The sequence below is a fragment of the Tympanuchus pallidicinctus genome, unplaced genomic scaffold (genome assembly GCF_026119805.1).
Source record: "Tympanuchus pallidicinctus isolate F22 unplaced genomic scaffold, pur_lepc_1.0 scaffold15, whole genome shotgun sequence".
NCBI classification, from domain to species: domain Eukaryota; kingdom Metazoa; phylum Chordata; class Aves; order Galliformes; family Phasianidae; genus Tympanuchus; species Tympanuchus pallidicinctus.
Window position 1 is genome coordinate 14,742,259 of NW_026294669.1, and position 136,848 is coordinate 14,879,106.

The 136,848-nt window shown below is 53.4% G+C and overlaps 8 protein-coding genes and 1 long non-coding RNA gene across 16 annotated transcripts; 1 reads left to right on the plus strand and 8 right to left on the minus strand.

Moving 5' to 3' along the window:
• Positions 1 to 916: 916 nt before the first annotated feature.
• On the minus strand, positions 917 to 4,489 carry FEV (FEV transcription factor, ETS family member). The gene is made up of 3 exons (XM_052676009.1): positions 4,273 to 4,489; positions 3,183 to 3,257; positions 917 to 1,458 (listed from the first exon to the last, which is right to left on the minus strand). The coding sequence occupies exons 1-3, from the start codon at positions 4,322 to 4,324 to the stop codon at positions 947 to 949; spliced, it is 639 nt and encodes a 212-aa protein (XP_052531969.1). The 5' UTR covers positions 4,325 to 4,489; the 3' UTR covers positions 917 to 946.
• Positions 4,490 to 7,518: 3,029 nt separating this feature from the next.
• On the minus strand, positions 7,519 to 9,402 carry CRYBA2 (crystallin beta A2). Its single transcript, XM_052675580.1, has 4 exons — positions 9,237 to 9,402; positions 8,884 to 9,025; positions 7,915 to 8,057; positions 7,519 to 7,713 (listed from the first exon to the last, which is right to left on the minus strand). The coding sequence occupies exons 1-4, from the start codon at positions 9,392 to 9,394 to the stop codon at positions 7,566 to 7,568; spliced, it is 591 nt and encodes a 196-aa protein (XP_052531540.1). The 5' UTR covers positions 9,395 to 9,402; the 3' UTR covers positions 7,519 to 7,565.
• Positions 9,403 to 19,006: 9,604 nt separating this feature from the next.
• CFAP65 (cilia and flagella associated protein 65) lies at positions 19,007 to 35,646 on the minus strand. 2 transcript variants are annotated; one of them, XM_052675851.1, is made up of 32 exons: positions 35,336 to 35,646; positions 34,914 to 35,065; positions 34,160 to 34,262; positions 33,645 to 33,811; positions 33,206 to 33,405; positions 32,936 to 33,081; positions 32,560 to 32,782; positions 32,029 to 32,294; positions 31,651 to 31,851; positions 31,215 to 31,577; positions 30,995 to 31,132; positions 30,285 to 30,530; positions 29,759 to 29,983; positions 29,515 to 29,667; positions 29,171 to 29,336; positions 28,853 to 28,981; positions 28,454 to 28,679; positions 28,073 to 28,201; positions 27,665 to 27,841; positions 27,089 to 27,155; positions 24,327 to 24,437; positions 23,452 to 23,643; positions 22,796 to 22,954; positions 22,509 to 22,652; positions 22,221 to 22,337; positions 21,967 to 22,104; positions 21,548 to 21,613; positions 20,854 to 21,068; positions 20,534 to 20,674; positions 20,107 to 20,403; positions 19,828 to 19,961; positions 19,007 to 19,317 (listed from the first exon to the last, which is right to left on the minus strand). In XM_052675851.1, the coding sequence occupies exons 1-31, from the start codon at positions 35,408 to 35,410 to the stop codon at positions 19,874 to 19,876; spliced, it is 5,220 nt and encodes a 1,739-aa protein (XP_052531811.1). In that variant the 5' UTR covers positions 35,411 to 35,646; the 3' UTR covers positions 19,007 to 19,317; positions 19,828 to 19,873. The 2 variants fall into 2 exon arrangements, with proteins under 2 accessions (XP_052531811.1, XP_052531810.1); XM_052675850.1 differs by having other exon boundaries at positions 19,828 to 19,965.
• Positions 35,647 to 37,828: 2,182 nt separating this feature from the next.
• Positions 37,829 to 43,678, minus strand: LOC128077094 (motor neuron and pancreas homeobox protein 1-like). The gene is made up of 3 exons (XM_052675771.1): positions 43,208 to 43,678; positions 38,840 to 39,000; positions 37,829 to 38,329 (listed from the first exon to the last, which is right to left on the minus strand). The coding sequence occupies exons 1-3, from the start codon at positions 43,632 to 43,634 to the stop codon at positions 38,015 to 38,017; spliced, it is 903 nt and encodes a 300-aa protein (XP_052531731.1). The 5' UTR covers positions 43,635 to 43,678; the 3' UTR covers positions 37,829 to 38,014.
• Positions 43,679 to 50,281: 6,603 nt separating this feature from the next.
• IHH (Indian hedgehog signaling molecule) lies at positions 50,282 to 57,892 on the minus strand. The gene is made up of 3 exons (XM_052675770.1): positions 57,590 to 57,892; positions 53,672 to 53,933; positions 50,282 to 51,318 (listed from the first exon to the last, which is right to left on the minus strand). The coding sequence occupies exons 1-3, from the start codon at positions 57,890 to 57,892 to the stop codon at positions 50,657 to 50,659; spliced, it is 1,227 nt and encodes a 408-aa protein (XP_052531730.1). The 3' UTR covers positions 50,282 to 50,656.
• A 4,230-nt stretch (positions 57,893 to 62,122) lies between these two features.
• On the minus strand, positions 62,123 to 93,360 carry NHEJ1 (non-homologous end joining factor 1). 6 transcript variants are annotated; one of them, XM_052675608.1, is made up of 8 exons: positions 93,260 to 93,360; positions 92,797 to 92,982; positions 92,185 to 92,394; positions 91,498 to 91,636; positions 90,303 to 90,361; positions 63,197 to 63,314; positions 62,888 to 62,991; positions 62,123 to 62,559 (listed from the first exon to the last, which is right to left on the minus strand). In XM_052675608.1, exons 2-8 carry the CDS (start codon positions 92,980 to 92,982, stop codon positions 62,479 to 62,481), a joined length of 897 nt encoding a protein of 298 aa, XP_052531568.1. In that variant the 5' UTR covers positions 93,260 to 93,360; the 3' UTR covers positions 62,123 to 62,478. The 6 variants fall into 6 exon arrangements, 4 of the variants coding, with proteins under 4 accessions (XP_052531568.1, XP_052531569.1, XP_052531570.1 ...); XM_052675609.1 differs by lacking the exon at positions 93,260 to 93,360 and having other exon boundaries at positions 62,123 to 62,538; positions 92,797 to 93,239; XM_052675610.1 differs by lacking the exon at positions 93,260 to 93,360 and having other exon boundaries at positions 92,185 to 92,349; positions 92,797 to 93,235.
• LOC128076992 (uncharacterized) lies at positions 65,792 to 83,954 on the minus strand. Its single transcript, XM_052675605.1, has 2 exons — positions 68,619 to 83,954; positions 65,792 to 68,579 (listed from the first exon to the last, which is right to left on the minus strand). The coding sequence occupies exon 1, from the start codon at positions 76,316 to 76,318 to the stop codon at positions 75,113 to 75,115; it is 1,206 nt and encodes a 401-aa protein (XP_052531565.1). The 5' UTR covers positions 76,319 to 83,954; the 3' UTR covers positions 65,792 to 68,579; positions 68,619 to 75,112.
• A 1,138-nt stretch (positions 93,361 to 94,498) lies between the features above and the next one.
• SLC23A3 (solute carrier family 23 member 3) lies at positions 94,499 to 99,000 on the minus strand. Its single transcript, XM_052675576.1, has 12 exons — positions 98,803 to 99,000; positions 98,412 to 98,572; positions 97,869 to 97,963; positions 97,430 to 97,503; positions 97,008 to 97,189; positions 96,736 to 96,859; positions 96,267 to 96,414; positions 95,949 to 96,196; positions 95,686 to 95,791; positions 95,441 to 95,608; positions 95,192 to 95,287; positions 94,499 to 95,087 (listed from the first exon to the last, which is right to left on the minus strand). The coding sequence occupies exons 1-12, from the start codon at positions 98,908 to 98,910 to the stop codon at positions 94,741 to 94,743; spliced, it is 1,857 nt and encodes a 618-aa protein (XP_052531536.1). The 5' UTR covers positions 98,911 to 99,000; the 3' UTR covers positions 94,499 to 94,740.
• Positions 99,001 to 119,054: 20,054 nt separating this feature from the next.
• Positions 119,055 to 122,093, plus strand: LOC128076658 (uncharacterized). Of its 2 annotated transcripts, XR_008204572.1 has the most exons (5): positions 119,055 to 119,843; positions 119,943 to 120,247; positions 120,327 to 120,404; positions 120,598 to 121,675; positions 121,838 to 122,093. It is a non-coding gene; the product is annotated as an uncharacterized LOC128076658 (long non-coding RNA). The 2 variants fall into 2 exon arrangements; XR_008204571.1 differs by having other exon boundaries at positions 119,690 to 120,247.
• Positions 122,094 to 136,848: the final 14,755 nt, after the last annotated feature.

Consider the following 136,848-nt stretch of genomic DNA (forward strand, 5'->3'; position numbering starts at 1 on the left):
GCTGTGACCTGGGAGGAACAGGGAGAAGGGCTGGCCACTCCCCCATGTGCTTGCATGGCATCAATCTGGCCTCAGCCCTGGCTCCATGAACACTGCAACCTGCCCAGAGACCCCTTATGGCACTGAAGACCCCCAGGTTTGGCTCCCCTCACCTGCAGCTGCCCCAGAGGGATGTCCCAAGAAACCAGTCATTCCCTCTATCTCTTGGAGGTAAGAGCCAGAGGTGGTGATTGAAGAAAGGAAGGAATGCAGGATAAGGCAGGATGGCTGCATTTCAGCCCCACAGTGCTCTGGTTTCAGATGTGTGTGGGGGGTTCTGCTGGCTAGTGCCCCCTGTTGCAGCCCCCTGCACACAGAAGCAGACACAGCTCACAGCACCTCTCCATTTTATTGAAGACAAATCCCTCCCCAGCTGGCAGAGCCCAGCACTTTTCCATCCACTAGGCCAAAGTCCTGCTCTGGAGGGTGGGGATACTTCCTTGGACACCAGGCCTGCCCCTTGGTGCCCTGGGCTCCCAGCATTGCTGTCACTCCTACTTTACCTAGCCTTGTTCCCTGGAGGTAAGGATGAAGGCAGGGAGCAAGGAGCTGCAAGGAGGATCCCTCACCCTTGGGCAAGGCTTTCTGGGGTCTCCAGCTCCTGACCCTTCTGTTTTGGGAGATAGGTGGGCTAGAGGCTGAGCTGAGCACGAGGGGAGTTTGTGGGGTGGGGAATGATTTCTCCTCCCATTTATCTCCGCTTTAAGCATCCCTGTGCATTCCCTCATGGAGGATCCCTCCTCAATCTAAATGTAGGTAGACACCTTCTGCCCTCCAACCACCCATGCCAGGGAATCACTGACCTCCAAACCTCACCAGGGGCAGCTGGAGCAGGGCAGCATCCCACCCCCCACCCTTTCCCACCAAACTCCCCAGCCCCACACCAATGGGATGGATCTGCCAAGCCTTAATGGTAGTGGTTGTTCATGTTGTTGAGGTGGGAGGCTGCCATGGCGCTGAACGGGGCCGAGGGCTGGAGGCTGTGCCCGGGATAGAGAGATGGGCTGGAGCCAGGCCAGTAGGAGAAACCAGCCGGCGTCACCCCGGAGGTCATGAGGTTGAGTTTGGAGATGCCTGAGAAGGGCAGCGGGGCCAGATTGCCCTGGAATTTGTAGAGGGTGTGATCAGGAGCAGTCGGTTGACAGACCTGCGCCAGCCCATGGAAGTCGAACTTGTAGGCGTAGCGCTTGCCGTGCACCTTGGTCATGATGTTCTTGTCGTAGTAGTAGCGCAGCGCCCGGCTCAGCTTGTCATAATTCATGTTGGGCTTGCTCTTCCGCTCGCCCCAGCGCCGCGCCACCTCATCAGGGTCGATCAGCTTGAACTCTCCGTTGGTGCCCTCCCAGGCAATGCAGTTGAGGTTGGCCCGGTCCGAGAGCAGCTCCAGCAGGAATTGCCACAGCTGGATCTGCCCACTGCCTGCCCCAGAGAGGTCAGAGCTCCCAGTCAGAGAAGGGGGAGCAGGAAATGTCCCACCCACCTTCACCTCTGCCTTGCTTTCCCTTCCCATTTCCCAGTGGGTACCTGCTTGCTTGGATACTCAGCTCCAGTGTTTTTGTGTAGTACCTAGACCCATCCCATATTTCTCACTTGTACTCTGCCCCAAAATGAGACTGGTGCTGTAGCTCAGCCCTGCCCATCTCCAGGGACAGAGATCCCTGCAGGGCGAGTGATGTCATGGTGCAACAGCACTCTGAGCTGAACCCTGGCAGATGAAAAGAGACCAGAGCGCCCAGCACAGGGTAGGACATACTGTGAGTTTGTCAGGTACAAACATTCCTTGTTTCCGGGTGAAAACTCTCCTCTCTGAGAACATTGCACCTCCAGGCTGCACTGATGATGCCCAACATGCCCCTGTGCCAGGCTGGATGCTGTTGCCCAAAAGAGCCAGGCACACCTGGGTGTGCCCAGTGAGGCACACAGGCAGCTGCACTGAGGGAGGACAGAAAGGGTCCCAGAGCCCTAGGGTGATGAGAAGGAACAGCCACCTTGCAGATCCACACCCCATTTCCGCCACACTCACACCCATGCAGTTCCCCCTGCACATTCCTGCTCCCATCCTCAGATCCAGGGAGCAGCTGTACCTCTTCTACCCTCGTCTGTCAGACCCCACTCAGACATCCTGACCCAAGCAAGCAAGCCCAGGTTTTTCCAAGGCTGTGTTTCTGGCACAAGATATCCCACACCTGTGCTCTCTGCACTCCTTTGTGCTCCTTCTTCCCCTGCAGCCTGGCACTCACACCTCACACAGTGCACACATTGGCTCAGTTCTGCAGACAGCCAGAGCCCAGTGCAGGGGCTGATGTTCCAGACACCTCTGCCATCATCAGCAGAAGAAAATGGGGGATTTCTCATCTCTGTGCCACATTCACATTTCTCACCCCATCCCCACAACCCTCCCTGCACACTTCTGAGCAAGGCTGATATGTGAACCTCATGCTGTACCCCACCCCACACAAGCAGCCAGGTAGGGTGGCAAGGCTTCATCCTCTGTGCCTCCCCAAGGAAACTTCTAGTGACCCCAAAAGGTCCCTTCTCACGCAGTGCGGTGTGCAGAGCACGGCTGCGCAGAGTCCACAATGCAGAGGCAAAGGGACACCCTCAGCCCCAGCTTTACTGATCTCCCACCCTTCCAAACCATGATATCCATCTCCTTGCCAGGCAGGTGAAACATGTCACAAACACTTGGTGCCCACTCCACATCGGCCCTATGTCCAGTGACTCTAGGGCTGCTCCCCTATATCCCTGGATGGCTTTTCCCAAAGGATGGGTGGACCCCATGAGATCCATCCTCTCCTGGTCACCCCATGCCCTAGCCCCAGCAGCTCCCTCCCTGGTGGTTCCCCTATTTCTCCACTCCCAGAATGGGCTCCACACACCTATCGGGTGTCCCCAGAGCGCTGTGTGGACCCGAGCTGGGATTCCATGCCTGTGCATTGGGATGGCCATTGGGAGCTCAGCTCCCAGTGAAGTAGCCCCAGCCTGAGGCAGCAAGCACCAGGGCATCTTGTACCATATGGGAAACCCCAGTGGATAGGACTAGCAGAGGGGAAAGTGCCCCAGGGGTCCCTGTTGCAAGAGGATGGCAGGGAGAGAGGCAGGTTTCTGGGACAAGGAGTGGGGAAAGGGTTGGGTTTTCTTACCTTTCTGCACGCCCGGGTTGAGGGATCCCCATGCCTGGCTCTTGCCGTCTTTGAATAAAGTTTCCCCCACTGGATCTGTGGGAAAAAAAAGGGGTGCGAGTGTGGGGAGGGCTGGGGCCAGGCGGGACTGTGACCCCACGGCCGCTCCCCCTCGCCCACCTCACCGCTGTGGTGAAGCCAGGAAACGCGTCCAGGAAAAAGGAAATCCGATTTCTGACAGAGCTGAGGAAGCTTTTATATAGGAATAGAAAATCCCGCAGGCTGAGGTAGGGGAACGGGAAGGAGAGAGGGGAGAGTGAAAGGGATGGGATGGAAGGATGGGTGGATGGATGGAGTAGCGGAGGGTTGGGTGGATGGAAGTGAAGGAAGGGTGTTGGGGAGTGGGGAAAGGGAAAGAAAGAGAGGTGGATGGAAAGAAGTGGTGGGTGGGTGAATGAATGGATGAGTGGTTGGATGGAGGGGTGGGTGGTTGGATGAATGGGTGAGTGGATGGATGGTTCGGTGTATGGAGGGAGGGAGAGAGGGAAGGGAAGATGAGAGTCAGATGGAGGGACAGCTAATAGGTAAGAGTGGGAAAATGGGCTGATGGAAGGGATGGTGGATAGACAGAGGCAACAGAAAGAGGGACGGGTGGGTGGGGTGGGTGGGTGGATGGAAGGATGGGTTGGAAGGATGAGCTGGAAGGACAGAAGGGTGGCTGGATGGATGGAAGGGCAGCAGGATGGCAGGTGGGTGATGAAGGATGGAAGAAAGGAAGGAAGGAAGAAAGGAAGGAAGGATGGATGGAAGGAAGGAAGAAAGGAAGGAAGAAAGGAAGGAAGAAAGGAAGGAAGAAAGGAAGGAAGAAAGGAAGGAAGAAAGGAAGGATGGATGGAAGGAAGGAAGGAAGGAAAGAAGGAAGGAAGGAAAGAAGGAAGAAAGCAAGGAAGGAAGGAAGAAAGCAAGGAAGGAAGGAAGATGAAGGGTGTGCAGATGTGAAAAGCTGCAAGAGCAGAAGGGACGGTATGTGAGGAAGGCAGGGTTGGTGCCGCAGGGGCCGGGGCAGGGCGGGGGCCGGGGTGCGCTGTGTTGCGGGGGGGTCCGCCCGTACCTGGCAGGTACATGTTGAGCAGCAGTGGCACCGCTCCGGCGCCGTGTCTCATGGCAGCTGTGGGGGCGGCCCGCGGGCTGCATGTTTTAATATTCCTGCCCCTATTATTATTATTATTATTCCACTTTATCAGGGAGCAGCTGATGGCGAATAAATGGCAGCGGGACGGGCAGGGGACGGGCAGGGGCCGAGGGAGGCGGGGAGGAGGGGGAGTTTCCAGGCAACTCGCAGGGGCTCGGGGCCCCGGCTCCAGCAATTTCCTCCACTGTAATTAAAGCGGGCGCTGTCGTCGTGTCCCCCCCACCCCCCTCCCAACCCAGCCCGCTATCGGGCCCGCATCAGACTTTAATCACGGCCGCGGGTTTCTATGGAGAGAGGCTCGGGCCGCTTCCTGCCTCTTCCGCCTCCTTAACTCTTCGCAAACACGGCGCTGCCATCCCGGCTGCGAGTGGGGCTCGGACACTGCCTGGAGACCGCCGGGCCACGGCCCTCCCCGGGCTCCCCTTGCTGCACAGTACCGTGCCCCCGCATCACCCCGCTCGGCATTACCCTCTGCCCCGTGCCCCTGCTCTGCCCTCCCAGCACCCCGTGCCCCTGCGGTGTGGATAAGTGGGGTCCCACCGTGTCCCCCTCCCCCCCATTGGGATCCTTGCGCAGCTGGGTGGGTCCCAGAGCCCTGGGGAGGATGAGCTCAGTGCCAGACACTCATGGCACCGGGATGTGGCTCGGCTCTGGCACCCTGCTGGTGCCCTGTTATGCAGTCCGTGCTGCATGGATCTGTTCCCATCTTCTTTAGGTTCTGTGCAGTTGAGGGGCTCTGTGCACCCACCCAACCTGCATGGCCATGTCTCCATTAGCCTGTGGGAGGCTCTGCTGGCTGCTGAATCCCAGAGCTGGTGCTGCCCAATTTGGCACTGGGAGACAGGTGTTCCAGGTGCCTTCGATCTCTGCAAGCACTGTGAAGACTGGAGGGAGATTAAGGGCAAGGAAGGAAAGGGCTGAAAGAGGGGAAGGAGCTGGGGCAACTTCAATCCCAAAGGAGTCCTCTGGGCAGATCAGCCCCACCACCCACAGCCACAGGTGCTGTGTCCAAGTGCCATCTCTGTCCCCTCAGCCAAGAATGGACCTTCCTTCCCAACAGACCCAGAGGTGCTGCTGTCCATCTTGCCCCAGCATTGCACAGCCACCTAGCGAGCTGCTCATCTGCCACAACCTCTCCTCTGCTGTTGCATTGATGTCTATTAAAGCTCTCACTCTGGACCCAGTGGCATTTCTTCATCACAACGTGTAAATGGAAACCAGGATGTGTTGGTGCCAGACTTGTGCTTCTTATTCACTCTGCAGTCCAAATGTGCCATTTAGGAAGAGACACCACAGTCCAGCTATGCAGCCCATGGGGAGGGTGGGATTAGGCTGGGACATCCTACAGCTGGTGGCCAATAACTCCTCCTGGCTGAGGGTGCCCAAAGCACAGGCTGAAATGGGGATTGTGTATTCTCAGCCATCTCTCCACCCTCACTGCCCACCTCCATAAGTGACAAGAGCATAGCCCACCATACAACCCATCAAATTCCTCCAGTCCCAGGGCCCACTGGGATGCAACCGCCCTTAAAAAGTGCCTCCATCTCCAAACACCTTTGGTTGTTCCCCCAGCCCACCACAGCCCCTCTGCCTGCCCTGCAGCCTCTCCACAGCCTCCCAGACTTGCTTTCGCTGCCTGAGTCACTGCAAAACACCTCAGGCAACAGAAAACAAGCCCGGGACACAGCAGGGTGGGGGGAAGAGCCATGAGCCTCTCTCTCCTGGCAACCTCCCTGGTGGTGAAGATCCTGCAGCCATGAACCTGCATCACAAAGGGCATGTGGCAGGCAGAGTTAGGGTTGTGTGAGCTGGAGGTGTGGGGGGAGGTAGATAGGATGGGGGAAGACAGTGAGCATGGGGCTGAAGGTGTGATGGAACTGGAGAGACTTGAGGTGTGCAGAGGGGGAGGGGTGTTGGGGTGCCAGGGTTTGGGGAGCTCTGTGCCCTTGGGGAAGCCAAGGGGTGGCAGGCTTTGGGGACCCAAGAGGCATTGTCCTGAGTTTATGGTGGAGCAGGGACAAATGTGAGCTGGGACAGATCCACAGGATGAGGAGAAATAAAGGGGATGGGGCCAAAGTTCATGGGACAATCAGGGGACGGGGGATGTCTAGAGGAGATAAGGGCTCAGGTCCATAGGGTTCCTGGTGAGGGGTCTGGGATCCCTGGAGCACCCCACTGGCAACAGCAGATGGCTCACCCCCCACCCCCAATCCAGCAATCTCACCCCTTCAGGTTAGGGCAGAGCAGTCCCCATGTCTTCCGTGGCAGTTCCCCCCATCACTGCCCTGTGAGTCGGTGCCCAGGAGGTCTTTACCTGCAGGCGGGCGGCGTGGAACGCAGTGGCAAGCTGACGTGGCCTTGGGTTCCCTGCAGCCCGGCTGCTGTGCAGGAATGTGTTTGTGCAGGGGGAGAGGCCGAGCAGCCGTGGGGCCGTGGTGGGGTGGGGACAAAAGAGGGCTGGGAGAGGCTCAGTGGGGACGCCCTGCAGCATGGCACTGGGAGACTGCATGGGTGCAGGGGGCATTTACGTGGATCATACTGCTGTGGAATGAGAGGAGTATGGAATTGTAAGGTTTGAATGTGTACACTGAGTGCAAGCTCCTGTTCAGTGCACATGCGCACACACATGGACCCCAGAGCTAGGGTTTTTGGGTGCAGGGTTTGCACACAGACAGGTGTGGCCCCATTCTAGACTCCCCACCAGCCTCCCAGCCCCAAGGCCAGCTGCACTGGAACCCAGCACCCAGTGCCCCACCATTCTGAGGCTTTGCAGTGGACATTCTGAGGCTTTGCAGTGGACAGGCAGGGAGCACCTCGGCATGCTCCCCAGGCAGGGAGCATCTTGGCGTGTCCCCCCAGGAGAGCTGGGGTGCTGGAGCAGGATGCAGGAGGATGAGGAGGCTTGGAAAGGGTGCAGGAGGAGGAGGCAGGGTGGGGCTCATGGTGTGCCCAGGCGGAGCCGGAGCCGGATGCTGGCACGGATGTGCTGGCGTGGCCACACTTGGGGAGGGAGAGGAATGGGAAACCCCACCCAGGACTTAGGGCTGTGTGATGCTGGGGGATCAGTGGGGCTGAGGCAAGTGTCTTGCCCTGTGGCAGAGTGGAGCGGAGAGGGGAGCACTCATTTTTTGACAAATGCCTTTATTTGCTACCAGGTACAGGTCTATGGCACAGCAGCCCGCAGGCTGCGAGGGCACGCACTTTGCCCCCGCTCAGTGCTGGATGCGGCGGATGGATTGGATCTGGTTGGTGTGGGCCTGGCTGCTGTATTCGCTGTACTTCTTGAACTCGCCGTTCTGTCTGTCCCGCTCCAGCACGTACTGGTAACCCCGGTATCCTGGGTACTGGTATGCCACCCACCTGCAGGGACACCTCTGGCTCAGAGCCCAAATCCCTGCTTCCCATCCTCTCCTCTTGTTGGCCCCATGGTAAGAATGGCACAGATTTCCAAGGGAAGGAGTCCCCTATATTTTGGGGTCTCCTATCCAGCCCCTATCTGGGCTGGAAGTGTCCCACAACACCCATTTTGTGCCTCTGCCACCCCCAGGCAGTGGGACTCACGCTCCAGCGTTCACTTTGATGGATGCCACCTCCTTGTTGCCCCAGCCCATGGCCTGCAGTGAGGGGTAGTCGTCGCTCAGCTCAAACTTGTGCCCCTGGAAGTTCTCCGCTTCATATAGGATGACCTTGCTGTCATTGTGGTTCTGCGGGATGAGTGAGCTATGTTCAGCAGCTAGCATGGGAAGGGGATGTGGCATGGGGGGTGCCATGCCCAACTTTGGTGCAGGGATGTGAGCCATGAAGTATCCTTCAGCCTCACTGGGGCTGACCAGAAGATGCTGCTTTCATGTCCCTGTGGTTCCCACACAGCACCCTTACCCTGAGGCTGCAGGGCAAGGTGAGCTGCTGGAAGTGCCTCTCCATCTCTGTGGGGCTCAGTTGGATGCTGGGCACTGAGGGGTTAATATCTGGGATACAGAGATGCGGCACTGTCCCCCCCTCCATGCCCAGCCCCCATGCACATCCATCTGCACCGTGGAGCGGTCCTGCCAGCGAGGAGTGATCTTATCGCGTCCTCTTTATTAAAGCCCGAGCATATCTGCCTGGTGATTATTAAAAGTTGGGGGGGGGGGGGGGGGCACATGGAGGCACAGACGTGCCGGCACTGCGAGCACCCGCAGCCCCACGATGGAGTGATAGTGGCTGCGGCTGTGCTGAGGCTGGGTACTGGCAGGGAGGGGATGAACCTCACTCCTGAGCATCTCCCTGAGTCTGCTCCCCTACCCCAGGCTAATGGGATAAGTCCTGGGGTACTCAGTCTGGGGGTGGCTCTGCAATGCACAGAGCAGGAGTAGGGGTAGAGTTTGGGGCTAAACGTGAGCCCAAATGCACACCTCAGGATGTCTGCAAGGAGGTGAGAGCCACCTCTCCATCCAACATCCCCATGTAACCCATCCACCCATGCATCCCACGTCCACACTCCATCCCTGCTGTCCTTTGCTGGCCCAAACATCTGTCCCCATAACTCACCGCGCACTTGACAGGTCGGAAGGAGAGGAGGTGCTCGGTGCGGTATCCACTGTTCCCACTCCAGGCCTCCCACCGTGGATAGTCACCCTTCTCCAGGATGAACTGCTGCCCCTGGTATTCGGGGTACTCAAAACCCACCCAGCTGTGGGAGAGGAAGGGGTACTCAGGGTGAAGGTCCTTGCCAGCATCAAACATCTCTTCTGCAGGCAAAGCCTCTCCCCACCAACACCTCGGCTTTGCAGATGGGGAAAATGAGGCACAACGCAACGGATGCAGAGGAAGGACCTGGGTGTCACATCTCTCAGGCAGCCCCTTAAAAAGGGATGGTGAGGAAGGCTCTGGGGGGCACTTACGGGCCAGACTCCACCTTGATGGAGCGGATCTTGCGGAAGCCGCGCTCCATGATGCTGGGGCACTCCATGAGGAACTCGCAGCGCTTGCCCTGGAAGCTCTCCTCCTCCCACACCGTGATCTTGTATTGCCCCAGAGTGTCCATGGCTTCGCTGGTCATGCGGGGAGCTCAGCTGTGGGCAGAGCCCCGGTGTCACCTGGGTGTCATCCTCTGTCACCAGCCCTTTCCAAGCTGGTCAGGGGACACCTCCCATCCCATTCCCTTACAGCTGAGGGGTCTCTGGGGACCTCAAGACCCCTCCAGCTGCAATGCCCTCTCTCTCCATGTAATATGCCCATTGTGTGGGGCTGCTCCCAAGCCCCTTGCCCTGCATGCTGAGGGGTCTGGGTACCTGTTGGACCCGTGTGAGATGGCACATCTCTTGCAAGGATGAACCCAACACCCTTCTGCTGTCTATGGGGGGATTCACGCGAGGGGCGAAGGCAGCAGCGGTGCAGTGGGGTTCGGAGGCTCACAGCCTGGTACTTACTTGGTCGCAGGGCACAGAGGCGAAGGTGGTGGTGACGGTTCTGGCTTTCCCCAGCCCTATATAGCGGGCGGTGAAGCAGGGCTGTGAGGGGGGCTATGCGCTGTGTCAGCGGGGGGGCTGGGGCACCCAGCGGGTAGGCTGCTGCTGTCCATTCCACTCAGGCAGTGTGGCGAGAGCGGCCCCCCCGCGCCACCCTCCGCTGACAATGAAAACGCTGGGCTGTGTTTGCACAGGGGCTCAGGGCACAATGGGCAAAGGGCCTGACGCGTCGCTTTGCTTTCTGCCCCTGGACAATGTCCCCGCTTGGCCTGGGGATTAGGGGCACTGCCTTTCCCAGGGCACCCGCAGCCTGTGCCAGGGATGGTGGCGGCAGGCAGAAGCAGCGTTGGCATGGCTGTGGCTCAGCCATCTGGGGAGATGGGCAGCACCCCCAGCTGATGTCCCCACAGTGCTCCATGCTCTTTGCTCGCGATGGCCCCAGCCTGGCATAAGGCCTTCCGTGCTGGGAGAGACTGGATGAGGCCAACATGGGGCCTCCCATGTTCTTGCAGCATCCATCCCTCTTGGCAAGAGTCTGGGGTCTGGGGGGTGACAGCACGCAGCATGCCTTTCTTGTTCCCCTCCGTGCATTGGCTGGCTGCTCTGTTCCGCAGTGCGGAGCTCCCGTGGAGCCCCGTTGTCCCCTGCGGCCGCCTCGTGGAGTGTGAACAGCGTTGTCCCAATCGTGCCGTGCCGATGCCTTCAGGTCCCAGCAGAGGGTGCAGCCTGGCAGCGCTTGGAGCCGGCTCCTGCCCAGCGACAGCGCTATACAGCAGCTCTTTTGGGCGTATAAAGCACTGCCGACTCTGTGCGGGGCACAGTGCGGTGACACCTCCCACTTGCTCAGGATGGCCTGGGGACATTCCTCGAAGTGTCTGAGCATGGGTATGGGCAGCCCCATCACCGTGTGTCAGGATACAGAATGGAGCACTGATTGTTTGGGATGGGGTGGGATGAGATGGGATTGTAGACAGCCTGGGGCTACGGAATGCTATGGAATATATGATGGAGTTCCTGCCCCTGCACTGGAGCGTATGGAATGTAGGCTGAACATCCCATATGGGATGAGGTTTGGGGGATGTAATGGATGTTGTGCTATAGGATCTGTTGAGCACTAATGCGATCTTATGGGCATGTAGCCCTAACAGGAAGCCTGGTGCAACCTTTCGGACAAAAGCACCCAGGAAGAGGAGAAGGGAGAAGTGGGGAGAAAAACTGACCCCTAGGTAGGGGCTGTGCCACATCCCTGCTTCTCTGACCCCTCCGTCATCCCTGCACACTGGTACAGCCATATGTGAGCCCCCAATGGGAACAGCAGATTGAGGGGATCCCCATGGTCAGAGCCCTTCCCCTTTGCACCCCAGAGTTCTGATACTGCCTGTCATCTTCCCCCCTTCCCCCCCCCCAAGCATCTCCTGTGGCCCTAGGCGGTCCCTGCCACTAGCATCCTCACGTGTCATTTGGTCACCTGCGATGTCTATTGGGATGGTGACACGGGCAGGGGGAGGCAGGCGGGGGCAGACAGTGAGCCTGCTCAAAGGCAGCTGCTAATACTGGTTCTGCGAGCTGATGAACACTCGTCCAGGGCCTGCTGCATAGGCTAATTTAATAAGGGCCCCGTGTCCCTCCCGGCTCATCCTGTTCCCTGCAGGAGCAAAACAGATCGGGTTTCTCCGGACCAGCCCCAGCATGGGGTCGCTCCCCCGCTGTGCTCCCCATCCGCGTGGGCACAGCCTGTGCCCTGTATCAGCTGTCTGCCGAGGGAGGGGACATGGCTCTGCCTGGGTATCTGCCACATCTGGCACACATCTGAGGCTCACGGCAGCACACTGCCTTTCCCACCGTTATTTTAAGAACCCAGGCTGGTGGACCAGGACAGTTCCCCTAGGCTCCCCTTGCCCCATCATTGCTGGGGGCTGCACTGTCGCACCTGGGGTTGGAGGTCCAGGACTGGAACTGGGAGGGAGCAGATGGAGCTGGTGCCAGCCCCTGTTTGCCTTTCCTTCAGTTGCCTGGTGCTCTGTTTGTTCTGGAGATGGCTTCCTGCTGCCAGGGCTGAAACAGGTGGCTTTTATTTGCAGGGGCTGGCTGATGAGATCGGGGGCAACACATCGTCTGCCCACCCAGCCTCCCTGCTCCCTTTTCCTCACTTTTCCCCACAGACTCATTTCTCTGGGAAGGATGCATATAACATCCTGCTGTCCTCAAGCATCTTCCTGAACAAGAAGGATGGGTAAACTCCAACCAAGATCCAAAGGCACCCGGACCCCATAGCTGAGGCTCATTATGCCCCAGTGCCATTTGTTGCCTCTCTGCTCCTTGCTGGCTGCGGATGGCACCTGCACCATCACACGCTTGGCTGGCCAATAGGTGCTGCAGGCTCCCCTGCCAGCAGGAGCCATCACACACACGTGTTCCCTGCACAGCCATCCTGCTCCCTGCCCACAGCCGGAAACATGGCAAGCAGTCTGGCAGATGTTGCTGGGATTAGCTCCCACACACAGCTCACACACACACTACCCTGAGGCATTGGGGTCCCTGGAGTGCTGCCAGGTTGTGCTGGTCCCTGTGTGTCCCCCAGATACTCTGCAGTGCTCTGAGTGTGAAATGGGTCTTGGGGTGCGCACACAATGGAGATGGACCCCAATAGTAAGGGTGCACCTGGAGCTGGTAATAGACCCCAATAGCGGGGGTGGACCCAGTTGTGCCCATTGTGGGGGGTGTCCAGTCACTCTACAGCCTTGCTGGGTCCCCACGCTGCTGCAGGAGCAGTGGCCTCACCTGCCTGCTCCCTGCTGTTCCCATGGGGACTAATCCCACCTGAAGGTCAGAGAGGCTCCGCCAGCTGCTCGCCTCCTGCCTGTGGATTACAGCCTGGGTGTGAGCAGGTGGCAAGTGCTGCATCTCCACACCACCTCTGCCCTATAGGAGCATGACAACGACCAGGTGAACTCCAAAAGGGTGACAGGTTCCTCCCAGCCACAGGGGTACCCCAGACCTATCCCACCCTGCCTGCATAGGGATGCCAGGCAGTGGGGCAGGAGAACTGGTGGTCCTCGGGTCCAGAGCCTGACCTGAAGCAGAGCCCACTGGTATCAGCCTCCTGCCCACTGCCCTGTATGTCCTCAGCCTGGAACCCTCAGGGCTCCCCATAGCTACACGTCCTGGAGGAAGGTACTTAGTGCCCACCTCCTACATTAATCCAATATCAGGGACACAACAGCTTCAGCCTCCTTAGCCCAACCCTCGTGCCAGCTGGTTGGGTACCCGCAGCAGTTCAGGGGCATGGTGACCTTCATGGATCAGGGAGCCCCTGCTCAGCCCCAGTGTCTCCTCCAGGCATGGCAGAACCACACAGCCCCAATGGCTTTGTACAAAGCAGCAGGTCCTTGGGCTTGTCCCCCTTTGTCACACTGGCATACAGAGGGCAGCAGCCAGCTGCCACATCCTGCAGCAAAGTGGTGCCTGTCCTGGGATGGTACAAAGTATCTGGGCTGGGCAGGACACTTAGTGAGCTGGCAGAACCCCATGGGGAGACAGCAGCAGTACACACCCACACCTGCATACTGGGCACTTGAAGCAGTGAGCGTGACAGGGGAGTCACCAGGTCCACTGCTTTAGGTCAGCAAGAATGCATACACACACACTGAGCTGTGCATATGCTCATACATATACAAATGAACATGAATGAATATATGCACATACACCTGAATGCAAACACACCTGTATGCAAATGCACACTGGGGTACACATTGCTCCCCAGCACTCCCCCTGCACCCTTCCCTCCCCATGCAAATTGGCCCTGTGCAGAGTTGCACCAAGCAAATCCCCAGCACAGAGCCTCAGGAGCCCAACGTGATGCAAATGGTGCTGTGGGACAGTGGTGGTGACACTGGACTTTTATGCTTTGTCCCCAGCCAGCATGATTCACCACTGCTGGCTTGGACATGGAGCTGGGCACAGAGTACAAGCAGCTTGAGCTGTTTTATTCACCCAAAACCAAGGTGACAGCACAGAGGCCAGATCCCTGCTCTGTGAGGCTCAGGGAGCAGTTCACCCCAGGGCTCATCTGGTTGTTGCTCCTGCTGATTCTGCAGGTGTCCCCTTTTCCCAGTGGGACGTGTGCAGAAGGTCTGCCTCCAGCTCTTGCTGGGACAGAACCAAAGGCTTTTTGTAGCACCTGAGCCACATACAGAGTGCAAGGAGGGTCTCATAGGCTCAAATAGCCCCAGACTGTGCTATGGGAGCACGTGTCCTTATGGTACATGGAGACACCAGGGTGAGTATCTCCAGTGCATGCAGTGCTCCACTGTGCCAGATAGCATCTGCACCAGAGGACATGTGCGGCGGCTGGAGCATGCAGGCAGCAGGGTCTGGCTTTGCTCAGCACCATTAATCATACCCTGTTTGATCCCAGGTTGGGTGGCTGCAAGGGGCTGTGCACATCGGGTTGTGTGTAATGCTTTCTTGGCTTTTGCACTTGGCTACATTTGGGAGCAGCAGACAGAGCACAGGGCTGCAGGCTGTGCTGGCCAGGCTCTGTGCAGTGTCACACATTGTGTGCAGCTGTCCTCAGGCCAGGGTTGGCACTTGGCTCCAGGGGGGTCAGGAGCAGCGTAGGGGACTTGGCTCCAGGGGGACTTTTTGCTCTGTGCTTTTGGTTCTTCCCCACACCACATGCTGGAAACTTTCAAACTCACTCAAGAAGCCCAGTATGTGCCTTTGCTCCATCCAGTGCAGGGATGTAGGTGACTTGTACTGGAGCAGAGGGTGCTGAGCCAATATGCAGAGGGATGGGGGAAGCAGCAGGAATCATGGCATCTCAATTGCTCCCGTTCCCTCCGGAGTTGCACAGGTTAAACTCTGAGGTCTGGTTTTGCCCCTTTTCCTGGGCTCCCACACTGTCTCATCTCCCATCTCTCCAGGACTCCATATTGTCTGAATGAGGCAAGGAGCAGCCCTGGGCTCTGCGCTGGCCTGGAAGAGAAATCCCAGTTCCCCCCCCAAGAACCTTCCACAAAACATGGCCAGAAGGACTGCAGTAGCAGCAGCATGTGCAGATGCACAGGCAGAGAAAAGATGCAATCCCCCAGTCCTCTGCCCTGCTCCTGTTGTCTTTCCCCATTTCCAGCAGCAGCTTTGCTCGGTGCCAGCAGACTGCTGAGACCTACCTGCAGCTGCACCCGATTACTGCAGGGCAGTCAGCCCTGTGCCTGTGTGCCACAGTGCTACAGACACACATACTGTGTCTCCTGCATGTCACTGCCTGCAATGCTGAGTGCCATCAGTGCATGTGTCCTGCACACGTGCATGGGCTCATGTACGCATGCAACTTGCACCTTCTGTGCACTGATGGCTTTGTGCAAGCTCCATTCATGACTTGAACACTGTGCATGTGACTGTGTGTCATATGCACATCGTCCCATGTGCGTTCATCACGCTACGCATGCTGCAAACCAGCCCATTTATCCTGCACGGATATTGCCTGCCAGGAGTGCACTTTTGATGGGCTGCAGTTGCCCTTGTTGCAGACAGGCTGGACCTGCCTAACGCGAGCCGAACGAACAAAACGTTCAGGTCAGGTCTTGCACGTGGGGCTCGACGCCAGGCAAGTGCAGAGTCGCTCTGGGCTGGGAGGTTCTGTGCTGCAGGCGGCAGAGTGCCCCTTCCCCATCCTTTCTTCCCGGCCAAGTCCCTCTAGGCTGGGAGCTGGTGTCCTCATTGCAGCCACTGCTCGAGGGTAAAGTCCAAGAGGTGGATGGATGCTTGACACCTGCTGCCTGGGAAAGCCAAACAGAGTGGGGCAGGTTAAGCTGGCACAGTAGGGTGGGGAGAGACGGTGGAAAAACAGAAAGAAAGAAAAAAAGGAAGGAAGAAAGTAAAGGGAAGAGGAAAGGGGATCAGAAAGGAATAGAAAATACAGGTGGGAGAGAAGAGATGAGTTAAGGGACAGCCAGGAAAGTGCCTCTAAGCCCATCTCCTCCCCTTGGGGGGGTTCCTCTGGGCTTGTCCCCTGCTGTCTCCAACAGGACCCCATGCCCAGCACCTTCTCCCACCAGACAGGCAGCACCCGGCCCAGTGCTGGGCTGCAGCTCCTCACCTGGCTCCGGTGACACGCTGGCAGCTCGCAGGTGAGTGGCTTCTCCTTCTCCTGCTGGCTCACAAGCAGAAAATGAGGGTGACGCCGGCAGGATGGGGCTTTTATAGCCCTGATAAAAATAGCGCTGCTGGCTGTCGGTCGGGGGGCCGGAGAGATGGGGTTGAGCAGAGACAGGCGAGAGGGCTGGGCTGGCCGTGGCGAGCCTTCTCCCAGCACACCTGTCACAGCTCTGTGTTTGCTCAGAGCAAATATTGACCCAGGGAAGGCAGGCTGGGCAAGGGAGGCGATTAGCCCACCTCGATTAGAGGCAGAGCAGGTCTCTATGCAAACTCTCCAGGGCTGCCTTTGTTAATGGGAGCCTGATGGGCTGATAGGAGCCAGGAGCCTGGGTGCTGGGGCGGGCGGTGGGGAGGAGGAGGTGTAGGGGGGGAGAGGAGGAGACATTCATTAACCTGCACTGGAACAACACCAGCTGTCACTTTTCCACCCACCTGCCCTGCTCACTTTGCAGCCAGGGGTGAGAGGAGTGCAGGCTGGCAAAGCAAGAGAGGCAGGAGAAGGTGTGGGGGTACCCTGCCCTGGGATGGGGCGATATACAATGCGTGTACAGGAGGCAGAGCTCAGCAGCAACACCTCTCTCGCTCTGGCAGCCAGCCCTCAAGGTGCAGCGCTGGAAACAGGATGTGTTTCATTCCCTCCCTGCACACATGCCTTACGCTGGGGTCACTCCATTCCAGAGCTGCACTAGCTTCCTGTATCCATCCAGCCTGCAAAGCATCCCCAGTGGGGAACCCGCACAGATATCCCCATACAGAGCCCACAGGAGCAGAGTAGGTGTGCTCTCTGGCCTCAGCAGCCTCTGTTGATCTCACCCTGAGCCAGCAGGAGCCAGGATAGCTCTGCGTTTCTCTGGCACTCACAGCTCCCTGGATAACAGAGCATGAAGTGCAGCTGCGATGAAAGAAGTTCCATTGTGTGGGTGCACTGGGCTGTTTGTGCAGATGGGGGCATTTGTGGGTACTGCTTTCACCCCCACAACAGACACCCACAGATATCCTATCTCCTGGCAGTGTGTTAGAAACTATCATTGTCGCCCTTTCCGTAGCAAGAGTTTACTTGCAGGTTGCAGTAAATAGATTCTCGCATGTAAGTGGATAGCAGCAGATCCCTATCAGCCGCTGCCATCCAGGTCTTCATCTTTGGCCCTGGCAGCCAGATTTGAAAGGAGGGCTCCATCCATCCCTCCTGCCTGGGGCTCTGATCCCACAGGCTGCCAGACCAGCCCTCTGCCCTGCCCAGCCTGGCATAGCCAGGAGCTGGAGAAATTCCAGAGCACTGGCATTGGTGGCCCTCACCCCTTTCCCAGTAGTTTTGCCAGAAAAGGAAATGCAGAACCATCACTGCCCTGGGTATGATGCTAAGAGGCGAGGCAATGCTCCCTCTCCTCCCAACACCGTATGGAGCTTGCTTGCTTCTCCTGTCTTGGTGTGGGAAAGGCAGTGAGCAGGGCTCCCACCAGAGTCAGAGTGACTGGCTTTTACATGGCAGCTTCTCTCTTGTCCCAAAGGAGCCACCTTCGGTGTCCTGACCTGACCCCACCATGGACCAAAAAGTCCCCAGTGACTGAGGGGATAGAGCTGAGCCAACAAAACCTGGTATCTCAAATATGTGAAAGCAGAGGTGGAGGGTCCCTACCCTGCTTTGCCAAAGGAACCATAGGATCGTTAGAGTTGGAAAAGACCTGTATGACTCTTAAGCCCAGCTGTCAACCTGTCACCACCGTGCCCACTTTTCTCTCTGGCTGTGCAGGCTGCTCATGGCAGGACCTACCCAGGTTCCCAATACTCAATGTTAGGGGCAGGGGATACAGGGGACTGCTCTCCAGCACTGTTCCTGTCTGGATGTGGGGTCACACGAGGTGGGATTCAGGCAAATGGGATAACTGTGCCTTACAGGCACCATAGCAGAGAAGACCAAGAGCAGCTTTGTTCCCCTCCCTTTATCTCCCAGACAAAGACATGATTCAGCAGGTGTTAAATGTTTTAATGGGATTCAGGATGGCTTCTGTCGCCCACTTGCCCCAAGGCCATTCCACCCTTCCCAGGATGAGCAGCCAAGAAGAAAAGGACTGTTGTGTGCTGCACAAACTGCCTACCCATGGAGCACTCCTGATAACCCGGGAGCCCATGGTTTGCCAAACTTTCCCTCTGACCACATCCTTACAGTCAGCTTGGCACTCAACCCCACACAACCATCTCACACCCACTGCAAAGGGACGAGACATTTCTCTCGCAGATGTGTAGACAGCTCCCAGACCTCATCATGATGCAGCAGGCCCAGGGACTTACACAGTCACCTACCCCATCCCCACTGCTATGGGCAGCACCGAGGCTCTGCAGGCAGCTGGATCCCATCTGCTTTAAGAGGATGGTGAGACTGCTACTCACGCCACCCATTTGGGAAGCCAGCGTGGGACATGTATTAAGAAGGTCCTAGTGAGGCGCCTGTATCTGGCAGATTCACCACAAGTGGACCGAACAGCTGCTGCTGCCTTGTTGGGGTGCAAGGACGTGGCACCCAGCCCCTGCTCGTCACGGGCCCGGAAAACAGAGAAGCTGCCGTGGAAGATCTGGCACCCAGCGTGCTAGGAAGAGAGGAGGAGGTATGCTCTCTGAGCTGGCAGCGCAGTATCTCCGACAGCAGGAACAGCTTGGCCCTGGGGCTCAGTAACGCGTTACGCACGCAGGGCTCCTGCAGCGAGCAGAGCTCTGAGAGAGCTGCAGCACCCCCGGGCACAGCCGGCACCTGCCTTCTGCCAAGCAGGGCTGAAGCACCCCGCAGTGCGTGGCTTTCCTGGGGGCTGCGAGGGGAGAAGGAGCGGCTCCAATTCTGCGCCGGCAACGGAGCTTTCTGAAAACAAACAGTGCCACCTCCCGGCTGTGACAACGCGATATGTGGAAGAGACAGTCACAGCCGTACGGGAAGCCAAAGCTGAGCGGCACCCAGCTCCCCCAGTGAGAACCTCGTAGATTTATAAGGAGAGAGCTCGTCCAGGGCACTACTAAACACGGATGCGCTGATGACATCCTATTGCACACCAATGTCTGTGCCTGCAGAGGCTAGGCTCCTTTTATTGGGCTGCTGGAACGCTGCAGCCCTTCACTGTCTGCAGGAGCTGCAGTGCAGCCATCAGAGTTGCTGGAAGATTCAAAGCAGAGATGGGGACATGTTCAGGATGTACAGCCTTGGAGGCAGGCAGCGTGCTGGCATCAAGTCTTGGGGTGGGAGGGTTGGAGCAGCTCTGGACATCATGGGGATGGGATGAAGAGTAGAGATGCGATGTGCCTGCAGAGTTCAAGCAGCATGCTGTGCCACAGCTATGCTCTTGAAGGTTAGAGTGCTGGACTGGCGATTCTGAAAGAGAAGAGATTGCCTTTGGGCTAAGTAGAGTGCAGTCTGCTGCCACCTCCCCGCAGGCAACCATCCATCCCTGGGAGATCATGGGAAATATCCCACCTCCATCTGCACAAGAATTTTGCAGCTTTAGAGATGACATCTCCGTTCAGTAACTTTCCCTTGGTCCCAAATCCCTGGGACCTGGTTTGCCCAGGACTGGACAAATCCTCATTCTTTGCCCTCAGCCCCACATCTGCCTATTCAACTGTGGCCATTCCTTCCACCTAACTGGATCCCACACCATCTCAGACCAGGAGAGCCTGGCCTGCTTTCTGCTCCTTGAGCTGTTTGAGCATGCTGCCAAGGAAGATCTGGGCTCACAGAAGGCTTGGGATAGAACAATAGGCAGAGGCTTTGGGGCTGGATTCTGCCTTCTGCACAGGCAGCCTTGGCACTGAAATTTCAACCTGGCTAATCTAGAACATGGGTTGTTGCCTCAGTTTGATGCATTAAGGACAGGTCCTTTACCTTTGGAAGGGGCTGGGGGGCAGAGCAATGACCCTGGGCCGGGCTGTCAGCACCACCTCCCCACAGCTGGCTTCCACCAGGATGTTCTGCAGTGTGTTTTCCAGTACCATCTCCACCAGACTCCTGAAGGCTGGCTGCCTGGGGATTATCAGACAGTCAACAAGGAAGGATGCTTGTTGCAGCTCCTCCCAGCACACAACAGGCACATCACCAGAGCACACTGTTTTCTACATGCTGAGGCCAATGAACAGCTGCTCTGTGTGTGCAGCTCTTCCTCACCCCTTCATCATCGCCTTCTGCTCCCTCAGCCTCTCATGATGAAAAACTTCACTCAGCCCCTCCCAGGAGCCCAGAAAATCATTGCTAGGAGAGGATTCTTGGCTCATTTCTTTTCTCTCTCCATTCTCCTCGGTGAAAAGATCTGGGGAAGCAGAGAGCCCAGAGGGGATGGTGGAGCACTGTCCTCTGTGTTGGATCTTTGCTGTTTCTTCGTGCTGAAACTGGGAGAAATATGGGATGGGCTCCTGCAGGCTTTTCCTCACCACATCGTGGAACTGGGTGTTCTCCAAAAGGCCCCTGGGGGAGGAAAAGAATGAGTCCCAGAAAATCTGAGCGACCCCAGAGGATCATTGTAAGCCAGAGCAAGCCAGAGGGAGAACCTGGAATATCGGGGCTGCAAAGTGGGTGAGGATGAAGGGGCACACACCTGATGACACCTATCAGCATGTCCGCCACTATCTGCAGCTCCTCTTTGGAAGCAGTAGCCAGGGACAACCATTTGTGGTCTGTCTCTATCCTATCTCTGTCCACACTCCTATCCACAAACGGCAGCTGGTGGATGCTGGGGCTGAGAACCAGGGAGAGATGTTCCATCAGTGAGCTCCTGCAGACCTGCAGCCTCCTGGCTGAACAGCAGCACCGCAGGAAGCAGGGAGCTGCAGAGGTGCCTGGCGAGGCACTCTCCCAGAGGAGCACTATGCTTTGACAGTATCTCCCAATGGGCCACTTCTCACCCAAGTTCCTTACCAGGGCAAGAAGTATTTCGGGAACTCCGAGGCAAAGTTGCTGAAGAAGTCCTCAATAGAGTGGGATCTTGCTGTCACATCAAGGTGTAAAAGGATGGGCCTGGGAGGCTTTGGCTTGACCCACACATGGCTGGCTTCTTTGTCTGACATCAGCCTTCTCTGCAAGTGCCCCGCAGGCAGGTTGGCCACACGGTGGTTACTAATGGGGGGCAGTGTCTGTTGGGGAGCAAGAAATGCAGATCCTTACTGCTCCTCCAGCCATGGGACTGGGTTAAGTGGAATGGCTTTCATATCTCCCCAGCCATCCTTATGCTTGTTCCAGAGGATGCTCTGACCTTATGGCCTTGCTGCCCTGATGTGACAGCAGTTCAGGTGCTGCCTGCCCTGCCCACATGCAGTTTTTCTGCTTATTCAAAACCTTCCAAATCTATTCAGAAAGGGTTGCTGCAGTCGTGGGTGCATACAGGGCTCCAAGTTCACTTCCCATTCCCCTCAGCTGGAAAGTTACAACCCACGGGGCACAGCCAGACAGTCTGATTCTCCTGGCTCTTCCAAACAGTCTGTGTCCCAAAGCCTTGAAGCTACAAATCCCGGTGTGCTCTCTGCCCGGACTCCCGCACTATGAGATCCAGCATCTGCCTCTGCTCTAACACAGTCAGTTTGATTCTGCAGCTGCTGAGGCGGGCCTGACTTACCTTGAATTTCCTGACCACTGCTAAGGGCTCACGGAGATTTTCTATCTCAGCAGATTCTGATGATTTCTAAAAAGAAAAAAGAAGAAAAAAGGAAAGAGAGAGAGAGAAAGAGAAATCAGTGTGTGGAAAGATAAGGAGCTGAACAAGACTTCAGGATTCTCTTTTGCATTGCCCACCTGAAAGTCAATGACCAGTCCTCCCATTCTGCACTGGCCACATTCTTCATGATAGTTATGTGCTTTATGCTCCTGTTTACCCATGTTTACAAATTCAACTACCAACTTCCAGAGCTGCAGGTTTTGTTTTTTTTTCCTAAAGCTGCTCATACACCTCCAAATTTCAGATGATTGTTAGCAAATGCAGAGTTTGCAGCATGTTTAGAGAAACAATTTTCAAGCTCCTCCCTTTGCAACACTTACCCCAACAGGTGGCCTGGGCTGCTTCTCAGCCCTGAGGTCCTGCTCTGTGATGGTGAACTCCACTGCCTGCCGTTCTTTTTCCCTTTCCCAGTCTTGCAGGTCCTTTTCGTACTGAACCAGGGACTCCTGGATGTACACCTACAGAGCACACCATGATTGAGGAGCAGGGAAAGGAGCTGCAAATGACAGAGCCTGAAGGTGGGGACTGTTGGGCTAGCTCAGGTGTCAGGAGCACACGGGCTCCTGGTTCTCACCTCACACACCAGGTCCATGCTGTAGAAGGACACTCTCCCTGAAGGCTGCAGAGTGATGAAACAGGGGGTGCTCCCTCCGGGCTGCACAATTCCCTGCTCTGGGGCAACCTGCAATACCTGTGGGGAAAAATAAAAAAGCCACAGAGGATTTGTTTCTTTGTCCTGTGCCATTGCTATGTGCCCTCTCACTGCAGGAAATTCAGATCTGTGGGGTTCCTCATGCTATTCTAGGTAGGGTAGAGTAGAGAAGGGTAAAGAAGGGTAGAGGAAAAAGAAGAAAGGACTCACCTCACTGTCTTTCACACTGCCTGTCCTCCAGGTGAACACAACTGCCTTGTTCTCTGAGATATTATTGAGAAAGACCAGTTGGCTGGCTCTGGTGCAATTTGGGATATTCCCAATGCAAATCCTGTGGTGTGATAAGGAGGCAGCCTGCAGGAAGCAGGGTGAAACAGCCCTATTGCAGTGGGATTGAGGAAGCAAGGAGCAGGACATTCTGCTGGTGTTGGGGAAGAAGGGGATCTTTCACACATTTTTGGTCTGACCATATTGCTCATGTCAGCACCTGGACTTACCTGCCCAGTCACGGTTAGTTTGGTGGAACCCAGAATGACTGAAGGGGACAAAACTTCTCTGAAAGTGGCACTCTCTTCTGTGGCTTTTGGATCGTAGCCTTCTCCCTGGAAGGTGATCAGAGCTGAATCACCCCCCAGGATGTGGATGGGAACGTCAACCTGCCTTGGACAAAATAAGAGCATGAAGTCCATAGCTGTGATTGGGAGAGACATGCAAAAAGGTAGTGCTCTGGCTAACAGACTACAATTGATTTATGTAAATCACACTCATATGTGAAGAGAAATCCAGGTTCTTTTGCTTTCTTTTCAGTAGCACACACTGCAGGGATGAAATATTTCAGCTTCAGTCTCTTTTGTGGGAGTTATTGGAAGCCAGCAGTGAACCACAAATCTGACCAGATATTGTTTATACCCCTTGGGTACTGTTAGATCCTTGAGAAAATATGTATTGTGATGCCTCTGGCTGTGGAAGAAATGTGCTCTTTGGGATGTAGAGGCTTATGAGACTATCTATCTGCTCTCAGATTCTGCTTCTTGGAGGGATGGAACTCAATTCAGCTGTAGCATTGCACGGACCAAAAATCAATACAAAATCTAAAGAATGTGAGGCATAGGACAGCAGAAAGGGTACTTAGCAGTTATGAGAAAGGCCTTACCAAGTATGTTCTGGCTTCCAGTGGTGAGAAGATCCACTCAATATGACCTGTAGTGCCAGGGGCGATTTCTCCTCTAGGAGTCAAGCAGATAAATACAGGATGCTGATAATTGTCCTTCTGCACCCTCATGATGCTGTCCAGCTGAACCTCGAACATCACTGTTGTGGAGCTCCCGTTGTAAAGTTCATAAATCTAATGTGAATCACAGAGTGGAATGCTCATTAAGACCCTGCACAAGTTAAACCAGTTAACACTTCCCCAGAGGACTCTGATAAGAATTAGTAATTAATTAGTCAACCCGTTTCCTAAGTATGAGGGACTTCGTAACACCAGGAGTTATCACAGAGACACTAATAGGCTCTGTGCTGAAGATTTATCACTGTACATGTATGCTGATGACTACAATGCCTCTCCAAGTGGTGCCCTCTGAATTTAGTCTAGGAAGAAATTAATGCAAGTTAGCTAAAGGAATCGCTGCAAAGCGGATTACTTGAAATGCAAGAACACTCTTGCTAAAGTGATTTTAATTCAATTCAGTCTTCCTCATTTCCCAAACAAATTAGGCAGAACAGAATCAAAGCTCCCAATTTTTTTTATTTATTTTTTTTTTTTTTCTGAATAAGTATTTAAGGAAGTTTAATTAATTTACTAAGAAACTAATTAGGATTTATTTCCAGAGTGCCTGGAGCAGCTAGACAAGTCATCACTCGGATCCAACATAAAAGAACAGGGAAAGAGTCCAACTCTATAAGCATTCTGGTTGGAGCCAATGCCAAATCTTGTAGAACCGGAGGTAAGGAGAGATGCCTTCCCTACGACCATCTCAGCACGCAGTTCCAGGCAACTGCTGCTGGGTTTGGCCCTAGAATGCTCACCTGTATGGGGGGGTGGGATGTCCCAATGGCAATGGGCATGAAGAGATGCTTGGAGGAAGCAAAATGAACATATCGCTGCTCTCTCTCCACCGTCACACCTCTGAAGTTCAGCTATGGCAGAAAGAAATGCATTCACTGTCTCACAAAGCTTTGGCCCCATCAGCAATGATGACACAAATACTTTGCAAGCTGAAGGCAATCCATTCACAGCCTGACATTGGTAACACCAGGACAGTGAGCAAAGGCAAGGAACTGAAGAGATTGCTCAACTGATGGTTTTTCTCTGAAAGGCTTGCAGGTTGTATCACATATGGTGCATTTCTTTTTCTTATGTCAGGCACCGAGCCCAAAGGTTGCCGAAGTTCCCAGCTGAATTTCAGGTGATTGAGTAATGACTAACAGTATCCTGTTAGTAAAGTAGCCACCACATCGTGCAAAGCAGACGGAGTTACAGTTGGTTCATGGAAAGGAAGAGACATGGGGTTCTGCATATTGAGAAAGCTGTGGCTAGGCTCACATGAGTCATGGTGCAAAGTTCCCAGCAGGACCACCTCGAAGCACCCTCAAGCTGTCTGCTGCCTGGAGAGGGGCTGAGATGGAATCACAGAGCTCATAAAGTCTCTGCATGGACAAAGGGAGCTAAGTCACTGCAATTTGCTGTTAGCCTAACGGTTACTTTCCAAGTGCATGCACAGAAGATAAGGAAGACATTAGAGATGATAGGTAAAAGCCTTGGATGGAAATCTAAGGGAGATGCTGTGTGTATCAGCAGCTTAAACAAGAGCAGAGAATGCTGATTCTTCTGGAAAAGCCCCTGCCAGTTCAGTTCTGTAAACAAAGTAAGTAAGGAGAGAGGACTAGAAATACAAAGCTAACAAAAGCCTGCATGGGATTTCATTATTTCATCTTTTCAAAGCACTACATGAGCATTCATCCTCCCTGGGCCCTTAACAAGCCAGATACCATGCAAGTAAAGGGAGAACATGAGCTGATGTTTCCAAACTGGAAAGGGGAAATGGATCAGAAACCCTCCTGTGCTTTGGGAGCGAAGCATCCATTTATATTACTGGAAGGCTGGATAACATCACTACTCTGAGGCCAAGCAGTCTGAAATTTGACAAAGGACCAAGCAATATGTTAGCCTGAAGGTCTCCACCTCTGCGTCGCTGCTATACCAGATTTCCAAAACCTAACTTCTGGGGTGATATGACAGCATTTGCTTCCCTCAAGGTTAGCATATATTCTGCAAGATTCTCTTGAGTTCCAGGTGAGAATCAGCACAGCAATGGCAAGGGTGATTTCAGAGGGTGTATGGGAACTGTTGATCACAGCCTGAACCTCTGATTGACCACCTGAGGCAAGCAATGAGTCAGCCGTGGGAGCACAGGTGAAGGCAATTCAGCCTTGCTACCAGAAGAGGTGGAGTCTGGCTAGGCTCTCCTAGATACCATTTAAGTGCAGACTGCCACTAAAGAAGGACCTCTTTCTGGAGGCTGCTCCTTATGGAGTTTATTGTGAGCCTACAACATTGGTGAGCATTTTCCATTTATTATCTTTCCACTGCAATAATCCTACTTAAACTAACCTCTGTACACTTATTGATTGTACACCTCTGTATACTCATTGATTGTACAAGTGGGTTATGGTGATTTCAGCCCTGGGGGTGGTGGCTCTACACTCTTTATCCATGGAAGGAAGGAGAGCACTCTGTGTTCGGCCCCTCAGCTGCCCTCTCTGCAGAAGGAAGAGCCTCTCCCACTCCCGTGTTCTGCTGTTGGCTCTTTGGTACTGACACTGTGCATCTTTTCATTTATTACAGTCACCTGCACTGTTCCAGGTCTGTCCTGCTGTCACAGAATTAGAGAATCACTTGAGGGAATCTCAAAGGCCATTTAGTCCACCACCCTGCAATGAACAGGGACACCCCCCAGCTCCATCAGGGGCTCAGAGCTCCTCCAGCCCAACGTTGAGTGTCTCCAGGGACTGGGCTCCCCCCCAGGGCAGCCTGTGCCAGTGCCTCACCACCCTGACTGTAAACAACTTCCTTCTATCCAACCTAAAGGCACCTGGTCCCCCCTAAAGCCTAATGGCTCAGTGGCCAGCTGGTGAAATGCTCATAGCCACTCTCTGTGCCAGGCAGGCAGAGCACAGGGAGCCTGTCCAAGGGCTTTGAGGGAAGGCACAGTTAAGCCACTGTTTGAACAGCTTGGTCAAAGGGTTGGATTTTCAGCTGACAATAGTCCTGAGAGAAAAGAAAAATAAAAGAGATGTGTGAACACAATGGTCTCACAGGAAACTTCAGAGGCAGACAGGAAGGCTCAGATGGGCATGAGCTGTGCCTGGCAGAGCACAAGGTGACTCTGACTCTAACTGACAGTCTGAGATGGGGGAGAGAGGAAAAAACTCATTCCAAGCCTGAGGAAATGCCATGGGATAACACAAAGCAGATCAGCTCTGGGGTACTTTAGCAAGTGGCAAAGCAGGAGGAATGAGTAGGAGGCTCCTCAGCTGTTGGCAAGGAGGAAGAAGTGGGTGGACTAAGGCTGAGACTGCAGCAGGAACAGCCAACCAGGAGTGCAGGGAATGCCTGCTGGGCTGGGGTTTGTCACAATGCTGGCTTTATGTCTCTGCTTTGGCTGGTGCAGACTGCATGAGAAGGCCCCAGGCTCTTGGCCTGCGTAGCTCCTGGAGGAATGCCCTATAATCCAGCTCCTACCTGATGCTGTTCTGCAAACACACACAACAGACACCTGCTGCCTTACCAGAATCTCATGGCCATAGGAAGCCTTCAGCAACACAGGCAGGTGATCGGTGCCAATGAAATCGTGTCTAGCAGTGCAAGAGGAGGAGGAAAAAAAAAAAAAAGTTAGAAACCAACCTTGATCCCAGGGTGGTAGAATCAGGGTCACACGGTACATTAGAGACAATTCATTTCCCTGCTAAAGAGTCACTGTTGCGTAAGGGCTTCTCAGAGAGAGAGGGGGACAGCTGTGCTCGGGTGGGAACAAGCGGTGTAGTGTTGGTTTTAATCATACACCAGTGCAGGGACCTGAGATTCTAGGCCATATGAAGCACCAGCCCTTCTCAGATCAGGGCTGTTATAGAAAGAGAGCTGGCCAACTGCCTGCACACCTCCTACAGGCAAAGAAGGCTCTAGCTGTTGGCGAAGACAGGAATATCACTGTGTAGTCATCGCTGCAGAAAGTACGGGCTCAGGGACTTTGCACCTGCCCAATGTCTGCTGGGCAAGAGGTGTGTGAAGGGAAAGGATCTGGCATGAAAGAAGGAGGGCATTCTGCCAGCAGGTGCTGTCCTGGCATGCAAGATGATGCCATCACCTGTGTGAGAGCTGGACAGCTTCCTCTTGTCCTGGAAGAAGCTTCCCTGACTTAGGGGAAATGCTGAAGAGCTGATTATCCTGAATTCTCATCTGATGCAGCTCCTGCGAGCTGAGATCTGCATCCTCTGCCCAGTGTTCCATGTCCATCTTCTGATCAGAAGGAAAGAGGAAGGCCCTAGGGACCCAGTGAGCTAGTCAGTGGCAGGGATGGACAGCTTGCCCAGGTCGATGTGTTCAGTCCAGCTAGGCTTCCCCACCCAGACCCACTAACAGGCCTCATTCACAGCCTCGTAACACAAACCACACCACTCCATTCATTCTCTAATACCTCATGGCCCCTGTGAGCATTCCCATCTCCCCCTGCGGACCCCCAAGGGAAGGATGAGCTCCATCCAGCACTGCTTACCACTCCACAGGCACCACACCATTGTTTACCAGCAGGAGCATCACAAGGGCAGGCTCTGAGCCTATGGGGGCAGCTCCAAAGTTGAAATCCAGCAGGAGAGGTGTGTATATTGGGGGGATCAAGTACGTGCTGATCAGCGGGGAGAAAGAAAAGGTTAAATTGAGACAGAGGGTTTGGAACTAGATGGTTAGAGGTTCCTTCCAACACAAACAACTCTATGATTCTACGCTGTCTATCTTCCTTATAATTCTTTTTGATCCTTTTGCTCTTTTTGGAGAAAGAATACTGGGCGTAAGGAATGCCTTTGGATTTGCTCTGATTTTTTACGTATGGGATACATGGAGGATCGGTGACTACTGCTTGGCTTACCCCTCACCTCACCTGTGCCTTGTGGGAACACTGCAGGTGAGCTCACTGGGAGCCGGGTCTCGCTGCAGGTATTCATTCAGTGTGTCCAGGGAAAGCAGCCTCCAGAGGAGCAGCCTGCTGATGCCGCTGGCACTCCCTGCTGAGCAGGCGTCAGCGATGTGGAACGTTGGGTGGACGCCTGTTGCTTCTATGCAGCAGAGGAGTCGCTGCTCTGCTTTTGTACTTGCAAGATCTGGAACTTGGGAGACAAAAGTAAAGGGAAAAAGTATGCTGGAGAGGATGAACTGCTCAGCAGAGTGATTTCTGCTGTCAGGATGGTTACAGTCCTGCACAGTTTGGTCTATTCTGGCACAGACTGCTTGGCTGGGAGGGAATACCTTCTTCCTCTTCCCACAAACACGCATTTCTCACCTGCAGGGGAGCAGATTGCATAGCTGATGGACCAGGTGTAGTGCAGCTGCCGGGCTGGCCTGACTGTTACTCGCACAAAAGCTTTTGACCTTGCAGGGATTGTCCCTCTGGAGTGTTCCAGTTCCAAAGCTGTAGGAGAAAGGAGGTGGCATGAGCTCCGGGCATCTATCCTAAAACACGCAAGTATCTTGTACATAGTTTATGAGAATGGTGGCAAGTTAGCCAGCAAGCAGCTCAACCTCTGAGCATGTGCTAGCACCATTTTGCAGAAAAATGGGGAAGGACAAGGCCCCATGCCAGGCTAATTTCCCCCAGTACCCATCTGATCACTGCAGACTTCCTCGGGGTCACAAAGCCCAGTGATCAGCTGTTCCACGCTGAGGATGTACTGCAGAGAACAGATCCCATCGTTCAGAAGTACCATGCTGCAGTCTTTCAGATTGCCAACCAGAACATTTCCAAGGTCCAGGTGTTCCTTTTGTGCCTGAAATGCAAATCCGTCATGCAAAGCTCACCATTACATGTAGAGCATAGCAGTGAATGTAGCCACCATGTTGGACCATATGCAGAACAAATAGAGGAGAGCAGGCAGTGGGAGGAGAGAGATGAGAGTGTCAGAGGAGCCAAAGACCCACATCTCACTATAGGCCCCATTTCCTTACCCTGATGGTGCCTAGTGCCCCCTCTCCAACAATCCTTAAATTATAATGGATGCTTTGGGGTGACACAGGTGCTGGGCTTTCCCAACCCACAAACACTGCAGCTCGCAGGAGATACTTGGTCACGTTGTCAGGGGTAAAAGTCCATACTTGAGCCTGAAACCACAAAGGGAAGGATAACACTGATGGGAGCTCCAGAACTGTATTGTAGAGATTACAATGCTATTTTGATAGAACCTGAGCTTACCATGGCTTCGTAGGGCTGGAGGAGCCCTGCTGCTGGTCTGACAGACAGGAGCTTGCTGTCAGAGTGGTGGATCTTCCATGTGAAGGCCATGGGTAGCCTTGTGCAGTTCTTTATGGTATACCTTTGTGTTGAGGAGGTCCCTATGCAAACAGGCTTGAAGTATAGATTACCATCACCTTCTAAGAGCAAGAGAAGGGACTCTGCACAACTCCGGAGCATGATCTCCTGTGGTGTTCAAAGAAAAACAATAGATGTTGTCCAGAAGTCTCAGCCTACCTTTGGATGGAACTTGAAAAGGGTTGCTTCTTCCAGGATGGAATCCAGAACAAATGGGCTGAAGGAGGATGGGAAGGACCCTGGACTGAGCTCTGAGCATCATATAATACTTTCCAAGAGACAGAGATACAAGGAAACGAGATATAGAGTATCTGGTATCATGAGAATCTTCCATTAGCAGTGTGGATGGAGAACTGATGTGTACAATGGAAGAAATCATTCTCAGAAGCTTATCCTTCCCTCTGCTTACCTTGGTGTACCCTGGATAGGAGTTCAGCTGCAAGGACAGGGTGTGTTGCTGTGATACAGTGTTAACTGGGCGAGTGGAGAGAAAGAAAATCTGGTGGTCTCCTGGCATGATGTGTCCTGAGTGGGGCTTGACCAAAACAGAGGGACCAGCAGCTTGGTTCATGCTGAAGGTTATCATTGAGGTGCCTGTGTTTGAGAGCAGAGCACTGCAGTAGGTGTCCGTGTCAGAAGCCACAGGAGGAAAAGTCTGGAGGAAACAAATAAGAAGCATAGTTTGACCTTATGGGATCAGTGCTTTATTGTGATAGAAATGCAGCAGGGAGAAGCAGGAAAACTTGCACTCCACCTTGCAAGCCTCTTACAAAAGTGTGGATTCTGTGCTCTGCTCTCCATTTGTCTAAGAGTGTGTGGAGTGCCTAAGGCACCTGAGAGCGGACTAAGCACCCTTGTCAGTGCCTACACCCACTTAAACAAGGCCAGAAGGAGATTCCAAGAGCTTTCCATTCCGAGCTGACGAGATGCTGCATGCAACCTGTCACATCGAAGTAACACAGGACAAAAGGTTTCCAATTTTTTCCCAAACCAAGAGTCTCCCCATCATCGTAAATCACCTAAGACATGCCTCAGGATGTTGAAATGGGGGCAAAGCAAAAGTTCACAAGTAAACACTGAGCATCTCTGCAAAATTCCAATTTCTTAAAGTTCACACACCTTGGGGACATCTAAGAGGTACTGTGGGATGAAGTGCTCCCGTTTTGCTTCATACGTGTGTGCCCTCAGCCTGATGGTCAGGCACCAGGGTGGGCAGGTGGTGGCATCCTCCTCAATGTTGCTGTATTGTCTCAGAACCTACAGGCATGGAGGAGACAGAGCTGAGACAGAGCATGAGGGAGGGAGCATAGCAAGGTGCCTCCTGACCATTCCTACTAACCTTGTAGAAGGCAAAACCTTCCAGCTCTGCGGCGTAAAGGCTGTTGAGCTGGGTGGGCTGGAAAAGGACACGGAAGGCTGAAGACTTCAAAGGTGGGATGTCACAGATTTCGGGGGTCACTTGGAAAGCACTGCCATGGGTTGGAGTCCAGGCAACAGTGATCTTTCCTTTGGTGTGGTTGGTGACACAGAGAGGAAGCGGTTCTGCCTTGTGGAGTGGCACACAGCACCCAAAATCATGCTCCCTGGGGCTGACGCTAACGTGAGGCGGAAACAAGGCCAGGTCGCTGCTCATGCCATCACAGAAATATTCACTCATGGAGCTGGCTTCAGTGTATTCCTTGGGGGGCTCGTCCAGAGGGATCTACAGGATGGGAGCATCTTGGTGTGTGCAGGGTAAATGTTGCACTTTGGACTTCAGGGAGAGCAGCTCATACCTGAGGAAGGAGCATGAGGGCCTTCTTCTCATCCATCTGCAACTTCCCATCCTTCAGCATCATGCTCAGGATATCAGGGGGATAGAAGGTCAGCCCCCTCACCGTGTTAGTTCGGTACCAGGAGAGGTGTCTCGCCTGCAGGATGGCTGGCTTAGTGGTGTCTGAATGACAGGTACCAAAGAAGTCCACATACAGGGGTCCCTGGGAAAACAACAGAAATTCTTGTACAAAATAAGCTGCCCTTCTATGATTTCCTTGATAGTTACCTCAGAGATTATAGAGACATACAGATTTGCTACTAGCTTTGAGAGGCCAGCCCTGGTGGGTTAAAAACCTTCTGAGCTCTCGCAGTGGTGATACCACCCGCTGCTCCCTTACCTGATGATGAACGAGGCACACCACTCTGCGGTGGTAGCTGATGGGGTGAGCAGGGCAAAAGATCACCTTCAGCACGAGGGTTGTTGTGCCCTCCAAGACCCCACAGGGGCGATCCAAAGAGAAGACGCTCCCTCTGCCATCGATATCAAACTGGTAGTACGCAGGGACATCTGAGACATTGCTGATTTTCAGCGTCTGCATTGAGCTTTCCCCAAGGTTGATCCAGTTGAAGTCTACAGAGGATTGGTGCAGAGATACACATGGGCCTAGAACAACAAGAAGACACAACCAATCATTCACAGCCAGCATGGCTTCACCAGCAAACCCACCAGTCCCAGCAAGCAGCTTCACATTCGCCTCCAACTGTCTCACATCTCAAGACAGTGTAAATTTAAATCAGTGCCCCAGGGACGGCATGGATGGCAATAGAAGGTACATCTTTGAGGGCTGGGACAGTCCCTAGTTCTTCCCCAAGCACTAGCGCTTCCCCTGCAGGGCTGAAAGGAAAGTGGAAACATGGGAATCTTTCACCTTTACATGAGCCAACCATCTTTAGAACAGTCTGCTGGAGGCACCCAGTGGGTGTGACAGTGAAGTAATCCGTGCTGTGCTCTCCTACTGCCTGTGGCTGAAACTGTATGCACAAGGCCAGCTTCCCTTTGGCAGGGACAACAGCATGGGACACGTTGCAGGAGAAGACGTGATCTAGGAGCAGAGGATCTTTTGCTCTTTCTATCGTACATGGTGCATCAACCTGGAAGCAGAGAAGAAACAGGCTCATCACATTTTATTCACACTCCCACCTGGGCTATTTTCACAGCATTACAGGAGATTCCTAAACCACATCTCTCAGGGACATGTGCCAACTTGTCACCCTCTTACAAAAGCACTCTCCCTCTTCACATACCACAGACATGTTGAGGATTTCTACAAACTTCTCCACTCTTGTGCCTACTGGCACCGACCCGAAGCACAGCACATCCTGTAACTTGCCAGGCTGTCCGCTTTTGTGCTGTTCCCCTGGCACATTCACTTGCAGATAGGGGTATTTGGCTGTGAAAGAAGATCATACACAGCATCGCCTCCTAGCACAGCACCTCCATGTATCCCTGTGGGATGCTGCCCTAAGGTTAGGGACAATACATGTTAATGAGCATTAAACACAAGAATGACTAACCCTGGGCTCTAAGCTGCATGGTTCTCTTTTGCTTTTCTTCAACACCAAACAAACACGTTGCTATTACGTTGCACACTGCAGCTGTCTTGGGTTGGAAGAGCACCTTAATGGTGCACTCAGCACCTGCGCTCAGCATGCCGTGTTCAGGAATCATGTAGAAGGGGCTGGGTGTCTCCCAGGCAAACACTGTGATGAGGTCACTAGGAAGCAAGGACGTTTGGAGAAGATGAATGGAGCCATTCTGCCTGTGCAATCGTGCATAGGATGGGTCTTTCCCAATGGGTTGCTCAGTTAGGATGTGAAACAAGCAATGGGAACATCAGAACATCTAATGCATCTGGCCAAACACTTTGGGGAGTTGTTAGAGAATGGGAAGCCCAAGAAGGTGGTCATATATCTGACCAAACCAAGAGGGGCAGCTCAGCCACATGGCACTCACCCCACATTGCGCACAGTGAATGTCGTCTCCGCGGTGCTGTGCACAGCACAGAGAGGCAACTGGACAACAGCTGGGAAGGACAGGCAGGGACGTGGAAGCACAGCACGCAGGGCGACAGAGAACTCACCCTCAGCCTTCTGAAAGCAGATGCTGTCTTCGTAGTCCCTCTGCATGGAGAAGTGGGGGGAGACAGCAGTCAGATGGGCTCCTTCTAGCTGAGTTCTGCACTGAATTCATCCCATTGATCTCTGGGATCGAGCCAGGGACAAGTAGTTCAAATGCCTTATTTTACTGACATTGGTGAGAGGCAGTATGGGCAAATTGGGAATACTTTATGCAAGGAGACCTCTCCCAACTGCCAGCCATAACCACAGGCAAATTGCTCCCCCAGCTGTTGGAGGCATGGAGATTGCAGGAGGGTTATGCTGTCCTACACTGGAATCTCCCAAAAGGACGGGTTCCCTCCCTGAAAGCCAAGCAGGGCACTGAGAGCAGATTAGATGCTGCCACTTTACCTTTTCAGTGGGCCGGAAAATGATGGGCAGGGTTAAGGACATGCCAGGGCTCAGGGCAATCGGCTGGGGAAAAACAGTGATGAAGAACCGCGTGGAAGGACATCTGGATAACGAGATTAAAACAGGACATTTTGTCTGATGCCATACAGCTTTTCTATTAGGTAGCAGAAAAGAGAATGAAGTATTAAAAGATTCCAAAGCCCCACAGTTAGAAGTGACTTAGGAACCTGACCCCAAAGCCACTCAGCAAATAGAGGCAGAACCCAGGTGTCCTGAAAATCCGTTCCCAGCTCTAAATACCTGCCCTTCCTTAAACTGTGCTTTACATTCCCAGGCCACACAGTGCGAGCCAAACTCTTACTAAGGGCAGAAACATTTGAATCTCAGAGCAGGCAGGGTCACAGGGAGTGCTGGCACCCAGCAGAACTCCCTGGAGCCATGGTTTCAGGACACACTAGCGGCTGGCTGGCATACATCCACGATTCAAATCTCACTAGACTGGAAATGCCTCACAGACAGAAGTATCAGCAAAACCGAATTTTAAAAAGGCATTTCATTTTAAATACTCCTGCTGGGAACAAGGGCTGTGCATCTGAATTAGTGGGTTTCTGCCCTGCTGCACCAGCGTGCACACAGCCTGCAGTGCATAGCCCAAGGGAAGAGAGGCAGGTGGATCAGAGAGTGGGATGGAGCAGAGGAATGAAGATGCAGTGAGAGGGTGAGGAGGAAAAGGAGAAAGAAACTTCCTACACACCTGTAGCTCAGCTTCTGGGTTTTCTCATGAACATTTTTCAGAACCAGATGTTTGATCACCTCTTTTCCAAGCTCCCAGCCACGCCATTGGAGTGTTTCTGCCACTTCAATGCCCCAGAATATGCCTTTCTTCTTTGCCTTTCTTGAGGATGGCTTAGGAATTTGCAACAGGAACATCAGCAGTTTGTGAAATTGGGAGAAGTCACCCCCACAGCTGTTGCCTTGCTCTAAAAGCTTGTGGCCTTGGCAAGGGATTTAGAGCCACCCCGTGCCAGGGTCCCAGGAGTCCCCAAAGCTCTGTGGGGTCCTCCTGGATGTCAGAAACTACAGAAGCAGGGGTTAAAGAGACGGTAGCTGTCTCCCTTCCCCTGCCCTTCCTGTAAATCCACCCATGGCAACAGCACCCTTGGTTTCAGCACTCACCTTTCTGACACAGCCACAGCACCGCCTCTGAAGAAGGTCCGGGTTGGGGGGTTCCCCCTGCACCTGAGCCAGCATCTGAGGAATGAGAGGAAAGCATCCTCGCACACACCACTCCTCTGCCAAGCTCCTTGCTCCAGCACCTGGGAGCCCCTAGGGCTCAATCACCCCTCCTCAGGGATTCCTGGCATCCCCATTTCCCAGCTGGGCCCATCTCAGCTTGGAGAGCAGGGTTTTATACTGCTCGTATAGCCCCGTCGAGGGCTCTGCAGCAGGGCCCCACTCCCTACAGCACGGGGGCACAGCTCTGCTCCCTCTGCCTGAGCCCACCTCGCTTCCCAGTTCCGGCTCAGCGCCACGTAGCATCACTCCCGTTGCCATGGCAACCGGACGCGGCGGCGTCGTTTCCCGTAGCGACGACGGCGGCCGCCCCGGATCAAATTGCGTGTGGCTGCGGCCGCCAGGGGGCAGCAGTGGGACAAGGAGAGGGTACGGAGTGCTGAGGGATCGGATGGGTGAGGGGGATCGAATGGGGAGGGGGTGCAGGGGATCCATATAGGGGGTCCGGGTAGGGGTGTATGGGGGCAGATATAGGGTTTCAGGGCGCAGACGGGATGCATGGGTGCAGGGGGCAGATAGGGGATGCAGTGGGGGAAGTAGGGGGTGCAGATAGGAGGACGCAGGGAGCATATCTGGGAGCCCGTGTGGCTTAGGGGGCATACATGGAAATGCAAAGTGTACAGGAACAGATAAGGAGGTGCAGATGTGGGGGTCAAAGTGGTGCAGAGGGGAGATGTAGACCAGGAGATAGGACAGGAAGATGGAGATGGATTGGGTCACAATGTATATGGTGGCAGACGGGGGTGCAGATGGTGCAGAATGCAGATGGGGAGAACAGGGAGCAGATGGGAGCACAGATAGATGAAGGGGTGCTGGGGTGATGGCAGGGTGGAGGGGGGTCAAAGAGAGCCTAAGGGGAAGAGAAGATCTGGGTAGGTGCTGGATAGGGGGCAGAGATGGAATGAAGCTGGAAGCAAAGGTGCAGTGAAGAAGTGTGGGTGCATAGGAGGAGTGGGGGAGAGGGCTGTGGGGCTCAGGAGTGGGAGTACTTCGTGTATGGGGGATGCAATAGGCTGGAGGGCACTGGCATGGGGATGGGATTGCACTTCAGTGGGGCAAGGCCAACCCTTGGAACATCAGTGGCCCAAGCAACAAGCTGTGACTGCTGCCAAAAGCAGTTCTGGAATTGGGTGAAAGCAGATGAAGGAATGAAGGGGACTTTCGTATCCCCATCAGGAACACCTGGACAACCCCTCATGGTGTAGCACGACACAGAGCAGGGCTGCTGGATCTAGGGCAGAGGCAGGGAGGAGATGCAGCTTTAATGGCATTTGTCAGTGTTTACACCGTGAGTCATCCGAATGAGCAGCTGTAAATCAGCACCCCAACCCCTCCTGCAGCTGCGACCCCTCCTGAGTTCCCCAGCACTGGATGAGTGCCTGGCTCCTGCAAAAACAATCTCATAAATAACAGCAGCAAAACAACCCCTCCTGCAGCCACCGAGCCCCTGTGTGTGGCAGGCGCGGGACAGACGCCTCCCATCCATCACTTTAATGGTTGTACTCTGGAAATTAAAGCTGTCACAGCCCATCAAGGTGAACGTTTTAAGCTTGTGACATCCCTCCAGCTCCCCTCCTCCTTCCTGGTGCTCCCTGTTCTCCTGTCTTTCCTTTCCCTCTCTACCCCACATCTCTGGACAGGGTGCCCAGGATGCCTGGCACCCAGGGAGAGCTGCTGAGCTGCCAGCAGCCACTGAGGGTCACTGTGCCCCCACACAGCACAGCTTTCCACTCCTGCACTCCTCTTACCCTTCCCTCTGTCCCCAGCCCCTGGTTCTCCACCTGTGTTGCTGTCACAGCATCTCCTAAGGAAGCACTGACAGGCATATAGGGGAAGAATTATATATATACATGTATCCACACACACTCCTATATAAAGGGTCTGCCAGAACCCTTTAGCATCCCAAGGAAAAGGGAAGCCCTTCTTGCTTATGTGTCATGGCTTAACCCATGGCTCCTAGGGAGGCAGTAGAGGGTGGCTGTTGTCATCCCATTACCATGAGCTGATCCAAGCCTAGACAGAACAAGCACAGTCCTCAGAGAATCATAGAATGGGGCTGAGAGTGGATCAGACATCACCATGGGACAAGTACGGTGCCACACAGGGAGGCTGGGTGTCCGGAGAGGTGCTGGTGCCACTGCTGCCCTGCCTACAGGCAGCCCAGCAGAGCACAGACCACAGTGGAGAAGCAACAGGCATGCATGCTGTACACCATCCTTCCCTACCACACAGGGGAGGGGAGGTCATGGCCCTGCCATCAGGAAGGGGCAGTTTGCAGCTAAAGAAGACCCTGGCACTGTTCCCAAGCAAGACACCGACAGGGCAGCACAGGGGCAGGAGAAGCAGTGCTCTACTGCCTAAGGAAAAACAGAGGCATCCGGATAACAGCTTTATAGGGGAGGGATGTGGGGAAACCCCCAGATACACACAGGAATAATTACACATTAAATAGACTCCAAACACACATAAGTTAAAGGGAGGGCAGTCTCCTCTCAGCCCCGTGCTGTACATGGGCACAGTCTGCCAGCCAAGAGGCCTCCAACTCCTCAGCCTGGACCCTCTTCACAACACAGAGCCCATCTTCCTCTCTGCAGTGCCCATCTCATCGTCCTCCTCTTCCTCATCCTCCTCTCCCCCTGAACAGGAAGAGTCGGGGCTGTAGCCCAGCTCAGCGCTGCGGCGCAGGAAGCCCGATCCGGGGCTGCACCCCACAAACTCGGGGCTGTCACCAGCCTGTCCCTGGGGCTGGCTGGGCAGCAGGCTCTCGTCAGCTTTGCCAAGCCCCCGTGGCTTCTCGGGCTCCACTGCCATCCCCTGCTCCTTGGCTTTGCGGCTCCGCTTCCACTTCATGCGGCGATTCTGGAACCAGATCTTCACCTGCTCAGGAGGGAGCAGCCATCACACCACAGCCATGGGTACCCATCAGCACTCCTCCCACCCCAACCCATCCCCACTCACCCCATGGCCTGCCCTGCATCGAAGCACCCCTGGACTGCCCTTGCTGTAGCATCCTGCAGTGCTTTTGCTCTGGAAGTTCCCAGGGGCTGTCCCTGTCCCACACTGGCACGGGGGGGAAGGAGACAGGGGGGACCAAGTCCTCAGAATGTCACCACACGTGCACAGGGACATTAAAAGAGGACTTTTAACCCCACGAGAAGCCCTCACCCACAGTGCAGGGAGAGATGAGGAGAGACTCTGCAATGCAATGGTGGGTGGAGCGAGGTTTCTGGGGTGGCCTTAGCAAGGGAAGGGCCTGGATCTCATCGGGCAGCTCTGCCCAGGAAAGGGGTGCCAGTGGGGCTGCTGGCAGCCAAGGGAGGGACATCAGCACTGCCCTGACTTCCCATCCCACATCCCCAGCAGTCCTCTGCCCCCATCCCGAGGTACCTGCGTCTCAGTGAGCATCAGCGACGTGGCCACCTCAAAGCGCTTGGGCCTGGACAGATACTTGTTGAGCTTGAACTGGTTCTCCAGCTCCAGCAGCTGCTGGCTGGTGAAGGCGGTGCGGGGCCGGCGGCACTTCCCCATCAAGGCAGACTGCGGGGTGGCTGCGGGGCACACGCACACACAGGGTCAGGAGACAGCAGGGAACAGCCCTCTGCCAGCCCTCCTCCATTGCCTCCCACCCAACTATGGCTTTATTGCCGCCAAGATATGTTATCAGCCCTTGGTGTGCAAGCAGGATCAGTCCCGTGGCTGAAATTAACGCTGCTTTTTATTGCAGGGACGCACAGGTGTCTGCCCAACCGCCGAGGGTTCCCTCACCGGGCTGCTATCATCACCGGCCCGGAGCAGGAGGAACAAAGAGGCCTTTGAGCAGCCCGCGTGGGGTGGCTCTGCGCCGTGTTTGATCCCTGCTTATCTCCTGTCTGCTCGCTTTGTTGTCCCCAGCACGTTCAGCTTTACTGCTTCTCCCAGCACCGCAGCAGCAACCAAACACACAGGTTTGCAGCTGGGAGTAAAGGGCTGGAGAGGCACAGAGAGACCCCCACCACATCCCACACTCCAGCTGCAGAGTCCCACTGCTCCCCAGCTCGTCTGAGCAGGGAATTGCTCCCCAGCCAGAACATATGGAAGACAGAGTGTGTGGTGTGAGATGGAGCCCCACAGTCATGCCTCACTTGGGGACAGCACAGGGCAGGGCTGTCGGAGGGGCTCGCCCTCATTGCAGGGCACAGTGCACCCACCAACGTTATCTCCCACAGATTCCAGCTTTGATCCAGACCTGCCCATCTCAGAGTGCCCCCCGAGCCCTGCACAAACACAGTGGTGACGCATAGCGCAGGAATTTATGAAGGGGCATTAACCGAGCGCCATCTGGGTTTGATCCTGGGTACCTGGGCACAGGGTGGGACGGGTCAAACAAGCAGAGCCGGGGCTCATAAACACCAGTGGAATGTAACCCAAATGACTGGCTGCTGGAATATGGTCCCTCTGTCTGTCACTCCACCTTAGCGTCTCCAGTCCATGCTCTGCACAGTGGTGACCATCACAGACTGTAACATCCCTAGAAGTCCATGCTGCCTCCTACCCCACCCGCTGCTGGCAAAACCAAACCCAACCCAACCCTAAAATCCCTCTGTTGTTGACATGCACTCCAAGCCACCAACCAGCCCACAGCTCAGCCCACTCTGGGATGTCCTCCACAGGGAATAGACAGCATCCTCCAGGTCTCTGCCAGCCGAGCTGTGAATATCTCCATCCCCACCACCATCCCATAGGAAAAGGAACACTTCAGGGAGGCTCTCCCCCAAAAAGACCAACAACTGCCTCAGCATCACACATTTGCTTGAAAAGGGATTCTCTCTGCCCAGACATCTCCCCGAGGATCAGAGATTGCCTCAATCCCCCTTCAGCTTGGCTGGATCAGAACCCACTGATGGGTGTCCAGCATCTGGCTGCAACATCAGTGAAGAAATTGATTGCCCTGGAGCAATGTCCCCAAGCCCAGTTCTGTGAGATAGCTACCTCCTGGCTAGTTAGATAAAGCTTATAAAGAATTATTGGTTTATTTGTTACAGTTCTATCTACCTGATAACAAAGCTAATCCAAGGTTGCTATTAACCCACTTCGTTTTAATTTGTTTTGTTTAGCTATACCTCACTTAGCTTTGTGGGCTGGCAGATAAAGGAGAGGAAATGAGCACCAGCCAGCATTGGAGGTGTTCCTCCAGATGTCAGGGCTGGGAGGACAGGTGGTCCCACCAGTATCACAGCCACTGCCAGCAGCTCTGCCTGCTTTCTGTGGGACAGCATAAGGGCACATCCCAAACCTGCTGCTCCCTGTTTCCCCGTTTCTGACACAAGAGCCTTGAGTGGAGCAGTCCCACAGCCCCATTATGCAGTCTGTCCCCAGGCACACACCCAAGCAGCAGTCCCAGCAGGCAGCCCTATGCTCTTCCTGCATCTCCCATCCTGTAGCTGTGCATCACTGCACTCTGCTCCTACAAATCTCTGCCAGAGCAGCTGTCTGCTCTCTGCTCCCACTACTCTGCAAGCCAGGGCAAATAACCCACATCTCCCACTGATGCATGCAGCACACCGGCACCTAACGCTCCCTCTGTGCAGTCTGGGGGGATGGACAGGAAGCCACAGGGGGTCTGAGCCCTGGGGACAGGGACCCAGGCTGGCAGCAGAGGATCCAAGACTTTCTTGCTCCTGCATGCAGAGCTTTCCATCAGCATCTCACTCCGCATTGCAGTAGCAGAGGCCCCTGCAGCAGCAGCTGGTAGGGAAGGCACCACAGATACAACGGCAGGAGTGCTTCTCTGAGTAGCCACATGCAGGGACCCACTGCCTCAAGCCACCTACCCAGTGCCTTGCACCCCAACCCCACAACACATGCAGATGAGAGCGGAGCAAGCACATGCAATGCATCCCACAGCTGCTCCAGCTTAGGGGCTGTCCTGCTCCTTCTCCAGGGACCAAACCACATCATGCATCATGCTTGCACAACACCTCCATGTGCAGACAAAGGAGGAAACCATTCATGGTTCAGGCCTGGAATCTCCTAAGAACACAGGACAAAGTGAGCTCCCTTGGAGTACCCCAAAACAAGCCCAAGGAGGCTTCCAGATGGGTCTCTCCCAGGTGTCTGCCCACTTCTACCCAGAGAGATACACATGGCCACAAGCAGCAGCATGGAAATCTGTGCTCAGCCTCTGGAAGCATCAGTCAGGCAGTACATCTGTCCATCCATGGGCTGAGTGCTTGGGCAGGACCCAGGAACAGGAGAAGACATGCTGGAAAGAGACCTTTTGAAACTTGCAGCAAGCCCTTAAGAGCTGGAGAAAACCTTGAGATCTTAAATGATTCCAATGGAATGGGACAAGGAGAAGATGAATGAGCTAGTAGAGAATGAGGGCCAGGCTCTGGCCACAGTGCCTATATGGCAGAAAGAACAGGACACAGGAACCAAGGGGGCAGGATGCCCAGAACCGCAGGATGAGCACAGGTCCCAAGTCAGGAGCAATGTCAATAAGGAGGCACAGGCATGTAGACAGGCTGCAGACTCAGTGCTTCATCCCTCTCCTACCGGGAGGCTTCAGCTCCTAATCTGCATCCTGCCTTGGTCTCCATCCTCTGACAGAGGGGCTGCTTGGAAGGAATTCAGAAGAAACCCTGAAAGCACTCAGGATGGAAACTGCCCACGTTATCCCAGGCAGAAGCTGAGCTCAGAGTGCAGGGACAGTGTGGGAACCTACTCTGGTGAAACACAGCCATACATGAAACTATGTGGATGCTGAGATGCACCGATTTGGACTCTGCAGAGGAGCAGGAAGGTGCAGGAAGGTGAAGGTGCTTCACCCAGCAATGACAGATTATTTTTCCTTCTGTCACTGACACTCCTAGGGGATGCAGCCTATAGAGCCAAAGGCACAGCTTTGCTCTCCTCAGTGTCACGACCACTTCAGAGTCTGCCCCATCCCACAGCATGGGGATGGGGCAGAACCTGGGACAGAACCTGGGACAGAACCTGGGGCAAGGGAGAACCACTACAGGAAGGGAACAGTCTTTTTCCCTTCAACCTAATGTAACTTGAGGAAGCAGCAAAGAATGGGTCGATTCATTATATTTCTCCACTTTTGTGCTATTATTCACCCAGCCAGCTTATTAATTAACAGACTTATCTGGCCATACTTTTTTTTTTTTCTTTTCTCATTCTTTTTTCCCTGTCTGTAAACGGCTCCCAGGTTTTTAAGAACCTGACAACCCCCCGGCCTTTCTGTTGGCAGCCCACTGCCAAGTGTCCCCTTGAGCCATCTGGGTGCCCGGGCCCCCACTCACCCAGCGCAGGGCAGCACCGGATGACCCCGCTGTGGTGCCAATGACAGAACCCCGCTCTGCCGAGGGACAGAGCACGCAGCGGCTTCCAGTGCTGCCCATGCCCGCTCCGGTCGCCTCCAGCCGCTCATCCCTCCCTACCACTACCGCGCCAGGAAGCGGGGCTTCGTTCCCAACCACTCCGGGTGGCATTTATTCGTTTCGAGGTGCAAGCTGGTCTCCCCGCTTTCGTCTTTTCGTTTCCATCTCGCAGCGGCGGAGCCCAACGAGCCAGCGGCTGTCGGACGGCGGCCCGGAAGCCCCCCTCCGAAGCTCCCCTAAGAACTGCCGCGCTCTGCGGGCATCGGGACTGGCATGGTCCCGGGGCTAGGACTGGTGCTCCCGATCCACGCCTGTGTGTCCCCGAGGAATCTCAGCCCCCGGCCCCGTCCCGCCAGACGGGAGGATCTCTCCCCACTCCCAGCTCACTCACCGTGGAAGTCGGAGAGCCTCGGCACCAGCATCCCGGCACGGATCCACTGCTCCAGCGGGAAGGAACCGGTCACTGCAGCCTTCAGGTGATCGGCGCCGGGCGGCGGCAGCTGTGGGAAGGCGGTGTAGGCGAAAGAGGGGGGTTGGCCCCCCAGGGCCGGCAGCGGGTACACGGCAGGCGGGTAGAGGGCCGGCAGGGTGCCCAGCCCGGGGCCGGGGAGGTGCAGCAAGCCGGGTTTGGGGACGAAGCCGGCCGGGCCGAGGGGGGCGGCAGCCTGGGGAGCTCGAGGTGACGGGGTGTCGGTGCGGCCGGCGGGGCCGGGGCTGCCTGCGGGGCTGAGCCCCGGAGGAGAGGCGCTCCGCGGCGGCTCCTCAGCCAGGAGCGCCTCGATGCGGAAGTTTTGGGACTTCTCCATGGATTTGTGCATGGCCCGGCCGGCCTCCCCCGGGGAAACACAGCGTGCCTCTTCCCGCCGCTCTGCTGCCAGGGCAGCGCCCGGCCGGGCAGCCCCGGACCACCCCGGTACAGGCGGGCATTCACTCGCGGGGTCCCGCCGCGCCGCGCTCCGCGGGGCTGCCCTCAGGGGCAGCCCTCCTCTCCGCTCCTCCTCCCGGGCACTCGCTTGCCCGCCGCCGACGGGGGGGTTTTAACCCCCCCCTCCACCTGCCCCAGCTCCCTATTGGCTCCCCGCCGGCCCCCCCCGTCGGCCCGGCCTCCCTCCCCCGGCTTCCGCAGCCCCTCGGCACACCCCGGGGCCCGATCCTGCTCTTCACACCTCGTGCCGTTCCACTTTACACCTCTTTGACACAAGGACATCAGCGGACCCGAGCTGGCTGCACACAGAGGCCACCGACCAGCATCATCTCTCTGCCCAAGAAGCCCATGGAGCAGGCGCCCATGGGCAGATTTTTATTTATTTGCCCAGTTTGGTCTTCTCCGGATGAAGGCACCAGAGACAAGTAGAGAAGAAAACCTTGGATGCTCTTGGTGAGCAGGAGCAGAGCTGGCCCAGACCCACTGGCTCTGGCCTTTGTGGAGAGGCAGAACATCTGTGAGCAGATCTGTGCCTGTCTATCCCTGGGTCCCACCCTTATACCTGGGTCCCACCCTTTGCATCAAACCCATACAGTAGGACAAGCTTGTGTCCAGCCAAGAGTCCATTGGAAGATAGAAGAGGCGGCTGCTATAGCCCAACTTAAATATTCTAACAGCTAAAGGGAGCTCCCATCTTTCCCCTTCATCTTGTTTCTTTCCCCTTCACCTTTTTTTCTGTTGAATCCCCTGAGAGTTTAGAGCAAGAGATGGGCCTGCACCCCTGCATCCTGTGTCCAAGGCTCCATAGAGCAGGAAGACAGGGGCACAAGGGACTTCCCCCACTCTCCTCTGATCAGCAGCCCCAAGGGTTTCTCTTCTTGAGCCCCTCCTGCCTGGAATGGAGCCCACTGAGCTCCCTGCACCTACACCACATAGGTCCAAAGGTCCTATGACGGATGGGACAACTTCCTCCTTCTGTTGCACAAGATCACTCCATACCCAAATCCCTATATGGGAACAGCTACACAACATCCATTCCCAGGAGGACACCCAGCACACGGGGAGGAGAGCAGAGCCAGGAGAGCCCAGCAGAAGGGGCGGGATGCAGGCAGTGATAGATGCTGGGGTGCTGATGAGTTCACAGTCTTTAGGGGCATTAATCAGATCAGAGCTGGATTAAGGTGTCCGAGCTCTGATTAGCTTCATTTCCCGCATCAGGAAGGAGGGAACTCGCTTCCCCATCCATCAGCTCCTCTGGTGACAGCTCACCTGGTTGCTAACTAGATCTGAGGATTGCAATAAGAGAACGAAAGCTGTGGCTTGGCCCTTTACCTCTGCCCCGTGCCCTCCCTATGCAGGAGGGTCTTCACACAGGAGCAGTGGCAGCCTGAGCACCAAGCTCAGGTCACAGACCCCAGGATCTCAGCCACAAACATCTTGACCTCACACTCTGTGTGTAGGGAGCTGCAGAGGAGCACTGCCAGAGGAAATGGCCCCAGTTCAGAAGATCATCTCCATGCAACTTCCTCCTGAGAGAGGTCAAGCAGCAAAACACAAACTAGAAGAGAAAACATCCATATGGACACCCAGCTCTGGTGCTCATGAGCATTAAAATCTGTAGGAACCCACAATGTTGCACAGAGCAGCTCACATCCAACCATCTATCAGCAGTGCTGTAGCTCTCAGAAGCAAGCCACGGGGGCCAGGGGAGCATCTAGGAGCGTAGTTCAGTTTTACAGCCCTGCCATTTCCTTGCCATCACCTTGGGCAGCAACGTAACACCCCTCTGCAAGATCAAAGCCAAGGGAGCTGAGGAAAATCCACAACCTGATAAAGAACTGCCAGTGAAGACCACACTCCCACTTTCCCAGGATCAAGTCTATCCCAGACACCAGGCACAGACAAGACTGTGTGTCAATTTGCACCTAACCTGCTGTTTTGGCTGGCCATACACCACCAAGCCCTGCTGGCGGAGTTGTGTGGTTGACTGGGTTGCCCTTGGTTTCATGGGAGCCCCAGCCATCCACTACTGCCCCTATCTCTGGGCTCTGGGAAGCTGCAGGAGGCCGATGGGGAATGTAAACAAACCGCCATCCCCGCAGTGATTTGTGACAAAATGAACAGACCAGAAGTCACCTGTGGGTGGCCTAGGCATGTTAACCAAGGGGATAATAGCTTTTAATCAATCCTGCAGCAGTGGGAGCCCTAGCATGGGCAGCTCAGGGTCCCCAGCAGCTTGGTAGCTGTCCCACAGGATTTGGCTTCTAGGAGGAAGGCTTTGTATCTAACAGCCTGGCATCATTCAGGAAGGTGGGAAGTATCTTGTCAGCTCCAGGATCCTTTGCTTTGATCCTGTGGGGCTGGAGATGCTCACTCAGAGGGAAGGGAACCAGGTCTGGGCTGAGGGTGCAGCACACTGTGACCCCCCAGCACAGCCTCATCTCCTCCCCTCTAATGGGCTTTCCATGGAGTCAGCTCCTAACCTGCTCCCAGGGTGACTGGATAAATCAGCTGCTCCTCCCAGGACCTTGGGCTCTAATTAATGTCAGCTCATTAACGAGATAACAGCCATTTATTACCTTGTCTCGCTGGCTGCTGATTAACCCTTCCCCAAAGCAGGGGGTGGCAATGGCACGGGGCAGGGACAGCAGGGACGGGTGATGTCTCTGCAATGACGCCCAGGGCACCTATTGAGGGGGCACAGGTGAAAGGACAGGCAAGGAGGACCTTTCTAGGTCTGCAGAAGTGGCTGAGTGAGGAATGGATGGGACAAAGTGGTGTGGCAGGGGGTCCACAGATTAAAGCTGCCAAGCACCTGGGTTGTCACCATCCCTGTGCCTCAGTGTCCCCAAGTGGCCTCAGAGAAGAGCACATCCAAGACCCAGCCCTCAGCCAAGCGGTCCCAAAGCCTGGCCTGGCAGAGCAGTGAGGGGGGGTATCTGCCCCAGGGAGCTGGGAGCCATCTCTGCCCTTGACCTGTGTCTGGGCAGGAGCAAGGGGCTGAGGCACAGCACCTCCTTGCAGCAGCGTGCTGCTGGGATAATGCTCCCTTACATCAATCATGCTGCTCGGTGGCTCCCTATTAGCGGGAACAGTGGCTGGTTAATCAGGCTGAGGGCTTCGGCTCGTTAAGCTGACACCTCCGTTGCGAGAGTGAGCCATGGGGGCACACAAGGTGCCACTTATTTATTTTCTTCTTTCCCAGGGAATATATTAAACAAATTAAATTCCTGGAGTGTTGGCTCAGCACAGATCGCTCTGCGCCTGTTCCCAGCGCCAGCCCCCATCGCTGCTGCGGAGCCCCCTCTGCAATAAGACACAGCCCCTCTGTTTCCACATTGCCCCCATTCTGTGCTGGGACCACTATGTGCACGGTCTCTGTGCCCAAACATCCCCTTCACCTTCTTCAGGATCAGTCACCTCCTCAAAATCCAATGCCCTGGAGGCTTCAGATGCCAATGCCTTTCTGCTGGCTGCATTTCAGCCCTGCTCCAGCTCTCTTTGGGATGATGAGCATGGATGGGGGGCTTGGACCAAGATCATCATTTGATTACTTACTGAGCATTTGCAGCTCTACCCTCTGCCACCACCTTTGCCTTCCCCGTCCTCCCTGCAAAACCTGTGGCAGCCCACTCCATCCCACTTCATCTCATCCCATCCCATTGCATCCAACCCATCGCATCCATCCCATCCTATTGCATCCCATCTCAATGCAACCCACCTCATCCCACTATCCCCATCCCACCCCATCCCACTCCACCATGCCCATCCCTTCACAGACTCTGATCCCTTCCCCTCAGGTGCAGTCTGTCAGCACCTCCTCAGCTCAGGAGCAGTCCCACCCTTTGCTGGCGAGGGGGAGGTGGGGTGGCTCCCTAGAGGTTAGCAAAGGATTAGAAATAATTTAATTTACCTCCCTGTTTGGGCACATTTGATGAGCTGAAAGGCCCCTTGTCAAGCAGCAAATCCATCTTCCTCCAGCTTTACATCAAATTTCATTCACTAATTAGAAACTCCTGCCCCAGAGTGTGCTGTCTCCGCCCTGGCCACCCCTTCTCCCCACCAGCACCATTATGAAAATAAATCGTTCCATTAGGTGCATTGTTGTGGTGGTGGGGCCCAGTTATTAGAGCGGGAGGGAGGGCATGGGTGATTTATTAAGGAGAGGGTCCTGATTAAAGCCTTCCTCATCCCGCATGCTCGCACAGTGTGTCCCGCTGTCCTGCGTACCCCACAGCCGTGGGGAAAAGGACAGAGTGGCACGAACAGTGCTGCAGAGATCAGGGTCCTGCCCCTGGAGCTGCAGTGCTCCAAAAAGTCATTAAGAGAAATTAAGCTAATGGAAGTGAGATTGGAGGCTGGAGCAGACTGGAGCTGCAGCATCCGGTGGTGCTGGGGGGGGTGATGAACCCCTTCTGGCCCTGAGATCCCCCTGCATGGGAACTCGGCCCCACTCTTGTCCCACAAGCAGAAGATGCTTGTGGGGTGCTCACTTCTTCCCTATGGCAATGGCTCCCGAACCCCACTGGGAGCCCAGTGCTGGGCTGGGATGGGAGCACGGCCGCAGCAGAAGGCTCTGGAGAGAGGGACAGACGGGAGGGCCGGGGAAGGGGCTGCCCCCCACTCTTGTTAACATCGCCTGGCCTTGTATCCTTTTCAAGGCTTTGAATAGGGGGTGGGACCTCTCCTCCCCTGATGTGGGGCCGGGAGGGAGTTAAGGTGCTCAGACAGTGCTGGATGGGTGTGGAACGACCGTGATGTCCCAGATGGCGACGTGTGGGGGGGTTCCCCCACCGCCACATGCTCTTCCTCTCTCCCCCGCCCACAATTCATATGGTAATGTGGACAAATTGATGGGGAGACAGCCATTGTGGTACCCTCCCCGACCCGGCCCTTCTGCCGGCCACCCACCGGCATCCCCATCCATCACCAAGCAGCGGCATGGGATGGAACAGGGCATCAGTGGGACCCCACCACCAGAACTGGCATCGTTTTGTCCTCACTGTCCTTGCCATGGGGCTATATGTGGCTATGGAGGAGCACATGGGGCTTCAGGAGGAGAAACAATCCAAAATCCTATTTCTGGATCCCCTCCCTTCCCCTTGCTGCCATGATCTGGGACCCTCCCCACACTTCCCTGCTCCCACCCTATGGGAGGTAGGACCTCCTTTGCCAGCCCCCTGTACTCACAGCATCCTCTAAAGGGGCAAAGACCATTTCCACCATGCCCACCGATACCCATCTGGTCTGGCAATGCCCACAGAACCACAGGGCACAACAGGCACAGGAGGAGTCAGGCTCAGCACTGGGCTGGTGCTGAGATGGGGAGGAAAGTACAGCCAGGGTGTCTCCTCTGCCCCACAGCTCCCACCTCAGGCTCCCGTCATGCAGCCCCTGATTGAAATCTCACTCCATAAAGCGCCTCTCCAAGGCCTGACCCCAGGGCCCTCTGGGGACCAATTTGTCCTTCCCTGTAATAAGAACCTAATTAAATTAGCCATGCTGCCTCATAGAGCCCTTAAATCAGACGTTGCCATTGGACTGCTGTACACCCACTGTGCTAAGGGGTCTCGGGAAAAACCCTGCTCCAACTCCACTATGGGATCGAGGCAGGGATATGCGGTGGATATGGGGCAGGGGTGCACAGACAGACAAATATGGGCAGGGCAGGAATGAGGAACTGCTGGGATGGTCCCCACAGTGAGCACGGGGCATGGGGTGGGATGGAGAGGGGATCCCAACAGCTTAGGTGTACCCTACATAGAGCATCTCTCTCCCAGAGCTGCCGGCCCAACTCAGCATGCTTTGCTCACCCTGGGGGCTGCAGGCTGACCACATTGCACCCATCATGGGGCTGGCTCCCCCCACACCACAGCTCGCAGTACCCGCCTGGAAGATGACAGATTTATTGGGCCATGTCCCCGACCAGGAAAGGTACATCCAGTGAAGAGACAAAAGTACACCTGCTGTCAGCTTGCTTCACCCTGGACAACAATCACAATCAAAACTGTGCTTTAAAATAATCTTTAAATAATTTCTGCTTTTCATTAAAAAAAAAAAAATAATCCCCCCTCCCTAATAAACCGGCTTGCCCAACCCTCCCGTTCCCCTCTTACCCTGCACGCGCCCATGGTGCCTCTCGGCTATGGTACATACAAAGAGCAGATAAATAAATAAAGAAAGATGTGTGACTGTGGCTGCGACTCTGATGGGACCCCCCAGGCCCCCAGAGCGGGCAAGCAGCAATGAGATACCCTGAGGGTGTGGGATGCTGGGGTGGGAGGGCAGCACCTGGGGGGTTTATAGCATTGGGTGCAAATGCAGGGATTTGGGGCTGAGCCTGGGGGAGGCGAGGAGGGCGATGCTTCCTCTGTGCTGCTCCTGCAGGGCTGCATCCCCGGGATGCAATCCCAGAGCAGCTCCCCCATGCTATTACACTGTCCCTGCAGTCAGGATGGCTGTGGTGCTGCCTTTGGGTCCTGTTTCCAAGCCTGCTGCCCTGGCAGCACCCATGCATCCACGCCATCCTTTCCATACAAGGCACTGGTTTGGGTGTGCCTCTCTTTTGGTCCCAGTACCCACATTCCCTTCCTTCCAGCTGCCACAATCCAGGGATGGGAATGGCATCACCGCACAAAGCACCCAGAGCTCCCTCCCCAAGCCTCCCCATAGAGCTGCAGCTACTGGGAGCCCTGGGTACAACCTCTGGTCCCCACTCCCCAGCCCTGCACACACACACGCACATCGCACGCACACACACAAATAGCAGCATGTGGATCCCACCAGCAAAGGGGCGAGGAGGGGGTGTGCAGGGCGAAGCCTCCACGGCTTGGGTGTGGATGCAGCCCCCCCAGCCCAATGTGGGCACAGCTGGGGGTGGGTCACCACACTGCCACCTCCTCCGCCGGCACACCCTCAGCTCTGGGCCTGGGGCACCCCCAGTGGGTGGAAGCTGTCGGGGGGCAGCAGCATCCTGCCCAGGCGGTAGAGCAGCCCCGAGTACCAGTGCACACCGTCACCCTGCACCCCCGGTCCCCCCAGCAGGCTGTGGTAGAGCCGCAGCGGCCAGAACGCCATCTGTGCCAACTGCTGCTCCCGCACCAGGGCAAAGCATGAGGCCACCACGTCGTCCACCACCAGCGTTCCGTGTTGCGTCAGCGGGGCATAAGCCCCCACATCTGTCCGGCCCCGCACCCCCACCACTTCGGCGGGCTGCAGCCCCCCTGAGCCCACCACCACCAGCACGAAGTGTCCGGGCTGCACATGGCTGGCGAAGGTGGGGCGGAATTGGGTGGCAGGTGTCGATGCATTGTCTGCCACGAAGAGCAGGTGGGTGGGTGTCAGGGCCAGGCGCCGGGGTGGCTGCCGCGTCTCGATGACGTGGAAGGTGGTGAGGGCACGTGGCTCCTTGTCCAGGAAGGCGACGAAGTTGCTGAAGGTGGGCCGACCTGCCCCATCCATCGCCAGCACCCGCTGGCCCGGCCGCAGTGCCCACAGCGGGGTCCGGGCACCGTTCTCCAGCGTCGCCAGCGCCCGCCCAGGGAAGCAGCCACCCGTCTTCGCGGCAGCCGAGTGCTCTGCACAGGGAGAGAGCAAAGGAGAGGGTTACCCGTCTTCAAGACCCCTATCATCACCCCACAATGCACGGAGGCCCCGTGCTTCCCGGCAAGTATAACGCTGCCCCGGCATTGCCGATGCGCACAGCTCCCTGCACACAGCGCCACCTCTGCCACCACGCTGCCAAGAGTACCGAGCTGTACCTGCCAGTGCTTGCGACCCACTGCAGTGCTGCTCTGCAAAGCAGGGCCCCCAAACCTGCTGGCACAGGGAGCACCCAGGGCAAAGGGCAGCCCCGGGGCAAAGGGCAGCGTGAACACACAAGGCAGCGGGGGAGGCACATAAAGCTGCAAGCCCTGCACTGTGTGCCCAGGGTGTGTGGGAACTGCTTTCCTGTCCCCTGCCTGCCTGGGTACCACTCAGGGATGCAGCGAGAAGCAGCGGTGGGGTGCAGCATCCAGCCCTACATATTGTCCCCATCCCACACTGCAGCCCCCTCCTCCTGCCTGCTGCTCACTCCACCCTCCCTGCACCCCCTCTCTGAGCTGCAGGGAGCTGTCACAGCTCACAGCCAGGACAAGCCACCAGGCTGTCAGACAGGGAACACTGTCCGACCCAGTTAGGGAATGCTGGCTTTCCAAGGTGTGGTGTTCAGCCCCCGTAGCAGCCCTCTTTCCCAGTCCTCTCATGTTCTATGTGATATCCTCCCACCGCTGGGGCACCTTGCCCAGGATCCAGCCCCAACCCACTCTGCTCCCAACCTAACCCAGCAGTCTTCCCCCAAGATCGCACAGCCCCCAGCCCCCAGCCCCATGAAGAGAGTCACCCATCTGTGGGACAGAATCCTTTTATTGCTCAGATGAGGTGCAGTGTCTGCTCTGCGCCTGTTCCCAGCAAGGGATAGGTCCCCAGTCCTGCACCCCACATCCCCAGGCAGGGGCAGGCAGGAGAAGAGGGCACCTGACAGGAGCAGAGGCACAGGCACCGGGCACGGAGGGGTGCACGGGTGCAGGGGGACCCAAAGGGACACAATACATACACCAGGCCACGTGGCCATCCGTACAAAAATAAAAGCCATTTACTATGAGGCAGCCCGGCTGCCCTCTGTACACAGCGCTGGGGGGTTGGGATCTGCACTGCACAGCCTCCGCCACACAGCCCCGGGGTTTCCTTGGCTTTAGGGATAAATACGGGGGATCCACATTCATGGGAGATTGCTGCTGTGAGCGATGAGGCTCCGACCTGCCCCCAAAAGCCCTCCAGGAGCTCGGGGCCCCACTCGCGGCATCTGTCTTCCATCAGTCCGGGGGCACTCAGAGCCTCGGTCCTTTTCTAGGGGCACAGCCCCACTCCTCAGGCCAGCCCCCACGCACCGGGGTCACGGTCCTCGCTCCAGAGCCCGGCCCCGCTCCTGTGGCCAGCCCCACGGGGCACCCCGGGATGGGGGAACCCCGGCGCTTCGCCCACGCTTCGTCCCTCTGCTGCGGGGCCGCGTCGCTCCCTCTCTGCGCCGCGGTCGCCCCACGTCCATCGCGGGCCGTCCTGGCATCGGGGATGGGATCAGCGCGGGGGGACCGGCTGCCGTCGGGGGGCGTCGGGCCGCTGGGCGCGGGCTAGGGCGGTAGGACAGGCACAGTGCGCTGGGAGCCCGGCTCCGCGGGTGTGCGCGGACGTGGGCGGACCCGGCGCTGCGGCTGTCCCCACGCACGCGCAAGCCCACGAGCGGTGCGGAGCTCTCCCGACGCGTCCCGGCAGCCCGCATGGGTGCCCCGCGCCGTGCGTGGGCCGCTGCTGCCCTCTGCCGCACGCAGCCAGCGCGGCCGGGAGGGGCCGGGGGTTGTGCGGGACCCCGGGCACGGCTCCTGTCCCCCCGGCGGCTCACCCCACACCGTCATAGCCTGCAGAATCGCTTTTCGCGGCACCGCCCGAGAAGCGAGCAACGCCAGCGAGCACAGCGCTCAGTCCTGTTCCCAGTGTCCCGCAGCCCTCAGCATCCCTCCACAGCAGGGGCCTGATTGCAGGACACCTTTCTGGAGCATCCTCGTCCCACAGTGGCCATGGGACAACCCGGGGTTGGCTGGGGGCTGCTGCGGAGAGCAGGGCTGGATGGGGACTGAGGGATTGCAAGGGTATGGGAGGCAGAAATGATGGGTACGTGGGGAGAAAAGGGTGTGTAGGGTGAGAAAAGGATGGAGAGAGTGGGCTCTGTCAGGGAATTTGCCCCATGGCACTGCTGAACGCAGAGCTGTGCCTCACACCCGGCCCCACTGCCTGGCACAGCAATCCCCTAGCAGCACCCCATCAGCCAGCCAGGCCCACAGCACGCTGCAGCATGGGGCCGTCCCCCAGCCCCGCTGTCTTCTCCATCCTTACCTGACTTGACGGAGCAGTGGATGTGCGCCTTGGACTCGTAGTAGACCCAGTCAAAGCCGGCCTCCACGGCCAGGCGGGCGAGCATGCCATACTTGTTGCGGTCCCTGTCTGATGTCGTGATGTCCACGGCTCGGCCCTCGTAGTGCAGCGACTCCTCTGAGTGGTGACCGTCCTCATCCCAGCCCTCTGTCACCCGCAGCTTCACCCCTGGCCACTGGTTCATAACAGAGATGGCCAGGGAGTTCAGGCGGTCCTTGCAGCGCTGCAGGGTGGGGGGCACAGTCAGTAAAGGGCTTTGGGGTGGGCTGTGCTTCCATCACTGCCCCAGGGGCACAGCGGCCTCACAACCTCACCCATCCCCTGCCCACATGGGGTGAGCCCATTTCCACATGTCCCTTACACAAGGGCTGAGGAACAACAACAGGTCCTCAAAGACCCACAGCTGGTGGCCATAGGGGCCAGGCAAGCAAGCTGTCTGGCTTTGTCCTGTTTTTTTTCTCACCCCAAAGCACCCCTCGGAGATGCAGCCCTGTCCACTTCCCCCAGCACAGCAGCTCCACTCGCAGCTGTGTCACGGTGGGGACCAAACCTGGTCCAGCTCTGCAGGTACAGCCTGCACTTTAGGTCCCTTCTCTGACTGTAAGAGGGATGGAGATCAGACGGAAAAGGTGCAGAGAATGTGATATGGATGGTACTGAGGTGCTTCTGGATAAAACAGGGTGGGTGGACTATGACTGCACAGTGGGGGCTATAGGAAAAAAAAAAAAAAAAGGACCAGATGTGGTCCCACACGAGGTAAGTCCTGGGAAGCATTAAATGACACAACAGGATAGCAGGCTACAAGCAGACTGTGGGGGATGCTTCATACAGTCACAGCCTGGTGCTGGATCTCCTGCTGCAAAATGTCACACTGGCAGCAATACACTCAGGTCATGAGAGCACCATGGAGAGTATGAAGCAAGGCCACAGACCTGCTGCTGGGTGCCAGGCGGCTCAGAAAGGCCCTCACACTGCAGGAGCTGTCCCAGTAGATTTGCCCTCTCCCTGTCCCCCATCACCTGTCCCTATCCTGGGGTGCTGCTCCAGGGGAACTCCACTTGCTCTTGGCACGGTGTGAGCCTCAGGGAGGGCAGTGCCCGGCAGGCCTTTGCTCCATATGGGGCAGGGGAGCGCCTCTACCCTCGTCTCGTGGCTCCCTGGGCGTGGGGAGATAAGGTAGGAAGGCGCTGGACAAACAGTGCCCAGGGGAGGGGAGGAGAAGGGAGGGGAGCGACTTTTGTCCTCAGCAAGCACCAGCGCGGTGCCACTCCGTGCAGACACGAGGACTCCAGGGACCCCAGTGAGAGGGTTCGGGGCCGTGCCCTGCCGAAGTGAGGAGCCCCTCTTGTCGTACTGCGTTGCTCCACGTGTCCCCTCACCCCCTGCTTTGGGACCCTCTTGTCCCCCTCCACCTTCCCAGTGCTCCCTACAGGAGACGCATGCACAGACCGAGACCCTCCAACTTCTGTCCCCCGCAGGGACGCCTGCCGCTATCCCAGGGACCAGCCACCTTGTCCCCAGCGGTGTCCCCGCAGCGCAGCACCAGGCTGGCGGCGTCCCCGAACCCCGAGCCGGGCGGCCCTGCCTGTGCCCTCGGTGGCCAGCAGGTGTCAGAGCGGGTAGGGAGTAGGAGGGGACCGGAGGGCCGCAGGTACCGGCGGCGAGGAGCGACGGGAGGTAACAAACAGGGAGAGAGAGGGAGAGCAGGTGGGATGTGCAAGGAGCGGGCAGGGACGGGCAAGACAAAAGAAGACCCTGGGAATGTCAGGCTGTGCTGAGCGGAGAGCTGCTCTCTGCCACCCGGCACTGGCTTCACTCCTTTCTCATGCCCAGACTGTGGGCAGGACAGCGTCCCGTAGCAGAAGTCAAACGTTTTGGGAAGGACTGGAGGAAGGACACAGCTCCGGGTCAGGGCAGAGCCATCGGAAAACCCGGGACACTGCTGTGCCTATCACCTCAGCACTGGGATGCAATGAGCCACAGCTGCCCCTGAGCACAGAGCACTGCGAGGAGAAGAACGGTCTCCCTACATCTGCCTCCAGGTGAGGTTTATCCCAGAGAAAGCCAAAAGTCCCACCGTAAGCTCCACATGAGCAATTCATCACCTCTGCAAAGATGGTCTCCAATCATGAGGGACTGCGAGGGGTGATGGGGAGAGATGTGGGGTGGGGACACTGGTGGGAGCAGGGGGCTGGGGACATTCCTGGGCCAGGCTGCGGGGAGAGGTGAGGCGAGCTCTGCCTCCAGCCTTATCTCAGCACCTCCGAGTGGGACCAGCAAGAGCAAACACACTGGAATTCTTGAGGAAGATGAAACGATAAAGTAAAGGCAGGCAGAGAGCAGCTCTACCCACCCCCCTAAGCAGGCAGCATCTTCCGGCTGCCTGGGACACCCAGACCCTTGGACTTGGGGAAAGAAAACAGGTTTGAAGTGAGTCAACAGCAGTAAAAGTCAGGGCACTGGGGGAAGGGATGAGGACTTGGGTCAATGGCTTTTCCCAGCCCATGGCAGGGCACGGTGCATGAGCTGTTATGTCTGGGAGCATCTCCCACAGCCAGGGGCACAGGATGAGCCCAGTTGGCCGTGGGATGGAAGTGAGCTACCAGAAGTCATGCCATCTCCTCAGCAATGGAGACAACCCTCAGGACACTGTGATACCTGCAGTACCCTTAGGTCGCAACGACTGGCAGAGCTCACTGCTTCCTCAGCATCCTTGGACACAAAGATGTTCTGCATCGGGTCTGCAGGCTCCAGGGATTAGCAACTTACAGGGGAGACTCAACCCTTCAGCTACATTCCCTGGTCTGAAAACATCCCTGTGCCATAGCCCATGCCCTTGAGGACCAGCCCTTGGGGCACACAGGGTAACAGAACTGTCAAGCCAGCAACCGTGCTATTCTCCTTGTCACCAGCACCTCGGGCAGAGTCCATGGCCAGAGCCCGGCTCAGCTGCTGCCACCGGGGCCATCCCGCTCACACGCCCATCCCCAGCCCTGGGGTGCAGCAGGCACCTGTCTGCTCCCCGCCTCCCCCAGCAGCTCGCTCGGGCTGTAACCCCGCACTGAGGCCGATGACCAGGTTTCTTATAGCAAGGCCGTGTGGCTCCTTATCTGCATTCCTGAAACCCTCAGGCATTCTCCTGGCAATATTAAAACACAGAGTAACCTTCGTCCAGCATCACCCCCTCCACCCGCTGCTGTCCTCTGTCCATCCCCCTCCTTCCCACTGGTTCAGAGCACTTTGAAGCTGAATGCAACAGCAGAACATTTGCAACAACAGGTTGTTCCCTTCTCCATACCCAGGAGGGGCAGCCCCATGCCAGGCACCCTTTACCGTCCTACTCTGAACACGAGGGAACCTCCTACTCTGAACACTGAGGTATAGCACGGGAGATAAGGACAGGGAGTGGGATAAACTTGTTGCTCTGCCCACTCGTCGCCAGCACGCTGGGCTCCATGAGCTTATGCTGTGACCCCCAGTACGCAGAGCAGAGGTGCACAAATAGGATAGGCACAGCGGAGCAGGGGACTGCCAGCCCAGGGGACAGTGGGACTCGGTTCGGGGGGATAGCAGTGCAGCACGCGAGCAGCTCGGGGGTACCAGGCACACCTTGCGGTGTATAGCAGCCGTGGGTGCTGCCACCTCGGGGTCCGGGGTGCTGCCGGCTCCGGCTCCGACGCGCCCAGCCCCACCGAAGGGGCAGAGCAGTGCGGCGAAGCAGGGAGATGGATGCCCGTGCGGCACCGGGATGCCCGGGGCAGGATGGGGCGGCCGCAGCGCCGGTCTCCGCCTCCCGCCCGAGCGAACGGGCCGTGCTGGCAGCCCGGTGCCCGCAGGTACCCGGCGCGGGGGGAGAAGCGGGCGGCGGCGGGGCCGTACCTGGGTCATGAGCCGGTCGGCGCCGGTGTTCTCCTCGTCCTTGAAGATGATGTCGGGGTTGTAGTTGGGCGTGAGCTCCTTGAAGCGCTCAGAGTTCCGCGCGATCTTGCCCTCGTAGCGCCCGCTGGCCCCCAGCGTCTTCTCGGGCACGTTGGGGCTGAACTGCTTGTAGGCGAGCGGGATGAGCTTGCGGGGCGGCCGGCGGCGGCTGCCCACCACCCTGCCCGGCCCGCAGCCGCGCACGGCCGGCGTCAGCAGCAGCGCGCACCCGCTCAGCAGCAGCAGCAGCCGCGCCGGCTTCATGGCGCGCCCGGCGGCCCCGGGGCGGCCCGAAGGGGGACCGGCGGCTCCGGGGGCCCCGCTACGCTCGGCCGCCGCTCCCGCCGCCCGCCCCGGGGCTCCCCATGCGGCGCGCAGGTGCCGCTGCGGGTGCGGGCGCGGCGGCTGCCCGGAGCGCTCCGGCTGCCCGGTGCGGCGGCCGCCCGCTGTCGTGCCGCTCTGAGCTGCCGTGCCCCGGCGGCGGCAATAAATAGCGAAGGGCCGTTTGTTTTGGCAGGAGAGCGGCCGCTTGCGGGGCGCGGGGCGCGGGGCTCGGCGCTGCCGGAGCCCCCCGCAGTTTGCGCCCAGGCGGTCAGCACTGCGGGGCCGGGGTCGGAGTCGGAGCCGGAGCCGGAGCCGCCGCTGCCTCCGCTCCCCGGGCAGGAGTGAGAGGGGAAATTGAAGAGATCCGGGACCGGGAACCGCCAGGACCGCACCCTGCCCGTGTCCCTGCCTCCCAGCGCCCTCCCTCCCTCGCCTCCTCCCCGCGGAACCTGCCCCGGGCCGCCCGCAGCCTCCTCCCACCGGCCGAGCCCCGCAGCCCACCCCGCCACCTGCCCCTCGGGGCCGCCCCCGCCGTCCGCCCGGCCCGACGCCCCTCGCCCCGGGACGCCCCCGGGCACGAGATGGCACCCCCGGGCTCCGGCCCCCGCCGCGCCGCTTGCTCGCCAGGGGCCCGGGCCTGCGGGCGGGGATCAAACAGAGCAGGGAGGCAGCTGGTTGAAATTTAACCACAATATTCTCGCTCCCCATTGTTTCCAGGGAGGCCCGATATTTCCACAACAGGATTATGGCATCTGATTAACTCGCTGAGACAACAATGAGGGGCTGGGATGGGCTTCCCCTTCTAGCTGCCAAAAGGGGAAAGTAAATACAACACCCTGATTTCAGGAGCGAGGGTTCGCGAGGCCCCCCTGGTTCTCCCCCAGCTGCATGCCGGGGAGGGGTCTGGCCACACTCTGCTTGCACCCCTGCAAGTTCCCTATGTCCTTCCCAGGTGAGGCAGTGCCTTGGGATGGCCCTATACACACCACCTTGGCAGGGATGGCCCCTCACATCCCTTGGGTGGGCACACTGGAGGGCCAGGCTGGAATAGCTGCAGGTCTGCGCTGGGTGATGGAGACAGAGCCATCCAGGCATTTGGATGCAGCCAGCAGCACCCGTGCATTTGGGATGCTGCTACCCAGCAGCTCCAGAGGACTGTTTCCTTTGCAGGATATACAGGCAGAGCAAAGTTGCCGAGAGGTGTCTGCATCAGGGTCAGAGCTTGCACAAAGCCCTGCCACAACCTGGGATGCGTGGTGTCCTGCTGCTCCCATATGTGATGGAGCAAGAAGCAATACCTACGGTCCCCAGCCCCAACACTTGCACATCTCGGTTGACTCTTCCAGAAGAGCATCCTACAAGAGTCAGCAGGAAGAGCAGAGAGCTGTCACAGCACCTCTCCTTGTGCCTTCCTCTGGGGCTGCAGGAAGGGCACAGCTCACTGTACATCGCAGGCACAGGAGGAGCAGAGCCTCAGTTAAGGTTGAAGGCTACTCTGCACTTCTGCTGGAGGGGCGATCCCACCTCCCTGCCTCTGTAATCCAAAGCCAGACTCAAACAGACTCTGCAGCATGCATATTACATGTGCCTGTCCCCTGTCCAGCTCCAGACTGGCAGCAGCCTGGTTCTGCCCTCACTGGAACAAAATCCGTATCCCCTGGAGACCCAGAGCTGCAAACAGGGAACTGACTTTGGTTGTGACTGTAGCACCAGTGGTCCCAGTACCCTGCGTCAGCTCTGGGCACGGAAAGAAGTGACAGGCTTCTGCCCCTGGATGCAGAGCCTGCTGTATGTCCATGCAGCAGTGATCTGTGGGGATGGCGCAACTCCTGCACGGGAAGTGGGACATGGGAGAGTTACCTGCTCATTAACACTGCCTGGATATGAAGAGCAGCCCACCAGGAAGCACCCCAGGAGTGGATGGGGACACTGCTGAGCTCTCCACAACCTCTTCCAGTGGGACTGACACAAACTGGGCTCAGCACTGACCACAGCATCCATATCCCAATGCCAACCTGTATACCTGCCAGCACATGGGGCAGGACCCCAGGTGTGGCTGGGCAGCCAGTGTAGGGGGCTGTCTGCCCAGGGACTGGTGGAAAAGGGCGTTTGCAGCTGCAGCACTGGGGCATGGAGAGGAATTACCTTCCAGCATCTCCTGCAGCCGCCAGCTACTCTTAGGCACTTTCAGGACCAACCCCACACAGTCCTCCTGGCTGTGTCCTCACCTCGCTCTAGTCCCCCTTTCCTCCACTCTCTGGCTTCACCCCTCAACCAATGGCACCGCAGCCTCCAGCCATCAGCATCCTGTGGATACCAAGCTGGTACCAGGCTGGCACTGGGCTGGCACCAGGCCCCGCAGGGCTGCCCGGAGCAGAGCACAGTGCAGAGCAAGCAGGCAGCGGAGCTGGGAGATGCAGTCTAGGTGGTGCTATTTCTCTATTTTTGCACTGGTTGGGTTTGGGATTTTCCTCTCCCTATTCGCCTCCTTGGTCGTCTTCTTCTCCTCTCTCTTTTTTTTTTTTTTTTTCTTTTCCTTTTCTAAAAATACTTGACAGCGATTGAAAGGTCCCTTTAATCGAGGCCACAGAGCCCTTATTAAGGGCACGGGTCGGGGTGCTGGGCCGTGCCCAGCATAACGGCTTCATTAAACCCTGCGAAAACTAATATTTATGGAATCAAATTTATGGAGGCCGAGGCCGAACTTGTGGCCTTTAATGTGTGTCGGAAGCTCAAATCCAGCCGGCTCCAGGGAGGAGGGGGTGGGGACAGGGAAGGAGACCCCAGCAGGCCAGGCTGGGACAATGCGAGGTGACACTTCCCGCAGCTGGCGTCAACCTGGGCCGGGAAGGCACCTTGTCCCCATTCTGGAGCCATGGGGCTGGGGGTATTGGCAGAGCTCTTTTTCCTACTGACAATTCTGATCTGCTTTCATCTCTGCTCCTGCAGCCCATCCTTCCCATGCCCTGGGACAGGATGTGTTTCAGCAGCAGGTCCTTGCCTGCAGCTCATGCCCTCCAAGCAGTGCTGACCCATGTTGGAGATGGGGCACAGCCCCAGCTCTTTCACCCAGGAGAAAGCAATGTGGTTGGGAAAGCCCAGAGAGCCCCAGTGCCCCCGTTGCCCTACAGCCCACAGGCGCCTGTTCCAAAGGTTCCTGGGTTGTACTCAGACAGGACAAGGCAGGACACAAGGGTATAGGCTTGTGTGGATCCCCACTCCATGGCTTCCCTTCCCATCACCCACTCTGCCCCGCATGCTGCTCCCTTGGAGAGGAAGTATAAAAACCTCTCGCCCTGGGACTGGCCGGCCATGGCCCTGCAAAGGCCCTTTCATTCCCCTTCTACAGACACAGGGGCTGCTCCGGATGTTTTTGTTTCCCCCTTGCTGCCCTTGAGAGAAAGCAGTGAGCCTGCGGCCAGCCCAGCCCAGGGGAGCCAGGGGCAGGCAGGGGCACGGGACCCTGCTGCTATTTTAGGAGCTGGACTGGGTATGGGAGTGGCTTCCCAGCTTCAAAGGGAAGCACGTGGAGGCAAGAGCTGGGAGAGGAGAGGAAGGGTTAATGCATATATGGAGGGATGAACGGATGGATGGACGGATGGATGGATGGACTGAAGGATAGAGGGAGGGAAGGAGGGAGGGAGGGATGATCGAGGGATGCAAGGAAAGATGAAGGAAAGAATGGATGGAAGGAGGAATGGATGATGAAGAGATGGAGGGAAGGATGGAAGGAAGGATGGAAGGAAGGAAGGAAGGAAGGAAGGAAGGAAGGAAGGAAGGAAGGAAGGAAGGAAGGAAGGAAGGAAGGAAGGAAGGAAGGAAGGAAGGAAGGAAGGAAGGAAGGAAGGAAGGAAGGAAGGAAGGAAGGAAGGAAGGAAGGAAGGAAGGAAGGAAGGAAGGAAGGAAGGAAGGAAGGAAGGAAGGAAGGAAGGAAGGAAGGAAGGAAGGAAGGAAGGAAGGAAGGAAGGAAGGAAGGAAGGAAGGAAGGAAGGAAGGAAGGAAGGAAGGAAGGAAGGAAGGAAGGAAGGAAGGAAGGAAGGATGGACGGTGTGTGAGGGGGTAGAAATTATACTTTGAATACAGAGAGAATCTATAATATGCTGCACCAGAGGTTGCACCCCTGTCTCAGCACCATGGGCTGAGGGGGGCAGAGCAGAGGAAGAAGGAACATCACCCAGATGCAGACCTTTATTGCAAAGGGCAGGACTTTGTCTTCCAGCCAAAGGAACACCTCACCAGAGCCCTGCAGTTTCTGTCTGGGCACCCACCTGGTAGCATCCCTCCCACTACCCCCAGGTCCAGCACGAGCTCCACATAGGCAGCCTGGGATCTGCATCTGGGCAGAAGCACAAAGAATTCCCTGAGATATTAACAGGTGGACAAAAAATTCCTTCTCCTCGGCAGTGGGGAATGACCCCAGAAGAATCCACAGGGAGATGCAGATGAGGCATAGGACATGTGGTGATCCACACAGCCTTTCTTAGGTGCTGTGGGACAGAGACCCTCAGGACAGCAGCAGCAACCTTTCAGCTGAAGAGCCCTTTTGCCTTCTTCGGCTTGGCCTTGGCCACAGGTAGTCGGGGCTTCTGCACTGGGGAGGAGGTCGGCTGTGAGCAAAGGGGAGGCAATGTCAGCCCCCTGGGGGGGTTGGTGCAGGATGGGTGCAAATGGGAGCAGTGACACCCCATGGGGAAGTGCAACAGTACGTGTGTGCAACAAGCCCATGTGTCTCCCAGTCAGTGTATACAGGGAGTGCGATGTGCTAGAAATCAACCCAAGCCCACCGGCCCACCTTGGTGGGGCACAGGGCTGGGCTGCACAAGGCTGGGCACTGAGGGCAGCAGAGCATGCAACAGCTGGCTTCAATCCCCTGCCAGTGCATGAAGCCCCATCCCTCTGCTGGCAAGAACAGGCTGTTCCCAGCATCGTGCTCACCGTGGCTTCCTTGCTCAAAGATGCTGTTTCGTCCACTGGCGACTGGGGCGCCGGGTCGGGGTGCCCTGAGGTTTCTGCAGCAGGCGCCAGGTCCTCAGTGTCCTCTGGTGCCGGAAGGGAGAGATGCAATTTGGGGTTGAGCTGAGGAAACACAGAGTATCACCCAAGCCCATGCTGGGAACAAAGGGAGCTCAGCTCAAAGTAAAGGGGAGTCGGTTGCATCCAGGACCTCATTCCCGTTCCCCTGGGAAGGGGGCTTGACCCAGGAGTATTCCACATTCCCCCACTTCCCAGCCAGGAGCTCCTCACCTGGGTGATGCCGTTTCCGAGCCAGCTTGGCCTCCTGCAGCGTCACTGCCATGTAGAGCTGCCGCAGAGCGGAGGTGAATGCGTGTCCATCTCCTGCACTGCAGATTTGGGGCAGGCTCTGTGGAGAGGCCAGACACAGTCACCCCACTGCCAGCATTAGGGTCTGGAACAACCCCGGGGGCAGCCAGCTCCTGCCAGACCACCCTGCCTTGTGCTGGACAGCAGGGAAGGGGCTGTGTGTGCCTACCTGCAGGACTCTGCGCTTCACCGTGGAGACCACAACATGGTTCTGCCCTGATGCTGCACGACCACTTGCAGGCATGCAGATGCTCCCTAGTTGTGCATGCACATGCTCACATGGGCACACACGCACACACACACACAGCTGCACACCTGCTCTGCCTTCCCATTAGGAGGAAGATGGCAGAGGTCAGGGCAGCTGCTCGCATGGTCATTCATGAGCTGCTGAAGATAAGATCACATGGGAAGGGCTGTGGCTTCCCCAGCAGAAGCAGTGTGGAGGCATGCTGATAAGGCACAAAAGCTTTTGGCATGGGCAGGACCCCAGGCACACTGGGGGGCAAGGAGCCCCTGCCTTGTCACAGTCTCCTGTGCAGCGATGCCTGCACAAGCAGCATAAGCCACATCCAGTGCTGATGCAGAGAAATCCCCCTCATGCCCGTGCCCGCTGAGGGATGCTGCTCTCAGCATAAGGGCTGTGTCAACATGTGCAGGGACCTTGGAGGATGCCTAGGGCACAACAGCTATGAAGGGGTGCAGGAAAGTAGGTGTGCTTGCAGGGCTGGGGAAATGCATCTGAGGGGGGTTGCTCAGTGATGTGCAGCCGTACACATGTGCAGGTGTATGCATGTGTGATGAGTGTAGCTAGGGATGCACGTGGGGCTGTTTGTGTCTCCATGTATGTGTGTGTGTCAAAGGTCCGGCAGTAACCTCTGCACAGCTCCACACCCAAACAGCAGGGGAACAAAGTGTAACAGATAAGGCTGATTCCTCCCCAGGATGGGGAAGCGGGGAGGGGATGGGGACACTCAGACCCACTCAAGGCCAGAGCCCAGAGCCTGGGACAGCATCCCAAGGGCAGAGCGGGCAGGCAAAGACCCTTGGCACTCTGTGCTAGGAAGGGAGGGCAGTGATAGCGTCCAGAATGGCACCTTCTCCGCAGCTCTCAGACTTCCTGCTGGAGTAGAAAGCATGGAAGACCTTTTAGCTGCAGGACAGACAAGTCATTGGGGCCTGCTTTTTGGCCAGCATCTGTGTCCCTGCCCACTGCCAAAGGAGACAGCAGTGCTCTGGTCCAAGCCCTACAGCGTCCTTGGGGCTGCTCACCACCCTGCATTGCCACCTCTGGGCTTTGTGCAATGCTGGCACAGCATGAGATCCAGGAGAGGATGAGGGATGCTGAGCGCCTTGCACATCCCCGGGAGCTCTCGCACTAGATGTCTCAGACTCCCAGGGCCAGGGTTGCTCCTGAGGCTGCAAAAGCAGTGTCCAATGCTGGGAAGGAGATTGACTGTACTTCAAAGGCAGCAGAGGGGCTGGCATCGGGTGGCCGATACAGCCTAGATCAAAGGCATGAACTGGAGTCATAATTCAGAGAAAAGCAAACAGCAGCTCCCAGGAAAGCCAGGAACGGCAGCAGAGTGAGCAAAGTGTACCAGATAGCACTGTGTGGGTCAGTGCCCTTGTGGGACAGGGGAGTCCCTGCACAGCCACTTGGTGCTGGTGCCAGCACCCTGCTGCTGTCCCCTGCCACTGAGCAATCCCTGGGAGCAGTCAGGGCTGCAGGTACAGGGCCTGTGGCTCTGGGAAGGGGCTGCTGAAAGCCTGCGCTGGAATCTGGGAGTCAGCAGGCAGCTCTGAGCCATTGGGCAGGGTGGGATGGGAAGCTGCTAGGCACGGACCTGAAGGGAAATCAATGAATTTATGAGCAGAGCTGGAAGAGTTTCTCCATAGAGCTGTGACTCAGCAGGGAGCAGAGTGTGCTGTGCCAGCCAGTGGCCACCTGATGGCCCCGGAGGATGTGAGGGACAAGAAGGTCTCCTCAGAGGGGCTGGTAGAGAGACAAGATGTGGCTGTGGGTGACATCTCCTTTCTACTTGCCCCATGGCTTCAGCACATCGCAGAGCCATACCCTGCTGCAGCCAGTCTGTTGTCCCCAGTATGGCTTCAGCCCTGACTGCTGGAGCCTTTTGTTTTTCTCTGATTACTTCTCTGTGGGAACCGGGACACAAGGGGTGCCAGCCAGGTTCCCCCACTGTGGTGCCTGGAGAGCTGGCAGGGGGGGTCACCCCATGTTATGACTACCTGCCTGCAAGGCCAAGAGCAGTGCCCCAGTATCAGGAGCTGCTCAAGGCTGCGGCACCGGCACGGGATGCTCAGTAGCACAGCCTGAACACTGCGATTAGCCAAGCTGGGGGGGCTGCCCGGGAAGGGGGGGCTAGGGCACTGCACCTGTGCTCAGCAAGGACAGCTCACAAGGAGATGCAGCCCAGACACAGCATTCATCCCCATCGCCCTGCCTTCACCCATCCCTGCTCACACTCCCTTTGCAAGGGCCCGTAAGAGATGTTGCAAGGGCCCGTAAGAGATGGGACTTCGGATGTCCCCTTGTCCATGTCACCCATGGGTGAAGCAGCGTCACCATCCCCTGGCACAGGGCTGCAGGACGGAGGGGCCGTGCTGGGCCCCCACGCTCGTGCCAAGCACCAGAGTCTAAATCGGTCGCGCTCAAAGCTGGGGACTGACCCTTTCATTATCACACCAGACGTTCGAAGCGGTTACCAACATTCTTCACTGCAAACCCCACATTCCTATTTTTTAATATATTTTTAACTGGAAAACAGAGTGAACAGGGCCTGTTTGGAAATTACAGCCTGGCTGCTGTGGCTTGTATGTCAGATCTGCCCACATTCCCGTGGCCAGCCTCAGCACATGCTCCACAGGGGCACACTTAATAATTCCTACAGGGGCCAGGAGCCAAGGGGTGTGTGCCACAGGGGGAGAATGGGGGGGGTGGAAGGCTTTCCCGGGTTGGCCCCAACAGCAGATCTGCAGAAGCAGCGTAGTGGAGCAGTGGCCTGGGAGCAGGATGAGCATGGCAGTTGGCACTGCACTGACATAGCAAAGTCTGGTGATACTGCAGCAAGCAGCCTGTGGTGGGCAGGAGAATGGCTTCATTGCTGGGGCGTTGCTGTGCCTCATGGCTTGGCTGCTACCACCCTCCCCGTCGCAGGCTTTGTGCTGCCAAAGATTCACCCTGGGACAAGCAGAGAAGAACACAGGTCTGTGCCACCAGCAAAGGGTCCTACCTGTGGGAGGACACATTCGAGTTGCTACCTTCTGGTTGGGATCAAGGGAAGAGACAATAGAGGGATGTGCCCAAGCTTTGACCCTGCAATGTCCCCAGCACCTCATCCCATGCAGGCATGCAGCAGCAGCAGCCAGGAGAGGCGCTGGCACGGTGCAGGAAGGGTAGGATGGCCAGGGCTTCCCCGGCATGGAGCCAGCACTGCACACACCTGGCAGGAAGCGTCTGTGCCGGCTGGAGAAGGCAGCCCGGAGCTCAGAGAGGTGATAGAGGTGATGGGGTCACCCCAGGGAACAGCAGGCGGCAAAGCCAGGGCGGCCAAGAGGCACAGCCTGGCACAGCTTGACACGGCACGGCACGGCACAGCCTGGCTCGGCCCCACACTCCTCCCGGCAATACTCATGGCCCTGCTGTGGGTGATGTTTTCCTTTCCCCCTACTTTCAAGGCCTTTCCAGCAAGCAAATGTCAGGCGCATAAAGAGCGGCACTGTGAGCGGAAGATGGAGCGAGAATGCCTGCCCGCGTCCCTCCGTAAGTGCCGTCTCACACTTCATCAAGGCGGCCTTTGCGAGCGAGGCACCCGCTTAACAACCAGCAGTCTATGCAGCCCGGTGACCGCAGCGGCCCGCTGCTCAATACTCTTTTCTTTTCCCCTTGTGCTGTTCCCGCGGGTTGGATTACAGCATGCAGCGCATTGTGCTGCTGCACGGTAGTGGGGATGCTGGGGTCCTGCCCTGCCCTGCCCTGCCCTCCTGCTGCTCTTCCAGGTCCCAGGGATGAATCCAGGGGAAAGGAGAGTCGGTGAGGCAATGGTACAGCTGCACCAGGGACAAGGGGCTGCTGTGGCACACCCAGTTCCATGCTGGCTGCAGGCATGTGCCAGCCCTGAACCCAGCATCCAGCTTTTCCTGGGGACCCCTCTTGGCAAGGTAGCTGGCTGGTTCATGCCAGCTTGCTACTGTGTAGGGTGGACACATCACCCAGCTCCATTATTGCAGGGTTGCGCTGTGAGGCATGCCAGCTCATGCTGGTTTATTATTGTCCATCCAGGAAAGCTGGACACATAGCGCCAGTTTGTTATTGTAGGGTTTCTCAGGAAGGTCGGCCAGCTCATCCTGGCTTGTTATTGCTCAGGGCACCTAGGGGGCTGGCCAAGAAACTTCCTGCAAAGTGGGGTGACGGAAACGAAGCCACACCTGATGAATCACATGGGTGCCACGCGGCAATAAGGGACAGTGGCGAGTGGGATGCTGTGCCCTAGCTCCACCCAGCACAGACAAGCTCATGGCTCCCCTGGGGCAGAGATACTGGCTGAGAAGTGAGAACATGGGGCAGGGAGGGGACAACTGGGGCTTGTGCCATGCCAGCAGGAGAGGATGGGCAGAGCAGCCCCTTGGAAAGCAAAGCCTGAGAGTGGTGGGGGGTACTGCACCTAGCATGATCCTGAGCCAACTGGGGATTAGCTGCACCACCAAGGCTCCAAGCAGAAGAAGCTTGGGGCTGAGCCAAGTGAGATTAGGAGCTCTGGGGCAAATTTGGGTGCGCTCAGGACCAGGCTGAGCTGCTCCTCCCTGGTGGCTTTGCAGTTCCTTCCTGGCATGGGTGCAACCGGCCAGGGGGGGCTGCCCCTGGGACACTGTCCCATCCTCAACCGAAACTGCAGCAGGAAATGTAGAGGGGACAGCAGGGCTAATCCCTGAGCTAATACAGGCATCTTGCTGGCAGAGTGGGTTAGCAGTACAGGGTCTGACGTGCCCCAGAAGCACTGGCACCACTGCTGGCACCACCACTGAGTCACTGTCACCTCTCCTTGCTGGTGACAGCCCATGTTTCCCATTTCCTGCAGCCAGCACCATCCCTGGCATGGTACCACCTTGCCCAGAGAATACAGGGACACACCCCCTTCATCACCAGTGCCATGGTGATGCAGATGTCCCTTCTGGGTGGTGACCAGGTGAGTCTGGTGGCCAGTGTCCCTGCAGGCACTGATCAACTGTGCCCATGCCCAGGTACCCCCATGGTGCCTAGTTTTTCCCCTAGTGCCCAAATGTCCACCTGAGCAGAGCCCACCTGTGGCAGTGCCCAAATGTCCACCTGAGCAGAGCCCACCTGTGGCAGTGCCCAGGTGTCCCTGTGATGCCCAGCTGTCCCATGGGCAGTGCCCAGCTGCTCAGCACAGATGTTGGGTTTTGGCCAGGCAGCAGATTGAGTGTCAGGCTTGCTCTCAGCACAGCAGCAGTGGCAGGAGGCTAGGCTGCCTGGCGAGCACACAGCCCCTTCATTCATGGCAAAAATAGCCCCCCGGGGTGTGGTCCAACCTGGAAAAGCCCCCTCCAGCCTGGCCAGCCCATGTTTATTCAGCAGGGGACGCGCTGCTCTCCCCCTGACCGTGGCCCCATGCCGTCTCCGTGCCAGAGCAGACGTTCTTGGATGCAGTTCCCTGGGTCCCCCTGGCCAAAACACACAGGCTGGGGCATGGGGTGGCAAAGTCCTAAAAAGCACTGGGTTTGTCTCCAGGAGGAGCAGCCCCCAGTGATGTCATGAGAGTTTGCGAGCGGCCACATGAAAGGGGCTCACTGCCCAGGAAATCCATGGGCCTGCGTTCCACCAGACAAGCCAGTGATTCTTCAGCAAGCAGGGAAGGAAATCTCGGAGAGCCCAAGCCAAGCCCTGGGGATAACCCTCCTTCTTCATAGTCCCTCAGGCCCTCACCCCTGTTCCGCCTTCCTTATCCAAATCTTAGCCCCAAAGACCCCAGCATCCCAACAGTGGGAGCATCCATCAGTGGATGCAGGGGGTGATTTAGGGCCAGGGCGCACTGCTGGCAGATAAACAGGGATGAAGCAGAGTAGAGGATTCTCTTTCAGGAGGGATTATGACAGGGACAGCTGGGAACACACAGACTCAGTCCCCTACCCCCTCCCCAACTCGACCTGCTCTAGCATGCACCGAAGACATGAGCTCTGAAACCAAATCAGGTGCCACAGGACCCCCTCCCCATTTATAGTTGGGGTGCAGGCTGCCACACCTGGAGAGCAGGGCATGCTCTGCCTTCTTCATCCCCCCCATGCAGAACCGTCCTGGCTCTGCAGCCCAGCTCCACGGACCCCTTGCTGCACGGGCACTGAGGATGGTGATCTCACCCATCTCCGACCCAGGGAAGGAGGGGAACTCAGGCTTTGGGACTGCCAATCACCAGCACTACAAATGTGCCCTCAGAAGGAAAACAAAGTAAAAGCAAAATAAAAACAGAGAGGTGAAAAATTTCTTGACATTTCTCTCCTGTGAGTCCCCAGGGCCGGCAGAGAGGCGAGAGTCTCCAGCGTTTGTCAAGCAAACACTTTCACACCCCAGGCCACGCTCGGCATGCTGCCGCTGGAATGCCAAATATATATTTAAGCCCTGCTCATCAAAGGAGCCTGTTCGGAGTCGGTCTCGGGCAATGTGCATGTGGGTTTGGCCCAGAGCAAAAACCAGAGGCGCTGAGAACATTGCTTGGGGATGAGAGACAGCGTGAGCGCACGGAGGAGATAAGTGACAGCCTCCAAGGCCATGCGCCCGTAGGTCGCGGACTGGGCACGAGATACCTGCTGCATTATCAGCTCGTGTCGCACCATGGGGTGGGGATGTTTAGGCTGGAGGACGGCCAGTGGCAGCTCTGCATTCCATGCTGTAAACCCAGCCAGAGCTGAATGAGCTCAGCCAGCAATGCAGGGTGCAGGGGGATGAGCAGGAAGTGGCACCGGGAGAGAACAATCGCGGAAAGGAGGGCTGGCTGAGCACATCATGGTACTCATATCGGGAGGTGACAAGTGTCCTTGGGCTGCAGGTCAGAGTTGGCCAGGAAAGAAGATCATTGCCACAAGCAAACCCAGCACGCTGGTGCTGTGAAATCAGGCATTACACGCTTGTTGCCCACAGCAGGAGCAGTTCATTGGTGTTACATGAGGATAACCCTGGCCAGGGGGAGCCCATAGGGGTCTGACCCTGCGCAGCCGTGCCCCCGCCCGGGTTCATCCCCAGGTGAGGGGAAGGAGCGCAGGGCAGTGGGTTGGATTTCAGGCACCTGCTGCAAATAAAACACCCTGTCAGGAGCATCCCCTCTTAAGAAAGAGATGGGGTCCCAGCGGGGCTGCGGGGACATAGAGGGACCACACCCCCATCTATCTCTGCCCTGTGAGGTTTAGTTTTGGAAGCTGAGCAGCACCTGCAGGGCTGGGGCAAGGTGCAGGATGTTCCCAGCCACTTCCCACAGCTCTCATGGCTGCCATGCTGTCAAAGACTACGGAATCCAAATTCTGAACTCTGTGACAGCAGCATTGCTCTGCTCCATGCTCACCCAGAGTAGGGATGCTGGCCAGCTCTTCATGCATGGCGAAGAGGAAATCACACCCAGCCCGGCAGCATGCCTGGAGTGCTGCCAGGCTCTCTTCCTCCTGCTGCACGGACGTTTCCTCCTGCTCCTCCATTCGTCCACCTTGGTGCCTCCTATGCTAAGGATCTGTGCGCTCTGCTCTCATCCCCATGCTCCAGCCCTTGCCTGCTCCATGCAGCAATGCCTTGCACTGATGGGTTTGCCCACCCCTTTTTAAAAGCCTTGCTGTTTCCATTCTACATTTTTCTACTTCCTTTTTGTTCAGCGTAGGATTATTTATCATCAGCCCCAAAACAGTGTGGCCATGGTCCCCTCAAACCCCCTGCCTCCAGAAGCTGAGGATGCGAGCCTCTCTTACCACCTCAAAACACAAAAAACATGTCTCTTCAGTGGATGCCAGCACATCTACAGCTCAAGAAAGAGAACAGGAATCAATTACAAGCCTGGCAAAGGCAGCGCTGCTCTGGGACTCCAGCACCAGCTCCGTGCCCACGTGGCACTGCACTGGGTGCACTGCGGCTGAGAGCAGCCCACCTTCTGTCGGCATACCCCACAGCCCCCAGGGTGCAGATGTGCCAGCAGCTGGCAGGGACACACAGGGGAACCACTTGAAAGCCATGGTAGGAACGTGCTGGTAAACCAAGGCCACTCCTCTGCTTTCCAGAGCACTTCTCCGCATGTTATTTATAGATTGTGCTCCGGGTGCCCACCCAAAGGGAGTTCAACCCGTAAGGTGCACACTCTTTGCCTGCTCTGCCTTGGAGCTCCCAGCAGCCTCAGTCAGAACTGCCCCAGATCCACTTGGGAACTGGGATGCTCACAGCATGGCTTCACAGCCTGCACAGTGGGACTGCTGCCTTGCTCTGGCCACCTGCATGCAGCACAGGAACACAGAGATGGACTTGGAGAAGGGCACGAGGACTCCTAGCATCTCCCAAGGGCCATGGGATAATGATGCTCCTGCAGCAACATGTGTCCCCAGCACCAATCAGGAGCAGGTTGCTGAGTGTATTCCACAAGCGTGTGGACTATGGGGGAGTACGGGTCTTCTGCAGCTTGCCCTTCATGCTATGCATATCCCACTGATACTGGTGATGGGAATAGAGCCCTCTAAAGCATCTCCTCAGCACCCGCACATCCCGATTACCAGCCCCGAGTGGACCTGAGTCCTTCCACCGCAACCACAGAGGGGAAAGTTTCCCAATTAAAAACCTAAAACTGGCAACAAGGTGCCCATGGCAGGAACCTTTTAAACTGGCCATTAAACTTTATAAGTTAGACGGGCACCGGGAGCAAGCAGCAGAGCTGCAGGAAAACAAGCCGCCCCTCCTCAGGCAGCCTAACCACGGCTGTCCCCAAAGCCACAGAGCTGACGTCACGGCATGACCTCACCCCGTCACCCACTGCCTGGCCAGCCTCAGCCCCATGTTTACCCCTGCCTGGCCCCAATGCTGTCCCTCGCAGCCTGCTTTCCCTTTGAGGTCAGCAGCCCCAGGGCCTGGCGAGGAAGAGGAAAAGAGCAGAAAGACGGAAACCAAACCTCATTGCCCACAAAGGCGGGCTGCAAAACACGGAGCCCTGGTAGCTCCCTCCCAGCCCTACTTCTCCCGGCCATGTGCTCCCCTCCTGCCGTAAGGGAGGTAGCCTTGAGGGACCATCGGTGCACAGCTCTCATCCCAGCTGTGTCTCGCAGATCCTGCCCTGGCCATGCCTATTGCTGTTCTCCTGTTTTCCTGCAGATGGGCTGAGAGTGAATATCAGAGTCAGGCAGGGATGCTCTGCAGGTACCCATGAGGATCTGCATCCCAAGGGGCTACATGCCTGCCCCCAGACCTGCTGGGATAAAGCTGGGGACATGTAGCCAGACCCATGACACTGGATTTTGGCTGGAGGAGCAGAAAGACAGAACACCAAGACACCAGGACATCTGCCTCTGGATCTCTCCAAATTGCCATCATCTTCAGCCAGGAACAGGTGTGCCTGCGGTGCCACATTACCCTGCTTGGCAAGGTGGAAGCTCAGCCAGGGAGGGATGAAATTGGTCTGGCAGTGATGCTGGAAGAGCACCATGACATTTTTTGGATCATGAGAGCAGCCAGGGGACAGCACTGGGAGCCCAAGCCCTGCACAAAGCCTGACTGACGTGCTCAGCTTGGAGCTGCGCGTTGCCAGAAAATGAGAGAGAGCCACAAAACCCACAGGGGCTCACGGGGGGATAGTGAGGGAAAGAGCAGGGGCAGCTGCAGCAAGCACACGGCACTGGTCAGAACAGGCTGGGAAGCCACTGTCCCTATGTGCTGCTGTGCAGAGCCACACAGGGCACATTTTGCCCGCTGTCACCTCTACCAGAGGTTTGTGGGTTGCATTTATAGCCTCAGCCACAGACCCTGTCCCCAAAGCATCCGTATCCTCTGGACCGCATGGCGCTGGCCTGCATCCCTCAGCCCGCAGCATTTGGGGAGTGGGCACCCACTGCCAGCCCTCAGTGCCTGGCACATGGGTGCACGCACGCACACACACTGCTTGCACCCTGTGAGCATCGATCAGTGGGGAAGCACATACACACACTCACAAACAGGGCAGCGTCTGCAAACAACTGCTTGTTAAGTTAAAATTAAACTCTGCACAAATATTGACCTTTGGAGGGGACACAAACCCTGCCGATATATTTACCAGCTTTATAAATGGGCCTGACCACAGTGCCCTATACGCCGGGCTGCAGGAGACAAAGGTTGTGGAGGTGCCCAGATGGCATCCCACCATCAAGGGGCTCTGCCTGGACGACACCACCGTGACCCTCAGCTGCCTCCCTGCCCTAAAGCGAGGCTCACCCTGGGAACGGTCTGACTCCAAGGATGCACAGAGCAATTTGGTTGTCACAGGACAAGTGATGAGTTCTTCTTCTAGGAGAGTTCCCCTAGGACTCCTGTTGGGCACCCAGTTGGTCATCTAGCCAACAAAAGGGCTCTGCACATCCAAGGGGCCCGGCATGATGGTGCCCAGTCCCAAGACGCAGAGGGACGCACAGCACATACAGCAGGGGATGCCCGAGTTCCAACTCTCGGAAATACTGAATAAAGTCTTATTCAGGCTGATGTAAAACACTGTTAAAACACACAAAAATCCTTTGAGTAATGGGCGAGCGGGAAAGAGGCATCTATAATTAACAGTAACTGTTCGAGACGGTCGCTGCCCAGTGATGTGTACTGTGCAAAACCACTTGAAAAGGCCCCGTCTGAAAAGCGAAGCCTGGGGTTTTTCAAGAAGCCCGTCATGTAACCATCCTGGCCCTTCCAAAATAATTCTGCCATATTAAAAAAACCCAAAACCTCAGCTTAATCGCCCTGCACCACTGGGACCAGAGAGCTCTGAGGAGAGGGGAAGGGAAGCACAACCGGCTTCCAATTAGAGCCTCGTTAGAAAGGAAAGCTGGAGAGCTATTAGAGAGCAAGCCGGGAGTGAGCCCAGCCTTGGAAGCTGGAAGGAACATCCCCACCGCCCTGCCCCATTGGTGGGCACAGTGGGACACGGGGGTGGTGGGGTCCCAGCTGTGGGCACTGAGCAGAAGGATGGGAGAGACCCTTGGGGGACTGCTGCAGGTGCAGGGGTCAAATCCCCCTGGGATGCACTGGCACTGAATGGGGCAGGTTTGGGGATGCTCAAGGGGGAGCTGGGGACAGAGAAGAGGGAGAAGATGGGGAACTGGGGCTGTAGTCTTTGCGGTGTCCTCCCACCTGCAGAAACACAAGGACCAGAGATCGCACATGGTCTGCAAAGCCACAGCTTTGCCCAGCCCTGGCTGGCAGCTACACGGGGAGAGAAACCTCACGGCAAGCGCGTCCCTCCACACCTTGCCCCTCAAGTCCCCATCTCTCCCACACAGTGCTTTCCCATTCCCCAAGCTTGGTGCAGCAGCCACAGCCAGACACCAGAGCGCGGCCAGCTTGCCGCAGGTGCCAGGGCATCGCCCGCATCGCAGATTCGGCCACAGCATCCGCTTGCTTCATCGGCTCACAGCTTAATTGCACCCAGCGGCCCTGCCGGCCGGGGCAGGCACTGGGCACCCACTCTCCGGCTGCAGCCTGGCCCCAGGGCTGGGCGGGAGGCACACTGCCCGGAGCAGCCTCCCCTTCCCATCCCACAGCCTGGGACCCATCCAACACAAAGTTAATTTCTAACCATGGGTAACCACCAATGCCCAAGCAGGGATGATTTATCCCCTATCTGCCTGAGTCGGATTTATGAGCCACACATCCCCCAGGCTGCGATAAAGGCCATGTCTGTGCTCCTCCATCCCCTCTCTGCCCATAGCCCCTCCGTGTGGACCTGCTGCCCCTTCCTCCCTTCCCCCCCCCATTTGCAAGCCTTTCCCCAGTGCGGAAACCTGACAGCCCACAGAAGAACAGTAAACAGCACAGAAAATAACACCCGCAAGGAGCCCAAGCAGAGACACGCTGGCCAGAGAAGCCACAAATGGTTCCTGCTTTCGGGACCTGCTCAGGAAAACAGAGTGGGGTGGACCCCAGGCTTTCAGCAGCCTTTGAAAGGGGCGAGGGGAGACGCTATGAATAGCTGAGGCCATGCTGGGGATGGCGGGGCAATGAGGACCAGTCCCCACAGCATCAAATAGAGGCAGCCCCAAGTGGGAGCAGGCATTTCCCTTGCAAATGGGACCACTGATAAACAGTGGAAAATTACTTGGTGCATCATCAACATGGTGTGAAGATGGCGGGATCAGGAGCCCAAAGCAGGGCCAGATACTGTTCGTGCTTACCCTTGCATGGGGGGCTGAGCAGAGCGTGACAAGGGAAGGCAGGCCCCAACTGCACAGCACAGGACAGAGCCCTGCAGAAGCAAGAAGCAGGGTGGAAGGAGGGGCCATGTCACAGCTCTCAGGGCAGGACTTTGGCAGCCCCTCACCATCCCCAAGCCCTCTGCAGAGCTGATAGCGGCAGCTCTGGCAAGAGAGAGAAGAGAGCCTTGTTCTGAGGCCAAGACTAAGGCGATTCAGTGCTCTGGTCCCCAGAGGTTTCTCAGGTGAAACCTGTCTCTGTAATGGCTGTGTCTGTAAAATGTATGGAAATGCCCATAAAACCTGTATCAAATGCTGCATGGATATATATGGACATATGAAATTAGGAGTGCATGGGGAATTGGGGCAAGACGGCTCCCTCCGAGCCATAAACATGCACCAGAAAGAGGCAGGAGTTGCAGCAGCTCCAGGAGTTGCACAGACGGGACAGCACTTCATGGAGCTGGGGCACGGGCACCACGGCTCCGGCCATTGGCACCACGGGATGCCACCAGGGCATGGAGACCTCACCACGGGGCAGCACGGAGACAGAGCCCTGCAGCAGGCTTGGCATCCTTTGCCCTGACACCCCAGCCCCTTGTCGCATGCAACAGGAGGTCCTGGCATCTGCTGAGGGAAGATGCATGTCAATGCCTACAGCCCTGGTGTATGCCCAGCATACACCTGGCAAAATCAGGGTGATAACAGCAGAAGTAACTCCAGACCCAGTCACCTCACTACCTCTGTGCAGCTCTGCTCTGCGCTATGCTGTTCACCTCAGGGTGCATTGCACTGTAGCTCCAAAGCACAAGAGTTGTGGCCTGTGCATGGGGAATGCGGGATGTATTTGATTCCACAGCAATGGGATCACCTAAATACCCCAGACAGCAGCAGCTCTCCGTGTTATCAATATCTGAGAGCCATCAGGAGCCTGAAGTGAGGGATCTGAGGACAGAGGAGAGATGCAGGGGCAGTGGGAAGATAACCACCAGTCCCCATCGGGAAGAAGAGATGCTCTAACAGCCCTGTGGGGTGCATAAATCCACACACTGCAAATCCTGCTGGGTTTGATATAGCAGCCATGGGAATGCAGCAACCCCTACGCCCCATCTGCAAGGGAAAGTGTGGGTATGAGAATACAGCAGGGTATCATTCAGAGCAAGCAACTTCTATTTTTACCCTGAGGGCATTTGCATCAAATGCAAAGCACATGTGCAACCCCAAACCTGCAGAGATACAGAAGTGTACCTACATCACAGGAAACTCTTGGGGTCTCTCTGCTTGCCTGCTGGTCTTCACACCCACTTCAGCGAGCAGAGCCTTACCACCATCAGTATCCCACTGTATGAACCTGCCATGAGCCAGGTGAGACCTTATGACCCTCTGCAGCAGATTTGCCTTTTCCTACAATCCCATGACTTCAAGAGCTGAGGTTTATATGAAAACACCAAATATCAACGTGCTTTGCAGCAAAATCATAAATAAATAGGCAAATCCCTGCCAAGGATTAAGCAATACATCACAAGAGCAGCTGAGCCATGGCAGGCTGCTGTTTGCTCCCTGCACCGCACTGGGCAGAACCCAATTGGCTCCCTTCCTTCTTCCCTTGCCCTAGCAGAGACCTGCAGCTGGACCCCAAACCCAGCCCTTCACAGCTTCCAGAAACCCTTCAAATCCTCGTAGCCCTCCTAAAGCAAAAAATGGGCTGAGAACCCCCAAATTTGGGGCTTAACCCTGCTTATCCACTCTGATCACCCAAGAGAGCTCAGCACAGAGGGACCTGTATGCCCTCAGAGCCCTTGTGCTGCAGGGAAGCCCAGGGCAGGAACAAGCCCCAGGCACGTTCCAGTTCCAAACCCAAACCTGGCAGGGCACAGGCTGCGTCTCGGCTGCCATCAGCATGGGGCTGTGCTCAGAGATTGGGGGAAAGCCCGCTGGTCACTCCACCCCACATCTCTGCTGCGTGGCAGCTGCTGCATGGCTCTCACTAAGGGGACAAAGTGCTTCTGCAAGGCACAGCTCTGCTGCTAGGGAGCATCCCTGTGTGAGGGCAGCAACAGGGCGATGCAGAAATGCAAAGCTAAGGACACGCCGAGGCAGCATGGGCAGTGCCAAGGCTGCAGGGGTGCAGAGCAGAGGTGCAAAGCCAGGATGCGGAACCGCAGCGCCGACGCTTGCAGCAACAGTGCCCGGGATGCAGCGAAGTGGTGCTGGGATGCAGAGCTGCAGTGCAATGCTGCAGAGCTGCACAGCCGCAGCAGCACGCAGCCGGGAGCCGAGGGCCACCAGCCTTCTGCAGCTGGTGACAGGGCGCCATCTGCCGTGTCCTTGTCACACACTGCTGTCCCCAAAGCACCAGGCTGAGCCAACATTACATTTGGCCGCGCAAACGCAGCGTTAGCCTCACGTGAATTCTGGCTGCCTGCTGCCAGCAGCAAAGTGGCATGCCCGTCTGCAGCCCTGTCCCTTGTCCCCTACCTCTCCAGCAGCTTGGGGTGTGCACATCTGCAATGCACCTGCACATTGCATGTGCAGATGTGGTACTGCACCGGCCAAACCAGGGATGCTTCCCAGGGAGCAGAGGGTGCACAGGGCCACCTGCAATCCCCTGGCACAGCTTGGAGACAACGCAGAGGTCCCTGGGCACGGCAGCAGGCTCCTGTGCTCAGCCAGTGCAGTGTGAGGTCACACCCAGGCCTGTGAACCCAGGCAGGCACAGGAGGAACCTTCAAGTCGCACAATTCCTATATTATGTAGTACTAATAAAAAAAAAAAAAGGGGGGGGGGGGGGGAGTAGGGCTTGAAGTTTTCTTAGTGCCACATAGTAAAGTATTTATAGCAATCCAGGCGTGAATGGGCTGCTCACAGGCCACACTCCTCCTCGGCGTCAGGATCTCCAGGAATTATTCTGTGCAGTCACATTGTTGTATTCACCCCGAGATTGAGTTTAATTACAGACAGGCGGGCAAACAGGCTGTCAGTGTTCCAGCCTCGCCGGCAGAAGGGCGACTGAGCTGCCTTTAATGAACAGATTTTAAAAAGACCCAGGGCTGAAAGAGTGAGGGGGGGAAGGAAGGGGAGGGGGGGCGGGGCGTGGGCCTCTGGAAAAGGCACGGGGTGAGCAGGGGGACAGGGCTGGGATGCAGACAACAGGATGGTGGTGGGCACATGGAGGGAGAGGTGCGTGGCTGAGCTCTGCCCAGATGTGGCACGGCTGCTCCAGATGCAGGAACGTGCACAGTGCGGGATGGCAGATCCTTTCGGAGACCCAAAGAAAAAGGGGTTGGGGAGGGCTCCCAACTTATTACAGAGCAGGGTATAAACAGAACAAATAAATATAGAGCTGCTTTATTACAAGGCCGACCATCTCTGGTGGCTGGCTGATTACAGGGCAGGCTACTCCAGCGCTACCCAAGCCCGGACCTCAATAAAGGCCAGATTGGAGCTGCCTTCTGCTCATTTACAACTCTGCCATGCTGCTCAGCCCCGTGTGTGCCCACTGCTCTGCACCCCATCACCGGGATGCAGCAGTGGGGAGAATGAAAGTTTAAACAAATAGTGAATAAGCGACGAATAGGGCAGGCGGGATCAGCAGCCTGGCAGACACGCTCTAAAAATACCGTTTATTTTCCTAAGGACTTCCAAAACTGGTGATTTCCAAAATAAAATAAAGGGATAAAAACTATAAGAATTATAGATGCATCGTGGGGGTGGGAGGGGGGAAGACCCAAGAACAAGGAAAGAAAAACACCCTGATGAGTAAGGCGCACGCATGACGTACATAAATCCACCGGGACGGAAAGGCACACACGGGAGCGGCACACGTGCAGGGCTGCTCCACAGGCTGCACACAGCCAGCTCTCTGCTCTCCCTGGAGCTGAGGGCATTCACCTCCATGCACACACACACACACATGCATCTTTCCAGGGCTGAAAGGGCACTTTGTCTCCTAGTCCCCAGCCGGGCTCCCAAGCCATTCCGCAGCCCCAAGGGCTCCCGCGACCACCTTGGTGCTGAATCCCTGCGCCTGACGCCAAGCCCCCAGCATGCCCACAGCTGATGGGGGAAAGGGAGAGTGGCACGTCCGTGGGACTGTGGGCCGGGAGGCTTCAAAGGAGTTGATTTAGTATTGTTTCACCTGCCTTGAAATGGGCGCTTGAGTGAGGGATGGAGGTTGCCTAGGGTCATCCTGGCTCTGAACAGAGCCCTTATAGCGTGAGGAACAAGAAAGTAGCTGCTCTGGTAGGAGGTGGTCCTCTGGGCACAGCTCATGGGACAAGTCCCATGTCCCCCATGTTCTGTTGTACCAAGGGCACTCTTCCCCAGACAGCTCCTTGCTGTGATGGACACGTCACTCCAGTCACCAGTTCCATTGGGGTCCCCGTGGTGCCTCAGCACTGTTGCACTGCTAGGCTGAAGATGGAGAGATGAGCAGGCAGTGCCAGCTCTGCTCCCAGCTCTTCGGCACTTGGCAAGACTTCCAGCTTCAAACGCATCACCATTTTCCCAGGGTCCCCACCCCACATGCTGCCCACCATGCCCAGCAACCCCATATGGCCACAGAGCTCTGACTGCCCTTTCCTCGCAGCACCGACTGCCCTGACAACAGTGAAGATACAAAGGGCAAAGCAAGGCAGAGCAGAACCCCAAATCTGCTATGGGATGGCAACACCCGTGCACACCAGGCCACCTGTATCCTTTCTGCCCTTTCACCGCTGCTGCCCTCCACTCTCACCTGCACTGCTCAGGACCGGAGCTGTCACACAGTCAGCCCCCCCTCGTCCCCCGGCCCAGAGAGCGGAAAGCAGATCCTTGCAAAGGGCAGCTAATGCGGAAGCTGTTCGCATCCCGTAGTGTGATCCCGGCGGGTGAGGAGCAGGGCAGCTCCTGGGTCGTCAGGTTATCGGATGATAACAAGGCAGCGCAGCCTGAGCACGCGACTTCCAGCAATGCAAGGCTGCTTCCTTTGTTTTGGGAAAACAAGAGGGGAACAAGACCTTTTCTGGCACGTTCTTGCCCGGTCTGAAACTGTCCCCCGTTTGCACCAGCTCTGTCCCCCTGCCCCATCCCAGCGCTGTGGCCACAGGATGATGGGGACAGAGCCAGCCTTGGCCCTTTCCACCTCTCTCAGTCCCAGAGAGACCAGGACACCGTGCTTTGTGCCATGGGGACCCTGCCTGGGCCAGCTTAGCTCACCGCTCTCCCCAACCCCAAAGGTGGGGTGAGCCCCCTGCCCATGCAGGGAGCAGCACGGGGCTCAGTAGCCGTCCCCTCATCCCTTGCAGCCGTACCCCCACACCCCAGAGAGCTGCGGGTTGGATAGGGGTATGGGAGCCCCCCTTCCCCTTCCCCAGCAGAGGAGGAGGAGGAAACATAATAAGAAAAATAAAATTTATAAGCCAGGCAGTAATTACAGCGTGGCTACAAAAGGCTGCCTCGTCAGGGCCATCATTATGTGGCTAAATTTAACGCCCCGTGGCTGCTCGCGGGGGGAGCCGCGTCCCGGGGCTCTGAGCATCCACACAGACGCCGGCCCCGCTACCTTCTCTCCGTGCCGGCAGGGCAGCGCAGCTGAACGGCAGCCAAGAAAGCCATAAAGCAGGTCAGAATTTTTTTAATAGTCTATTTACCAAGATGCTGTTTTTACTGCCGAGGTTTCTCTCGTTTTATCTCTGGCTTTTTTTTTTTCTTCTCTCTCTTTTTCCCCTGACTCCTGAACAGACTGGGCTGTATTTTCTGGTTTAGGTTCCTCTCTCTCACTTGCTCTAAATACTATTTTCAGAACTCTAATTTTATATGGTATGTCCCTTTTTTTTTTTTTTTCCTCTTTTTTTTTTTTTTTTTGGTAAATATTTGCCATGACTAAGCCAGGACACATCCCGTTTAAAAGGCTCCCATCCCACAAAACATCAGCCCTTTAATGACATGAATCTCATTAGCTCTCCCCATGAAAAGAGGTATAGAAAGGGAGCATCACTCGGTCCCTCTGGATTCCTGTATCTGCACAGACGTATATTTAGCCGTGTGTACTGTACAGTCACAGAAGAGGACAGTCTGGGCACACGCACACCACCCCATTCACATAGGAGGACCAAGAGCAGGGGCCCCTGGGATGGGCTCTGTGGCCAGTGGGTTTTGGGATATCCGTCTGTCTGGGATGGGTTTGGGAATGGCTCTGAGCCCCGCAAAAGCCAGGCCGGGCCCTGGGAGCTGTGGCCAAGCACAGAGGAGCCTCAGAGCCCCTCCAGGCTGGGCTTTGGGATCTTCTGGGGCCAAGCATGGGGCAGGCAGAGCCCATCCAGATCCATGCTTGGGCTCCTCCAGCCTTCCTCCCAGCAAGGCCCACTAATTCAGTCTCACTCTTTGTCTCTATCCATAGCAGCATCCTTTCCACCCTACAGTTCCTTACTGGGCATGGTCAACCCTACTATAGCATGGTCATTACTTCCTCAGCATGACCATCTTCCTTGGTGTGGTCTTTCCTTCCTCGCCACGGCCAGCCCTTCCTTGATATCGTAATTACTCCCATGCCGTGGTCACCCTTCCTCTTGACTCATGCTCTCAATTGCTAACTGGTACCAGAGGTGGAATCCTTAGGAGATGCCATGGGCTTCTCCGTGGCTGAGATGTCACCCACACAGCCTGAAGTCAAAAGCAGCAGGAGACGCCCATGGAGAAGAAAGGAAATGTCCACAGTGAAGAGCGGAGATGTCCTTGGAGAAGAGTGAAGATCTCCACGAAAAAGAATTTGCTCTTTCTTTCCCAGGTCCTGTCTGTTTGCTCCCCATTTTTAGTCTAACCAGGTTATGGCGCTTAAGCTTCACTGCACCCCTATGCACATCTATGTGAGCACTCCTCCACACTCTGGGGGAGACAGTAAGAGAATTAACCCCACATCTGGCTGCAGACAGGCTGCGCTGCTGCAGGAAGTGCCATAATATAGAGCACCGGAGGAGCTAAGGTGCACAAGGAGAGCCCCACCTGGCCGAGCAAGCGGCTTCAGAGCTGGAGCTTTCTGGAAAAGTGCAGCCATCCTATGCGTGAGCCATAGCCAGGCTTCAGCACGTGTACCAGGAAGGGCTGTGCACTCCCCCCTAGCACACGGCAGCCAACATTAATTCATTAACAGTCCCATTAACACCCAGCTGTGGTTTCCCCCCAAACTCAGGCAGGGACCTGCTCCCCTGTGACAGCTGCTGACAGGCCAAGTTTCCACATTCAGTCCTTCTGGAGTTCTGTATAAAAATAAGTGGTGCTTTTTTAAATAGGAAAACTGTATTTCCCCTTTACGCACACCCGCACGCGCGCGCACACGTGCTGTGCTCACAGCAGGAATTTGCTCAAATTTCCCCCACCCACAAACACATCTTTGGCCAGAGACCAAACATGGGCATTTTGAGCCTGAAATATCAGGTTTTTCAGCACCCAGGTCACAAAAAGCTGGTGCTGCCCTGAGCTGCACTGAAACACATGCCCACTCCCACATCACCTGGCTTTGCCGTGCCCCTTCTCTTGCTGTGTCATGGGTGCCATACAGGGCCTGATCTTCTTCTGTCTGCCCAGCTCAGCCTCAGCATCCTTCCCATTGTCACCCCTGGGGGTGGGAAGCCCTCTGAGTTGCTGGTCCTGGCCAGGGCTTCATCCAGCATCCCCAGCAAAGCAGCCGTCAGCACATCCCCAGGAGTTGCCCTCAGTATCCCACAGTATCCCAGTATCTTGGGGAATAGTGCCCAATTCCTGACACCTAGTTTCTATTTCCTCCTTCTTCTCCTTTTTACTGCCTTTTCTTGGCAGTTGTGAGCACCAGCTACTCCAGTGCTTCCCGAGAAGATGCTCAGACAAGCACCCATCAGGACCTGGTACCCAATGCCTGTTTCGCCCCTCATCTTTCCCAGGCAGCCATGAGCACCGTGGTGGAGAGACAATACCTGGCCCTCCAAAAGCCCTAGACACAAAAGTACCCCCAAACCCTCTCCCTAACACGCTGAAGGCACCACAGCCTGCACTAGGGGAACTGGAGCTGGCCACTGCTTCAGCTCCCCAGGGAGGGCAGGGCAAGGGCCATATATCTCCCAAATACCAGGCCGCTAGCAAAACGCCCCGCATCCCTTTGATACAGAGGTGTTGGGCTCGCTGAGAGCCCTATAACTACTTGTGTCTTTAAATAGCAAAACTCACAAATGCCCCCATAGGGCTCGGTGTCTATAAGTTGTCTATATATTTGTGTACACACATGCACACAACACACAGAGATTTATTCGTGTTTTCAAAGCGGTTCAGGAGACATTCCAGGACGAAATTCCAGCCAGCACTGGAGCCAAGAACATCAGTCGCCCCGGCGCACGCTGCCCCCTCTGCCTGCGCACACACTAAATACGGAAAGGGAGAGGTATAAATAGGCAGAGAAATACATGAATGGCTCTGTTTCCTCACACAGATAAATAGTACACAAAGGTCCGAGCCGAGAGGGAGCAGGCGGCCTCAGGAATGCTATGGCTTTGCCGGGGCGTGTGCCTGGGGGGCAGGATGTGCCCCTGGGTGCGCAGCCGCCAGCCCAGATGCGCACAGTTGGATGGAGCCTATGCCTGCATGGGCAGGCAGAGAGCAGGGACCAAAATGACAAGAAAGTAATAATCTCATCCAGACCCAGCACAGGGGACGGAGAAGCTGCCACATCCTACACTGACACAGAGCAGTTCCTAATGGCCCTGTCACAGTTCATCTTGTTCTCCTCCCCAGTACCCCCTTTGCTCACAGGAGCCGCTGCCACATCCCAAGCTGCAGAGCTGGGAAAGGCACTGCCTTGAGCAGAGGAGAGGAGCAGATGACACCAATGCACTGTTCTCTCACCCACTCTTTTCTCTCCTCTGCTCCCAATACAGTTCAGGCCAGGCTCGGTTGCAGAGCTGGGAGCAGTGTGTAAACCATGGGGATGAGAGCCCCAGCCCAAGGGAGTGGGGCCGGGGGCTGTCAGGGCAGCAAGATTGCCCCTCACAAGGCCCTGCAGTTGCTCTGCTTTCCGGAGGGGGAAGGGGCTCTCCCCCTTCAATGCCGCCATTTGAGCTGAGGCCTGGCACTGACTCAAACCACTGCTTACTGACGCAAGATCAATCATCCCCTGCGTGGTCGATGCCCATGCATGGGCTGGGGCCACTGCTGCACCAGAGGGGCTCTGGGTCCTGCTGCCAGAATGCCTGTGACACCCCTCTGCTTGGGTGTAGTAACAACCAAAACATGGCAGAGTATCCTGGCACAGCATGGCACCATGTGGCACTGCATGACATAGAATTGCATGACACAGCATGGCAGAGTACAGCACAGTGTGTCATGGCCCAGCATGGCATAGCGTGGCATCACATGGCACAACATAGCATGGCATGGCATGACATGGCACACCATGACGGTACAGCATGGCATGGCATGACATAGCATTGTATTGCAAAGCACAGCATAGCATGGCATGGCACAGAGTGGATGAGAAAGCCCTCATATGCAAAGAAGGGCTCCCTGTTTGTGCCTGTACATCCCTGTACATGCACACTGGTGCATCTCCATGGATTATGCCACGATCCAGAGAGAATCGTCATAATGACCGAGCCCAAAATTTCATCCCCCAAAAAGTCTCCAGGTGACACGGGCTGCCTGTGCCCAGCTTGTGTCACATGCTCTCCAGGTCACGCATTGCAAGGACTGTGGCAGGACGCAGCCACAGCCACTGGGGTCAGGCTACCAGCCCCACACTGCAGCAGGCACCCTACAGGGTGCATCCTTAGCCCTAACAGGGCAGGATGGGCTGCCGTGATGGAGCAATCACAGTCAGCAGGCAGGCAGCCAGCAAGGCCCCAGCTGTGCCAGAGGGGGTTTGTTCCTTGCCCACGGTCTGGGCGCTATTTCGGGCAGCCCGCTGTCCCGCAGTGCCCATGCCAAGTCTGGTTTTAGCAGTGTGCAGCTCCACTGACTCACCGCTTGTGTAAGCGGCCTGTGGTTGCCGGCGGCGGCCCAGAAAGTGCGGCCCAGTCGGGGCCCCCCTCACCTGATGGTGCCTGAGCAAATAAATAAATAAAGCCACACTGCGCCCGCCACGCGCCTCAGTGGCAAACACACGGGGCGGGCCCGGCGCCCACACAGCGGTCAGCCCCCATGCAGCAGTGGGTACCCACACTCACCCCAAACTGCCCCTCTCCCCACAACCTGCAGACGGGTGCACAGAAATGAGTGTAGCGTACAGAAATGGGATGCTGCGTTCTGCCCAAGGCACACGTCAGTGCCGGCACGCACACGTGTGCTTTTGCTCAATGATGAGTGCACCTCTGAGGCCTGGATGCATATGTGGGCTTGCTCCTTCCAGCCAGGCATCCCCAGGAGCCAGCCCATGTTCCTCATCTGCCCTGACCTACACCCTGCCATGAGGACCCATGGCTTGTCCCTGCTAGCGCAGAGCTGTGGCCCTTCCCGGTGCCATGCAGATGGAGCCCAGTACAGATGAGCACGTGCAGCATCACCCTGTGCCACAGACCATGTGTGCCCCACATCACGCCCATGCCACTGGCCCAGAGGCAGCTGTAAAGCCACAGCTACCTTGCACTAATTAAAACCATTTGTCATCAGAAGGAGCCAAAAGGCTGTTTCCTCCTCTGCCACCCTGCCACAGCGGGCTGGGTTTGCAGGATGGACATGGTCCCTGCCCTCCACAACACATAGCCAGGGTCACCCATGGGCAGCCAGAAGCAGCTCCCATCCCCAGGCTTATTTTTAGCACCCATTAAAAGGGAGAGGCAGAATGGTGTGGGCGAGCAGAGCTTGGGCAGGTGGCTGGCTGCACGTGCTGGCACCAGGCAGGTGAGAGCCAGCAACCTCAGGGAGAGCCCTCCACCTGCCTGCATGCCCCTGTGCCCTGTGGGATGGGGACAGAGGCCTGGCCCTGTCCCAGCCCTGCTGCAGAACAATGGGATGGGGCTCTGACCCCCGCACTCCCTGACGTCAGCCCTGCTGTCCCACCAGCCCCAGCCCAGAGCTCCCACTTGCCCTCAGCCGGGGCCACACTGGAAGCTGGTGTTTGTTTATCTTCCTCTCCAGCATTGCTTGTTTTGATGGCACATCCTCCTCCTCGCTGGGCCAGGTCAACCGGTGAACCCTCCACGTCCTGTTTGCCGGGGCCCTGCACCACAAGCCAAGTGCACAGGGCGGCCGGAGGTGCGGAGCATCCACCCCAGTGCTCACCGGCCACAGGAGATAAAAATATGCAGGGTGAAGCATCCTGGGGCGCAGGGGCTATATTTGAACTGATCGTATCTGTGAGTTTATCCCAGTGGTTTTGACTGCTCTGTGGCTGGGCCAGTGCAGGAGAAATGACCCTCATCACCATGGGACTCTGCAGCAGTGCCTGCTGTAGATGTGTGCCCCTGGACCAACAGCCCCAAGGTGCTCAGCCCTGCAGCTGCTCACTTTTCCCCCTCCCCATTTGAGCCCCTGGGCTTGCCAATAAAAGCCGCCGCCTTCACCTCGCCGTACGCGTGGCCGTTGCTCTCGCTTAGCTCTGCCTGAGTGCAGGCAGCTGCTAAGCAGTGAACACTTGCCAAAAACTGCGTGTGTGAAAGCGTCGTTTCCTAAACGTATAAATATTCCCAGGGCTTTGCTGGAAAACTCCCCGCGATTAGTTACAACACCCTGGCCTCAGAGCCCTGTGAAAAGGCATGCTTAGCAGTGTGCTCCTGTGCAGCTCTGCCCTTGGGGCTGGCAGGTCCATTCCTCTCCATGGGGCAAGCACCAGTTTGGGAAGTTGAGGCTTCAAGGCTGCCACAGGCAAAGCTATGGAGTGCATTCCTGCATCCTGTGGCCCCGCACCCCATCACGCTGCCCTCCTCATTAAACATCTGGAGTCTGCAGTCCCATTGCACAAGGGACCATCAGAGCTCTCCATTTGACCTCTCAGCCACTGATGTTTAACCACGCACAGCCCAATACTGAGCCCAGCATCTTGGTTTGCTTCCCAGCAGGCTCCCAGCCCGTTTTTGGAGACATCAAGAGATGGAGACTCAACCACTGCCCTTGGGAACATATCCCAGTTGTTAATCACCCTCAGGAGCAAAACCATGTGCCTTTGTCCTAGCTGGGAATCGCCTGGCTCTGACTCCCTGTGCCTGGCTCACATCCTACTGCTCTTTGCTAGATTAAAGGGAGCCCTTTGCTAACCAGCATCTTCTCCTTGTAAAGACCCTCATGCACTGCAATCAAGGCACCTCTCAATTTTCTTTCTGATAAGCTACACAGAGCTCTTGCCTTCCAAGTCGCTCAATGCCAAGCTCTCTCTAGCCCTCAATTAATTCCTGTGACTCCGCATTGATTGCCCAGTATCTTTTTTACAACCCAGGCATGGGAGCTGGTGGCAGCATTCCCAGCATCCTGCAGTGTGCCCAGAGGGACCCTCTTCCCCTCCTGCACCTCTTGCTGCTCCTACTACAATGCTACACAGTGCTGAAATACCTGCCCATTTTGCAGAGATAACTAGATTGTTTAAACTACTCCAACTAGCCTCACATTCCCTGAGCAGAACACTGCAGCAGCTCCTGCCAAGGAGATGCCCTGCTGATGCCATGAGGTGTCTGGAAACTCCAGCCTCACAGCCAGAAGGGCAAAAGGAAATCAAGAGTGATGAGGGGACAAGAGAAAAAACAGCAGCAAACATCACGGTGCTCCTTGGGGTGAATCCATCCCAGGTACATGCAGCCCTGGTGCCACCTCTCCAAAAGGATGCAGTAGAAATGAAAAGACACAGAGCTATGCAGAAGTCTTTAACAGCTTCTCTGCAACAGAAGGCCAAGAGCCCAAAGAATGCTCAGCCTGGGAAAAGGGCTGAGAAATCCTGGTAGAGATTCTGTAAAATTCACAGTGGGAGTTCTCCAGGAATTGCACAGAGAAAGTGAGCAGCTCCCCCCTCCCTCCTGCACAAGCAGCCTTCCAGCACCACCGAGCAGCTTCTCCCATGCCCAAGAGCATAGACCCCAAGCTTCTACCCCACATTCATCTTTAGCAGACGTTGTGCATCCATCCCTTGGACAGAGACATACTTCATCTTCTCCCAGTACCGGCACGTCCACCTGCATCCTTCCAGCAGCAGCAAGGAAACATTTGTCCAGCACTTCTGCCGTGTCTGCTTCACTATCAGTCATCTTACCACCTCCACCTACTAACAAGCTCAGCCCGTCGCTGAGACTTTGGGGTTTTCTCCTAACGCACTAAATAAAATCTTTTCCTTCTGTCCTTCGCCATGATTTTTCCCTGATGTCTTTAGCTTCTGTTACCCATTTTCTACACTTCATAATTTCTAATTTATATGGATTGCTATCTACTCCTGCTCTCCCATTTGTTATAAACTGCTCTTTTATTTCTAATTGCTGCCTTCACTTTGCCGCTGAACCAGAACGGGCTTTCGGCCAGCGCTGCCCTCTTTCTTGATTGTGGAATTGTGGTTTTTTTGGCTTCTGAGATTCTTCTGAAAGAGCTCACAATTTTCATTCACATTTTTCTATCTAAATGCTTCCTCCTAGCTGATTTCACTCATAATTTCCCCCTGCTTTGGGAAATTAGCCCTTTCAGAGCATGAAGGATATAAATTACTGTTTAGGAATGTCCTTTCTTTGCCCAGGGTGAATGTAATCTGGTCGTGATCATCGGTCCCTAAGCAACCTCTAAGTTTCAGTCCAGCAATGAATTCGTCTCTATCCATCATAACCAGGGGGAAACGAAAGCTGCCTGCGCTGGATGCAATGCCTCCTATGTAAAGGAGGATCGCCTCTAATTTTTAGAAGCTCTGCAGATGGTGTATAGCCCGCTGTACAAGAACATCAGCACATGTCCCACAGAGCAACATCCTCTCTATGCAGCATGTGTGACACCACACCATGTGTTCCTAGCTGATACCTGGGTCCTCTGCTACTGCTCCCCACTCCTGCACAGCTGGCAAGCAGAAGCTCTGGAGTCTCTTTGCGCTCATCGGTATCAAATAATTTCTGACATTTCCACATTGCTTCGAACCATTTTAGTGCTTCTGTGATAAAAAGGGAGCAGAGGAAAGCTTCTGCTTCCAACTTCACTTTCTCCAAAACACGTATCTGATTTCAGAGCCAAGCGTGCTATGGGGTGAGGGGTGGGCATGACACTAAGAACAAGCTGCACAATCAACCACTGCGAAGCCATTCCTAAAAGCCAAAGATGAACCAAACAGAACAGATGGCATCTCCTCATTCATCTGCTCTCTGCCTGCTGTCAACGTCAGGCTTTCAGGTCCACAGGAAGGTGTTCTCAGAGCAGCCAGCTTGGCTCACAGCCTTGGCAATTCCAGCAGCCAGGAAGCGGTGAGAGGGTAACAAAACACGGTGCCATATCTCCAATGGAAGACATGTCCCCAGCCCAGATTGTCCTTCAGATCAGACACAAGGGCTCAAGGAGGGACACATGAGAGCACAGTGAGCATTACCCCTCTCTAGCCAAGTCCAGCCATCCCTACCAGGGCTCTCCATCCAGCCCAGCAGACCACAAACCGGGGCCTCTGTTTTTCGCTCCTCACAACACCTCGGTTGGATGAAGAAGGAGGACTGGCACCATTTCTTACCTCAGCCATGAAGTTCTGCAGAAATGTCTCCTCCTGGAAGGGCTCTGTTCGCAGGCGATCTGCAAGGGGGAGCAGGAATCAGTCAGAGAGGGGACAGACGGATCTCCCAGCCCAGCTTCACATTCTCCTGCCTGTTGGGACTACGGCTTCCAGGGGAACAGCAGTCATCCCCTGAGCCAGCCACACCACCTAGCAGGTCCTTGCTCTGGGGACACATCCTTCAGCTACCCGAAGGTGCAGGTGCTCCTCTGCAGCAGCCCATGGGCTGGTTTCTCTCCTAGCAAGAGGTGTCCATTACATTTTGATGCTTTACCCCAGCTTCAAGAACAGCCCAGATTGGGGTCTGTGGAGATGCTATGACTTGTCCACATGTGAAGAATCTTGGAAGCACTGCTCCAGTCTGCACGTTGCTCAGCAATGCACCCAGGGGATCAGGAGCTGCTCATCTCCAGCTGCTTTTCTGGGGGTGAACCCGACCATGTCCTCGTGTTGCAGGACAGGGAACAATCCCTATTATACCTCACTCTACACTAATTTTTCTCTCATCATTGCAAAGGTGTTGCCTGAAGAAGTACTTAGCAGCTTTACTCGGGTATGCTGAGCAATGCAAGGGAAACCCACCAGTATCACTGCCTGGAACCCAACCAGGTTTTCCAGCTGCCCCAAGCTCTGCAGAACAATGCAGGTGAGCACAGCTGGCTGGGCAGATTGAATGCATTCAGACACTCTCAGGGACAGAGAGCACCCTTCAAGAGTCCCCTCAGCAGGACCTAACCCATGTCCTCCCCTGGGGGCTTCCACCTTCCTGTCTTCCACACCAGGCTGCATGCTGGACAGGGGCCCATGCACACAGCTGCATTTCCACCACAGTCAAGCCGGGAGCTACTGGTTGCTCTCCAAGAGCTCCGCAGGAAGGAACTGGACTCGGCTCCAGGACCAGCCCCTGCTGGCCTCAGCATGGGCTCCTGGGGAGCAGCCAGTGTGCTCTCAGCAAAGCGGAGAGCCCCTTGGCGACTCCCCAAGTCTTTCAGCTACCAGTCAAGGGCTGTTCCTCCCCTCACTGTCCTCAAGGGGCTTCTCCCCAGCCTCCCAGCTACCGTCTTGCTGCTGGAGCGGCTGAACATGAAACGCAAGTGTAGCTGGGTGATAGCCAGGGGGAACAGAGCATGCCAGCTTGCTGTTTGAGCCTCCTCACCTCTGCTCAGAGTGGCCCCGCTCTCCCTGTAGTCTTCAATCTCAGCATCCTTTCGGAGCAGCAGGGAGGTCAGCTCTTGCACCTGGTGCTGCAAAGCCAGGCTCATCCCTATCAGGGGACGCACAAGATGATGGCACACCTAGGATGGGCCTAAGATGTGAGCAAGGAGAAGGGAGCAAGGATGCTGCACGGCACATCCCTCCACCCTATCCTTGCCACTTCACAGCTGGGAGCTGCAGCGCGTGCGGGAGCCCAGTGGGGACAGGGTACAGCGGCCGTGCTCCTTGTGCCACCTGGGGGGCAGAGCAGGATACGGAGAGCCCACCCTGTGCCCCCCAGCCCTCGGTGGGCCCACCCAGACCCTCCCCGTAGATCTGTGCACCGCTATACAGGAAAACAGCTACAGTAGGTGAAAAATCAGAAGGATCTCGGGCGTCCAAACACAGCTGGAGGAAAAGGAGACCAGAAGAGGCTGCAGCTCCCCACGGCAGAGCCCTGGGCACGCAAACCCTCAGCCCGGCCACGCCGCAGAGCGCAGGGAGAACGCTCCGCACCTCCTCCGCCCGGACTCGGGGCTGTCAGCGAGGCCGGTACCACGAGCCTTAGAGCGAGCGCAGGGCGCCCTCTGGTGCCTCACAGCCCGCCCGCACCCGCAGCCCCGCACCGCCCCGACGCGGTCCGCCTCACCGTCGCCACGGGAGCGGGGCGGCAGCGGAAGTCCCAGTAGAAGGGCAGCCCCGAGAGCTCGCTCCTCACGCGCAGGCTGAGCCCGCCGGCCGGGCGCTGGCAGGAGAAGGAGGTGGCGGCGTGCGGCTGCCCTGCCAGCGCGGGGCTCAGGAGGCCGTGCAGGCGCTGCAAGACCGAGGAGACGTGGGCCGTCAGCCTCTTGTTCAGCTCCTGGGGAAAAGCAAGGGAGGGCCGTCAGGGGTCGGCTCTGGGTAGCTCTGCTCAGCCCTGAGGCTGAGGTCTCAGCTCTGAGGTCTCTTCCACCTCAGGTGGTGTTTCTGGGAGCAAAACCAGCGGGAGCCCCAGCATGCATTGAGACAGATCGCTGTTGTGCATGCATCCCAGTGCTGGGAAAAGCCACCCTTAGGCTGTGAATCCCAGCCCCACGACGTTCCCCCACCCCAACCTACCCAGGAAGCGGGGAGCACAGCAGCAGCAGGACTGCTCAGGTGGGTGTTTGTATCCCAGCCTTGCTGATGCACCCCGCCAGCTGCTGTGTCACCCAGTATTTTGTGCTGGGACATCAGCTGGCACGAGGATGATCAGAAATCCCTGGACTCTCCAGACACTCACCTTGGACCTTTGCTCCACAGCCTCCGCGTCAGCACTCTCGTACCAGACACCACTGAGGTCGGAGATCAGCAGCATGTAGCCTGTATCCCCAAAGCAAGCTTTGGCAATAAAAGTGGACTCGTCAAAGCAAACAGAAGCCCAAGGCTGGGTCAGGAGCCTGCTCTCCAGCTCCTCGGAGCACTCCATCTGCAAGAGAACAAACAGGTCTCTGCCTCGTCCCCGGCAAAGCTCTGTGGGACAACCTCACGGAGACCCTTGTCTGGGTCTGAATCCCACATAGCCCCTCTGCGCTGCCCAGGGTGAAGCTGCTCAGTCAGCTCCACGCATCCCTGCATGGGCGCACAGCTCTGCTGGGACCGGCACGGGGCAGATCCCAGCCCGGCTCTGCACAGGCACCCTCTGCCCACCAGGCAGGTGCCCAGGTGCCTTGCCCAGAAGGATGGGGCTCTGTGGGTGCAATTACCCAAGGAGCAGAGCGGTGGGCAGCCCAAGGCTGCGGGCAGCCGGCTTTGCAGCAGCCAGGCCGGAGATGAGGGCCAGACTACGGCTCCCAGCATGCTGTTCTCTTCCGTGCTGCGCAAAGGGACCGGTGCACCCTGGGATGTGCAGTGCCACACGTCACCGGCACGGGAAACAATTTGGTGCAAGCGTTTGGGATGTGGGGGAAGTCTTGCCTGCATCACAGTTCTGGCAGATGGCATACGGCAGCCTTGGGCTCACTGCTCACCCCAGCTACTGTGGGGGTGTCCGTGGGGGCATGTACTCGTGATGCTGCTCTTCTGGGGTGCTCTGGGGCACAGCAAGATTGCAAGTCCCCACCCAGCAGCTAGGTTCAGGGTGCAGTACACAAGGGAAGTAGTCCCAGAAGATTTGCATGGCTAAAATACGGCCTTGAGCTGCAGGAGAGCGTGGGGTGCACGGCCAAATTAGGTGCAGGAAGAGCTGTAGTGCAAGAGTTTGGGACACAGGATGCTGCCTGAGTGAGTCCCTGCTCTGCATGCCCTCTGCATGCACGTACGAGACAGCAAAACGGCTGGCCCTTCGGAAGCTGCACCCACACTCTCTTCCCTCCCTGCAGCCAACTTTGGGTGCTCCTGAGTATCATGGTGCCCCTTGGGACCAGTCTAGGAGGAACCACAGGCTGGCACTGTAACCCAGCCTGGTGCTAACACTCCGGTAGTCCGGCTCCCATGTCCCCCCAGCCCAAGACCTTCTGTCCTTGTTTGCAGTGCACTGGAACTGCAGGGATCCCTCCCCAGCTGGGCTGTCACGAACCAGTTCAAACTGGTGGAGGCAGCACTGGGAGTGAGGGCCATGCTCCTGAACTCTGATCTGTGAATGCTGCAACCCGAGCTTAGCTGATGCAGACCTCACTGCTGCTAGTGTAACCAGACAGCTCCTCAGAGGATCCCTGTGCCTTTTTGCTGCCATGGGAGATGAACAGCAAAACGCTTATCCACTATGTGAAGCCCAGCACTCTGGCACTGCTAGACAAGGGACAGTATCTAACTCCTGGGCATCATTTCTTGCCTTTATACATTGCCAATACAGAAAGGCTGGTACCTACAGCTCTTTTGGGCTACCCAAAGCACCGAGCCCTGCCCCAGCAGGTGGGAGGTGATAGCACCCAAGGGGTGAAGATGGGGTTTAGGGGCACCCACCTTACCAGCTACAGCAAAGCATGGTATGGTTGTGTTCTCTGCAGGCACAGTCATAGACTGGCACCTCCCAGACAAAGCCTGTCCAGAAAAGAAAGCCCAAGCACAGAGGTGGTTGAAAGTTTTTATAACTCCCTTCCGAAGCAGGGGAATGAGGTCCACAATGAGTGTGAAAGAGCAGGTCCCTTCTGCCTTCTGCCCATGAAGGTTTGAGAAACGAGGAGGAGAGGCTTACAAGCTGCCTTGGAGGGCTGGTTTATGTCCCCCATGAGGTGTCCCTACCTGTTCAGGCCCCTGTGTGCCATGCGAGAATCTCTGCTTGGCTTGGCTGCCTGTCTGCCTGCATCTCCCCTGTTCCAGGCTTCAGGAGCAGGTGTGTCCCTTCCCCTGCAGCAGCCATCCCCTCCTCAGCTTCTCTGCCACCATCCTCTTCTTCCTCCTTTTCATCCTCTCTTCCTGGGCAGAGAAAGCAGCAGGGGAAGGCTTTGCAAGAAGAGGGCAGCAGCCTCCTCAGCCTGGTTGGGAGCCCATACACAGGGCTGGCTTTGCTCGCCTCTCTCGAGGGCTGACCAGAACTTGTCCCAGGTTTCTGCTGCACCCTGTCAGCAGGCAGACCTCTCTCCTCCAGAGTGCCTGCAACCAGGGTGATAGGAGCACTGACCCCTTGCACTCCGCAGCCAGGTCCAGAGAACAGGGACTCACGGGGCCACACTGCAGCATCCAGAGCATCCCCTTACCTGAGACTGTGTTCTCCAGAAAGAAGGACAAGAAGCCAGTTAAAAAGACAGGCATCACGAGCAGGGAGAGGAAGAGGAGGTCCAAGGGAACCCAGCCTGGAGTGACAGGACTCGACCTGAAATGTCTCAAGCCAGCAGCAGGGAAGAGGCAGAAACTGCCATAAGATCAGCCTCCCATGACAGCAGGAACAGGTAGCTGCCATGCCATGGGACTGAGGTTTTGCCATGCCCACGGAACATCCCCACTACCTGTGACCAGGCGAGCTGGAGACACATTGAGCCACCGTGGCACCAGCAGTGCCATGAACATGGTAAAGCCGACGATGAAGATGTTCCTGCCAGAGTCAATGTCTGCATACTGAAAGTACGAGATCCCCGTGCCCACGGCCACAGCATAGGTGACGCAGAGCATACCACCTGCATGGGGCAGGAATCTTGCAGGATGTGGGCACACATTGCTGCTTTGCAGCACAGGGGGAGGAGAAAACACCAACCATGAACTGCCAGAGGGATGTGAGCGAAGAATCCCACCAGCCTTGGGGACATGCCCAGCATCACACACGCCAATGCATTGAGTTGCACTGAGAGACGAGAGCCATCCTAGCATCAAGAAGGAAGGGGGGGATGAGGAGAACCACCCTGCCATGCAGACTTGCCATTCAGCCCTTTGTTTCCAGCAGCCAGAGCCCAGTACCACAGCAGTGGGTTCCCCACACCCTACATGCTCCCACCCTCACCAGTCTCCCCCCAGTTGCACCTGTGTGAGGCCACCGGCACAGGCATTGGCGATGCTGGCAGCCGTGCCCCCTGCAGAACCCAGCAGCCCTGCCAGCAGGCTGCCCAGCCCCTCGCAGCACAGCCCTCGATTGCAGGTGTGGGGAGGCGGCTGGGGGGCTCGCAGCAGCCTCCCACCAAGCACGTAGCAGCCCACAGAGTTAATGCTGCAGCCGAAGGCCATAGCGATGCCCACTGCCAGCGCCCGGGGGGTGAGTAGCGGCCACTCGCCTGCAGCAGAGGAGAGGGGACAAGTGACATTGCCAAGGGGTAACAGCCACACACAGCCCTACAACCCCACCTGCATAGGGCAGTTGAAGCCATGGGGTGTGAAGGGTGCTGTTGACCCAGGAAAGCTGTGCTGTTGCAAGATCTGGCAAGTCCCAGGAGACATGGAAGTGGTGGACAACAGAACAGATGGTGCAGACAACAGCGAATGGGAGGAGGACCTGTAAGGTAGTGCAAAGCTGAGGAGAGGGCCTCCTGCCTGCTCTCCTTGGCTGTAACCCTGCTTATTGTGCCACCACCCCATCACTTCTCTGCCACATCTCCCCTTAGCCCACAGGGAGCACCCCAAGCTGTGCTGCCCCAAGCACCTTCTTGCATAGGTCTCCAATGCTTCCGTGGCCCTGGTGCTGCCCCAGTACTCACCCACTTCTTCTGCCCCCAGCAGCCAACTCCACCCCAGGACCACCAAGTTCCCCTTAACCCTACCAGGACCCCAGAGGAGCCCACATGAAGCACGCTGAGCAGTGTGTGAACAGTGGTACCGAGAGAGTGCGCAAGGTGGGGACAGATGGCTCCCTGGAGTCCCCTGGGGCATAGGGCCAGGCACAGAAGGGCAGGCGGCAGGATCCCAGGTGCTGGGAGAAGGTGATGGTGAGGAGCATGAGCCTGGGAAGAGGCACAAGACAGCACCATGCAGCATCACGGATATGGGGCCCCAAACGTGTGCCTGGCACCATGGGGATGCCTCTTTCCCGTCCCTATGGCAGGGAAGCACACAGGGCTGCACACCAGCTTGGCTCCCAGACTGACGTACAGCAGCGCTACACCCCAGTTGGCAGAGCAGAAGAAAGCAGCCTCCTTGTAGGCAGACAGCCCGATGATAGAGAGGCTGGGGGCTAGGACCATGGGCCCACAGCGTTGCACTGCCCAGCCGCACACACCCACTGCTCCCAGGACCAGCTGGACCAGCCCAGAGATCAGCACAGCCCCAGACACCTGCAGGGGAAAGAATGGAATACACAGAGAGCATCCCAATCCTTCCCAGTCACCCCCAAATGAACATTTGTTCCCTGTGCTCCGGCCCTGTGCTCACCCCAAGCCCAGGGGAACACATGTACAGCATCATTCCCCCTACCTCTGCACACCTCCTTGTGCAATTCCCTGGAGAGCTATGGCAGAGGTGGGACAGGGGCTGAGGGGCACAGATAGCAACAGGAGCACTAAAGGAGCACCCACCTCTCGCAACGAGGCCGTTCTGCTCTCCGTGATGGTGCAGTGTGGTTCAGGGCACACGGTGGCCACAGCTATGCCTTGAAGGGAATTTTGGAAGGATGTGAGACTCACAGGCATTGAGCCCACCTGGGGTGAAGCTTGTAGAACATCGGTTCTGAAGGCATGCAACGTAGGACTGCTGGCTGGAGAAGGGCACAGCAAGCACATCCCAGAAAGCACTGCTCCTGGCTCTGGGCATGATAAAAGCCACAAATCATTCATTTGTGGCCCCAGACACATTGTCTTTGTAACCAGAAGTGAGCAGGATACCCAGGGTTCTGCGTTCCATCACCAGAGGAGCCAGCCAGCAGGACCCTTTACTATCCCTCACCCCTACCCAGATGCGCTGTCATGGCCTACAGTCCAACAGGATACAGGGGAGAGGTTCCAGGGCTGCACTTACCATTCCCATCTTCACTGACTCCAAGGGACAAGTGGGAGCTCAGCACCAAGGCAGGGACCAGGTACTCGAATGATGGAATTTGAACCAGTGGCAGCCTGGGGAGGGGGACAGCAAGGGCAGGTTAGGGAGAAAAAGGGGCTTGGAGATCTCTCAAAACTCTAGGAGCTGAAGGGTAGGAAGATGTGAGATCCCTATATACCAAATATGCCTTAGCATGTCCTGAGTGACAGCTCTTGGCAAAGCCTCTGGACACACCCCAAAAGCACATGCTCACCCCTACATCAATGTTGACAATGATAGCTGTGCACGATGCTGGAACAAGGCAGCCAGGAGCTGCAAAACACAGCAATATGCTGGAGGGAGAGGTGCGAGAAGGATTCAGCAGTGGCAGGGAGCGGACAGTCTGTTCCATGATGTAGGGCAAGGGGTCATTTTGGAAAACCCAGTCCTTGTGCCCCTTCCTACCTCCATCCAAAGCTATCCAAACCCAGGCTCACAGGGTGCAAAGCCATGCCCTGGCCCAGCATCACTCCCTTTGCTCACCGACTTCCCAGGGTGGTCTGCAACAATGTGGAGATGCCACAGGCGAAGAGGCTGCGTGCCAGCAGCACACTGGCAGCTGGAGTGCGGAGCTGCTCCTCAGACAGGGCAGGTAGCAGTAACAGATGGAAAATGCAGAGCAGGGAAGCCTGCATGGCAAGATGCTGCAGAAGGGAAAGGGCACATGGTCACAACATTCCATGGCACCCAGTGCCACCACCCCCATGCCCAACACCTTGCATGGGTGCAGCACTACTCCTGCTGTCCCCTCTCTTTCCAGCACACCCTGGCCAGAGCTACAAGGATGCTTGCCATAGCAGGATGCAGCCTCTTCCTGCCTCTGACAAGATCCAGACCTCTCCCATCACCCCATCTCACTGCGGTTCCTTCTTACCTGCAGGGCTAAGCAGCAGCTCAGCATCCAGGAGCACATCTTAGGCCAGGGGCAGGGTGTGAGTGCAGGGTTCCCAGCACCAGTCACTGGATGGTGGCCCCTATTCATGATGCTTCCTTCCTTAATTGCCACCCAGTTTGCAGGGCAGGGTCTCACCCCCCCCCAAGGAATCCACGCAGTCCCTATAGTGGGCTGAACTTCCACCTTCTGCAGAAGCTGCCCTAGGGTTAGCCATTAACCTGAGTTGGTGAGTAACCTGCTCTTACAGCCAGGAATGCAAGTGTCACTATGGGTGTCACTATAAGGGCCAGGTGATAACCTCCCCTGGTTAGGAACTGGATGTTTCCACAGTACCAACTGCCTGTAGCCTGGGTCTCACTCAGCTCTGCATCCACCCCTGCTTCTTGTAGCACACAGAGCAGGGACACCTTTCCACATGTGCTTGAAGCATCCCCACCTGCAGCATCCTCAAGATCCAGCCTAGCTAACTGACAGTTTAATCTCATGAAATCTCTGTTGAATCATTAGCTGAGGCTCCAGCTTCCAGAACAGCATGCTGCTCCTCCTCAAGCAAACTGAAGATTTCCTGGCGTCCAGTTCAGACAGGGTGGATTCTGCAACCATTAAGTTCTGCTCAAAAGTCCAAACTTACTTTCAAAGCAGGGTTTTGTACACATATTCAACAGTATTATAAGCCCTCAGCTAAAAGAACAGAATTGCCTAGTCCTTCAGGTGATTAGAACTGGGTTGTGTCCATAATAATTATTAACTGTTGCCTAAAATGCCAGAATGAATTTGTTGTAACGAACAGCTCAGAATGACTGCAGAGGAATTACTTGATAAAAAGATTTTGGTTGAAAGCAATGCATGGAGGTCACCTAGTCCAAACACCCTTTCCACACAGTGCTAACTTCATGTTTTGAGATCCTGGACCTTGTCTCTGAGTTCCAGCGTGCAAGGTCTGCTCTGAAAGTAATGCCTCCTGTTTTACAGCAGTGGGCCTTTACATGTACAAGAACAAAGAGACTTTAGCACCACAGGAAACAGCTACAGTTCTACACCTTGAGGGCAGCTAGAAATTTAGCCAAGAGCCTCACTTAATGAGCTCCTATTGCACTTCAGGGCTCTCGTGCACGTGTAGTTGACTGACATCACTGCACAACCCTGCATCCACAACACTACTGGGGCTGCTTGAGGGAAGATCTTCAAGGATTGGAAAAACAGGAAAATCAGAGGAGGATGAAGAATAAGCTTATTCACTGAGCATATACCATACTAAATATTTCTTCCTCTCATGAGTGGCACATAAAGTTGCACAACTGTCCACCTGCTACCACTGTTGCCCAGTAAATCATGTTCCTTACCATCACATCTACGCATTTCTTGAACACCTCCAGGGACAGTGACTCAATCACATACCTGGTGATCCTCGGGCACAACCTGAGGCCATTCCGTCTAGTTCTACTGCTAGTTACCCAGGAGAGTATGAGAGCCTTGGACCTGCTGGTGGGCATCCAGAGAAGGGCCACAGAAAAGCGTTCCAAGGGACAGAACCTTCCTCTATGAGGACAGGCTGAAAGCTGGGACTGTTCAACCTGGAGAAGGCTTTGAGTAGACCCAATAGCAGCCTTTCAATATCAAAAGGGAGGTGATAAGAAAGCAGGGGACGGACTCTTTTCTTTAGCAGGGTCTGTTGTCCAGGGCCTGGAAAAGGGGAAGTGGTTTCAAACCATGATGGAATTGAATGACACACCTTTGCTTCATACACCATTCCATATCAGGTGCCATTTTGTCAGACTGCCCTGCTGCCATCTGTCACATGGCAGCAAAGTGTCATGGAATACTGGTGGGAAGGTTCTTCTGTCATACCACCAACATCCACCATGGGCCAACTTCTGGAGCAGCCCTTGCATATTGCTGTTGTCTAGTTATACATATACCACAGTACCTTTGAAAAGATGCTAGCTAAGCTCAGTGTTGTATTGGGCACTGTATATATACATACATGTTAGTGCATATATTTATGCATATATTAATTAAGCTCTAGCTGCTCTTCTCTCTGTAAGAACGTGCTACGAAGGGCTGTCTTTTCATTGTGAATGTTTGACTTGTAGCAGCCACTGCGATCTCTCATTATTGCCACCCACAGACAATGAATACCAAAAGTACCACAGCCATTTTATACGCAGGGAGCTGAAAATGCCAAATGAAGTGAAGAATCAAACTTTTTTTTTTTTTTTTTTTTTTACACTTTCCATTTCCATTTTAGCAATGTTTCATGATCGCTCACGATCCATTAAACTGATGCTCTGTAACATAATGCTTTCCTATCAATGATCTCAGTGCAGGTTTCCCTTTGTTACACTTAGAAAGCAAGTTTTCATTTCCTACTATAGCAGAAATGCTAAGTCAGGGCTTGAAACAGTGATTGAGCTCCTGGTGGGAAGGCAGGGCCCAGTCAGGGGAGCTCAGGTGCATTTAATGCCTGAGTGACAGGAAGGGATGGAGCCAGAACCCACCCCTTCCCAGAACTCATTTAAGGGTTGGCAGTGGGGGTGAGGCTATCTTGGTGGACATTCTGGCCTGCTGGAGACCTTCTGGAGCCAAGCAGTTTTTCTTGCTTTGTTTCTGCGTCTGTGGTAGCTGCTGTATTTGGGTTTATTCTTATTTGCTGTAGCCTGGGTTTGTGCTGCTCTGCTTTTACTGCTGTGCTCTTGTTCACATTATAGCATTGCACGTATGTGTGTGAATATCTGCCTGTATAATAAGCGTGAGTAGGAAAGTCCTTGGGAGAATTAAATATCTACCCTGTACTTTCAATTGATTTGCTTCCAATTTGCTTGTTAATCTTTTTCAAGAGGTAACTCTGAGTTGTTTTTTTGTTTTGTTTTGTTTTTTAATTGAGATACTATTATAAGGATTTCTTACAGATGTGAGGCATAGTGTAACACTTACATTCAAATGGATGGCTGAGGACAAAGGGGGAAAAAAAATGGTAGCAGAGAGGGTTATATCTTTATTTTCTTTTTCCCAGTGAGGTTTTCAGGCACTGAGAGTGTGCCTGTGCTTTTGTGCAGAAATGAAAGAAATGAGCAATGTGGACTTCTTGTGGGACTGGAAAAAGACTGAATTTTAAATTCTAGTTTAGCGTTAGAACGCGAGCCCTGAGTAACAAAGAAGCCTAAGGCATTCCGTAGGAGTCACTTATCTTCAAGGCAATTGCCTTGAAGAGCATTTCACAGAGCTTAATTATATTGCTCTCTACCAGCACTACGGGAGACTGCAGACAGACTCAGCACGTGGAGGACTAAGTCTGGCAGGAGAACCACAAGATCGATAGAAACAAGGTGTTTCATACTGCTTAGCAGTATTGCAGCATAGAATGTTTCTGGCTTTGGAATCCAAAGGGAGGCCTGGGTTTTCTTCAGCTTTTCTGAAGGGTTATTCATTTCTTTAGAGAAGAATCTGTGTGTGTAGGAGAGAGATCCAAAGCTATAAACTTGCCAAGAAAATTGCAGTGGTATCCTTGAAATTAATGGGGAAAAAACCATGTGAGTTCTGTAGGCATATGAGCTGGTGAGAGGACTGGTGTGTGAAACTGAGAAAAAGTTTCTTTGGGACTTGTGCCAAAGATGGTTGTTGTTTTTAGTTTTTTGTTGGCACTGTAAAAGAATGTACAGCTTTTCCCTACTGAAATATTCTAATGATTAGAATGTATTATCATCCGGCATCTGCTGGAACTGTTTTCCCCTTGAAAATTTTATATTATTCAATGTCACTGAGGTCTATGGAAGAAACGAATCCCATGAATTTCTCTTCTCCTCTTAAAAAGAGAAAGGGCTTTAAATATCTGGCTTATCTCGAATCCACTATGAAATCTTCAGTGTTTCTCCAGTGCAGGTGCCTAAGTACTACTGTTGATATACCACAGACTGTTATTGCTGTTGTCACAGCTTTGGTTGAGTGAAGTGGTCTCTTCTCCCTGATGATAGGACGAAGGGAAATGGCCTCAAGTTGTGCCAGGGTAAGTTTAGGTTGGGTATGAGGCAAAACTTCTTTGCAGAAAGAGTCGTTAAGCACTAGAATGGACTCCCCAGGGAGGTGGTTGGGAATCCCTGAATGTGTTTAAAATCTGTTTGGATGTGGTGTTCAGGGCCATGATTTAATAGTGGGTTGTTAGAATTAGGGTAGTATGGCTAGGTCGTGCTTGGACTCGATCTTTAAGGTCTTTTCCAACCCGAGTGATTCTATCTGAGCTTTTAAACTGAAATAGAAAATAAATCAGAAAATATTTCCAGGATGAGAACTTCCCTTGATGCAGTTCCTTCAAGGGAAGATTGACCCAGTGCAGTGGTGGAAGAAAGCTTTTCGTGAAGCTTTGAAAGATTTCATTCATTTGTAGTTGAATTTGCCCATTTCACATGCTGGAATAATCCCTTAAGAGAGCCATCTTTTGTACAAAGAACTGGAGTAGGTGTGAATTACTCATGCCATTAAGCTGAAGATCTGACTCCTGTGTACGAAAGATCAGGTCAGGACTCTTGGCCCTGTAGGATGTACCAGCTGTACCTTCATTCTACCTACTTAATTCACAGGTTTTGTATTCCTGTCTAGTTTTAGCAAGGTTATCCAGGCTTTCAAAAGGACAAGAGGAAAAACGTGGAGAGGGCAGTTCTTAAGAACGAAGCTGATAGTATTTTTTTTCCTTTGGCTTTCTCACAAATAAGGCACCAGAACATTTCCAAGGAAACCAATATGTTTAGGTGTTCTTTCTTCCAAAGGCTGTTTAGCAGTCCTGTACTACTCTCCGTGGTTTGCTGTGACGTTCTTGCTGGAACAGAGAATTTACAAGCTTGTCTTGGCTGAAGTGCTGAACTCTGCTTTTTGTGACCTTGAATGAATGAGGTTAAAGTTAGGAGGACTCACCTGTGCTTTTAAGGAAGTTGTACTGATATTGTTTCTACCTTATTTCATGACGTGTGTTTTGATTGCTGAAGTGGCTGTGAGATCGCTGTCAATAGAAGTGTTAGCATATGCAGCACCTATTTGTGTGGTGTATCAAAGCTGGACATACACCTTGAAAGTTGTTCAAATAGCTCTGCTGTGAGGATGATGTAAAAAGGCACATGCAGAGAATTCACTCTAGTGAGAAACAGAAGGGGCTCCTGCAAAACTGTGGCTTAAGGCTGAAATGCAGAACCATCTTAATATCCCTTGTTATGTAGCTGGGATTTTCATAGGTGTCTTGTATGTTAAAATGCAGTGGGGAAACAAAGATCTGTCTCTGCTTCTTGATTAAGCAGTGAAACTCTACTGGTGATGCTCTGTGTAAGAGCAGACTAAGAGGGGATGTTACTTCTGTTTCAGGTCCCTAAGTTTGTTTTTGTGAAACAAATGCAAAATAAATTGCGTCACAAGGAACATTTACTGTAAAACGGTGAGAATGAGGAAAAAAACACAAAATATATAAATATATAGAGACTTTATTTGTTAAATAAAATATATTTGATCCACAATGAAATTTTGTTCTTTTTATGGTTGCTGTTTTTAGAGTCAAACCCCGTAAATCTTGTTTTCACTGATGTAACTTTTGGCTGGAGTCTGACAGGATGGTAGGGCTGTATGCAGGTAATTACATACAATACAAAACTTTGTTTTTGTAATTTTTCTTTATTTTGAAAAACAATGTGCAATCCAGTTCACCTGTATTCTACTTGGCCCTATAGTGATATATATGTATAGAATACATCTGAATTTGCCTTTAAGAATGAAGATGACAGAATTAAAACGTCTTGAGTGAAGCACTCTGTAACATATCTATGCAGGGCTGGGAAAGCCTCCAATGATTTCCAGCATCACAGGTCCTGCTTTCTCCTGGTAGCTTAGGGGCCTTTCCATTAATATCCTATTTCTTGTGTTGCCATAATTTTTTTTTTTTGCTTGTTTGGTTAAATGTTGGTAACGAAGTTCACAACAGACTGGATTTTGTAAAACGTGTTCTTGTTTTTCTGGTACTAATGAAGTTGTTTGTCAGAAACATCTGCTACCTGTGTTTTCAGAGTAGTGAAAATGGCAAGGTGTCTCCTGTTCTGAGGGCATTCATTCCACAGTGCTCTTAAATTCCGTAGCAGAAAAATGGATGACTGTCACCAGGAGTAAAACCAAAGCAAATGATCTTTGCAGTGCCTTTACGGACACTGGACTCTGCAGGAGGAGGAAACATGATAAACAAAAGAAAGATGTTTTAAGATGCTGAAGAGAGCAGGCTGAATGAATGATAATTAGTGTTTTTTTTTCAGATATACTGCCAGGTGGATGAGATGAAGGTGTGAGTTTGCCTGCATTACTGCTCTTGGGTTTTGATTATTCCAGTAATTCCAAGAAGCTGTTCTAGAAGGATGTGCACATTTAGTGTTCTTTCAAGTGATCTAATAGGGGTTGTCCAACTCAGAGGAAAAGATGTTGTTATTTTCAAGCACATGAGGAGAGCAATTTTTTTTTTCTTTGAAGACCTATGTGCTCTGTCTGTCACTGCTCCTGCTGTATTTGGGCTTAACTCCGAATTCTTGAAGGCAGTAACAAACTGTCCACACAGTTGAAAGATATTCGGCCAACATTCTGTTTCCAGGATCCAACTGTAATCCATTTATCCGGGGGGTAATTCACAATGTTGTGTACAGTATGTATTTGTGGGAAATGTGAGTCCTTTATGAATTGTGTAGACTTAAAGCTATTTTGGTGATACTTTCTGCCCAGAAGCAGTCCTGAATTTTACCAGTATGGGGGGAGATAAAGTTCAGCAGCTTTCTGTTGCATGAAGATGCTGTAGGTTATATGTGGCTTCTAAAGGTACCCGAAGCCAGCAGAATCTTTGTCTTGTAACACAAGGTTTAGGCAGCAAACTTTAGACTGCAGATCATTGGAAATATTTCCACACAGGACTGTTGTTGAAAAATGTTCCACTAGGACCATCTTCTTTCTTTCTCTTCTTTATTCTCAGCTTGTGAAAATGAATGTTTTCAAATGACCTTCACCGATAACCTTTCCTTCATCCGACACGTAAGTTCTCATCTAAATGAAGAGACAGAGCCACTTACATTCAGCCTACTTCAGACAGGTACTTGAGTCTGTTTCATCTGGAATCCAGGTAATAAAACTAAATTGGGCATGGCTGACCTACAGTAATGCTGGTGACATTTTTGAAGGATTCTGAGTTTTTCACAAGTGGAAATGCTTGGTTCATCAACATCTCCCTTGCAGCGATGAAACCATTTACCACTCTTCTGAAGAGATGCTGAGAGCAAGAGGATGGAAAAAAGGACAGCTAAAAACATTAGTAGAACTGCTAATTCATTTCTAATGTGGGTTTTCTCTTTTTTGATAAAATGTTCTTTCATTTAAAAAGAAAGTCTGAGTTAAAGCCTTTTCATGCTCTCCATCCCCAACAGGGTGATGTTTCCTGAAAGCAGTGTAACAAACTGCACCCAGTGCCTATTTTATTTTTGTGGATGTAAATCAAAGTCTGTGCTGATGCTGCTTTTTCTTTGAAAATGAGCTTGTTTCCCTCTGCTTTTAATCTGTTTGAGTAATATGCTTCTTCAAGAATTTCAGAAGGTATTGCATGAATCTGTAACGAAGTGTGAAGCTAAAACAGATTCCTGAAGAGAAGCATAATGGTGCTTCATTCATGAAAGTGGGAATTAAATTATTGAAGAGAGGAAAATGTGGATGGGCCATGGAGAAATGAACTGAGGAAACAAATACAAAATCTCATAAAAGGAGAAAAAGGAAAAGCTGAGAAGCCCTAGGCAGATATTAAATTTGCCAAATGAAATGCCCAATGGACTTCAATACAGTATTAATTAGTGATCTGTATGATTACCTATGTCCTGCGTTCTGGTTGGGATTTAATTATTTCTGATGTTATGACTGAGGAATAAATAACTTCATTTGTGCAGTGATAAACTGAAAGAATTTCAGACTAAAACTGAATTTTAACTCTCTTAGGTTTTCCCAGCCTCAGTGCATCTCTGCTGGATGCAATGCTCTGTGTGGATGATCATCGTTTGCTTTGGAGAGCTGAGGTACGTGCGTAGATTTAAATCCAGTTATTCACTTGTGTTCGTTTGTGGGATTTGGCTGAATGACCCGACTTAAAAGCAGATGGATAACATAAGGGATTCTTTGCAGAATCATGCCACGTTCTAAATGGTTCTCTGTGTAGCACAGAACATCCCTTACTCTTTTCTTCTGGATCCTCGGTTTCATGTTTTCCTGGAATAATTTTCTCCCTTCTCACCATCAAGTAATCAATACTAAATTGCTTAAAGGTGCTGTTACTGAAATTTGCTTTCTTAAATGAACTCAGGTTTATTTTCTCAAGCAGTATGAGAACTCTGAACGTTTCTTTTCACCTTTTTGTTGTGCTGTTGCTTTCTGCCATTTCAAGTGACTCCACACGTGCACTTTCATCGCGCTGGAAGCAAAATCTATAACTGAGGAATGGGCTCTGAATTTGTGCGGCTGGCAAAAGCCATGGTCTAAAAAAGACATCAGAACCCTTTAAAAATGTCATGATGGATGTTTCACAGAGAGGATTTCTTCTTTGCATTGTACTGTAGAACATAAAATTAATGGCAAGAGATGTTAGGCATGCTCATCTCCAATCACGGCTTCACAAGATACAGCTTGAAAGCGTATTTTCCCATTGAAACTGCATTTGTATTACACATTATATAGGTATTGTTTTCAATGTATTACAAAGTTAATTTTCTCTGTCAGATGGTTGCAAATGATTACTGGCATCCTTTGTTATCTGCAGAATCAAAGTAATATTAATAAAAGTAACAATAAGGGCTGAGCTGTCTCAGCATTCCTGTGTGCACTACAGATAATAAGCAAAGTCTCCTCAGATATCCACAACACAACAGAAGGGCTTTATTTTCTGGAAGTCAGATGTTTCATAATTCATAAGTGAATTAATTTTGTGTCCATGATGTCAGCCAAAAATTGGAGCTCGCTGGTGATTCTCGAGGGTCTCCTTTACGTGGTTTTGAGCATAAGGTAAGAAATTATTTTCAGTTAATGATGTGGGCTGTGTTCTCACAGGTAGAGTCAGAGATGAACCGTGGTCTCTGCAGGCATTGTACCCATGAATGCATCTCTGCTCAGTGTCTGTATTTCTGTCCTGCAGCTTTCTTTGGTCCCGTTTCAAACCCAGCACAGGATGCATATGAAATGACAACTGGCTCCATCGTGCTCCACGTGGCCGCTGGTGATATTACCAAGGAAACTGGAGACGTTGTCATAAACATATAAAACCAAACTTTCAACCTCTGAACAGGTACTTCAGTCACTATTATGTGTGGAAATTGTCTTATTCCTACACGTAATAGGGAGGACTAGGTAAGGTGAGTGGGCAGCTTTCTTGTTATTCTATGCTACTGCATTTAAGACTTGCAGAAAAGTCAAATTATTAGCTTCAATTTTTCAATATAATCTTTTCACAGAACATCCCTTAGATTATAGGAGATGAACTTTATTGTGGTTTTTAGCTCAGTGAAACTTCTTAGGTTTCCCAAGTAGTCTGTTTTGACTTGAAATGCATAAGCCTAAAACTTAAAAAAAAAAAAAAAAAAGTATCTATTATTTGTACTTTTTTACCAAGATGAGAGAGTATGGAGTGTCTGATTCTGCCTTAGGCAGGACTTCAGTGGAATTAACAGTAGTAACCATGGAATCATATTCTTCTTGTTTAAGGTGTCTCTAAAGCAATTTTGAATGGAAGGTGCTGGGAAAGAGGTTGAAAATGAATGTGCTGAACAAGGTATAGTGCAACTTTTCTGTCCTTTCTGAAGGCTCACTCGCATGATGGGGAGTTGGTTGGAATTCTTTCTCAGTGCCCATTGTACACCTGTCTGTCTTATGCACTGTGTCACATCAACTAGTCTTTAATCGGTTAATGTCATATATGTGAACATCTAACAAGGAAAGGCAGGAGCGTTTTTCAAGACAAAAGAGCGTCTAAACCTTTGTAAAGAACAGGATCTACCTATGATTGCATCCTCTTATTCCAGTAAAGCTTTAAATGATATAGGCAAGTCCATGGAGAACACAGGTATGAGTTGGGAAGATGTTAGCAGAACTCTCTGCCTGCAACTTCTTTTCTTATCCCTGAGTGAAAAAAATGTTGGTTGTTATCTTCAATAGCAACCCACTGATGTTCCCTCTGCGTGACCAAGAGGGAAAAATCTTTGCATCTGGGTTCCTGCCTTAGAAGAGGCATTTGTAGACCAAACTGAGCTAGTGAATGGCAAACACAATGAATGTGGAATAAGGATGGAGAAGTATTTGCCTTAAAAGCCTGTTTGCAGGCTTCCTGTTTAGTTTGATAACCAAAGTGAGAAAATCTCTGGTATGGAGGCCACTCACAAGAGCAATGAAAGGGAAAGATTACATGGAGAAGCTGAGCAGTCTCGTGTAAATACTGCAGTACTCAGTCTGCATGAGTTTTCTACATCTGCAGAGCAAGCTTGGAAAAGAAAGGAGCACAAAACTTTATTTGGCAAAAAGGCAAATAATTCACAGTCATCAAGTGAATCCCAGAAAGTAAAAATTAAACGGGGGTATTTATCAGCATGTGGGGAGAGACTTGAAGCTTATTCTGGGATGTATTTGTTGTTGTTTCTTATCTCCTAATGATGATTACTGCATATGTGTTGTAAATAATTGATTGTTTACTTACCCCTGCTTACGTCTCGGCCTTGCAGACCACTGATGGCTAAATAACCACCAAAACAGGAAGCTTGCTGTGCAAAAAAAAAAAAAAAATAATAATAATAATAATCCACTTTGTTGCCTAAGCTGATATCCAAGTATCATTCTCCAAAATGCTTCAGGAATGTGAATTACAGCAGTGCACCTCTGTTACCTTCCCAGTGATTGAAACAGGTTTGTCATCTTCTTGAACTGGTTCAGTACATGCAATTATGTAGATCTCAGAGCTGGTATAATTAGCTTATCTGGAAGGGTGATTCTTTAGTGGAAATATTTTCAGAAACCATCAGGAGACTTATGAAGAGACTGGGAACTTAACCTTTGCAGTTTGATAGTAGGTAATAAGTATGAGTGCTCTAGAGCTGATTCTCTTAATAACAGGGGTTCAAACTTATTTCTAATATATTATAAATACATGCATCCTCCAAATGGAAAATGTGAAGCAGTTTTGGCAAATGAAGTTGATCAGACTCGTTTAGATCTGTGGAAGTAGAAACGTGGCTGAAAAGTACAATTCTGAAAGAACAGCTTCAAAGAGAAATCAAGGATGACTCCATCTTGGATTTTGAGGCAGAGAATGAGGAACTACGTGACCTACAAATGAGGTTAAATATTGCTCTGCTCTTGGGAGTCAACTTTACTCAAATCACAGGATTTAGCCAGGATGTCTGGTTTGCTTGCTCAAGTATCCAAGATGTGATCCACAGTGTTAAAACTGCTACATATGAAGCAATCTAAGAAGAACTTTTTCAAAGCCTAATTGAGTGGAAATATTTGGGGGTGAAAAAAGGTTCCTATGTGTTCTCTAACAGTATGACAAATATATTCTTGGAAAGTGCTTTTATAAGAAAGCAGAAAGATGTTTCAGTGTCATTAACAAGAAAAAGTACATGGTGAACATACAGGGTAGATGTGCTACAGGTGAGGAAGGACACGTAACACACATACTGATAAATCTGTGCAGGTTAGTAAAAACATCTTGATGAGCTGGGTGGATATTCACACACTAAGCTAGGTTGCATCTAGCTCAGTCAGAGTAAGAAATAGGAAGAATACATAGAATATTGTTAGATGTTATCTGTCCATCTCTAGAGAAGGTGTTAGAGTGGGGAATGACAGTAAAAGGATTGTGCAGTTATTTAAAACCATTGGAAATAGTGCAGTCAGAAGTTCTTAATGGGCTTACCAGCAATAATTAGACATGCTTGTAGCAGTTGTCATTCTAAACCATTTCTGTTCTCGAGATGGGCCCTATTCTATTTATTTCAATGATTTCCATTATAAAAAGCATCTTTCTCCAGTCCTTACAGGACTCTTCCTGGTCATTTGCATTGTATCCATACAAGGACACACACGCTGACCAACATAGCTGACTCTCTTACTTTTCCTAAGTGGTCACTGAGGTAAGCAGGGATAAGACAGAAAATAAATTTTACTGATGATTAATTTTGGGGTTACAATAGGGGGGCTAATGAGATGGAAATAGCATTAAAGGTAATCACAGCATCTCTATTTCAAGAACTTTGATATTTTAGGCTTGCACAGGCTTGTACATCTGACACATTTTAGCAGTGTTATCTTCCATCTTGCTCGGAGTGCTAGGTGACAGTTGTAGTTAGATTACCAAACAAAAAAAAGCGGTACAGAACTCAAGAGCAGACTTGCTTGAATGGCTTGTCCCTACCTGGTTGTCACCACTCACTGTGGATCTCCTTATTTCCATGAGGATATTTGCCTGAGCTATGTATGAGCCATTTGACCAGTTCTCTTGGATATCTAAAATCTCTTTCTGGCCACTCTTTTCTTATGCTAAGAAAAGGGGAAGAAAGAAAAATCAAGGCTTAAAGTAAATTACAACCTCTTATCTTTCCACCGTCTGCTAAGCAGCCTGGTTCAAACGCAGTTCCTGACTTCTGCCAGCAGCTTGCGCCGTTTATCTTTCTCACACCCAGAAAGCAAGACTTCAAAAGAAATCTCTCTGAGGTTGCATTAGAGCTGGTGTGACAAACAAGAGGGACGGCACAAAGGCTGTAAAGGAGAAGCATCCCTACTTTTGATACTGGAATGGCTGCCCGGGGAGGTGGCGGAGTTGCTGTCCCTGGCAGTGTTCAAGAGGCGTCTGGATGAGGAGCTGTGAGGTATGGTTTAGTGTGTGGTAGCAGTGCTGATGGGAGGATGGTTGGACTGGATGATCTTGCAGGTTGTTTCCAACCTTGCAATTCTATGACTCGTACAATGTAAGCACCTCTGTGTAGCAATGCTGCATTCCCTAGCCAGAGCTGCATGAGTTAATGTGGCCCCAAAGACATCTTAAACATGCAGCTGCATATACCATCAATTATAGAAGCAGCCTAAATAATTTATAGCCTCAGAAATCATAAGACATGATGGCTTGTGGGGGAGAAAAAGCTTTTGAAATACATTTTACAGTACATTAAAAAAAAAAAACAACTTGTTATTGGCACATCCCAGTCTCATTGTGAGACTTTTCTTTTTAATGATGCTGCTCACAACTGTATGTGACACTGTCAAGCTCTCCATGCGCGCACACACACACTTGTCTGTTCAGCTGACAGACAAGGTCTTTATTTTGAACACCTATGATGCCTCTGCAAGCACTGCTTTCTGTATGCCAAGCATGGCTGCTGCCTGGAAAATAGCTCATACAGGCTACTTGGAGACATGGCAACTATCTGGCTCCTCAAGTATCAGAGGAGCCAACAAATAATATTAATTTCATACAAAAATCCAACTGATATCCAAAAAGCTTAGAAGCTGCAACAGGTATATTTAAGCTGTCTTCAGATGCTCGGTATCTAAAAGCAGTATTCAGTATGTGAGTTTAAAGTGGTAGGTTGTTGAAGTTTCTTTTTTTTGCCAAACATCAGTCTGATCCTGTCCATCCACCAGTTTGTAGGCTGACCCTGCTGCTTCTAATGAGAGTGAGAGAATATAAGTCTATCTTTAAGCCAGTATTACTACTAGCATGGAAGCATCCTGTGGAAGAAATACTGCACAGGTGTCTGTACTATTTGCCACGTCTTATCCACTACGTACAAGCGCAGCTTAAAAAGAGAGTTTGACATTACAAATGGACATACATGCAATGCTTTCACTCTTCTTCCTGTTGTGATATATATTTTCCCCTCTTTTTGTGCAAGAGGACAACAGGGAATTGCTTTTTATTAAGGTCAGAACTTAGATCCACTGAGCGTGATGTTAACTGGCTATGATCTAGTCCACCACCACTGAACGTTGAACAGGATCAGAAGAGCAGTGTATTTTCACTGGCAGCAGCATTATGCTGAGAGCCAAGTGGGGAAGCTTGTCTGAGATGTGGTTGTGCTAGCTGAATGAGAGATGTCCCTGGTGGCATTTCTCACTAATACCAGATTGAGGACAAAAGAAAAAATACTTCAGAGGAAAGTCTGACTGAACTTTGCGTGCAGCCATATTCAGGTCTCTGGCTAAGGTCATAAAATAGGAGGCGTTACTTTTGGATCAGCCTTCATGGGGAGAAGATGCACACAAGTTAAGTATAACAAATATAGTTCTCACTGACCATTTCCTTTGCCTGCTGTGATCTAGTTTCAATCTTTACAGAAATACGGCCAGATGTCCAACTCATTATTAACCGGGGTAAAAATAATTTTTACAAAAGTTCTGTTTGAGAAATTCTAACAATTTCACAGTTGGGAGAATCATCAGAATTTCTCTAATTCAGTCAAAATGGAAAGCACCAGACTTGCATGCTGCCAGAAGACTTAGAACAGGGCTCCAAAATACGTGAGATGAAAGTCATAATAAGAGAGTGCTGATGCTGACACACTGTGCACTCATGAGCAAATTATCTCAACGTGTTTTTTGGGACTATGCTTCAGCTCAAGTATTAAGTCTCCAGAAAGGTAAAATAAAGAATTTTTGTAAGCGTCATTGACTTTGGGTGTGTTTTTTGGGTTTCTGGTTTTTTTTTTGAATGCTCTATGTTCAGTAAGAAAGACAACACTGAAGAAACTTTATCAAATATTTTCCCTGGCACTTGAAAGCTGTTAATCAAAAGCTCAGCTGAGACTGCAGTCAGTCTTCTGGACTCCTATCCACATTACACAACCAGCCCGTAACAAGCGAACAGGAAAGAGATGCTCTGACTGCTCTGATGTTCCAGTTGCTCTGAGCTTGTTTTATTTCATGATTTAGAAGCAAATGATACATACAAAAGTTGTTCAGGTAACACAAACATCTTCTTGTACTGCCTACATTCCCTCTTGAAGCACATAAGGTACAGCTAACTCAAACACCTTTGCTTTGCATTGCACTGGGTTTTCCTTCATAGTATTTACTAGCATCAGGCTAATGAAAGAAAAATGCTACTGCTCCAGCAGTGAAATAATTAAGCACATAGTTGATTTACAGTGTGTTCCAAGGATTACAATGGCTTATCTATCTCAGGTAACACAGATTCTCTAGTACTGACCCAGAGTCATAACTGTGCTTTCTATAGAGTTTATTATACAAACAACCAGCTATTGTAATGTCAAGGCTCAATCAACTGATGAAATGGGGAGACTTTCTGGAAAACTCCAGATGTACTGCTCATAGCCTGATTCAACACAGCATCTGCTTTGATGTGGAGATTCGGAGACCACCCAGCCTAGCCTAAGCACAAAGCAAATGGGATCAATGGATCAGGAAAGACATTCAGTCTTAGATAAGGTTGCGCCAACCTTTTTCTCTCTATTCCATTCTATAGAAAGGATGTCAAAACTGTAGGGAACACGTGACTATGAATGAGTCACCAAAGGGTTTATCGGATCCTTTGATAGACCTTATCACTGTGAAGCCTTGGGAGACTGGAGTGCAAGACAGAGAGCAAACAGATTCCAATGGTAAACAGAAGGTTCTTTTGTATGCACTGTTAATCTTACCACACTTGAGAAACCTTTCATCCTTTATCGCTGTTGTTTGGGAGAAGCTAGGGCCAATTAACTGATTAGAGGAACTGTTAGAGGAACAGGAACTTCTTGTTTGTAAGCGAATGGTGTATAAGATGTGTGTTGAATACAATAAAGAAGAACTCTTCTGACAAGCAACTGAGAGAGCTCTCTAACCTGACTGAGCGCCGACAAAAAACCACTTTCCCTGCAAGGATCTCCCACCCTTTTCCCGAGGGTTTATAACGCATGCTATTAGGCAGTTCTTCCTGAGATTCACTTTGAATTGCAGAACATATTTCTTCAAGATGTTAAGGCCCTCCTAGAACAACTAGCAGAAATGTAGCTTGGCTCACAGGCTTTGTCACCATAAATGGCTTTTATCTCTAGTTCTAGCAGTCTTTACTAGCCAGACATCCACTTTGAACACCCAGCAATTACACCTTCAAAATATATTTTCACACCTTCTGGAGTTTTTGTTGAGTTTTTGAAATGTGAGGAGTTGTTGCCTTTTTGAGTAAAAAACAAAGCTCCTTTTGAAAACGTCAAGAAGTCATTATTATGCAGTTCAGAATGCTTATTCCACTTCACATAAGATACTCTGAAGATCCCAGCAAGAGTAGAGATTGGCATAGCAGCAGAGTTCTCTTCTGCTATGGTGAGAGATCACTAATCATTGATGCAGAGCATAGGAAACCAATAGGCTGCTATTTTTTGTCAAAAGCACAATGTCTTCTCTGCCACGAGTAAAACATCTCATCTTGCAAAATGCCTTGCAAGCACTGCAGCTCAGAAATAGCATTCTCTTCTCCACAAAAACAGTCCAAGATTCAAAAAGTAGCTCTGCCAAATCGATTACACAAACCAAAAGAGGCAACACAGGAATAACCTGTTCATTGGCAAAGCTGGGCACTGATCCATCGAAGGCTTCTAACGCTTGGATTAAGGTTTTCATTTTCTATCGAGAGTAACTGACAAGTAGCGAAGAGTCTGAAACGGGCTAGAATTTCCTCCAGTACTTTCCCTTCCTAAGAAAAAGCCTCTGCAACAGAGCCATGCTACCAGGCTGTCAGATGAAGAGTCTGCACGAAAGTCTGGCGGTCACTCGGGAAAGGCTCTGGCTCAGAGCCCCCTGGAATGACGAGGACTTGTCTGCTTCTGGCATTCTTTGGAGCATTTTGAGAGGCACTGACAGTTGTCAGCCCATAGAGCTGTCTGGACTCCTCTGATCTGGGGTCACGATGGCAGTGGGCCGCAGCTCCTGGGCCATGGGGAAGATGTCCCTGTTAATGACTGGGAAGCTGCAGCTCCGATCTTCATGGCAGAAGCTGCGTTATGCTTCTCGTTATGGGGAGATCTGTCTGCTCCTTCCTCTCCCGGATCCCACCAGGCCAGCCCCATCCACATGCTAGATCCTACGAGCAGTTATTTCTCTTAGCGCTGCATCTGTGTCTTCTTAGTCAGAACACTAAACTTCAGTGTGTCGAGTTTACGTACAATAAAGTTCATCAGGAAAGTTGCTTTATAAGCTAAAGCCAGAAACTGTCTGACATTCTGGTCTCCTGCAAGGCTCATCAGAACACATCAGATGAAGAGCGAGCCCGGGATGTAACGAGACAAACTTTGCTGAGGCTTGTGCAGTTCCCCTGGTAGGACAGACTGACCCTGAAAGAGGGATGATACAGATGGAAGGCAGCCATAGACAAACCGGCCTGCACTGCAGCTAATTAACTGATGTTGTCGTGGAGGAAGGTTGCTTGTGGTGACTTAGGTTCTCAGACAAAGGATAAAGGCCACCAGCCTACCCAGAAAGATCTCTCAAGCACGAGCCTCACGCTCTCTCGCGGAGAGACGGCGTTCTCTTCAGCTGCCTGTTTTCACCTGGGTAGCTCAACTACTAATGAAAGCAAACTACTGGAGGGGTGCAGAAAAGCTGGAGTTTGTCCAAGTAAATATCAGCGTGTAACAATTGCAAGTGATCTTGTGTTTCTTTCTCTGGGAATGGTTCACAAAGTGTGTTTGCAGGCTTCACCTCACTCACCTCTTAAATGCAGTTGTCTCAGAGGAAATACAGTGGTCATTTAAGGTGCTCAGCAACGTCACAAAACAACGGAGGGCAGGAAGGAAGAGAAGAAGAACACCGTATTAAATTAAAACTGCCCAAAGCAAAATGTAGGGGGAAAAAAATTGCTTTAAGAGCCATAAAATCAGAAAGGAAAGAGGCCTTGCTTTCAGTCTGTCTTCTGAAGGATGACACATCAAGCAGCAAAGTGACCAGTAGCACTATGCCAGGCTGCTGATTCTGTACCACTGAAGAAGGAAGAAGGCCACCTAATGAAGAATATGCATAATTCAAGCTGAGAAATGAACTGCTTTCATTGTGAACTATAGCGTTCCCATAGCCGTGTCTCCCCAGGAATGCACTGTAGCCAAAATAATAGTTTGCACTTCACCTCCAAAGAATTTCACACAGGCCAGCCTCTGGAGCCAAACAAATGCATTATTTAGTGACTTTACCATTTTATTGCTGACGATTTCATTGGGTTTGTTTTCACAACCACTTCTGCTTATGCTAAAAAGAAGCGTCACAGAGCGCCATTTTTACTGGTGTTAACAGAGAAAAGCACGGCTGGCAAAATGAAATACCTAGTTGTCCTTGGATTTTAGCAACTTGTAATTTCTTCGGCCTCCGTATTAAAAGCTGCATGTTGCCATCTAGCTCACGTTCAAAAATATGGTCACTATGCATCTGAATTGACTGTATTCATTTCTTAGCAGGACAATGCAGCTTCCCCGAGTGTGATTTGCAATATCCAAATCACAGCGTAGAGATTTAATGACTTCCCTTTAACGACTTAAATACTATTAAGCACTTGCAAAAGTATCTCATTCTGTTAAGTCTTCGTGGGCAGCAGCTTCTTCTGCTCTTACACATAATCTGTACCTCATAGCCTGCGCATCCTCTGATATGCTTTCATGGGTATCTGCAGCAAGACAGAACGCTTCAGAGGAAAAAGATTACACAGCAGCATCACTGTGAGGAGCTCGTATGTATTTGCTCTGCAGTTAAGGCTGAGACTGACATTCCATCATAAGCCCAATAAACATAGATAGATCCTTCAAGGGACAGGAGTCAAAACCCAAAACCTATTTAAGTGTTAAATGCTCTCCCAGTGTTTTTTTTCCTCGCGACTTAATCTAAAAAGCAGTTCTAAAACCTTCTGTGAAGCTGAATTATAGGGGTTTAGTTTAGGGCAGCTCTGAGAGTTGATGCCACCAAATGACTGAGAACTGTGTGTTGTTAGCAGAGGAAAGCTGGTTCGCTTCCTTTTCCTTTGAGGAATGCTAAGGCTTAATGATTACAGCTGAAAATGCACCGATTTTTTTCAGTCTTTTGTTTCTAAGGGCACAAGCAGCATCTTACGGGCTGGGCTATTAAGCGTTGCCTTGGGGAAGGAGGGTCAGTGTTTCTGACTTTCCTGGGCCTTACTTCACATGCAGAAGTCTACAGCCAGTTAAAGTAACTTCAGAATATAACAAATCCAGCCGGCGTGTACCTGCAGTGTCTGAGGAAAAAAGTCTTCACCTGAAAGCAGGTTGTGGGTTGTTTGTAGGTTTGCAGGGGTCCTGAATAAGCATTTATTAGACACCATTAAGAACTCCTTTTTGTACAGATAGTGCAATATTTATAATTTATCACGGGCGAGAGGTTCCGCTCTCTGCAAGACAACGATTCCTGAGCTTTTAGTAACTCTTGTTTAGATCGACAGTAGGTACATTTCAGAGTCCTTAACTCTCGTACCTCCACGAAAAGAAATGTGAGCTTTTTCAGTGCAATTTTATCTTTATGAACACAAAATGACAGAAAGCCCTTCTCTCAGTCACGTAGGAATTTCACTAATTCCAGCCTTCCTAGCAATCACACGATGAACCACGAAAAGATGCATTTTAAATTTCTCATTAGACAAACATACTGCATGTAATCTTCATGGAGATCCCGCACGTCACCGATTACGCGAGCATCATTAAGCACTGAGTGAATACATCCGCGGTTCCAACTCTCCTTTGCCAGTCTCGTACAATTGGAGCACGTGTACAGAAAGAGAAACAACGATCTGACGCTGTAGCACAGCGTGTGGATGGAGATGTGCACATGCAAGATGAGTCCGGAGCCCTTCTGCACGTTGTCACTGCATCGTCGGGGCGGACCGCTGGCTGCCAAAGACAAAACGTGAGGATTGCTTTGTAGCTCCAGTTCAGGATAAAGTTGCTGACTTGTCATCCAGTGGGAGCCCATCCCAGACCTCCCCGTTCTCCTCAGTATGGGGCTGTCTGCACAAGCTGAAGGAGGATGCCCTAAGATCACAGCTCCGGCCTTTTTCATCCCACGTTGACACATGAAGGCTCTCAGGCCCCTTCTGTGCCTTCCGGATAGCTTGCCCTTTCTGTTTCATTCACCACAGCTTTCGGCAGCTTTGAATCACCCGGTGATCTGTAGGCACAAAGAGGTTTGAGAGGAATCCGTGGGCAACTTCTTCAGGCCTCTCAGTCAGATTCTATGCGTGACACCTCTTTCCTTTGAGCAGACGTGCCCATGCACAGACAGCAGGTTCTCAAAGCAGGGGACACATGTCAATAATTCCTTTATAAGCCGAGGAGTTGTACCACACAGAACCGTTGGTGAAGCTCCGCTTCCGATTTCCACTGGTCAGCAATTTTCCCAGGTGCATCATTCACCCGTTTGGACGTTTGTCAGATCTCCACTCCCACATTTCCACTGCTGCCTTGTCGTGTTTTCTCTGTCAGGTACCAAGTTTTTACACGTTTAACAAACTTTTTTTTTTTCTTTCGTTTTTTTTTTTTTTTTTTGGACAAGGGGAGAGGGAAAGCAGAGCAAAGACAGCACGTGGCAGGGGCCTCTGGAAACTGTTAAGGCTGAAGACGTTCTTTGAAAGGGCGTCGCGTGAGATGCAAAGTGATCCGTTTGAATTAGACACTATTATTTAACTTATTAGTGAGTCTCGCAGTGAGGCGAGGAGAAGCGCGTAACAAACTTTAATGGAAAGTGCAGTTAAAGTCCTCAACTCAGATGTAGAGTCCACGTGTCTAGCTGTCAGAGTCCCCGGCCGGCCCTAACGAGCCCCACCGGCGCTAACGAGGCAACGACTCCCAGCTGCCGAGGGGCCGCGGCCTCCCGAGCGCAGCTGCGCCTCGTTCGCAGCGCGGGGCGGAGCCGCCCCAAAGCCTCTTAAGCTCCGCCGGAGGCCGCTGGGAGCCACGAGAGGGCTGCCGGAGTGCGTCGTCTGCGGGAGCGGGCTCCGTTTCTCTTGTTTGGTTGTTACGCCGCCGGGGCTGCAAAGCTCCGCGAGGGGCTGCTCTTAAAAGGGGGCCTTGGGATTCTTTGTAACGTTCTCTGCTGTTGTGTTGTTTCAGGTTGCGGCGAGCCGTCTCCCGGTCAAGATCAGCGCGAACCGGTGAATCGTTCTGGTGGCGACGGGACCGCGGAAGCGGCCGGCGCTCGGGTCCGTCCTCTCTCGCCGGGCTCCGTTCGGGGGCCGGCACGGGGCTTCCGCCGGGCTGCCCCGGCTGCTCGAAGCCCGGGTCACATCGGCGCCCGGCTGCCGTCGCGTTTTCGGAGGGAGCTGCCGCTCGGTTCCCCGAGTGCTAACGCGGTCCTGAGGGCTCTCAGTCCCTCCGGGGCTTTTCGGCGGGGACTTCGGTTTCTCCCAGCCTTATCGGTAGGAGCGAGCGGGATGGGGCAGCGTTCCTCCGGCGTTTGTGCTGGGAATGAGAAGCAACGTTTTTCTCCTATTGCAGGCTGAGCGGAGGTTGCAGCAAAACCTCTCGTCACCCCGACCCGGTGAGATGGTGGAAGCGGTGTTTGGGAGTCACTTGGTAAGTTCTCTCATGTTGGGGCTCGTGTAGGGCCACGGCTCGGACGCTTCTTTGGGATCAGCACGGCGCCGCCGCCGAACTGCCCGAGAAGGGTTTTGCGGGCGCTTCAGCCCCTTCTGCTTCCAGCGGTGGGAGCGAGATGGATGAGACAATGTATTCCTTCCCCCCCCCTCCCACACACGCTTATTTGTAGCTTCAGGAGCCTGACCTCGTTGCCATCATGAAGACGTGGTGGGAGAGCTCCCACGACTGAAATGCTGTTGTGGATGGCGGCGTTCCTTATAGGAGAGACAAACAGGTGAGGTGGTGGAGTTTCTCTTCCGACGAGAGAACTGGAATGTACTGAGCCTCCACGACAAGGTGATGGGACAGCTTGGGTCTAGATGACAGCTGCAAGTGACCTGATGAGCAAAAATTTCGAAGTGGTCATGGTGAATTCGGTGAGGGGGAATGATGCTGGACCAAGGAGGTAGCCTTCTGTGTTGTGACTGGTTAGACGAGAGAAGGGCTGTGGGGGAATATCTTACTGTCGGTAACTATCTGAAGTGCGGGAGTCTTGCTGACGGTGACGACGGGCTCATTCAGGCACCGACAGGAGGCGTGAGGTGGAAACACTCACAGACCGGAACGTCAAAAGTAAGACCGCTTGTGCTGCGAGAGCGATAGAATGGGCTGCGGAGTCTCCTTCTCCGGGGGTCTGCAGGTTGCGTCCGGATGCTTTTCCGGGTGATGTGTAACAGGGAAACGGCCCCGGTCGACATCGTCGCAGGGCGAGTGCCGCAACGGAGCATTTAGCAGCGAGGATCCGCCTGAGCGTGGGAGCGGTTTCACCGGCGGTGAGCGACACGAGGGCTGCCCTCCCCCAGCGTCCTCTGAGGAGCGGTTCACGGAGCTCTCCTGCGTGTCCAGGGCCGGAGCGGGGATCGTGCTGGTGAGGTAAGCGGTGTCCTCTGGTGCCTGATCTGTGCGTGCTGCCTCCGGGCTGGAGTTTCCAGCTGGGATCGGGTGCTGGGGCGTGTGGTTTCTTCTTTGAGTCTTCAAGGTGCGTGTGGTGGCTCTGCTGCTGGAAGAATGGAATTGACAGACTGAGGGGAGAAGCGCAGCCTGCGGGATTGTGTCACCTGTTCCTGCGGGGAGCTTGGTGAGGTCCACCCTGGCCAAGGTGTGTTTTTACTTTAGGTTGTGTTGCAGGAGGCATCCTGAGAGGAAAGTCCCCGTCCTCGGCCGGCAGGCGTGCTGCACCCATGGAAGGAGCAGAGGAGAGCCCCCGGGTAGGCAGCGTTTGTAGTGGTGTGTCGGGTGGGCGTCTGTGTAGTCCTTTGACCTGGGAGCCCCAGTTGGGATCCCTTTAGTGGGTGTAGAGGTGGAGGTCGGGTAGTGTATGGGAGCTGCTGAATGCTGGTCTGAACCTCTGTCCACCTACGTGAGCACAGGCGAAGGCAATTCAGCTGCCCTCCTGGATGGGGCGGAGCCCGGCGGCACCTCTCTGAGATCCATTGAAGAGCGGACTGCGAGTGCGGGAGGATCTCTCGGAGTCTTCCCCGCAAGCCTGGCAAAAGGTAAGCATTTCTACTGTTCTTTGGTGCGGTGACTTGTTTGGCCTAAGTTTTTTTTGTCTGGGTGTCTTCTAAGTTTGTGGTGTTTTTTGTGTGTTTTTTTTTTTTGTCTGGATGTCTTCTAAGTTTGTGGTGTTTTTTTTGTCTGGGTGTCTTCTAAGTTTGTGGTGTTTTTTGTGTGTTTTTTTTTTTGTCTGGATGTCTTCTAAGTTTGTGGTGTTTTTTTTGTCTGGGTGTCTTCTAAGTTTGTGGTGTTTTTTGTGTGTTTTTTTTTTGTCTGGATGTCTTCTAAGTTTGTGGTTTTTTTTTTTGTCTGGATGTCTTCTAAGTTTGTGGTGTTTTTTTTGTCTGGATGTCTTCTAAGTTTTATGGTGTTTTTTGTGTTTTTTTTTTTGTCTGGGTGTCTTCTAAGTTTGTGGTGTTTTTTGTGTGTTTTTTTTTTTGTCTGGGTGTCTTCTAAGTTTGTGTCTGACAAATGTTTTATTCATGGCTTATATTGTTTGTTGGTTAAGTTTGTTGGGGGGAGAGGGCAGCCTGCACACTTAGGTGTGCAGGCTGCCCTCTCCCCCCTTGGGATGGGGCTGTTGACTGAAAATTGCACTATCTCAAAAGAGATTATTTTTTTTGGGTGGGGGGCGGGTGCAGGTCAGTAACGGAAATTTTTCCTGCCCTGGCTGCCTCCTGCCCCCCACCCTCCCTGGCCTCCCCCCCTCCTGCCCCCCACCCTCCCTGGCCTCCCTCCCTGGCCTCCCCCCCCTCTCCTGCCCCCCACCCTCCCTGGCCCCCCATCCCTCTCCTGCCTATCTGGGCCCCCCATTCCTCTCCTGCCTATCTGGGCCCCCCATTCCTCTCCTGCCTATCTGGGCCCCCCATCCCTCTCCTGCCTATCTGGGGGTCTTATCCCTGGGTCCTGGAGTGGTCCTGTGTGGTGATGGCTGCTCTCTGGTGGTTTTCCTGGTCCTGAAGGTAGGAGATGGAGTTGTTCTGTGTCCTGCTGAAGGAGAAAACTTGGTTTATTTCAAGCCCCAGGTAAAACCTGTTTGAAATTGTGACATGGGAGGGTGCTTGCTCTGTAGTAATTTAACGTGCTTGGAGGGGTGTGGGGGCATTTTGCTCTTAACAGGGGTTGGGTAAGTGGATAGAAGTGAAGTGCTCCTGTGGTGTCTCAGTACATGTCCTGCATGTGCTATGGCTGGCTTACAATATCAACAGGCTAAATAGGCTGAGAGGGCAAAGGAGTCACAGAGCAGCGATTTTCTTCCTTTGTTACCATCTCCTCTTGGAGATTGGCCTAAAAGGAAAAGAAAGTGAAAATGCTCGTGGAAGCTCCTTTTGAGAGTGCTCTCTGAGGCCAGCTCAATTATTATATGAATAAATGTATAAAACTCTCTTAGGGGTAAGGTTTTACTCAGTGTTTAAGAGCATGCTTCCTCTAAAATGCACCCAATTGAATCACTGGGCAGGTGACTTGAAGTTGTCTAAGCGTACAGTGAAAAGCTAAGTCTCCTGCTTTGAGAAGTCTATTGCTTCAGTTTCACTTTGGCAAGAAGTGAGAGAAGGTCTTTAAATACAATTGTTCTCTCTTCAACATGCGCCCCCAAAAAGTTGGTAACTAAGCTTGCTTCTGTGAGGTAGAAAGCCAGAGATGATAGTTCCCTTTTTGTGGAAGAATTATTGGCCTATGGAGGCTCTTTGCAGTGACTTTCTGCTGCGGATGTGAATGCCCTGTGCTGTGTGTGAGAACTGGAGCGCCTACGAATGTCTGTGCTGACATGGAATGGCTAGGCTCAGCTAGCTCCAGTTCTTGTGGTGAAGTGGATAGCTGCCTGTCTGTGACTGAGAACAACAGTAAACCCTTGCTTACCTCCCAAAGAAAAGGATGCGGTGTCCGTTCCTGCGCTGCTTGAGCCTCGTTCCCTTGCTGCTGATCTTGTTTCGTGGGTAACAGGAGGAGGGAGAAAAATGGTCCCATAAGCAATTGGCTGTTTGGCACGGCGAGCTCTGTGAAAGAAACACTTCATAGACTGAGTAACAAATACTTGCCTTTCTGCAGTAAATAAACTTACTTGTATATATAGTTGTATAATACAACTTACAAGTTGTGTAACTTGTAAGTGTCAGACTGGCTTTACTCACTGAATGAAGTCACCTGCTACGGTGCCGGTGTTGGTATCTTTGCAGCTGTATTTCTGGATAGAAGTTTCTTGAGCTTCCTGAGCTCAAAGGCGGGTGAGCTGGCTGGAGAGGGCAGTGGCAGCAACTGTCTTGCAGGAGGAAAAAAGACTCTTCCTTTTTTAAGACGGGTTCACTGAGCGCTCTCTGGTTTCTTCCTAGGCAACCTGAACTCGTGCTTCTGGGCAAAACCCTTTTGTGTGGAATCTTGGGAAGTTGGTTACTGTGGACCTTTGTCCCCAGCTGAGGCTGAGCTCTGAGGTGAATGACAAAAATGCTCTGTGCTTACTTCTTGAGCTTGCCTGGCTCTCTTTGGATGGCATCCTCTTCCTCACATGCGTTAGCTGTGTTGGACAGTGTGGTGTCACCTTCAAACTTGCTGAGGATACAGCTGATCCCACTCTTGGTGTCGCCGATGAAGGTATTAAAGGGCATCATCGCTGTTTGGCTTCTAGGCATGGATTTGTTTTCCTCATCCGCTGAACAGCCTGGCCATCAAATCTTTGCCGTGCTGGAGAGAAGGTTGCTGTGGGGGACAGTGTCAAAAGCCTTACCGAAATCCAGGCAGTTGACAGCAGCAGCTCTTGCCTGGTCCGCTCACGCCGTCGGGGGAAGGAAGGCCAGTAGATTGTTCAGGTGGGATCCACCCTTGTTGAAGCCAGGTTGGTCTCACTTCGCTTCTCTCTCCCGTGTGCCCTAGCGCGGATTCCGGGAGGATCTGTTCCACCATCTCCTCCAGCATGGAGGCGAGGCTGGCAGGGTGGCAGTTTCCTGAGTCCTCCTTTATAGTCCTCTTAAAAATCAGCAGGACGTCACCCTCTTTCCAGCCACCGCGAGGACTTCACCCGCGTGCCCTGACTCCCGAAATCCCGTCGAGAGTGGCTTGGCAGCTACGTTCGCCGATTCTCTGAAGGCTCTGCCGTGCGTTTCGTTGGGACCCGCCGGGTTCCTCAGGCGGCCGCCAAGTTGATCTTTGCTTACGGTCCTCACCTTTCGGCCGCTGCACCCAGGGGGCGCAGAAGAGCAGCTGACAGTGAAGAAGGAGGCAGAAGTGGTGTTCGGTACCTCAGCTTTCTCCTCTCCTGTTATTAACAGCCTGCCTGTATTGCTCGCTGGGGTGTGTAAGCCGGCCTGGACTTTGTTTGTTTTGTCTTGTTTACCTGTGCTTTTCTTGGCAGTCCGAGTCTGCTGCAGATTTGTCAGCATGTATTGGAGTAATACGGGGCTCTCTCAGCAATGGAAGCAATACTGCCTGGGGGATAAGCAGTTACTAGCATTCTGGAAACAGCAAAACTGAAGTTACCAGTCTTGCAGGTGTTTCAAAGGTGCTAAAATGTAAACCTCTGCTAGAAAAAAGAAATAACTAGAAAGTCAGTCACTGCACTGTGATGCTGCAGGTGCTGGCATTTGCTTCATAGAACAAGACCTGTCATATAAAATGTAGAACTGTAGATAAATGCTGAAAAGAATGTCTCCTTGGCAATAAACAAAATGCTGGTTCAGATCTGAGTGGTGGTGACTTTCTGCTGCGCAGTGTGGTGATACAGCAGTGCTCCATGCTGGCAGGAACACTGCAAAAAGCAGCGGCTCCCACTGAATTTCAGGGACAGCAAGAATTCAGTTTCACTCTCCTCCTGAGAAGGAGGTGGGATGTATGCTGGAAAAGGCTTGAGTGCTGTCGAAAGTTCTTTGTATGACAAGGCAGAAGATTTGCCAGCAATTCAGCGCAAACAAGAACAAAGCTAAAAGAAAATCTTATTGGCTGGATGCAAAAGGAAAAAAAAAAAGGCAAGAAAAAAGAAAAGCCACCATGAACCCAGTACCAAAAGCTTCCTTTAAACATAAACAGTTAGGTGAAAAGCAACAGCCCTTATTATTTACTTCTCCCCCCTCTCTCTAATGTGTTCCTCCAACCTTAAGCACCCCAAAAGTGGCTTCCCATATCCGTGCCACAGCATACTTTTTAAGTACTGGCTTGTGACCTGAAGGAACAGCATCACAGATAATGTGGTGCAGATGAGGGCAGGGCAAAGCGTGGTTGCAGAACAAGGTCAACCTTCAGCATACGTTAAACTGGAGGAAGCAGTTGCCTGTGGGGCGCACGGAACCAAACATTTCTGTAAAAACCAGTGAGTGCTGCCCACTGGGGGCCAACAGGATTTCACCTAACAGTCACATTCACATCTAAATTAATACAGCGTGAAACTGAAGTAGCTTGAGTAACCCCAGTTATTGTGATTGTGTATTTCTGACTGAATATCTGACCTCAAGCATTTGATTGGCAACGAGAGCTGATTCAAGATCTACATGTATCTGAGATCTGTTCCAGCGCTCAAACAGCAGAGAGGCTTCCTAGGTGCCGGGACACCTGCATGCAATCTGTACTGCAAAGAAAACCTCAGACACAAAACATGGCAAGGGATGGATGAGCCTGCTTGCTGTGTGTGCTCTGGGTTACGTTACTCATTCCTTGTGAGCATCCCCATTGCTACCAGCGATGGATAGTAGCACTTACTGTTCAGGTCAGTGCTTGCAGAAGTACACTTTTCAGATAGGCTCTCACCGGCATGAAAAGGATCCTCCTTAGATGGGATTTCCATAAATCCCACAGTGCTCTGTACTTAGCTGAAGTTTATATAACCCAAAGGATATACCAGCAGAGCACAGCATAATTTGGAGTACACCGTGTGGCGGAGTAGGAAGTTTTCTTGGCTCGTGCAGTACTGAGAGAGAAGGCAGATCATTCCTTACTGAATACTGGCAGAGATTTCCAGAAGAAAAGGTGATTTTTTTTTCTGCCTTACCCATCACATTTTCAGTATCTGCCCTTCAGAGTAGCTTTTTTTCTGCCCCGAGCATTTTTTCCTTTGCACCTAATTTTGGGCACCTTTATCATCACTCTCTGCACATAAATATATATATATATTTATATACATATGGCAAAGGACGCATCTAGTGCTTGACTTCCGGTTGTACCCAGCTTAACCCTCATCAAAAGTACAACTCTTTCTGTCCTTAGGCCACAGTATTGCAAACAGAAAATAAATACAGCTTTAGCAGCTGTGGTGCAGAAGTTATCTTTACCTATAGTTTTATCCAATGACATAACATTGACACAACAGTATTGTGCTGGCACTCATAGGGGTTATGCACTTCTCCACGTGTTTAATCAGCCTCAGTAAATGCCTTAATGCTGCTGCTTCCTACCATAACTATGATAACACTCAAAGCTGGTAGTTCAGCTTTTTTCTCTCTACAGCCCAGTAATCTGAAACAAACCTCACCTGAAAATGGCAAACGATTCTCCTCACTGGTGCTCGCAATACATTCCTTGCACCGACTCCGCTGTTTCTTTGCATTTGTAGTTGGTTTTTTTCCCCGTGCCCACAGTGCAGAGCAACATCACTACATGCTGTGTGAATTCAGCGGCCGGTTTGGAATGTCAAGATGCAGCACAGTGGAAGCACACTGAGTGGTGCAGGTGGGACTAATGATGCAGTTGGAATGGAAGCCCACGCTGCATCTCTAATTTACTGATACCAAACTATTTTGCGCTGCAAAGCATACAGAGCTCCGTGCACCCTCTTGAGATGCTTATGCTAGTAGGTTTTAGGAAGGACAAGGCTGCTGTGGTTGCTTGTGAAATCTATCGGTTTTAACGTTCTGAAGGTCTCCAGAGACTGGCGCTATCTTCTCAACAGAAAAGCTGCCACGATTCCCGTGGAGTTGTGTTGGGATGGCAGCGTATGAAAGACACGAGGACAATTACTGGTGCTCATTTTCAACCTTTCAAATGTATTAGTATTATTTCAGGAGAAGCCTAGAAATCCATATCATCGAAGTAGAGAAAAGACACTGAATGAGAAAGTTGAGTTAAAAGTGAGCCACGTTACTGAGAAGGGAAAAACTCCTTGGAAAAAATCACAGTTGCTTCCTAAATACTGTCTCTGTCAACTCAGACCACCCCAGCATGGGCTGCATTACTGGAAGAATTGCCTTCAGCATCTACTCATTTCCCAGCTTGTCTTCTGAAGCTGTTCCTAACCACGCAGAGTCTAGCAACCAATGCTTTTAAACCTCTGCCTGTACTCCTGCTTGTTGGCCTCGAAACTTCAATGATCAAAGTGAAGGGTCCGTCTTTGCTCTGTTCAACTGCTGATCATTGCTTTCTTGAGCCGAAGAAACATTTCTCGCAAAGTTTTCTTCTTGTAGCTTCATCTGGCACAGCAGTGACTGATCTGATTCGCTTTCGTGCCTTTTATTCGTTCCTTATGTGCAGTTTGGGGTCTGTGTGGTTGTGCTACTGATTTGCATTTAAAAAAAGTGTGTAGATGAGCCACGTGGAGAAGAGCTCAACATAAAGTCAGTGTGTAAGTTGGAATTAAACGTTACTCTCCAAACACAGGTAATCACTTCTCATGTAGTGTCGGGTGTATGAAAGCAAAGTCCGCAGGAACAGATAAAAACCTCTTGAAACAGAACCGCCTTCAACATCCTGGCAATTTTCTCTAAGGAAAGTATGTTTCCCTACTTTGGAAGCTCAAAAAACCCAAACAAAATACAAGCAACAGGAAAAAATGAAAACCGAAACACTGAAAATGTTACATAATGCAGGTTGAGACACCTGTGACTCTGCAAACAGGAGGTGACTTCACTAGAAAGACCATCTGGATTCCCTCTGTTCCTCCCTCCTCCTCAGTCAACGAGTGAGTTCGGTACCGGCAGCCCCTTCCTACCTCAGTCATTTTGTGCTTGGCAGCTGAGGCAAACAGATCCTGTCAGCTGCTGATCTTACTGAAGGCAGCAATCTACCTATTGTCTCTGAATAATTTTTCCTCTCAAAAACATTGTTCTGTCAAGGACAAACTGAAGGCTCAGCTGGGACCACCCACATCTGAGTACACCGGCGCTCCAGTGGCAGGGCTTTTTAGCTCATCTATTTGCCTCCAAGGTGATTTTCAGTCTGGAAGGTGGATAACAAGTCAGTATCTCCCATTTTTAGAAGGCAGTCTATGCATAAGCCTTGCCTGCTGGCAAGCCTTAGTTCCCTCTATGAATATCCCTGTGTTACTGCTGTTCTAGCAATGATGCGGATACTAAATCATTGTCAAAGCTATGGGGAAACTTGTAGTACCTGAACTTGCTAAAAGATGCAAACAAGTTTATCCTCTTCTTCTATGGAAAAGAGACAAAGGAAGTGGCAGGAATGTGTGCCCTGGGCTGCCGCTTCTGGAGTTCTAGTAAGCTTCAGCTGGCACAGCTGAAGAGGTATGCAAGGGAAGAAACTCCAGAAAGAGACAGCTAGTAACATGCATTCCTCATTCCACAACAACCAAACCACCTGCACACTGTTAACTCTGTCTCAGCTAGCACTACAGTTGTTATTTACTAGCGCCACAATTGAAACTTACAGAAAGAAAATCCATTCCAAAGTAGCCCAACTGATACCTGCATCCCAAACCCAACTCTCCTTTCTCCTTTGAAATGAAGGTACGCTTACCTTCAGAGAGCCTGTAAGGCCCTCAGATAAGCAGGGATCTCTGCATTACAAACCCTCCCCTGCGCTGCCGACCCTTAAATGAGATCTGGCAGATTGGTTGCACCTGAGCTCTCCTCTCCTGGTTGGCCCTGCCTTCCCAGCAGGTGCTCCATCAGGGGTTCCGGCTGTGACTCAGCCTTTCCACTGCCACTGCATTATTTCAGCCAGTAAGCAGCAAAATGTGCGTGGCTGTAACACCTTGGCTTCCAGAACTGAAACCCTGGTGGACTTTGAAGAATCTAGCTATCTATCTCAAAGATACGCAGCCCGCTCCCACAGTAACTTTTCCTATTTCTTGCCATGGGAACTGCGGTGCGTACAAAGAGCACAATAGCACTGTTTGATGGAGCACATTCTCAGCCACACCACGCTATCTTGTAACACAGTCTCCACCATTAGCTGTGCATTTTCACCAGCAGTGAGCAGAGCCTGCACGCTAGCCAAAATCTGCACCGGCACGCTCCAGAGCAGCCCTTGGGAGTGCCTGCGCTCACGGGAAGTCGCGTATCACACTCTGCAGCAACCAGAGACAATCAAGGCTTGCACAGACAGTTTTTAAGTTCTCCAGTACCATCAGCCACAAACCAGTGTCTCTGATTGACTGGCCCCTCCTTCACAGGAATATTTGCTGCGGACGCTTGTACAGCTGAAACAAACAAATCAGCAGGAGGTCAGCAGGAAATAATTTGCTGACCACCTCAGGAAAAGAGAAAGCCAGCAGAGCAAGGGAGCGCATGCAATGCAGTGTCTTCTGAGGTAGATACAAAAATTAAAGGACAGTATTTTTGATACTTTAAAGCGTGGCATTCTGCTCGTCTGTCACTGCTGTTTCTCTTAACCTGAATCAAACACACTTGCAGGGCAGGGTTACTGTCAATGTGCTGCCGGATTTATCCCAAACACTTCCTCCCCTTTGAACACCAGTCATGCTTCCACTGGCAACAACTCACCCGTTGGAAAACAACTCACCAAGTGGAAAAGAATCCAGCCTGTAGGAAAACCAGGGAAGAAAAAACTAACAACATGTTGACAAAAGCAGAGCTAGTAACTGAACAGGTGAAGATTACGCAGAAACATGCTATTAAAGCGCTGAAGCATAGGGATGAATACTTCTGCACTCTTTGCCAGTCTTTCCTCCTTGAAAATCATTTTCTAAAATGGATTATTTGGACATTTTGAGCGACATCATGAGTTTCAAGTGGGGGAAAGGAAAGCGTAAATGTGCTCAAGGCAGCTGACGTAGCATAAACTTCCGTCGCATCCAGATAAGTGAGATGAAGAAAAAAAAGACAAACTGAAGGACATTAAGGAGCCAGAAGTAATATTGCATGAAGCTGATTTCTGATGGGTGGCAAACACTGTGAACTGCTAATGAGCAGTGCTGGAAACAGATCGACCTGAGACAAGCTGACTTCATCACCCCCGCTTCAAGCGCGTGCTTTCTTCTCGCACGAGAAGGCAAATCAGACTATGGAATCCTCCGCTGTGTCTTGTTTAATTCAAATTGTTTTCCTACTGAGTTCAAGAGCTTAGTACCTTAAAAGCACCTTAAAAGGAAAACAAATAGATTTTCTTATAACACAGCTCTACCGCACAACCAGCACCCGGTTGTTCTGCTGCGGTTTTCTATCTTTGAGAGATCATTTGGCATGAAAATTTCCTAACAAAATGGAAAAGAGACAGGTTTTAAGTTGGCTGGGGTTGTTCTCCTGGCTAAAATGCCAGGACATGTTTAGGACTTTATTTGGCAGAACTGTGCGTACCACTGAAATGTGGCAGTCACTGTGCAGGATGGTGCTGTGTAAATGCAGGCACTGAAATGACACCTTACCAATACTGATTGAGAGGGGAACTCTTCTCAACAACAAACAAGTGACCTGAAAAGCCAGTGAGGAAATATATGACCGGACAATGAGATCATAGAAGCATACGGTCACAGAACGGTTTGGGTTGGAAGGGACCTCGAGGATCATCGAGCTCCAATCCCCTGCTAAAGCCTGTTAGTTGAAAGTGTGCGTGGGCACGGAGTAACGCTCGCTGTACGTGTCTGCAGAAGAGCAGCACCCTGTAATGGAGGTAGAAAATGAGCAAGAGGAAAGAAAGCTGCAGAGGAATGAAAAGCAGTGGGCTTTACGCCCTGGAACATAATGGAAGTTCCTAAGCAGACTGACATCCCCTTTAACATTGGTTAGATTTCTCTGCACGTGAATATGCCGAGCATTTTCCAGTATTACAGATGATGGCGCTTTTGATGGGGAACAAAAATCCTCCGAAGAATCCAAAGATCCTTGGTGCTTCCAGCAGTGATGCCACGTGTGTCCCTTTCACTTAGAACTGCTAAGAAAATGGATACGTTCAGAACGTGCTAATAAAAATTAACTTAGGTGCTGAAGTGAATGGCTTTGACTCTTTTTTCTCCTCCTGAGGTCTAAATACCTCAGGACTGAGATTCGCTAAGCGCTGCAGAGGAATGAGTGCTGGCCTTTGCTACTCAGAAAAGAAAACGGTGTTTCAAAGCTCTGAATGGAGCAGGGAAGACTTTTCAAAAGGCGCTGTTTCGAGAACTGTCTTGGATTTTTCTGCTCCAAAATAGATAGGATGGATAAGATAACCAGGCGTGGTCGTAGCAAAAGCAGAAAAGATTCCTTGAGAATGACCTTGAGAATAACCAGGCAGAATAACTGCCTTTGAAGGGATGGGCTCTGAGTGGTCCTGCAGAAGACGGTAAGGTAAAGTTCACACATTGGCAAACTGCTCTAAGCCTTTTGTTTAGTTTCAGCATTTCGGTTCAAAATTCGGAACTCCAGAAGGCTGCACCCAGTGAAACTAACAGAGAGTGGTATTCAAACAAAGCGGTTGTCAACACGGACCTGATGAGCTTTTGGAAATCTTTTTCAGAAGCTGCAACCGAGGCCAGGAGCTCAAAAGGATTACAAGTGCTAAGGCAAATGGAAACAGATAACGAATGCATCCAGAATCACAGCAGCAACTTAATGCATACCTGCTGCTTTCGTCACTACAAGGAAATTTTCATCTTTCACAGGCACGTGGTGTGGGTCACTTCCTGGCAACCATTTCCTCATGAACAGAAAAACAACATTTCTCTTTTTATGTGATGAACAAACAGTAAATCCAACATTTGAAAACGATAACAACAAAGAAACGATCAGTAGCTCTACTTCAGTGATCCATTGTGGCTTCATGAACATGTATGGGGGGATGACTGCAAGGATTTTGCCTTCCCAGCTCCCGGCGCATCTTACTGCAGACATACAAGGAGCAGAGGATTTTTTCTCCTTTTATCTTTTTTTGTATGTGTGGGCAGGAGATGTAAGAGAGTTCTTTCTGACTTTCCACAAGCCTTTGCTATGAAATGCTGCTATGAGAGGCTGTGTGCCAAGCGCAGCAACGCTGAAAGAACGCTTAACAAGCTTAATTTAGAAAACGTATCCGCTCCATAAGGACATGAGATAAATGAGAAGTATCAGACAGCGTGAGTCGACCTTCTCAGAAGGAACCTGGTTTGGAACGTGATTTCTTTATTATGTGTTTGGCAAACTAACAAACCTTCTTTATTCTTACTGTTCTTTTGAACCATACTGAGGATATAAGGCCACAGACACAAGCGCTTAGTGCTGACGCCTACACTTATGCAGCTTCTAATTCACTTTCGTTATCTAATAGTGGCTACAAGTGAATTTAATCACCGTTCCAAAAGTGGAGAACAAAGCAGGATGACCCAGCGATGAAGAACAGCCAGTTGCATCCCATGCAGTCCTGTGGTCGCTCCAGCGCCTGGGGTGGGTTCTGCTGCTGCTCCAGTCCTTGCAACGCATCCTGTGGCTGCTCCAGTCCCTGCAACAGGCCCTTGTAATGGACCTGTGGGTGCCGTGACCCTCCTAAAGTGCCCCGCAGCCGCCATGACCCTGGCAGCGAGCCTTGTGGTCGCTCCAATCCCTATCATAAGTCCGGCAGTTCAACCAGAACCAACCAGTGCCTGCGACTGTTGTCTCCTTTAAGCAAGAAGAAAAATGTCTACAAAAGCCAGGATGTTTAACAAGGGGAGAAGCTCGCAAGGTGGAGCAAGGCCATGACTAAAATGGCAGGAGAAAGAGAAAGAAACTGGAAACACCCTGACTCCTAACATTAAGGGAACTATGAGATGTGCAAAAAGATTACAGCTGTTGGCCAGCTGAGCACCGCACGCATACAAAGGTGGAAGCAACCACCGGATGGCTGGGAACAGACCCCATGCACACTCCTACAGCCCAGAGTACTATCCTGGGCCCTGACAAGCAAAGTGTGCCTTCTCGTGACATGGCACCCCGGAATGAACTGCGTCAGACAACAGGACTCATTTCTGAAGCAATCTCATGATCACCTGGGCAAAAGGAACACAGCACTGAGCTGGCTGGCATATCACATCCCCTGCCACACAGCATCTGGAAAAATCAGATGATACGTTGGCCTACGAAAGACTGCTACTAAGAGCCATTCAAGCACTGGGACGCGTCTTCTGCAAAAGCCGCCTGGTGAGTCAGCAGTCGGGGATCTGCCAGTGGGGCTGGTCCTGTCCAATGAGACGCTCTGTGTGCCACAGAAAGGGGACAAAGGCTCCGTGGTGCACGTAAAGAACGTGCTGAGCAAGGCAGTCTGGATTATTCCTGCCTCAATTTGTGGGATTACTTTTTCTGAAGGACCTGCGGGCACGTGGTGGGTAAAGCAGGATGGGGGGTGTCTGTTGTGTACCCCAAAGGGATTTGATGCTGTGTAAGAATAAACGAAGATACATATCGTGTATCAGTTGCTACACAATACCGCGTGCCATCATCGCTATGGTTGTTACAGGGCTCGACAACACCGTTACAATTAGAACCACTCCAGCTGAAGAACGAATTCTGATGAAGCCCGAACTAGCTTAGCAGGCAGAAATCCAGCAACAGATGCTCCCTCGTGTACTGAAGGACTGCTATGACAGATAGAGCCTGAAATCGTGAGTTAAATGAACTTCATGCACAGACAATTTACACGGATAGACCACAGACTATGGGAATTAGATGGGTGCACACATCAAAAAGTAAGACAGGAGATAGTATATAGTTAGGACGTATAAGATTATTACGAGACCTCCGCATAACATAAATGGGACAGGACACGGGGTGGATATCGCCTTGGTTTCATCAGGGACAGAGCACTGTTTCTTCAGAGTGGCTGGTACGATGACACGCTTTGGAGAAGTACAACACTGATAACACACCGTCAGTTGTTACGGAGGAGTTGTGAACGGAGTGAACAGTGCTCCTTTCCTCAGCTTCTCCTAGCGTTCAGGAAGAGGGCTAGGAGCAGCACAGGGAGCTGGGACAGAATCAGGACAGCTGACCTAAATCTGGCCAAGGCAACATTCCATGCCACGCCACCCTATGCCATGGTACCTAAGGAAAGTTTGAAAAAGTTCCAGAGGGCAACTGGTGCGTGGGGACTGGCTGGGCATCAGTGGGGCCGAGCAATTGTGTGGGCATCAGTTGCTATTCATAAATACACGAGTGTATGTATCGTAGCCATTCTCCACTTCTCCCTTTCTTTTGTCTACATTAGGAAATTGTTTTTAACCTCAGTCCACCACTTCTACTGGATCCCCCTCCCACCCCAGACTCTACTCCTACGCCATGGTGAGCAGGGGAGATAGCTAGAAAGTGCCTAGGGATAAAGTTCCTGCCAAATTAAACAACTCTTCAGAGAAGCAAAATTACCAAAATGACCACTGAGCAGGGCAGAATGTGCAATAAGATCACGTTCAAAGAAAGAGAAGGGGTAAAGCACCACCAGAGACAAACACACTAAGAGTTGCTGGGAAACCACTCACAGATACCACCCACGAGCACATCCCATTCACCCAAAAATCCTAGCCGTTGCCAGACAACAATGAAAACATGCAAAGGAAAAGAGCTCAGCACAAGTGTCCCTGGAACTGAGGCAGCTTGCTTGGCTGAAAACCTAACCCTGAGACCACGTGCAATAGGACAAGGGAGAGATCAAGAGAAGAGCTCTGCCATATCAGTCACCACCAAACCCCAAACATAACCCACAAAAACCTCAGCTGAGACAAAAGGATTTTCCTCATGGATGGAGAAAAGAAACAAACGGCAGGCTGGCAATACAAACAGAATGAATCAGCTTCAAGCAGCAAAAGCAGCATAACAGAAAACAAAAATGGAACTCACGCTGGAGACAAAAAGCAAACATCATTGAAACAAAAAAAAGCAACATTTATTCCAAAATGTCAAAGAAGGGAAGACGAGGCAACAAAAGAGCAACACACACATTTCAACTGTGGCTTTGACAGATTAATTGATTGAGAATGACAATAAAAACAATGTCGTTCTTGCTGACTCCTGCCTCCCGCGTTCCCACGCCGCTTCTCCTTCTCTCTTCCGCAGCGGCTCCTGAAACAGCAGCGGGGACACCGTTAGAGCTGCGCAGCGGCAAGCCCCCCACCGGAAGGAAAAGGGAAACCAACCCAACATGGCAGAGGAACTCGGCACGCCACCGCCCAGCCAAGGAAGGCCTTGCATCCCCCCTCCCCGGTTCACGCCAGCAAGAAATACTTGCAGCAGCTTTTCTCACCTCGCTGGCGCACGGCGCGCTTCCAGCCGGTGCTGCGGGGGATCACAGAGGCGGGCAGACTGGGCAAATGGAGCTGGGCACACACACAGCAGCGGCCAAAGAGTCAGCTTCCCTGCTTACAGGGGACCCCCGGCCACTGCCTCCATTGCAAAGGGCCTGGGACACTGCGGGGCACTGTCGCTCCCTGGCTTACAGGGCAGCCCCCATCCCTAGCGGCCGCGGGAGGCTCCTTCTCTCCCAGTCCGGGGGCACCTGGACCCGCACCCCGCTAGCGGGGCGGTCACCCCACACAGGCTGCCAGCCGAGCACAAGCGCTCGCGCACCCAGAGCCTGATTACAGGCGGGTGGACGACACCCCTGGAGCCACAGAGCTCGGTTTCCCCCCCAGCGGCGGGAGCGACTCTCAGCTGCCAGGCAGCGGGGCGGCACGGCCAAATGCCGCGGTCGGGACCCCAGCCCTGATTGCGGGGAGGGCGCAAGCCCAAGCCCACGTCTCGCGGCCCCGTGCCTCTGAAAGGCCGGGGCCACATTCCCGCCTGAGTACAGGGGGTCT

Excerpts from the sequence above, each read along its gene's own strand:
- FEV (XM_052676009.1), bottom strand. The coding sequence starts at position 4,324 with ATGAGACACGGCGCCGGAGCGGTGCCACTGCTGCTCAACATGTACCTG. Across the intron at positions 3,258-4,272 it reads GCTCAACATGTACCTGCCAG|ATCCAGTGGGGGAAACTTTA; the intron begins GTACGGGCGGAC and ends TTTTTCCCACAG. Across the intron at positions 1,459-3,182 it reads CAACCCGGGCGTGCAGAAAG|GCAGTGGGCAGATCCAGCTG; the intron begins GTAAGAAAACCC and ends TCTCTGGGGCAG.
- SLC23A3 (XM_052675576.1), bottom strand. The coding sequence starts at position 98,910 with ATGAATAGGGGCCACCATCCAGTGACTGGTGCTGGGAACCCTGCACTC. Across the intron at positions 96,860-97,007 it reads AACTGGGGTGTAGCGCTGCT|GCTCATGCTCCTCACCATCA; the intron begins GTACGTCAGTCT and ends GCCTCTTCCCAG. Across the intron at positions 95,088-95,191 it reads TCTGGAGAACACAGTCTCAG|GCACTCTGGAGGAGAGAGGT; the intron begins GTAAGGGGATGC and ends CCCTGGTTGCAG.
- IHH (XM_052675770.1), bottom strand. The coding sequence starts at position 57,892 with ATGAAGCCGGCGCGGCTGCTGCTGCTGCTGAGCGGGTGCGCGCTGCTG. Across the intron at positions 53,934-57,589 it reads CCGACCGGCTCATGACCCAG|CGCTGCAAGGACCGCCTGAA; the intron begins GTACGGCCCCGC and ends CCCACCCTGCAG. Across the intron at positions 51,319-53,671 it reads CCACTGCTCCGTCAAGTCAG|AGCACTCGGCTGCCGCGAAG; the intron begins GTAAGGATGGAG and ends CTCCCTGTGCAG.
- CFAP65 (XM_052675850.1), bottom strand. The coding sequence starts at position 35,410 with ATGCTGGCTCAGGTGCAGGGGGAACCCCCCAACCCGGACCTTCTTCAG. Across the intron at positions 35,066-35,335 it reads GCTGTGGCTGTGTCAGAAAG|CCATCCTCAAGAAAGGCAAA; the intron begins GTGAGTGCTGAA and ends CAAATTCCTAAG. Across the intron at positions 32,783-32,935 it reads AAATCCTCAACATGTCTGTG|GTTGATGCACCATGTACGAT; the intron begins GTATGTGAAGAG and ends CTCTGCTTCCAG.
- LOC128077094 (XM_052675771.1), bottom strand. The coding sequence starts at position 43,634 with ATGCACAAATCCATGGAGAAGTCCCAAAACTTCCGCATCGAGGCGCTC. Across the intron at positions 39,001-43,207 it reads GAGGCTCTCCGACTTCCACG|CCACCCCGCAGTCTGCCTTG; the intron begins GTGAGTGAGCTG and ends TGTGCCCCGCAG. Across the intron at positions 38,330-38,839 it reads TGATGCTCACTGAGACGCAG|GTGAAGATCTGGTTCCAGAA; the intron begins GTACCTCGGGAT and ends CCTCCTGAGCAG.
- NHEJ1 (XM_052675608.1), bottom strand. The coding sequence starts at position 92,982 with ATGGAGTGCTCCGAGGAGCTGGAGAGCAGGCTCCTGACCCAGCCTTGG. Across the intron at positions 91,637-92,184 it reads GCCCCGCTCCCGTGGCGACG|GTGTGCCATCATCTTGTGCG; the intron begins GTGAGGCGGACC and ends GGCCCATCCTAG. Across the intron at positions 62,992-63,196 it reads TCGGAAACGGCATCACCCAG|AGGACACTGAGGACCTGGCG; the intron begins GTGAGGAGCTCC and ends TTCCGGCACCAG.
- CRYBA2 (XM_052675580.1), bottom strand. The coding sequence starts at position 9,394 with ATGACCAGCGAAGCCATGGACACTCTGGGGCAATACAAGATCACGGTG. Across the intron at positions 8,058-8,883 it reads TCCGACCTGTCAAGTGCGCG|AACCACAATGACAGCAAGGT; the intron begins GTGAGTTATGGG and ends CTCATCCCGCAG. Across the intron at positions 7,714-7,914 it reads ATCAAAGTGAACGCTGGAGC|GTGGGTGGCATACCAGTACC; the intron begins GTGAGTCCCACT and ends GTGTCCCTGCAG.
- LOC128076992 (XM_052675605.1), bottom strand. The coding sequence starts at position 76,318 with ATGCCAGGACCTCCTGTTGCATGCGACAAGGGGCTGGGGTGTCAGGGC.